At 41.2% G+C, this 144,179-nt stretch overlaps 2 protein-coding genes and 1 pseudogene across 10 annotated transcripts; 2 read left to right on the top strand and 1 right to left on the bottom strand.

Annotated features, from left to right (window-relative positions):
• Positions 1–33,204: 33,204 nt before the first annotated feature.
• LOC123955605 lies at positions 33,205–34,173 on the top strand (annotated as a pseudogene).
• Positions 34,174–42,043: 7,870 nt separating this feature from the next.
• Positions 42,044–91,096, top strand: HEATR1 (HEAT repeat containing 1). Its single transcript, XM_046027273.1, has 45 exons — positions 42,044–42,114; positions 42,400–42,573; positions 43,115–43,331; positions 45,659–45,800; positions 46,833–46,934; positions 47,352–47,492; positions 48,256–48,467; positions 48,620–48,753; positions 49,930–50,032; positions 50,947–51,057; positions 51,460–51,577; positions 52,664–52,768; positions 55,129–55,224; positions 55,659–55,747; positions 56,611–56,822; positions 57,695–57,816; positions 58,295–58,486; positions 60,879–61,062; positions 61,207–61,343; positions 61,917–62,109; positions 66,710–66,879; positions 67,246–67,404; positions 68,678–68,920; positions 69,190–69,321; positions 70,111–70,214; positions 70,378–70,521; positions 71,172–71,290; positions 71,383–71,504; positions 73,090–73,218; positions 74,825–75,055; positions 76,427–76,553; positions 77,913–78,073; positions 80,945–80,991; positions 81,095–81,218; positions 81,816–81,956; positions 82,470–82,759; positions 83,443–83,593; positions 84,761–84,919; positions 85,077–85,211; positions 85,390–85,494; positions 85,584–85,752; positions 86,199–86,353; positions 86,888–87,046; positions 88,764–88,872; positions 89,811–91,096. The coding sequence occupies exons 2-45, from the start codon at positions 42,432–42,434 to the stop codon at positions 89,897–89,899; spliced, it is 6,426 nt and encodes a 2,141-aa protein (XP_045883229.1). The 5' UTR covers positions 42,044–42,114; positions 42,400–42,431; the 3' UTR covers positions 89,900–91,096.
• A 736-nt stretch (positions 91,097–91,832) lies between these two features.
• On the bottom strand, positions 91,833–142,066 carry LGALS8 (galectin 8). Of its 9 annotated transcripts, XM_046027282.1 has the most exons (11): positions 141,865–142,066; positions 108,868–109,017; positions 101,287–101,375; positions 100,154–100,364; positions 98,321–98,440; positions 97,608–97,664; positions 96,852–96,878; positions 96,599–96,721; positions 96,031–96,119; positions 95,114–95,279; positions 91,833–92,708 (listed from the first exon to the last, which is right to left on the bottom strand). In XM_046027282.1, the coding sequence occupies exons 2-11, from the start codon at positions 108,907–108,909 to the stop codon at positions 92,559–92,561; spliced, it is 1,074 nt and encodes a 357-aa protein (XP_045883238.1). In that variant the 5' UTR covers positions 108,910–109,017; positions 141,865–142,066; the 3' UTR covers positions 91,833–92,558. The 9 variants fall into 9 exon arrangements, with proteins under 9 accessions (XP_045883238.1, XP_045883230.1, XP_045883236.1 ...); XM_046027274.1 differs by lacking the exon at positions 96,599–96,721 and having other exon boundaries at positions 98,267–98,440; positions 141,865–142,064; XM_046027280.1 differs by lacking the exon at positions 96,599–96,721 and having other exon boundaries at positions 141,865–142,060.
• Between the last annotated feature and the right edge of the window lie 2,113 nt (positions 142,067–144,179).

Here is a 144,179-nt window from a genome sequence, read left to right as displayed (position 1 = left end):
TTCTTAGGTGGCAACAGCTTCTAATCTCAAAGGCAGATCTCTGTGCACAGGAGAGACGATGTCCCACATCCCTGCCAAAGGGAGAATTCTCACAAATGTGCCCATTGCCTGTTGCCACCATTGGACAGAATATTAGAGAAAACCAAGGACCAGGCTTGTGTACAGCTTCTGAGGAAATAAAAGCAAATTCTGTCTTCCAGTTCTCCCACAGGAAATGTTTAATATGTTAGGAGAGCCGGAAAATGAATTTGTGCTATCAGATGAGAGCCAGAGGAATGTAGCCGTGTTCAAGTCAAATCAAGGCTGTATCTGCTATTTTCAAAAGAATCGAAACAAGAATCTAAATGCTAAAATCACATTGATTTGGGGGAATCACATCTTCATTGGTTCGTAGGGAGTAAATAAAATTTTAATTTCTTAGTGTCTTTGATACCAGGGATAATTGATATCTGGAAACATGTCTCCCTTACGCAACTCATTAGAATGATGTTTAAAATATCAGGTAACCAAATTGCTGTCTCATTGTGTCACCTGCTGATTTTAAAATGCTCTTACATTCTGACCCAAAGGGTTAGCTGAGGTTACCGGAAGAATGTTGAATCTGTTCCGTGTCATCTCTGTGCCAACCAGATTCTGCCCTTGCCTCTGGGAGCTGAGGAGCCAAAAGGAGAAGAACGAGATTTTGCATACAGCCTTTCAGGAGAGCATTATCTCATCCTAACATACTGTTGGAGGTGAAATGAAAATTGCAGTTCTATATTTTTTATGTGAAAGAAACACTACCGTGTGGTTTTGTTGTTTTCATAAACAAACATTAAAAAAAAAAAATCTGGCAGCAACATTGCAGAAGGAAGGGAGAGTGAAAAGCGTAGCCAGATAATATGCAACATGAAGAATGCTTCTCAGGATGCCTGGATGTCTCGTCAGTTAAGCGTCTGCCTTCGGCTCAGGTCATGATCCCAGGGTCCTGGAATAGAGTCCCACATCGGCTCCTTGCTTGGCGGGGACCCGGCTTCTTCCTCTGCCTGCTGCTCCTCCTGCTTGTGATCTCTCTCTCTCTGACAAATAAATAAAATCTTTTAGGAAGAAAGAAAGAAAGAAAGAAAGAAAGAAAGCAAGCAAGCTTTTCTACCATCCTCTGCTTCTCTACCATCATCTGCATCCATGGTCATTTCTTCATGGTGCAACCAGAAAATTTGTTGTTCACACTTGGATACATTGGAAATGAAGGGGAAGGCTATAAATAGTTGTGCTAGGGACAAGTACCCTACCGATTGGTCACACCTTACTCACAGACATGGTGCTCCATGTTGGAGATCCAGAAGGGCCAAAAATGTAATTTCTTCCACAGAAGGCTGAAATTTAGTTGAGGAGATAAGATATTTACAGGAAAGAAATACACCACAAGGCAGCTAAATTGGGTGCACTGACAATAAGAAGGTCTTCTTTTTTTCTGTTCTATTTCCTTTCTCCAATACCAAATTATAGGCAAAAGACAATTCTACCTCAGGTCAAGATATATCTCAGATCTGAGTTTGGGAAGGCCTTGCCAGGTCCCAAAGCCTGGAGTGTGGAGTGGCTCTGAAATTCAGTCCTTTTTTTCCTCTGAAGGACTTGTACCCAGGGCCCATTGCTTGTATACAGGGAGAATTTTGTGTAATTTACAAAAGAGATCCTCTCCCTCAGGACGCTTTGCAGCCATAAGTCAGGAGAAGTCATCATTGGCAGGTCAGCTGGTGGTGTCCTGAATTGAATGACCCTCCTCAGAGCCATGCTGCCATGACTTAGCCTTTAGACGCAGGCTCCCACTAAGCATCCAGGGTCTCAGAGATTTTGACTGATGACCACACAAAGAAGCTGGTGGTGAGAAAGAGAGGGCAAAGCTCTGTGGGTGGGCCATCATCCTATGGTAAATTCCCATGTAAACCAGTCAGCAGGGAAAGGAACCAAGCATGAATGCTGGACGGATCAGCCACCTAGATGAAGGGAAGGTAAAAGCATGGAGGGCCGGCTCTCTTCCCTCGGTACGTCACTGGAATTGGCAAAGGTAGGGTATTTGAAACAGTCTGCATGGACGGGAGATGTCCATCTTTTGCCCTTCTCTTGAGTATGCTCATCTAGTGAACAAGAGTCATCCTTTCTGGAAAGCCATGAGAGAGAGAGAGAGAGAGATTGAGCACTTAATAATAGCATGTCCACAGTCTCATTGCCTAGACTCTAGAAGGGAGCCCCAGCCTGGCTACTCAGCATACAGCTACATCTAAGAATAAAAGTCAGAAACTAAGTTTTTCAGAAAGCGCAAGGAATATGGTGAGTTTGTATTATACAAGTTGCATCTGAAAGAGAGAACCAGGTAATTGGAAACCGAAAGTGGAGACAAAGAGGATGAGTGTGGATTCGGGAAGATCCGCCCACATTCTATCACGTGAGGAAGAAATGCTGCCTGTCTTCTACGTCCCTCATTCCTTCCCATACAGTATGTCTGTCTTGGGTCCCAAGGTGGTCTCTGTCAATTGGGAGGCTCTCCACACTTGAGGAACGGGGTCTGGGGAAAGTCACTGCGGGTATCGCATTTCCCTCTCACCTCACACACATTCCTGCCCTCCTCTTCACACACACACACATTTTATACCAGTGAAACAATGAAGAGCAAATATTAAAGCCATCTTAAGGAAAATAATGAGGCACGAGATGAAGTGAAGAACACAAGTGGGACAAGAAAGAGGATGAGGCAGGCTGATTCCTCGGCGTCCAGTTCTACCCTAAGACACCCACCAAAGACTAGAACTCAGGACAATAGTAATCCCTAATGATTGGGTGCCTGTTTTCAGACATTATTTTCACACACGAGATTCCTTCAGGATGATTGTCGCAGTTCACGGAAAGTGGCCGTATTCCCTGTTCCTCCTCTTTGCAGGGGACTGGATCCCAAAGGAGTTGTAAGTTTCCCAGGGGCCAGGACCAAAAGCGAGAGATTTTTTGTTTAAACTAAGTGAGAGACACAGCGGACAGAGGCCCAAGGTAGAAAGGACCCTGAATTCCACAGGCTGTCGTGAGCTGAAAATGGAGATGAACACCAACCCAGCAAAGTCTGAATCGGAGACAAAGTGCTAAGAGTTTGGAAACAGAGTCATGTGTCCCAGCAAAAGCAGCTGAGGCTCAGACCAGGAGAGGTGATCTGAGCTATTGCCTGAAAGTCGCTGGTCCTGGAAGGTTTGGTTCTCCAGGTAGCGTTGTGTGGGAAGGTCGCCGTTCCCAGGGTGTGGGGTTTGGCTGGGGTGTGGGGAAGGGGAGAACGGCCCTGGAGCTCAATGATGCTGTCTAAGCTGATTTTTCCCATTCCACCATCTGAAAAGGCCACATGCTTGGCGCCTCCCAGGTCTAATATGGCTGCCTCAGCTCCAGACATTCAAGGCAAGGAGGACAGGGAGGGGTGATGCTGGCATGGTTCTTTCTCTCACCAGCACCTTTCGTTAAGGAAGAAAATGCTTTCTCTGAAACAGCTCCCACCCACTTCCTTTTATGTCTCAGTGGGGAGAACGAAGACGCATGGACCCTTCTGGTTATAAAGTTGGCCAGGAAAGCAAATATCTGCGTGCGTATTTGTTTGCTTATTTTCCCCAGTTTCTGTGGTGGGAGGCAGACAAGGGGATGGGGATTGGAAACAGCTATTGGTCCCCAGAGCTCCTCTGCAGGGGTGCCAAGGCACAAGTTACTGCGCAGAAAGCGTGGCCCATCAGAGAAGCCGGCTGGTGGCTTCTGGCCCCAAGTCTGTCCTCTGTTCACTTCCACGAGCTCACATGCATGGTGAGCTCACATGCATGGGTTCTCACACTTTCTGGCCTCAAGACCCCTTTATGCTCTCGTAAAAACTGAGTAATCATAAAGAACTTCTCTTTATCAAGCTTGGATCTATTAATATTCGCCATGTTCAGGATTGAAATTGGGAAATTTTAAGAGTATTTCTTAATTCACTTTATTTGGGGTGGGGGGTTGAATCATATATTATTATAAAACGAGTTTTTGCCTCACAGACCCCCCGAAAGGATCTCAGGATCACTTTGAGAACCAGTACAGTGAAGACATGATCATTAACTACGAAGTCTCAAGTTAGTCAACAAAGAGTATCTGCCTTGGTTCCCATTTCCGATTTTGAGCTTTGCCTTTTATTTACATAACTAAATGGCCAATTCAAGTGTTAATCTCAGAACTAAGAAATAGGCTTCTCCTCACTTCCTTGTAATTCTTATAATTCTTACCAAACAGAAAACTACCAGCAGTTCTGAAAACACTGGCTCATTTTGGTTTCCCTCACATGCATTTGGATCATAGAGTGTTTTCAATCATGAAACCAATTTCAAAACAATGAAGTCTATGCTTCTCCTCTTCCCAGGAGTATCTGCAAGAAGGAAGGGTCCCTCCAGGGCATAGAGCTCAGGAAAGAGGTGGCAATGAGTGGAATGATGGGCGGTGGAAGGATGCTTCTATTTCTACCTTCAGGCTTTTGCTCCGGGCTCCTTTGATGTATGTCTAGGCAGCCAGCCCCGTTCTATGGGGATTATGGAAGGCATGGTTGATGACATCCAAATTCACACTCTAAATCTTCGGCAGCTCCAAGAATTAAACCTAAAGCTCCCAGTCAACTGTTGTCAACATTTAATTATATGCACCTCATTCTCTTTATACTGTTCATCCTCTTTGGCTCCTCTTTGTAACTGTGTGAACGTTCACGGGGCAGCCCTGGGGAGGGGAGCCAATGTTAGGGAGGGAGGCCATTGGCTATCTCCCAATGTGATCTTTCCTAAGTGCTTTGAGGTTAATTCTGAAATGTCAGGACCACTGTGGTGGTCCTTTTTCTAGAAAAAGCTAGAGAGGCCCTCTGTTGACATCCAAGGCGTGTGCTGCTGGTGTACGGAAGAGGTATCAGTGTTCACAGGAGGGATACAGAATCACCCGGGGAGCTTTTTCAAAGTGCAAATGCTGGGTCCTTCCCTGCCCCGTGGAGCCAGATCTCTTCTCGCCCCTCCCCACCCCCAGCCTGGTTGGAAATCACTGATCTGGGCCGTTAGGAAAGAGCTTTATTAAATTTAAATTTAGCAGGCGAGGTTGTGGATAACCCTATCTCTGTTTCTGAGAAACAACTGTTTACTATTCTAACACTGCAGAAACCTGGCAACCAGCTAAGGGAGGACTGGCAGACCTCAGCTCACAGAGCTGTAGGTGCAGCTGCTCTGGAAGGGACCCCTGCCCTCAGCACTCCCACCTGCCCAGCCTGGTGTTCAAGTTAGAAGGGGCACACGACCTGGGACTGCTCAGCACCAAAACGGGCAGCGGGGACCTATTTCCGATGATCCTAGGGATTATTCTGAAAGGAAATTCCACAGAGTCCATGTATCGCTCACAAAGTATTTTGTTCCAGAGCTTTCTTTCTTTGTCCCTCTGATTCTATTTCTGTATTTCCCTCTTTACGTTTATGGGTCTGTGACTGAAGGACAATCACATGAAAGCGACTGTCCTAAAGCAATGTTCCTGGGTGGAAAAACGGATTGCTTACAATCCCTGCCACCATGGATGGGATGACAGTCTGGGTGAGACTGCAGGAGGATTCGCAGGGTCACTGGGGCTCTTGCTTTTTAGAGTGGGAACTTTTAGTATGCTGCCACTTACACCAGGGAAAATGGGATGTGGGTCACAGCTGCGTGAATACTGTGGCCAAATCTGTTGCCAAATGCTGCAAACCCGCTTTGCTCATCCCTTCTTTTTGAAATATTGACTGCAGGAAAAGCCCTCCACGTCGACCACCTTCTAAATCACACGCGCGCACACACACACACACACACACACAGCACGTGACACTTGGTATTGGCGTTGGAGCCACTGGACAGGAGGGGCAAACAGTCCTGGTCTGTGCACCAGTGACACAGACATGCCATGCCCCGTGATACTCACAGCTAAAATGAGCCTCTAGAACCTGCATGGAATGGAAAGTGATGACGCAGGACGCCTGGGCAAAATGGTAACTTCAGCTGACGTTCACGGCTAGCACGACACAAGCTAAATGCACGGGGTTTAGGTGCTTATGACGGCATCACAGACAGAACGTTCTGAAGTTGGATGCTCTTCTCAACTGGAAGCGTCTAGTCTAGCGAGGCTACTGGTTATGAGACAATAAAATAAAGCTTGCAAACTTAATCAGAATTTGATGGGGGAAACATGCTCTGGAAGAGAATAGAGTGTGTGAATTTAGGGGGTGAGGATGTTTTGGCCAAGTGTGTCCAAACACATCTCTTTCATGGCTGTCTTTTACATTTTGGTTCAGCAGACCGTACACTGTGGGTCAACAAATACCTAATACCTGGGATCCACGCACTGTGCTAGAAGCAGACAAATATACAAAGAGTAACAGACATGGAACATGACCTAAAGAGGGCTGCAAGCAAGCAGGAGAGGACATGCACATTAAGATTTATTCTACTTGTACATATTTAAAAATAGATTTCCCAGCTCAGTGTCTCAGAGTGGTGGCTACCGTACCTTCTAGTAAGCAGGTTACGTATATACATGAATAAATCATATACATGTAAGGTGATTTTTTAAAATTTTTAAAAAGATTTTTATTTATGTATTCGACAGAGAGAGATTACAAGTAGGCAGAGAGGCAGAGAGAGAGAAGGGGAAGCAGGATCCCCACTGAGCAGAGAGCCCGACTCGGGGCTCAATAGTACCCAGAGATAATGACCTGAGCTGAAGGCAGAGGCTTAACTCACTGAGCCACGCAGGCATCCCGATTTTTTAAAAATTTTATTTAAATTCCATTAGTTAACATACAACATAACATTAGTTTCAGGTGTACAATATAGTGATTCAACACATAACTCAGTGCTCATCACAACAAATGTACTCCTTTATCCTCATCCCCCATCCGCCACTCCCCTCCCCTCCGGTAGCCATCAGTTTGTTTAGTTAAGACTCTGTTTCTTGGTTTGCCTCTCTCTCTCTCTCTCTCTCTCTCTTTTTTACCCCTTTGCTCATTTGTTTTCTTTCTTAAATTCCACATATGAGTGAAATCATATGGTATTTGTCTTTTTCTGTCTGACTTATTTCACTTAGTGTAATACCTTTTAGGTCCATACATTTTGCCCCAAATGGGAAGATCTCAATCTTTTTTATGCCTGAGTAATAGTCCCTTGTGTATATATACCACGTCTTCTTTATCCACTCATCTACTGATAGACACTTGGGCTGTTTCCATAATTTGGTTATTATAGATAATACTGCTCTAGAGTAGGGTGATTTTTTTTAAACCAAATCTTTTTAATTTAGTTTATTTATTTGTCAGAGAGAGAAAGAGAGAAAGAGAGCACAAGCAGGGGGAGCAGCGAGCAGAAGGAGAAGCAGGCTCCCCCCTGAGCAAGGAGCCCAATGTGGGATTCAATCCCAGGACTCTGAGACCATGACCTGAGTCAAAGGCAGTAGCTAAACCAACTGAACCACCCAGACACCCCAAACAGAAGATATCTTAATGGATCTTTCTGTAAGGTAAGTATACAATCCTCTCTTACTCTACAGCAAATTCTACAGGGAGAGCTGAAAGGAAGAAATTATAACTCACCATTTATACATTTGTGGTTTTCTGTAACTAAATGTTTGGCTTTCAACACCATGCCCACAAACTCATCCTGGATCTGGGGAGGGAGGATTTGCAAATTGGGAAATTCACTGAGTCAAAGGTACATGAGGGGATTTCCTTGGCTGTTGACTCTTCCAGAAAAGTGAAAACAAGACATGTGAATTTTGCTAAGAACATGATCAAGTATAAGATTTCTCCAAGGCAAAAAGTACTTCAATGTTTCAACTTAATGAAAAAAATACTGGTGTTTCATAACGGAATCATTTTCATATGTTAAACCTTTTAAAATATCTACAAGTGGTACTTTTACCTAATTTTATTCCTTTATAAGGTTTTAATAATTAAACTGACCCCATTAAAAATTAAATTCAAACAGCTACTTGTAATAATGTAATGAGATGGTGGTGGAGAAGGGGAGTGTGCAATCCAAAATCTTTATCATGCTGTTTTAGAAAAATAATGTATAGAAGCAGATCTTTTCTGGAAGTTTGGAGAAAAGGCTTAAAAGCAAATTCAAAATATGTTCTTTAAGCTTCTTAATATATTTTTTTAAATTTATTTTATTTTTTTAATTTGTTTATTTACAGCATAACAGTGTTCATTGTTTTGGCATCACACCCAGTGCTCCATGCAGTACGTGCCCTCCCTATTACCCACCACCTGGTTCCTCAACCTCCCACCTCCCTGCCCCTTCAAAACCCTCTGGTTGTTTTTCAGAGTCCATAGTCTCTCATGGTTCATCTCCCCTTCCAGTTTCCCTCAACTCCCTCTCCTTAATATTTTTTTTTTAAAAGAAAACGACTAGCAAGCTTTTCTCTAACTTATACTCTCTTGGTCATACCCCATGGGGGGCATTCTTTCTACTAAAGGCCAATGCCACTCTTGGGGGAGCCCGTCAGAACCTCAGAAGTCACTGTGGTAGAACAGCCTAGAATCCGCCTTCCTGTCTGTCAGGATGCTCAGGATACTGCTCATCCTGGCTTGCAGTAGAGACGGAAGTGCTTGATGTCCAAAGTTGGGACTCTCTCACAGCACAGTTTGCTCTATTTCCACAATGCCTATAAGATAAAGTATACATCCCGCTATCATCCTGTGCCTTTTATAACCTAACACCCTTCTTCCCCTGGCTGTATCTGGCCTCCCTTCTTCCTGCTCTCCCCAACCCCCGCGTCCAAGCTACCACACTACTTCTAACTTCGCTCATGTTCTTTCTCCTGTTTGGAGTGGTTGCCCTTCCCCTCTTACCCATTTGATACGTGTTCTCCTCCTCTTACCTCCTACCCATTTGCTACTCATTCTTCAAGAAACAACTACAATGTTCTCTGTTAGTCTCCATGGCCATATTCTCCCTCTCCCTCCAGGCAACAATATTGCTCCCTAAGCAGAATTTCCATTCTTCTCCTGTACCCTCTATGAGAGCATTTGTCACATATTTAGGTTTTTGTGTATGCTTTGTCTTCCTCCACACACAGTGTGCATCAGAGGAAGTTTTTGGAAGACCAAAGAACATATCTGAACCACCTGTAATGTCCAAGGAACTAGTGTGTGGTAAACTGCTGTGTTTGATGAACAGCCAAATACATGATACATCGTTTATCAGTTCTACGATGGAGGTGTATTATAGATTACTTGTTAAACAAAAGCAACTTTATACCTACCACATTCTGGAAACTACTCTAGACACCAAAGCTTAAGCCCCATACCAGTGGCAGGTAAGGTACCTATAGTCATGGACATCCCATGGTAGGAAATGGGCAAATAAGCAAGTAAAGAGATAAATGAATACAATCATTTCAGAGGGTCTTCAATTCTGTGAATGAAATACAGCAGACAGATGAGATAGAGTGGCAAGGGGCATACTTTACACTGAGGGGCCAGAGAAGGCCATTCTGAGGAAATCTTAGTAACTTTTACTCTAAGACTGAGTCATAGGAAGGCAACAGTGAACATCTGGGAATGTTCCAGACAGGAACAGCCATTACACAGCCCAAGGTAAGAATGAACGTGTCATGTTCAAGAAGCTGAAGTTAGTGTTGCTGGAGAAAAGGGAGTACTGTGGACTGAATTACATCCCCCAAATTCATCTGTGGAAGCCCTAACTCTCAATGTGCTGCTATTTAGAGATGGGGCCTTTGGGAGGTAATTAGGTTTATACGAGGTTGTGAAAATGGGGCCCTCACGATGGGATAAGTGCCCTTATAAGAAGAGACATGCGGGGCACCTGGGTGGCTCAGTGGGTTGGGCCGCTGCCTTCGGCTCGGGTCATGATCTCGGGGTCCTGGGATCGAGTCCCACATCGGGCTCTCTGCTCAGCAGGGAACCTGCTTCCCTCTCTCTCTCTCTCTGCCTGCCTCTCTGTCTGCTTGTGATCTCTCTTTGTCAAATAAATAGATGGAGTCTTAAAAAAAAAAATCTTTTAAAAAAAAGAAGAGACATGCAAGGGGCACCTGGGTGGCTCAGTGGGTTAAAGCCTCTGCCTTCAGCTTGGGTCATGATCCCAGGGTTCTGGGATCAAGCCCCACATTGGGCTCTCTGCTCAGCAGGGAGACTGCTCCCCCCCCCCCCGCCTGCCTCTCTGCCTACTTGTGATCTCTCTCTGTCAAATAAATACATAAAATATTTTTTTAAAATTTTAAAAAAAGAAAAGAAAAAGAGACATGTGAGACCTGTGTGTTTTGTCTCTGCCATGTGAGGACACAGTGAGCAGGTGGCCATCTGCAAAGCAGGAAGAGAATCCTCACCAGAAACTGAACCCTGCAAGAACCTTAATCTTGGCCTTCCAGTCTCCAGATCTGTGAGAGAGTACATTTTTGTTTGTTTAAGCTGCCCAGGCTATGCTATTCGTTATGGCAACCCAACCTGATTAACACAGGGAGTAATACCAGAAAAAGTAAGAATAGCAGGCAGAGAAACAGATCTTTTAGAGCCTCATGCACTGGGGTAAGGAATGTACAAACTTCATTACCTTCTGTGTGCTGGCTAGTGGTAGGTATTTCAGCTGTCTCTTGCTGCCTAGACACCATCCTAAAACTTAGTGTTTCACAACAACTATCACCATTTATTTGCTCATGATTTTGTAAGTTGGGCAAGGCTTGGTGGGGACAACTTGACTCTACTCTGTGAGGTGTTGGCTGAGGTCATGCATGCAGTTGCAGCTGGGGGCTTGCCTCAAGCTATAACAACAAAGACAGCTTCCCTGCTTACATGTTAGGGACCGCACACCTCAGCCATGGCAGCTGGGATGGATGGGGATTGGCTGGGTCTTTCACTCGCCATGTGATTTCTCATGATTTAGTAGTCTATCCTGATCTCTTCTTTAGCAACTTGATCCCAAGAGGGTGAAAGCAGAAGCTACAATTCCTCATAAGTTTTGTGACTGGAAGTCTGAAATGTCATTTCTACCACATCTGCCTATATCAAAGGAAGGCAATTAGATTCTACTTCTTGATGGGATAAGTGGCACACATGGATGGGTAAATTGTTGGCACAAATCTCCAGGACTCATCCATTATCATCCTCTATCTGGCCAAATGATTCACTTCCCCCCTAATACTCTTCAGAGTTTCATCCAATTATGGTACGAGGCTTGAAGTCTACTATCTTGTGGTGTGCTTCAGATCTGGATGTAGATGAGGCCCTTCAGATATGACTCCTCTTGCTTTAGATATCCATGGATTATATGTTATCTACCTCCCCTACATCTAATATCTAACAATGAAACAGAGATAGTTGCTATTTCTGATGCACAGCAGTCACTGGTCCATAGCAATTATGAAATCCATCCAAACACTTATCATGAGCTCTCTCGACTCCAGTGCAGGACTGAGAGAGCACAAGAAGGTCCTCATTTATGGCCCCATTCTCCTGTCTGCATGTGGCTTCCTGATCCTGTATTTCCCATTGCTCTTGGTTCCACCCTCTGAGCTCTTGGCTCTGTCCTCTGTGTCATCTTCCCTTTTTCATGGTGATTGAGCTGGTTCTGCTTTCAGCCTTCATCTTATCCAAAGAAAGTGGGGCTTCAAAGTCTCATTCCATTTTGAACTGTCTTAGTCACCTTTAGTTTAAACTGGTACAATTCTTTTAAACTCTTTGTGGGCTCTCATGTATCAAATTACAATCCATTTCATTAAACAAAAACCACATTCACAATTCTTTCCAAGACAACCTCCTCTCCATTTGGGGCTATAAGTCAGGGTGCTGTGGAGTAATGTTCTTAAGTTTCCCAGAAATCTCAACAAAGGGATGTGGGAGGGCATCACCTTATAGCTTTATGAGACATTAACAAAGGGTCTTAGAGAAATTCTTGTCTTTATCTTGATTCTAGGGCCATGTTTTACTAGCAATACCCTGGATTTCATCTTTGTCCTGAGACTATTCTTATTTTAAGAATCTTCTGGAGGTGCTTGGGTGGCTCAGTCATTTGAGCACCTGACTCTTGGTTTCAACTCAGATCATGATCTCAGGATCATGAGATTGGGTCCTGTGTGGGGCTCTGTGCTCAGTGGGAAGTCTGCTTGAAGATTCTCTCCCTCTCTCTCTCTATTCCCCTCTGCCTGCTTGTGCTCTCTCACTAAATAAATAAATAAATAAATAAATAAGAATCTTTTGTTCATCTGGACATGCTGAAAATAAGAAATAGTTTCACCTTCTAACTCATCAATTCCTGAATCAGAAATACATCCCCTAACTTGTGCTTGAAACTGAATCATTCCCTCTTAGCTCATCTCTCTCTTTCCTTTCTTTATCACAGACAGTTAAAATAAGTCAGTTGGCACTTTCCACATTCCACTAGAAAATCTCTTTGGCAAGCTTGACAAATACATTAGGTACATGTGTTAGCTTAGTACATTTTGCCCCTCTGTAGCACACACTGTCCTTTCTCCAGCTGCCAGGGTGGTTCCTTCATTGCTCTTTCAGCCTCCATCATGGTCTTCTTACCACCTGTCTGAAACCATAGCCAACAGCACGCATGTTGGGTTTTTTGTTACAGCAGCAGTCCATTTTCAGGTACTCATTTCTGTAGCAGTTACTATTGATGCATGACAAAACAGCCCCAAACCTAGTGATTCAAAACAACTGCTGTTTATTATTTCTCAAAATTCTGTGAGAATTGTGAAGGTTGAATGAGCAATTCTTCTGCTCTCCAAGTTGTTGGCCAAATCTCACTTATGTTCTGCATTCAGCTTGTAGACTCAGTTTCCTGGAGAGAAGACTTCTTTCATATGCCTGGGGCCTTGGGCTGACCATTCTCCTTCACATGGCCTCTCTCTCCATGTGGCATTTCATCCCCCAGGGCCTCTCTATGTGGCCCCTCTTTCCAGCAGAATAGTCAGGACTGCCTTGCTGTATGGCTGCTGGGTTCCAAGAAAGCCAAGTGCAAACTACCAGGCACGACATCACTCCTTTTTGACTCTACTGGTCAAAGAAAGTCCCAGAACCAACAGATTCTAGGAGAAGAAAAACAGATGGGAGGAGCATGCACAGATGGAAGAAATTGTTAGTAGCCATATTTATAGAAACAACTCCCCCATCGGGTCCAGCCTCCCCTCTGCATCCCTCCTATTCCCTCCCCTAAGGCCTTGCTTCGGGAGAATTCTTTCTGAGCTTCTCTGGTGAGGACTCGGGAACTCCTCTGAGTTCCTTTTGATGCAGGTTTCAGCTCTGACTTTGATCCCTGGTTTCCATTCATAGGTTTCTATATTGCTCCTAATGTGACAACTTTAGCTTGAACTCTGTCACGGGTATGGTAACTAAATCTCTTTCTTGCTCTTATTGAGGTGAAAATGGCTATTATTATGAATAATATGTAATATTATGTATATTATATGTAATAATAATAATATGTATATGTTAATAATAATGTATTATGTATATTATATGTAATAATTATGTATATTATATATGTATATTATATGTAATACATGGAATATATTATATATGTATATTATATGTAATAATAATAATAATATGTATGTGTTAATAATAACATGTAATATGATAATATGTAATAATATGTATGAAACCCATTCTCAGTACCAAGCAAACCTTGAGAGCTTTGCATTATTTCTGAATTGCAAATAAAGAAACTGAGATCCAGAAGGGTTAGTTAGGTGGCCCAAGGTGGCAAATGGCATGCCAGGGACTGGAGCCTAGGTTCTTTGGGTTAAAAGCTATCTGCATAAGGGTTTTGAAGGGGCGGGGGGGTGGGAGGTTGAGGAACCAGGTGGTGGGTAATAGGGAGGGCACCTACTGCATGGAGCACTGGGTGTGATGCCAAAACAATGAACACTGTTATGCTGTAAATAAACAACAACAACAAAAAAAAAACTATCTGCATAGGGGCACCTGGGTGACACAGTTAGTTAAGTGTCCAACTCTTGGTTTTGGCTCAGGTCATGATCTCAGGGTCTTGAGATCACGCCCCACATTGGACTCTTTGCTGAGTGCAGAGTCTGCTCAAGATTCTCTCTCTCCCTCTCCTTCTGCCCCTGACACCCCTGCACTCTCTTTCAAATAAATAAATAAATCTTGGCGGGTAAAAAAAAAAAAAAAAAACTGTCTGCATAATTCCAAAGCTCTACTTCTCTTTTTCTGAGTTGCGGCACTGTAACTCCTGTCATTTCCCCTCATCCATATTAGGTTCTAATTCCTCACCCCCTCTCCAGAGTTAGGGTCCTGCTATGTCCCAAGATGTTTCCAAATGCTGGCTCTGTGTTTTCTTTCTTTTTTAAAAAATTAAATACAGGGGCACCTGGGTGGCTCAGTGGGTTAAGCCTCTGTCTTCGGCTCAGGTCGTGATCCCAGGGTCCTGGGATCGAGACCCACATTGGGCTCTCTGCTCAGCAGGGAGCCTGCTTACCCCTCTCTCTCTGCCTGCCTCTCTACCTACTTGTGATCTCTCTCTCTGTCAAATAAATAAATAAAATCTTTTTTAAAAAATTAAATACATACTTTGTTGAGATATACTATACCTACAGAAAAGTATAGTGTATAGCTTGAAGACTTTTTTTTACAAGAAGTACTTACTACTCAAACAAAGAAATAGAACATTACCACTCTCCCAGAAACCCTCATGGCCCTTCTCAGTTACTAGCTCTGTTCCACAAAGATAACTATTATTATTGTTTCCTTTATTATAGATTAATTTTGACTATTTTTGAACTTTATGTAGTTAGGATTCTGTGTATTTTTTTAACCTGGCTCCTTTCTGCTTGACATTCATAAAAGAATCAGTCATTTTACTATGTGTAACAGTGGCTTATTTATTTTCATTTCTTTTTTTTTTAGATTTTTTTTTTTTTTGAGAGAGAGAGTATAAGCAGGAGGGGCAGAGGGAGAGGGAGAATCTCAAGCAGACTCTGTGCTGAGCAGGGAGCCTGATGTGGGGCTCAATCCCACAACCCTGAGATCACAATCTGAGCCAAAACCAAGAGTTGGGCACTTAACCAACTGTGCCGGGCACCTCTTTATTTTTGTTTCTTCGCGGTGTTCCATTGTACGACCATTCCACAATGTATGTGTCTCTTCTTCAGTTGATAAACATCTGGATTGTTCCTATGGTAAGCTATTACAGATAATGCTGCAGCAAACATTCCTGGACAAGCCTTTTGGGCATACGCAGCTGTTGAGCTTATACCTGAGAGGTCTGCAATTACAAAAGAACGACTTTACAAAGCATTGGTACCAATTTTCACTTCCTCCAGCAGCATCAGAGAATTTCAGTTGTTCCACATCGTTACCCACACCTGGCATGGCCGGTCCTTTTAGGCTTAACCCTACTGGCAGTGTCTCGCTGCAGCTGAATTTGACCACAGGCTGCAAACTGAATTTGACCACAGGCTGCAAACGTGTTTATATGTTTATTAGACATTTAGATGTTGTCTTTTTTGAAGTGAGTATTAAAGTCTTTTGCGTTGTCTTTCTTTTCCATTGGAAACAGTTCCTTAAATATTAAACACTTGTTTGATAGACCTATCACAAATATTTTCTCTATTCTTTGGCTTGCTTTTGCAGAGTCTTAAGTGTGTTTTTCGATAAACTTGTTTTTTTTAAGTATCACTACTCCTAGGTGGCCAGTTGCTAAACTACTTCCCCTCCTGGAGAATATTTCCTCTAGGCCCTCTCTAATGCTACCTGCTGCCTGTGCCCTTGCCTTCAGGACAATGTCTCTTGTTGGCTACACTGAATACCCTCAGAGTTCAGTGCACCTGTTCCTGTCCTTCCAGAAGCTTGCTCCATCCCAGTAGCAGATCTGGTTCCAAGTTCTGGCACTTTCCTGTCTTCTCAGGCTCCCTGCAGTTAACTAGCTGTGCCCAGTTGTGTTCTGAAGAAGAGTTCAGGGTGTCCAAACAATTGACTTAAACATTAACTTTAGAACCCATCACCCTGTGCATTGGGGGAGTCCTAGGTACTCTATTTCCTTCTGTCTTAGTCACCGAGGATCAAATGCCATTTCTAGCTGAAGGGAACTAGAACATTACAACGATGGTTATGGATCACCCAAGATACCTCTGCAATTTAGTGTCAGGCCCCTAATCTATGAGAGAAATTATGCTATGAGAAAATAAAACCCTTAAGCCAAATTGAGAAATTCAACAAATAATTATTGAGTGCCTGATATGCGCCATCACTGTTCCAAACACTACAGAAATAGCAAATGAAAAAAGAAGACACCAACCCATGCACACATGGCACTTATGTTTTAGATGGAGAAATGAGTAGCACACAAGCTAAGTAAGACCTCTAGCATGTTAGTGGTGCTAAGGAAAGGGAGGAAGGAGTGTCATGACAGTGGGAGTGGGTTGATAGTTTTAGACAAGATTTCTAGGTAAGGGATCACTGAAAAGGTGACGTTATAGCAAAACCAGAAAAAGAAAGAGAGTCAAGATGATACTTGGGGAGAGGAACATTTATGACAGAGGAAACAGCAAGTGCAAAGATCCTGAGGTCAAAGTATATCTCTTGTGTAAGAAAAACAGTGAGTATCAAAAGGCAAGAGTAACTGGAGGTGAGAGAGAAAAGCAGAGAGAAATAGGAGAAGAGGTCAAATAGGTATAAGATGGGTAAGCTTTATAGGTCAATGACCGACAGTATGACGTAGGCCTATACTAATTTGGGATAGTGATGCTCAGATGCCAAGTTCACTGTGTGTTTAGATAGTGAGGTGGTTGTAATTTAAGAGTTGTTAAGAACAGCTTAATGCATCCCTGAGGGAAAAGAAGGAGGAGCCATGGGAAGGGAAGGGCTGAGACCCATACTTAAAGACGAGGGGCATGACCCTGCACTTGCACTACTGGGTATTTATCCCAAAGATACAGATGTAGTGAAAAGAAGGGCCAGCTGTACTCCAATGTTTATAGCAGCAATGACCACAGTCGCCAAACTGTGGAAAGAACCAAGATGCCCTTCAACGGATGAATGGATCAGGAAGATGTGGTCCATATATACAATGGAGTATTATGCCTCCATCAGAAAATATGAATACCCAACTTTTGTAGCAACATGGACGGGACTGGAAGAGATTATGCTGAGTGAAATAAATCAAGCAGAGAGAGTCAAGTATCATATGGTTTCACTTATTTGTGGAGCATAACAAATAACATGGAGGACATGGGAGATGGAGAGGAGAGGGAGTTGGGGGAAATTGGAAGGGGAGATGAACCATGAGAGACTATGGACTCTGAAAAACAACCTGAGGGTTTTGAAGCAGCGGGGGGTGGGAGGTTGGGGAATCAGGTGGTGGGTAATAGGGAGGGCACGTATTGCATGGAGCACTGGGTGTGGTGCAAAAACAATGAATACTGTTATGCTGAAAAGGAATTTAAAAAAAAGTGAAAAAAAAAAAAAAAAAAAGACCAGGGGCTTCACCGGCTGGGGAGTCGGGGCACTGAGATCCTGAGTCCACAGAGACAAGAAGATTCAGGGAAAGGCAAAAATGTGGGAGGCCATTGACAAACCAAGACACAGAGGTTCAGCTGAGCCTGGCTCACTTCCAGAAGACAATTAATACATGAGAAGAAGGCTGAGATCACACTGAGAGATCGTATTGGCTCACAGCTCATTATTCAAGAGTCACCTTCTCGCCAGTGTCACCCTGCTTCAGGGTCATCCTCTACTACTTTAAGTTACTGTTTTTCATATTTTGTGAAGATTTTATAAATCTAATCTGTAAAAAAAAATTAGTCCATCTTAACTACTGAGTACTAGAAGTGAGACTTCTTTTATTATTATTTTTTTAAATTCATGATGTTGTCTGTCATCTTTAGCAACTCCAACTTGCTAGACATATGTTGTTAGTTCTGACTTATACTCTTCTTTTTGGCTAGTCTATCTTTCTTCCTCCCCTTCTTTCCTTCCTTCCTTCCTTCTTTCAGAGAGAGAGAGAGTGCAGATTCCATGCTGAGTATGGAGCCAACTTGGGGCTTGATCCCAGGACCCTGAGATCATGACCTGAGCCAAAATCAAGAGTTGACCATTTAACCAACTGAGCCATCCAGGTGCCCCTGGCTATTTTTTTTTTAAATAAAATGTATTTTTCTTTGTTGACTCGTTAGAACTCTGATTTTATGTTGAATTGCTGAAGTTGTTAGTGATCCTTCATGTAGTAAAAGTTGAGGTATCTCTACTCCTGTGGGCTGGCAATGTGAAGCAGGCAGGCGAACAGTGCTGCAGATCACACAGTCTTTCTGTTCTCGCTTTCTTCTTACTTTCAGAGGCTCAGGATAAGTGAAGACTCGGGGCATCATTGTGGTAACCTTGCTACCTTACGTAGCAAGGTTACCACAAACTTACTGGTTCAAAACAATATACATGAGCTACATCACACTTCCTGTGGGTCAGGAATCCAGAAACAGCTAGCCTGGTCATCTACTTCTGCATTTTATAAACCTGCAATCAAGGGGTCAGTTGGGGCGGTCAGTGGGCACTCATCCAAACTGAACTGGAGAAGGATCGGCATCCAAGCTCATTGGATTGTTGGCAACATTCAGTTCTTTTTTTTTTCTAAGATTTTATTTATTTATTTGTCAGAGAGAGAGAGAGTGCGCACAAGCAGGCAGAGGCAAAGAGAGAAGCAGGCTCCCTGTTGAGCAGAGAGCCCCATGTGGGACTCAGTCCCACGACCCTGGGATCATGACCTGAGCTGAAGGCAGACACTTAACCGACTGAGCCACCCAGGCATCCCTCAACATTCAGTTCTTGGTGGGCTGTTGGACTGAGGGCCCCAGTTTCTTCCTAGCTGTCTGCAGGAGGCTGCTTTCAGTTCCTTGTCATGTGGGTCTTCCCCTGAATCATTTGCTTCCTCAGAGTCAGCAAGAAACAGAGTCTTCCAATGAGACTGGTGTTACCGTTGTATGCAATGGAATCACATACAAGTTTTTCACCTTTGCCATGTTCCATGGGTTAGACTCAAGCCCCAGGCCTCACCACATCAAAAGGAGATTTGGATAAAGGCACAAATGCTACAGGGGCCATGGCGTCACTTTACAGTCTTTCTGCTGTAAGTTTCTTTGTGACATGTTGGGGCCAGGAATACTAAACACACTCAAGATTTCAAAGTCAACCTACCATCAGAGGGGGCACACAGTCTGGCAGGACCTGGTCTTCCCAGGAGCCTCTCCTTCGTGCTTCACACAGGAGTTTCCCGAGGTTATCCGCCTCCACATTCTTCCCTGGCACCCAAACCTTATAGGCTATAAACCTTACAAGCTAAACCTTATAGAGGAAAAAGGTTCTACTTCTCCTCACTGTTGCCACAACTCTCTGGACCAGGTGAGGTATAGATTGTAAGGTCACAGATGAGCTTCACTTGGGTGACACATATCCAGAACTCCTTCTTGCATATGGTTTTTTTGTTGTTGTTTTGTTTTGTTTTGTTTTAACACATGGTATGTCTTCCACAGCCTAAATGTTTGGAAAGTTACTTAAATACATTATGATACCCATAAATTAGAGTACCCTCAAATTATGTAGCTATTAAACAGAGATTTTAGCATGGAAAAATACTACAGGGGATGGAGAAAACAGCTTAAATAACAGTAGTTATTTCAAAATTGATTCCTTTTAAATACATGCATGTATGTGTGTAAATGTTAAAAGTGATTCTCTCTAGGTGGGTAATAATGGGTGATTTTTTTTTTTTTTAGGAATATTTTTTTTTTCATTTATTTGTTTATTTACAGCATAACAGTGTTCATTGTTTTGGCATCACACCCAGTGCTCCATGCAGTACCTGCCCTCCCTATTACCCACCACCTGGTTCCTCAACCTCCCACCGCGCCCCCCCCCCCCCGCCCCTTCAAAACCCTCTGGTTGTTTTTCAGAGTCCATAGTCTCTCATGGTTCATCTCCCCTTCCAGTTTCCCTCAACTCCCTCTCCTCTCCATCTCCCCATGTCCTCCATGTTATTTGTTATGCTCCACAAATAAGTGAGACCATATGATACTTGACTCTCTCTGCTTGACTTATTTCGCTCAGCATAATTTCTTCCAGTCCCGTCCATGTTGCTACAAAAGTTGGGTATTCGTCCTTTCTGATGGAGGCATAATACTCCATTGTGTATATGGACCACATCTTCCTTATCCATTCATCCGTTGAAGGGCATCTTGGTTCTTTCCACAGTTTGGCGACCGTAGCCATTGCTGCAATGGGTGATTTTATATGTCTTCCTTTAACTTAGCTGTATAACAAAATATAACAAAATGTATTGCTTTTGTAATAAAGGGCCAAGTTTTAGAGGTTTTTTGCTTTTTGTATCTTAAGTATGATCTGTCTGCAGTGAAGGACCTGGGTTCTTTATCTCTGTATTTCTATCCCCCAGCATAACTCCCTTGGACATATTAGGTTCTTAATGGATTTTTTTTTTAAAGATTTTATTTATTTATTTGATAGAGAGAGAGAGGTCACAAGTAGGCAGAGAGGCAGGCAGAGACAGAGGGGAAGCAGGCTCCCTGCTAAGCAGAGAGCCCGATGCGGGGCTCGATCCCAGGACCCTGAGATCATGACCTGGGCCGAAGGCAGAGGCTTAACCCACTGAGCCACCCAGGTGCCCCTCTTAATGGATTTTTTAAAAAAGATTTTATTTATTTATTTGAGAGAAAGAGAGAGAGAAAACGCATGAGTAGGGGAAGGGACAAAGAGAGAGGGAGCAGACTGAGACTCAGAGCTCCCCGCTGAGCAGGGAGCCCAATGACGGGCTCCATCCCAGAACCCTGAGATCCTGACCTGAGTCGCTCAGGCACCCCAGGTTCTTAATGTTTTCTAAACAAATACATGGATTTCAGAATATTTAAAACTAACATCAAGATATTCTATGGGACTATGCAAACAATGCTAATTTATATACTTTGGTACAAATAAAACACAAACAAAATCTCCCAAACCTTTGCTCTGTTTTTTCTAAGAAACCACCTCCACTCCCCTGCCCCAGTGAATCAACTCTTCTAGGAGGTAAGTGTGGCAGACCGCGTGGCTATTGGTAAAGGATGGCGTAGACAAGTGAAATTTACAGAAAATCAAGTATTTCTTGTTTTAGTCTATAGTTCAAACTGTCCTCCCTGATAGAACTTTGGAAAAGAGTACGAATACGTAGAAAAATCGATGGAGTAGCCCTTACACTTCCCGCTTCAGATCACCACTAAGAGAGGTGGCCATGAGCACTCAACCTGGTTTTGATCTTCGGGAGGGAGAATGAGGAAAAATAATGAACCAAAGTCGTAACACTTGAAATAGTGGGAATTTACCGTATATAACCCTTTGGTATTTTGTGTACTTCACCCAGAATAAACAGTTAGTAACCAGTCGTGTGTAGGTAAGGGAATTTTTCCCAAGAATATTGAATGGTAGCATATCACAATATGTTCATAAACTGGTATGTCCGCATTGCCTTTTCATGCGTATGTCATTTTTAAGGCTAAGGAGGGAAATATAATTTGAACCTAACTTTCCGGAGGAGAATATTGGAGCACTGAAAGAGCCTGAAGAAATGTTACAATGTTATTGGGAAATTCAGGCCCATTAAATCATAGAAATTGATGTTTTTGATCAATCTATCTGCATCAAGTGTGGCTGAGCTCTTTTCACCCCTCTTCATCGGTTTCCCAATCCCTAAAAAAATAAAACAACAAATAACAAGGTACTTGGTCTTTTCATTTTTCCCCTATAATTCCAATATTTCATGATGGTAAGCTCTGTTTCCTCCTTTTAGCCCACTCTGCCCAGCAAATGTTTTCAGGTACACTCAGATGAGCAACAAAGCCATCCACCATCATGACGCTACCCAGAGTTCATTGGTGTATTTCATCTTGTTGGGTTTTCCTTTATGCTTGTAGGTTCAGCCTCAATCCTGTCTAGGTTCAGACAACTGCTGCATTTTCCTCCATGTGCCATTTTAACAAAACAAACAAACATACGAAACAAACAACAACAACAAAAGCCTGGAGAGCCTGCCATGTGCTGGATACTATGCTAACCCCTTGCTGAAGAATGGGATGGAAAAAGAAAGCAAGCAGATAGCCCAGTTTCAGCAGCTCCTTTCCTGTGCCCAGATGACTGTTTTCATTTCTCTCTCATTCTGCAGCATACCTTCTTCCTCTACCCTTTCCCATGAAGTCCCTGCTTGGAAGTCCCCTGCCTTTGTACCCAGCTGTTCCAAAATATGAGATCCTCCCAGGCAAAATGGCGGCCAGTCTATTTCCCTCCTTTCTCTCTTTTCTTGTCCTTTGGTCTCCTTTCCCTCTTTATCAAAGTTCATTTTTCCTTCAAAAAGGTCAAAATCCGATTTGACTTCTCCACCAACAAGTGTTCTCACAAATCCATCTGAGGTTTCACTCTTCTTTGAGGAGTACCTAGAATTGAATATTATTCCCAGGAAAAGATGTTCAGTAAGTACTTCTTCAGGTTATATTGGCTTCCAAATTTTCTTAAAAAAGTTTTTTTTCTGTTGTCAAAGATAAACATTCTTTTGACGAAATGAGAGAACACAAGGAAATATAGAGAAGAAAACAGAGATCAGAGGCTCACCCTCCAGAGCAAATGTTAATGTTTGCATACATTTTTTTTTCAAGATCTCATTCTATGCTTCTGTGATTGCATATAAAATATATGTGCTTACTGAATGGGTATAATTTGAGATACACATTTGTTGTACTTCTTTTTCTTTTTTAAAAATATTTTATTTATTTATTTGACAGAGATCACAAGTTTGCAGAAGCAGGCAGAGAGAGAGAGGGAAGCAGGCTCCCCGCCAAGCAGAGAGCCCGATGTGGGGCTCGATCCCAGGACCCTGGGATCATGACCTGAGCCAAAGGCCAAGGCTTTCACCCACTGAGCCACCCAGGTACCCCTATACTTCTTTTTATTTAGCATAGTGATGTGACATTTTCTGACATTACTAAATATTCTTTTTTTTTTAAGATTTTATGTATTTCTTTGATAGAGAGAGACACAACGACAGAGGGAACACAAGCAGGGGGAGTGGGAGAGGGAGAAGCAGTCTTCCCCGCTGAGCAGGGAGCCTGATGTGAGGCTCCATCCCAGGACCCTTGGATCATGACCTGAGCTGAAGCCAGACACTTAACCAACTGAGCCACCCATGTGCCCCTAAATATTCTTTTAAACACAGTATTTTTTTTAAATTAAAGATTTTATTTATTTGACAGAGAGAGATCACAAGTAGGCAGAGAGGAAGGCAGAGAGAGAGGAAGAGAAGCAGGCTCCCCAGTGAGCAGAGAGCCCGATGTAGGGCTCGATCCCAAGATCCTGGAATCATGACCTGAGCTGAAGGCAGAGGCTTTAACCCACTGAGTCACCCAGGCACCCCTAAACATAGTATTTTTAAGGCCTACTCTGAATTACTTTCAGATGTTTCCCTTCATTTATTAATTGAAAAAAAGATCAGCCCAATAATTATGAGCATTCCTAAAGATTGGAATAGTTTAGAAATCATCTAAGGAAACCTAATACATATATATGGGGATATATACACCAATGTGCTAGTTGTAGGATTTTTAGATGGTTAAAAATTAGAGTCAGTCTAAATGGCCATCATAATGGGAATTGTTAAATAAATTAGGTTATCTCAGTACCAAGAAATATGAGGCTACAATTGGAAAAAATGTCCATGATATACTGTTCGGTGGAAAAGCAAGTTATAGGACAATATATAGGGTTTGATCCCAATCTTATTTAAAAAGATATATTTATGGGGGTGCCTGGGTGATGCAGTTGGTTGAGCCTCTGACTCTTGGTTTCAGCTCAGGTCATGGTCCCAGGGCTGTGGGATCGGATCCCCTTACATAATGGCCCTGAATTCAGCAGGGAGTCTGCTTGAGATTCTCTCTCCCTCTCCCGCTGCCCGTCCCCCTCATGCTCTCTCTCTAAAATAAATAAATAAGTCTTTAAAATATATATATGTATATTTACTTAAATGTTTATAGAAAAATGTGTTGATATCTATTTAAATGCTTGCTGAGAAATGTGTAGAAAAGGTACACACCATCTATAGTTTAAATTTTTGAATTTCCTAAAATTAAACTTAAGCATGTGAAAAAAATTAATACTGCTCTTAATTTTTAGGTAAAAAAAAATGTCATATATTTTATCTGATGTAATGGAGAGCAGTGGTACTATGCATCCTGAATACCAAAACGGCACTAAAAATAATGACTCTTGGTATAAAACTATCTCAGATATTGTAAGAACAGATGAGGAAACATGAGAGGAAATTCCTCTGTACTTTGGGAAGAGATTTGTGTGCTCTGTTGGAAAGTCTGGGTCTTCTGTGTAACTATGGATCCAAGTTAGTTTTAATCCTGCTTTTGTGGATTAATGGCTAGGGAAGTAGTCAGGATTGGTCATGTAAGTGAAGCATGGTAACTCTAAATGAATATTTCTATGATGATTATGATGGTAAATATGGAAAAAAGCCTTGAGGATACATTGTTTCTCAAGAGGATCAGGAATTTATTTGCTTGATAGAAGCAGGAAATCATACATTTTATTTACTTTCCTGAGAAACAGGAGATTTGACTCAATCTGCAGAAAGCCAGGCGTTCTGGTAAAGGTCTCTCAAGGCCTTCTTTAGTAGAAAAAGCACCCAACTGGGATTTTAAAAACCTGGAATCTGGTCCTATCCTTTTTCCTAGCCATTTGAGTGATTTGGAAAAAAAAAATTACTTCACTTCTCTGAGGCTCAGATTTTTCTTCCCTCACTAAAAGAATGGTAAAATTAATGCATTGTCATTGTAAAAATTTTAAGCAATATTTAGTATATAAAGTCAAAATGTACTTTGTCTCACTTTCCAGGTCTGCTTCACAGCGGAACTGCTGTTAAAAATTTGGTGTATATCACTCTCCACATTCCCCTATAAGCACTTAAATATATATATTTTAGTAAAAATGGGATCCAACTCTATATATTGTCCTATAACTTGCTTTTTCCACTAAACAGCATATCATGGACACTCTTTCCAACTGTACCCTTAAAGCTAAGATACAGAGCTATCCCAATTTATTTAACAAGTCCCATTAGGATAGGCATTTAGACTGATCTCAGTTTTTAACCACCTAAAAATCCTACAATAAACACATTGGTACATATATCTCCATGTACATGTATCCAGTTTCTTTAGGATAGCTTTCTAAAAATGGAACTGCTGAGTTTGACATATTTCGGATTTGTGTAGGTGGTACCAAACTACCCTCCAAAAACATACCACTTGATCGTTCCCCCAACGGAGTATGAGAGTGCTCCTTCCGCACCTCTTCATCAACACTGAATGCCATAACCTTTTCATATTCTGCCAGTCTGATCAGTGAACATGGAATCTTATTGAAATTTTCTTTTTTTTTTTTTTAAGGATTTTATTTATTTGACAGAGAGAGTACAAGCAGGAGGGAGCACCAGGCAGAAGGAGAGGGAGAAGCAGGCTTCCCACCAAGCAAGGCGTCTGACGTGGGCCTTGATCCCAGGACACTGGGATCATGACCTGAGCCAAAGGCAGTCGCTTAACCCACTGAGCCACCCAGGCGCCCTTGCTGAAATTTTCTTAAGCTACAGTATAGAGCTGGGTTGCATGATTTCTAAGGACACTTGGGTTCTAAAATGCTACATGTGGAAAACATAACTGCTTTGTCTAAAGACATACATGTGAGGTTTCAAAATGGATTTTTCTGGGCCATTTCTGACCCATCTGCAAAAGTAGAATGCCCAGTCCTGAGAGTTTCTGCTGAGAATTCCAGAGGTGGTAGGACATCTAGTTAGAGTTAGGGGACTCTCCATCAATCTCATCTGAAAGGAAGGAAGACAAGTGTGGCTATTTTCAACAACTTTAACTAAAAGGGAAAAACCAGAGGAACAAAAAACAAAACAAAACAAAATAAACAAAACCCAGAACAAAAGGCTAAAAATATAAACCGTCCTTCAATATTGCATGTAACAGAACAAGGACAAAAGCTCTGTATTTAAAATATAGCATTTGGGGGGCGCCTGGGTGGCTCAGTGGGTTAAACCGCTGCCTTCGGCTCAGGTCATGATCTCAGGGTCCTGGGATCGAGTCCCGCATCGGGCTCTCTGCTCGGCAGCGAGCCTGCTTCTCTCTCTCTCTCTCTCTCTCTCTGCCTGCCTGTCTACTTGTGATCTCTCGCTGTCAAATAAATAAATAAAATCTTTAAAAAAAAAAAATATAGCATTTGGGGTGGGGAGGGGGTGTCTGGGTGGCTCAGTAGGTTAAATGTCTGCCTTTGGGTCAGGTCATGATCTTGGTGTCTCGGGTTCCTGGGTTCGAGCCCCAAGTGAGACTCAACAGGGAGTTTGCTTTTCCCTCTCCCTCTGCCCCATCCCCCTCCATCCCGCTCATGATCTCTCTCTTTCTCAAAATAAATAAATAAAATCTTTAAAATGAAAGAAAATATAGCATTTAGCAGGGACTCTGTAACTATCGATAATAACTCCACTGATGAAACTTTCTCCATTCATGTCTTCTTTCTGGCTAAATCTACTTAAATATGTAGATTCTATGCTAACGTTAACACAACTTTCAGTTTTAGCCCTGGGGGGTTGGGGGGAGAAGATGACAGAGCAGTGGAAAATCTACCACGGGAAGGTTAGTTTGATTGATGTGACCTTCTGGCGGCAGCGCTCAGTTGTTCCATTAAGAGCTACAGTGTCTTTTCTGTAGCAATTCGGAAACCATCTCCTAGACTTAAGGCGCTAGTCAGTTTCCCCAAGCTCCAAATGTAAGTAAAGGCTAAGGTCTTAATTACCTACCATAGGTTTTCTTTGTTTGGTTGGTTGTTTGGTGATTTCCTTTCCGGTAGGCCTTTTTATTTCATAAAATTCTTGTGCCGTTTTAAATCTTTCAGCTTTTAAAATTCCAATCAATTATACTCCAAGAATGGAGGAAATAATTTCTCAATGACATCTGTAGGGACAATTATTAAAATGTTAACATAACCCCAGGACTGAACTATTGCAGTGATCTCCTACGGGTCTCCTCAGCCAGTGGAGACCCTTTGACCCAACCTCCACTGGAGTCCAGAGTCACCACCTACAACGTCCTTGCCCTTTAGAGGGGATTTGTCCCAGAACGTCTCCCATATCTGACCTCGATCTCTGGATCCCACCTCCTTCCTTGCCTTTTTCCCTCCAGCACAACCCATGTTCCACTTAGCCTGACAGCTATCCAAATACTTGGCTTTCATATCTGTGCTTTTTCATGGGTGGTCCCCTTGCCTGGAAGGACTTGTCCCCCAGCATGTCATCCCCTTATTTGTCTCAATTCGACCTTTCAAGACACAGCTCGATTGTCAGCTTTTCTGAGAAAAGGAACTCTCCAGGGAAAGCTGACTCCTTTGTGCCCTCAATCTCTGGTCTCCTGCCTGTGAACCAGAATGGCAGAGGCTATTTTAAATTTTTTTTAAATTATTTATTTATTTGACAGGAGAGAGAGAGATCACAAGTAGACAGAGAGGCAGGCAGAGAGAGAGAGAAGCAGGCTCCCTGCTGAGCAGAGTGCTGGATGCGGGACTCGATCCCAGGACCCTGAGATCATGACCTGAGCCAAAGGCAGTGGCTTAACCCACTGAGCCACCCAGGTGCCCCGGCAGAGGCTATTTTAAAAGGCTGTCTTCCTTATTGGACTCTGCTAGTGCTTCCTGCTGGCTAAATCCAGACCCTCTGGATTGGTCATCTTTCCAGCATTTATCAAAGTGTGGGACATACTGTAGAGAAACTCTAATGTTAATTGAAGTGACTTGAATTGCATGACATAAAGGCAAATCTGATATTACTTGGAAACTCATTTTATGGGTGATCTTGGCATAAGTTCCAACAAAGCATCATCAAAGAAAGGACACTCACCAAATGCACAAACTACTAATGATCCCTGTCTGTGACACAGTGATCCCAAGGTCCTTATTGGAAGGAGGTATGAGAAAAATTTCGTTCTGTTATTTCTATAGTGTTCTTTGTCCTTCCTGTACACTAGCCATAGCTCCCTAAAAATTCTGAGACCTTCTGAAATGTTTGAAAGCACCTTCAGTGAAGAGACAAGACTAACAACATGTGTGAAGTGTAATGTGCCTCACTTTGTTAGCGTTCATTTAATAATTTTTTAAAGGTATAACATCTTCTTTCTGACCTTCAAAATGTTCAAATAATTTTGGGGGCGCCTGGGTGGCTCAGTGGAAAATGTTCAAATAATTTTGACCTGACTGATTTTGGAAATACGTTTCCCCTTTACCTAACAATTCAAAATAACTGCCTTATATATAAATATATCATCCTTTAATTCTAAGATTCTTTAATTTCTACAGTTATAGTTTTAGCCTATAATTGTTATAATTACATTGACTTTTACAGAGAGATCCTCCGAGATACATAATGAAAAATTTCCCAATGTCTGCATAAGAATATTAAACAGAGTGAATTCATTTCATTACTCCCCCTATTGTAGAAACCTGACTCCTCGAACTGAATGTCTTCTTTAAAAAAGTATGTTCTTTGTTCTGAGGCAAGAGAAAAGCCTTTAAAGTAGCAAAACCCCAAATACTCACTGTGTTTAAATAGGTGTTAGTATATTACCTCTAATTAGCTATACAAAGTTATTTATGGAGAAAAATGCTGACTATACTTGTTAAGGTTTAAATACTAGAGGCCGATTTAAAATGGAAAATACCATGTAAAAATTATTGGTATGCATAGATAAATTGGAAAAAGATCTTGATTATTTCTGTTTAAAACTACCAAAGTATAGTTTTCAAAAGTTTATATTTAAAATACATTCTTACATGAACTGAATTTACATTTCATTATATATAACTGTACATTTAAAGATTCACCATCCCACACGATAAAGTGATAACAGTCTGTTTATGGCTGTGGAATGTTGGATTGTTAACAGGCATCCAGAAATGGAATTACTAAGTTAATGAGTATGAACATATTTTGAGTTCCTGGTGCATATTTCCAAATTACTTCAGAAAGGGTGACACGATGTTACAGTATCATTGGTAATGCATGAAAATATGAATTAAAATCTGCTTTTTCGAGGAATAAACGTTACTTTCATAAAATTTTGCTAATTTAGTAGGTATGAGGTGCATTATTCTAATCTACATTTGTTTACTTTCTAACAAAGTTGAATATGTTCCCAGATATTTGACAGATTTTGTGTGTGCGAATCATTTGGTTATGTTTTCCAGCTACCTAGCCATTGAAATCTTAGTGTTTTTCTCATTATTATTATGAGCTGTGTGTTATGTATATATATAACATTATCCTTTTATCTTCTACATTCGTTGTAACATCTTCTATATTTATGTATATTTGTTTTTTCATTCTATTGCTTGTCTTTTAAGTTTGTTTATGCATTATTTTAAAAAGCATCAGGGCAAAAAAAAAAAAGCAAGCATCAGGGCACCTGGGTGACTTAGTCAGTTAAGCTCCTGACTCTTGATTTGGCTCAGATCATGATCTCAGGGTCGTGGGATGGAACCCCGAGTCAGGCTCCATGCTCAGCAAGGAGTCTGCTTCTCTCCCTCTCCCTCCCCTCCCCATCTACACCCTCTGTGTACTCTCTCTAAAATAAAAAAATAAATCTTTAAAATAATTTTTTTAAAAAGCATCAGATATTTAAATTTATAGTATATCTGCTGATCTTTCCCTCAATAATTGTTTTCTGAAGCATCTGGGAAGTTCTCTCTCACATCATCCTTCAAGTTGTTAAATAAGGAATTCCAGGGTGCCTGGGTGGCTCAGGGGGTTAAAGCCTCTGCTTTTGGCTCAGGTCATGATCCCAGGGTCCTGGGATCGAGCCCCACATACGGCTTTCTGCTCCGTGGAGAGCCTGTTTCCTCTCCTCTCTCTCTGCCTGCCTCTCTTGCCTACTTGTAGTCTCTGTCTGTCAAATAAATAAATAAAATCTTTTAAAAAAAATAAGGAATTCCATTTTCTGTTTCTTCTACTAGTTGAGTTTTTATATAATATTTTTAGCATTTTGATTATGATAAGACTTACTGTCTTTTTCTTCCTGTTTCTTGTGTGGGTGTTCATTGAGCTCCCCGAATCTATGGATTCATCATTTGTCATCAAATTTGGGAAATGTCCAGCCATTATCTCTTCAAATATTTTTTTCTGTCTGCCCCTGCCTTTGGGGATTCCAACTGCAAATAAATCCATCCACTTAAGATTGTGTCATAATCTAGCGGCACTTTGTTCATTTCAAAGAACAATTCTCTGTGGGTGTTTTGTTTTACATAGTTTCTATTCCTATGCTTTAGAGTTTACTAACCTTTTCTTCAATGACATCTACTTTGCCGTTCCTCCCATTCAGTGGATTTTTCATCTTACACATTGCAGTTTTTTGGTCAAAACCTTTTTGAACATATAGGATATAGTTATAATAATTGATGATTGTCTTTTGTCTGGTAATTCCAATGTGTATGTGAGTTCTGGGTCTGTTTCAATTGATGTTTCTTCATTATGTGTCCTATTTTCTTCCTTTTTTTGTGGGCCTCATCATTTTTTTTTAATACCAGGTATTGTGAAAATTACCTTGTTGGGTGGTGGATATTTTTGTATTCCTTTAGACATTATTGAGTTTTACTCTGGAATGTAGCTAGGTCACTTGCCAACAGTTCTCTCTGTCATGTCTTGCTGTGTTGGGTGGCACTGGGCAGTGCTTATGGTCAGCCAATTGCTCCAATTACGCCACTTCTGAGGCAAGACTCTCCTGTGAACTCTACCCAGTCACGAGGCTTTCATCTCACTGGGAAGAACAGGCTCTATACTTGGTGAAGTGTGAATGTGGGCAGTGTTCCCTCTAATCTCTTCAGATGGTTCTTTCTTCATCTTTAGCACACTCTGACCAGTCAGTACTCAAGGGGGAATCCCTGCAGATCTCCACAGCTCTCTCACTCTCTCTCTCTTCTCTCTCTCTGAGGATCTCTCTTCGTCAGTAACCTTTAGCCACCTCGCTCTCCCAGACTCTTAGCTTCTCGTCTTCAACTCAGAGAATCCACTGTGCTCTGCCTGGGTTTCACCTCCCAGGTTTCCTGTCCTCAGGCTCTGGACAGGAAACTCTCCCAAGACGGAACACTGGGACATCGATGGGGCCACTTCTTTTTTTTCACGTCTCTCTGAGATCACTGGTAACTTAGTTGCATGACGCACAGTGTTTTTAAAACCATTGTTTTACATGGAGCACTGGCTGTGGTGCATAAACAATGAATTCTGGAACACTGAAAAGAAATTAAAAAAAAAAAATTAAAAAACAAAAACATAACATTGTTTCTTACATTTTGTCCATGCTTTGGTTGTTTCCAGTGGGAGTGTTACTATGGTCCCTGATGACTCCATTCTGTTCAGAACTATGATTTCTTTAGGTATCTGGCAATTAATTCTTGTGTATGGATTGAAGTGAATATCTATTTTGATTTTTTTTACTCCACCCAAATTACCTACCCTAACATCAACTCTAGTGAATATTTTCTTCCTTGTCTTTGATATTTACCTTGTGCTATATATTGGGGAACATTTCTGGATTAGCTCTTTGGTACTGTGGATCTATTACTCATTTTTGCCCCAGAGCTATACTCTTTTACCTGGAGTTTCTTTGTCATATATTTTTAATACCTGATAACGCTAATCTACCGTATTATATTTTTCCATTAAATTTCCCTCTGAGAATTTTTATTTTATTTTTTTAAGTTTTTTTTTAAGATCTTATTTATTTATTTGACAGACAGAGATCACAAGTAAGCAGAGAGGCAGACAGAGAGAGAGAGGAGGAGGAAGCAGGCTCCCTGTTGAGCAGAGAGCCCCATGCAGAGATCAATCCCAGGACCCCAAAATCATGACCTGAGCCAAAGGCAGAGGCTTTAACCCACTGAGCCACCCAGGCGCCCCACCCTCTGAGAATTTTTTAAAAGTATTCTGTTATACTTATTCTTTTACATCCATTTGGGAAACATTTTATCAAATCTTTAAAACCATTCTGGGATTTTTCTTAAGACTGAATTATATATGTAAATTAACTTGGAGATGACACATAGACATTTTATATAATATTTGTCTTCTTATCCTGGAGTGTAATATACCTATCAATCTTTACTACTCACTCAAATGAGTTAATTTTTCAGAAGTTTTTATTGTTTCTTCACAAAGATCGTATATATTTCTCTCTCAAGTACTTAGTGTCTGTGTGTTGTTACTGGAAATGGGTCCTTATTTTGTCAGTTTGCTTTCCTACAATTACAGATAAAAAGCTATGGACAGGGGTGCCTGGGTGGCTCAGTGGGTTGGGCTTCTGCCTTCTGCTCAGGTCATGATCTCAGGGTCCTGGGATCAAGGCCTGTGTCATCTGGCTCTCTGCTCAGCAGGGAGCCTCCTGCTTCCCCCTCTCTCTCTCTGCCTGCCTCTTGGCGTACTTGCGATTTCTCGCTCTGTCAAATATATAAAATCTTAAAAAAAAAAAAAAAAAACCTATGGACATCACATGCATGTAAGTGTGTGTCTATGTGCTTATACTCGTGCCTATTTAGTCTCCTATATTCCATACTATATCCATGTGTCTCTAGAACTGAGTCTTTGGCTTCTCTAAGTGTTTAATCATGTTACTGGTAGATAATGGTATTTTCATTTCTTTATTTGCAATACTTAAATAACCCACATTAAACTAAACTGGCTTACTGAGTCTTGAAACTAGATACAGCATAGTTATACTACAAAAAAATATTAGTCCGGCTCCCATATAGAAAATAAACTGAAATCTTCAGAGAAATCTTTTAAGAATACCAAAGGGAGGAGGGTCACCTGGGTGGCTCAGTGGGTTAAAGCCTCTGCCTTCGGCTCAGATCATGATCTTGGGGTCCTGGAATCGAGCCCCGCATGGGGGCTTCCTCCTCTCTCTCTGTCCGCCTCTCTGCCTACTTGTGATCTCTCTCTCTCTCTCTCTCTGTCAAATAAATAAATAAAGTCTTTAAAAAAAAAAGAATACCAAAGGGAGGCTCTCTGCTCCTCCCCATTGGACAAATAGGGGCATCTTCTGGCGCAGTGCCAGCCACCTCCCCGAGACACGATGGTGAGGGTTCGAGTAAACGGATTTGGCTATGTTGAACACCATCATCAGAGCTGCTTTTTATTCAGGCAAAAGTGGATAATATCACCACCAATGACCTCTTCATTGACCTCAACATATTCCCGTATGATTCCACCCATGGCAAATTCAATGGCACAGTCAAGGCTGGGAATGGGGAAACTTGTCCTCAACAGAAACTCCAACTCCAAATTCTAGGAGTGAGATCTCGCTGACATCAAATGGAGTGATGCTGGTGCTGAGTGTTTTATGGAGTCCACTGTGGTCTTCACCACCATGGAGAAGGCTGGGGCTCACTTGAAGGGTGGGGCCAACAGGGTCATCATCTCTGTCGCTTCTGCTGATGCCCCCATGTTGGTGATGGGCATGAACCATGAGAAGTACGACAGCTCCCTCAAGGTTGTTAGCAATGTCTCCTGCAGCACCAACTCCTTTGCCCCTCTGGCCAAGGTCATCCATGACAATTTTGGCATCATGGAAGGACTCATGCTACAGTCCATGCCATCACTGCCACTCAGATGACCATGGATGGCCCCTCTGGGAAGTTCAAGGCTATCCAGAGCATCATCCCTGTTTCCACGGACACCAAGGAGGTAGGTGAGGTCATCTGTAAGCTGAATGGGAAGCTCACTGGCATGGCCTCTGTGTCCCCACCCCTGACCTGTCAGTGGTGGATCCAACCTGCCGCCCGGGTAAAGCTGCCATGTACGATGATATCAAGAAGGTGGTGAAGCAGGCATCAGAGAGTCCCCTCGAGGGCATGCTGGGCTCCACTGAGGACCAGGCTTGTCTCCTGTGACTTCAAGAGGGGCCCCTACTCTTCCACCTTCAGTGCTAGGGCTGGTTGCTCTCAGCCACCACTGTGTCAAGCTCGTTTCCCGGTATGACAATTACTTTGGCTACAGCAACAGGGTGGCAGAACTTCTGTTTCATGTGGCCTCCAAGGAGTAACAGCCGCCTGGACCACCAGCCCCAGCGAGAGCAAGAGGAAGAGAGGGGCCCTCAGCTGCTGGAGAGTTCTCACCCCAGCTCATCCCAAACATGCTGAGAATCTCCTGACCTCTACTACACAGTTTTCTTCCCAGACCCCTGAAGAAGGGGGGGGGGTGCAATGTCTCAGAGAGACCTACTGTGTCATATACCATCAATAAAGTATACTTTACCCAGCCAAAAAAAGAAGAATACCAAAAGGAGAATACAAATGTAACACAAAGAAAATGTCTAAATTCTTTTTCTCTGGTTACTTCCTATCCAATACCATCTCTCACATGGAGCTGCTCTTTTCTTCAATTTATTGCCCAACCGCTTCTCTACCCCCAAATTCTCCAAAGCCAACTCACAGAGAGCTGAATCCTTCCCCTCCATACCAATCATCTAAACGTTCCTGGATTTTCCCATAACTCTTTGTCATTATGTTTCTATTAATTTCTCCTTGCTGGTTTTCCTAGGTCTCTACTTCACCGCCCAGTTCTCTACTTCTCTGGGACCCTATTCAACACAAAAATCTCCCCCTAGCAAACATTCAATGGAAATTAACTTAGAATGTGGTGGGGCGGGAGAAAGGGATTCAAGACACCCATACCTACAGTTTCGTGTGTTTATTAAACAGATGACCGAATAATTCTCATTTACTATGAAAATCTAAACGTTTTTGAATCCTGTGGGTCTCTAAATGTTTAAAGGCTTTCCTTTTATTGCCTTTAATAATATATCAGAAATTACATGAACCAATATTAATATAATTTTATATAATTTTCAAATTTAAAAAGTTCTAAAGCTGCTGGTTCACATTTCCTGGGGATACTGTTTAATGCCTTCTGGGGTCAGGAAAATGCTTCAGTGCCATCTGCTGGTTCCTAGAGCTATATCAGGTACTTATTCTAATGGCTCGCCAAATCCTTTTTTTTTTTTCCTTTTAAATTCCCGGTTCTCCTTGACTGCATTTCAAAATAACCAGAAAAATAATTGCCATTTCCAGTGACAGGACCACAAGTATTCAAATTAATAATAATGTAATAACCTTGCCTGGGACAAAATAGGAAGAACAAATATTTAACTTCTTGGTTTATTGAACTATCATGTATTCATTGCCACTAGACTAAAGTGTAAATTTCACATGCTGGACTGACATTGCTCATTACATACATCTTATTTCATTTCTCACTAATGGATATATTTTCAGGTAGAGAGTGTTCCATGTGTTGTGATACATGATGCAAATAATGTACAAACAAGAAAAAATTGGAAGCTTCTGAATAACTTACTTTTATACTTTTAGAATATTTTTAAGTCATTCCTATAACAATACTACTTTCATTTACTTACATTCTGATATACATTTCTTGAACAGGAAGCAGATACATACAGAGACAGTTTACACGTATTTGTTCAGCCAATAAATATTTACTGTCAACCACACCCCAGGCATGTTACTTCAGAGAAGGGATTTAGAAGTAAGCATGAGAAAGCCCTGATTTCAAGACCACCCTTGGACCGGGGTAAGATCTGCACCCTACGTATCATAAACACATTTTAAAAATTTGCTTTAAAATGTGGGAGGTGGGGCGTCTGGGTGGCTCAGTGGGTTAAGCCTCTGCCTTCTGCTCAGGTCATGATCTCAGGGTCCTGGGATCAAGCCCCTCATAGGGCTCTCTGCTCAGCAGGGAACCTGCTTCCCCCTCTCTCTCTGCCTGCCTCTCTGCCTACTTGTGATCTCTCTCTCTCTCTCTGTGTGTGTGTCAAATAAATAAATAAAATCTTAAAAGAAAAAAATGTGGGAGGCTGGGACACCTGGATAGCTCAGTCATTAAACGGCTGCCTCGGCTCAGGTCATGATCCTGGGGTCCTGGAATTGAGTCCTGCATCAGGCTCCCTGCTCAGCGGGAAGACTGTTTGTCCCTCTCCCACTCCCCCTGCTTGTATTCCCTCTCTCATTGTGTCTTTCTCTCTCTCTCTCTATCAAGTAAGTAAATAAAATCTTTTTTTTTTTTTTTAATGTGGGAGGCTGTCTCTCAAAATCTGCCTTTTAGCCCTGCTGTGGCATAACCTGTGAGCCTAAAAATCCAATCTCTGATTTGTGTGTAATAGTGTCAGGGAAGCAGGTCTTTTGTCTTGTGTCCCCAACTAAAAGAAAACCCTGTTTGAATGCAGGGAAGACGTATGAGTTGTACTGCTTCTGGACCCTGTGTCAGAGTGTAAGGAAGATTTGTATGTAAAAGGGCTTACGCAAGAAAGAAAAGATAAAGTAATTAACTTGTCACGTTCTTCCTTTCAGACTGCACGAACATAATAGACTTCTGCATAATGAAGTGTTATTTCTAAGTAGTTCCAAACGTACCTTGTTGTTTCCTTTTGTTTTCCACTTCATGGGTCTGGATGTACTCATGAACCAGCAAAGTATTCTCAACAATTGGATATGGTAGCTCAAGACTGTTTACAATATTAAATAACTCATATGACACATAAATTTGAAAAAAGGTAGAAATAAATGTAACATGAATGAAGGGTAATACAGATTCTATACATTGGCAACTAGAGGGACACTGAATGACAAGCTTCTGAATAATCAACTCACAATTTTTTGTGCAAAAAATTTATCTGTCTATTTAATTATTTATTTATTTGACAGAGAGAGAGAGAGAGAGAGAGAGAGAGAGAACATGAGCAGGGGAAGGGGAAGAGGGAGATAGAGAGGCACAAGTAGACTGCCCACTGAGCAGGGAGCACAAGAGGGGGCTCCATCCTAGGACCCTGAGATCAGGACCTGAGCTGAAGTCAGGCACTTACTTAACTGACTGAGCCACCCAGGTGCCCCTTGGGAAAATATTTAATAAGGTAATAATATTTACAAAAAAAATAAAACTTCAGCTTTAATCTTTAAATATTTAAATATTTAAAAATTTGTCATTAATTATAATATATTTTGCCTTCTTAAAAGAAAGATAACTGTTGGGTGCCTGGGTGGCTCAGTTGGTTAAGCGTCTGCCTTTGGCTTGGGTCATGATCCCAGGGTCCTGGGTCTGAGCCCCACATGGGGCTCTCTGTTTAGCCAGGAGCCTGCTTCTCCCTCTCCCTCTGCTACTCCCTCTGCTTGTGCTCTCTCTCACGTGTGCTCTCTTGCTCTCTCAAATAAATAAATAAAATCATAAAAAAAAGAAAAGAAAAAAGATAAATGTTGAAAGCAAGTGAAAAATAAAATGCATTGGCCTTTTACTTAATTTATATTTTTATGAAAATATATTCAATTTTTGTATACTTGGAATAGAATGAAATTTTATTTTTTAATCTTTTTAATCATTTTTGTCAATAGAACACAATTTATGAAAATTTGGGTGAAATAACATGATTGGTAATTTTGCTGAAATGAAGGCAAAATTTTATGGAATAAATATATATGGAATGCATTAACTCTACAAGTCTTTTTTTCTTCTTTTTTAGCTCTATATGTCTTTATTACTCATTCAAAATCATCAGCCAATCAACATTATACCCAGATAGATAACAATAATTAAGTACTGTCATCTTTTATATTTTGTCGTCTTTCATTTATATACAAACATTTTTATTTTGTCATTATAAATGTTTACTTGTCAAAAATAGTGGTTGTAACAGTTAACAGTGGAGGAGGAGTTAACAGTGTATTAGGTTGATTTAGATTTTTTTTTAAAAGATTTTGCTTATTTATTTATTTGACAGACAGAGATCACAAGTAGGCAGAGAGGCAGGCAGAGAGAGAGGAGGAAGCAGGCTCCCTGCTGAGCAGAGAGCCTGATGTGGGGCTTGATCCCAGGACCCCGAGATCATGACCTGAGCCGAAGGCAGAGACTTTAACCCACTGAGCCACCCAGGTGCCCCTAACTTTTAAGTAATTAGGGGCACCTGGATGGCTCAGTCAGCTGAGCGTTTCCCTTTGGCTCAGGTCATGATCCCAGGGTCCTGGATCAAGCCCCACATGGGGCTTCTCGCTCATCAGGGGAGTCTGCTTCTCCCTCTTTCTCTGCCTGCCACTCCCTCTGCTTGTGCGCTCGCTCTCTCTCTGTCAATAAATAAATAAAATCTTTTAAAAAATAAATATTTAGACCAATGGTAGGTGGGTTTTTATTTGCACACTTGCCCAGCTTCCACCATCTGAGGAGCAGATTTCATGTCAGCCTATATGAAGACAGTATTCAAGAGAGGGGACACAAAAAATAAATAGGCAAGCAAATCAGATTGTTCTAGGTAGTCATAAATGCCATGGAGAAAATACAAGCTTGGTCTGTTTGATGAATAGAAAGATGCTCTGTTGTGACTGGAGTGGCGTGAAGTCAAGATCAGTCCTGTCTGAGGTGATCTTCATTTTATCAAGACCTCTCATTCAGCTCTCTGCTTAAATGTCACCTCCTCAGAGGCTCCTTCTCCAACCACTCAAACTAATGATGGCTTTTCTCGGTCACCCCTAACACATGGCTTTGTAGTAGTGTCATTAGAATACTTACCACATTACTTGATGCTTTTCTGGTTTATCAATTTGCTTACTGCTTGTCTCTTCCTGGTAGAATATAGGTTCCATGTTCACCACTCTATGCCTAGCCTGGCATAAAGTATACATGGAATGAATCAAAGTATTCATACTGGGGATTAAAAGGGGTAGGGTGAAGGAGGGAGGATAGCCTTTAAAAAACGACTTACCCAGAGTGCCTGGGTGGCTCAGTGGGTTAAGCCTCTGCCTTCAGCTTGGGTCATAATCTCAAGGTCCTGGGATAGAGCCCCGAATTGGGCTCTCTGCTCAGGGGGGATCCTGCTTTCCCTTCTCTCTCTGCCTGCCTCTCTGCCTGATTGTGATCCTTAAAAAAACAAAACGAACAAAAAACCAACTTATTCATTCAGATCACTCTTAGAAACTGTGGGGTGGAATAGAGTCCTTGCCTCAAACAGTGATTGAATTGAGGAACAGAATTCATCACTCTACTGTAATGACATCCCTCATCAGATGAAAGAGCATATGGTGAAAATACCGTCTCTGAAAACCATGTTTATCCTTGCATCAAGAAATATTTATCAGCTACAGCTGAAGTTGTGGATTTAATGAATGTAAAGTAGCGAAAGCCATGAAAAGGATTCTTAGACAACTGATATTTTAAATTCGAATAACAACTGAGAAAGTAAGTTTGCTCTGGTCCTCAACTGAATAATCAAACCAGGAGATAGGCATATAATCACAAAAACCAAGGAGGAGATAATCGTAACACAATCAGGAACATATCTAAAAATTCTCCTAAAATGGAGGAAAAGATGTAATTCAAGATCATGGTATTTTTAAAAATAAACCCATATTTTATATATAGTTTATATCATATATATTTAGATAAACCCATATTTTATATATAATATATATAAAATGCCTATACATACACATAAATATATGTATATATAAAATGAGTCTCTGACTTGTTTTTTTTTCCTAGTTTACTTTCAAAATAAAATTCAACATGGCACCATATACCATTGGAGCTGACATAGAAAGGCATAAAATATTTCAAAATGGAGCAAGCAAGACTAGCTAAGCCTAGTTCTTTTAAATAGGGTGGAAAGACCATGAAGGAGGAGACATTTATGAACATCCTCAATGGAGGAACCACGAACTTTTTTTTTTTTTTTTTTGACAGAGAGAGATCACAAGCAGGCAGAGAGGCAGGCAGGGGCATGGGGGAAACAGGCTTCCCACCCAGCAGAGAGCCCGATGCGGGACTCGACCCCAGGACTCTGAGATCATGACCCGATCCAAAGGCAGAGGCTTAACCCACTGAGCCACCCAGGTGTCCAGGTGCCATAAACTTTTTGCCAGCTGCAGCCCTCAGCCTGGGCTTAATTCCCTCCTCATCGTGACACCTGAATCTTTCAAGTTCTTCACTTTGAAAGGAGGCAACTTGATTTGATAAGTTTCAACCCTTCATTTATCTATTACTCCAATCAAGCCTAATTAACATACTTTCAATTCCTATTTTGCATAGAGGGCCTAAAGGATAACAGCACTCAGGACCTTTCAACTTTACCTCTCTCTCCTCTCGTCTTCCTCAGAGTAGGAACGTTCAAGTTCCTACCTGAATCTCTCCCGAATTGCAATTCTCATTGCCCAAATAAATGCCTGTTTGCTCGAATTCTCATTGAATTATTTCTTGGTTGACAAAGAATTGAACCAAACACCTTTAGCACTTTTCTTTTTCTTTTCATTTTTTTTTTATAAAGCTTTAAAATATATATTCAGGGGGCGCCTGGGTGGCTCAGTGGGTTAAAGCCTCTGCCTTCGGCTCAGGTCCTGGGATCAAGCCCCGCATCAGGCTCTCTGAGAGCCTGCTTCCCTTCCTTTCTCTGCCTGCCTCTCTGCCTCCTTGTGATCTCTGTCAAATAAATAAATAAAATCTTTAAAGAAAAAAAATATATATTCAGGATTTTTACGTGAAAAAAGCAAATTTGTCTTGTGGATAAAATGGTACTGATTTTTCATTTCTTGTTATTCTTTAACTTCTCCCTAAGCTGATTGCTCTTATAAAGGTAAAATTTCTTTAACACATAAGGACAAAACAATCTGAGAGATGTGTTTGTGTGGGTAAAGTAGATACCACCAGAATTTTTAAAAATCCTGTTATCCTCTTAAGGCAATTAACACCACATGAAAAAGGAGATTATTAACTATCTGTAGGAATAACTTTAGAGATTTTTAGGTTGTTCTGAATGTTGCTGAAGTAAAACAAGAACAAAAGACTGTGTTAAAAGCAGAGAATATGCATTGAGTATAGAAGCAGAGAGCCCCCAAATTTGTAACTGTTTCCAACAAGCTGCAGGGAAGAAGGTTATTGAAAGACTAACACCCTGGCACCGAAAAGTTCCATGTTCTGAGAGAAATGAATGCACCCAGAACAGGTTTAGGATATCCAACACTCCTGCGCCCTGGGTAGCTTCTTGGAGAGAAGCCCCCATCTGTAGCACATACCACACTGCTTTGGAAACAGACAGTGGTATAGCCATATGGGACACTCTTCAGCAACACTAATCTTTAATGATGCCAAGACCCCGCGGCTGCCTGGGGCCTGGAGTGGGAATGGGTATCACAGCAAAGGGGCAAAGGGGGAACTTTCAGGGGCCACGGAAACTCTGTGTTCTGTGTCTTGACTGGGGAGATAGTTACATCTTCATTTGTTAAAACTCGTAGAACTGTTGAACGGAGGTGGTTAGTTCGATTGGTAAGTTGTATCTCAACAGGGTTAACTTTAAAAGAAAAAAAAATTCAGTATGCGCTCTCCAGGAACACTAAGTGGTGACAAGCAGGCGCGCACTGCGCGATCTCATCTCCTGAAATTCTCCGCCTTTCCCCAGTTTATTAAGAAGGTAACAAACTCAGAGAGATGAAGTAATTCGGTGGAGCTCACACAGCACAGGGGCGCCAGCGCCGGGATTTGAGCTCAGCCAACGTGACTTCGCAGCTCACATTCTTAACCCCGGGGCGAATCTGCCGGTGCACAGTAAAGGCTGGATAAATGCATGTTTAATAAATGCTTCCAGTTACAGATCCTTAATGCTCACAAACGGCTCGCCCTGAGACTGAACCCTTCAGGCGCAAACCGCACGGTGCGGACGGGTAACCCGCAGCTGGGGAGCCCAAGGCGACCCAGAAACTTAGCGTAAGCCTGACCCCCGTCAGGCGAAGGGGTGGGGCTTCGACGCAGGGAGGTGGAGTCATCTTCTCGCCTTTCTGGTAAGCTTGTACCTCTTCTCTTGCCGTAGTGCCTGAAACCGGAAGCTCTCCTCAAGCGTGCTCTGGCTTTCCGGGCGAGAGCCGGCCGCTTGGGTACCATGTGCGGACTGCTGTGAAGGCGGGTTACTCTGTACGCGCCTCCTGCAGTGAAGTTCCCGGTGAGCAGCAACCGTAGGGGAGTAGACGATATACTAGCAGAGGGGGAGGTGACCGCGGGTTTTCGAGCGTCGCGGAATCAAGAGCTGAAAATGCCGTAGCGCGGCCCCGAGAGCTTTAACTGTGGTGTCTGCACCTTGGAGTCCGAGAGTCACGGGGCAGGCGGTGTGTGTCCGGGACAGCGCCGAGTGCGAGGAAAGTTACTTGTATGTGAGGCATTAGGGGCCTGTAGTTAAGCCACTCTGTAGTTTTTCCTGGAGACTTCTCACAGTGGCTTGGTTTCCTAGCCTGTGTTTTTAGGAATCCGCCGGCGTGAGAGATGACGTCCCTAGCCCAGCAACTCCAGAGACTCGCCCTCCCTCAGAGTGACCGCAGTCTGTTATCGAGAGATGAAGTTGCTTCTTTGTTGTTTGACCCCAAGGAAGCGGCCACCGTCGACAGGGACACCGCCTTCGCGATCGGTGAGTTAGCCGTGAACTAAGAAGAGCTCTGAAGCATTTGTTTTGTAGATGTTGGTGTGTCGTTTTTTCTTCTGACTCTCCCTCTTTCTTAGCAGTTTCTAACTTGTTCAGGGATAGAGAATAACAAATAACAATGTGCTAGATGCTTGAAATGTATGTAGGTAGCGGCTACCTGAATTTCAGAGATTGAAGAAACAAGGAGGTTGAGTAATGGGTAAAGCGAAGAACCGCTGAAAAAAGCCTGGAGGCCGTGACTGGGTTCCAGGAGGAATCCTCCTCATCCCTAGGAGGACTGGCCTAGTTACTGAAAGGTGTTTGCTTGTTTTTAAAGGAGTGGCTTCTGCCCTGCAGAACTTTCCTGTTTTTAGTGAGGGAGATAGGATTTATTTTTTATGTTGAAAATTAGAAATCTATGTTTGGGACTGTATTACAATTATACCTGCTAAAAGAATACAGAGATTTTGGGGTTAAGTGAAATTGTAAAGGGAGGTAAGATGAGTTTGCTTGCAGATAATTGTTAAATCAGCTGGCCTTTTCCTAGGATGCACTGGCCTGGAAGAGCTGCTGGGGATCGACCCTTCCTTTGAGCAGTTTGAGGCACCGTTGTTCAGCCAGCTAGCAAAAACGTTGGAGCGCAGCGTTCAGACCAAAGCAGTGAACAAGCAGTTGGATGAAAACATTTCATTATTCCTTATTCACTTGTCTCCTTACTTCCTACTGAAGCCAGCACAGAAGTGTCTGGAGTGGTTGATTCACAGGTAACCAATAAAATTACAGAAATAATTATGAGCTAACAGCTTAGATCTTTAAAAAAAAAAGTATTGAGAGCACTTAAGCGATTTAAAGCTGAGAAATTAGATATATTAAGAGATTAACACCATGTCTGTTGGGTAAGATAAGCATGTCCCCATTAAACTCACTTCTGTTGATAGAACTAGAACTCCTAGAGATCTTGAGTTAATAGGCCAACTTCAGGGGCACCTGCGTGGCTCAGTTGGTTGATTGTCTGCCTTTAGCTGGGGTCGTGCTCCCCGGATCCTGAGACTGAACCCCAGATTAGGCTCCCTGCTCCATGGGGAGCTTGTTTCTCCCTCTCCCTTTGCTTGCTGCTTCTCCTGCTTGTGCTCTTTCTCCTTAATTAAAAAAAAAGAAAGAAAGAAAAGAAAATAGGCCAACTTCATTAGTTCTAAGGAGCTCATGTTACTTTACCGTTACAAATTATTACTGCGTATTTGGAGCAAAGGTGTTCTTAACTACTTTGTTGCTGAAAAAACAAAACCAGTGCTTGGAGAAGAGGCACCTAGTTTCCTCTAAAATACTGTAACTTAAGAAAAATAATAATAGATAATGTGAATTGAACTTTTTGTCCCAGGTGCTGCGGTAAGCACTTTGCATGAACCCAGTGCTTAGAGCATTCCTATGGAAAGATAGTTGTACTGTCCCCATTTTACAATATAAAGAGTTGAGGTATAGTTAAGTTACCTATGTCATGCAGCTAGTAAGCTGAGACACAAAATTGTTTCCAAAATTGTTTAATCTTTTAACCTCTGGAAATTGTCTTAGTAAGTATACTCAGTTTATATTCCCACTTAATTTCCATCACATCACAGCTTAGACAGTTTTGTTTATTCTGCCATGTGTTATATGTTTTGTGTATTTGTTTACTTAATTTTATTTATTTGACAGAGACAGCAAGAGAGGGAACATAAGTAGGGGGAAGCAGGTTTCCTGTTGAGCAGGGAGTCCGGGCTTGATCCCAGAAACCTGGGATCACAACCTGAGCAAAAGGCAGACGCTTAACAACGGAGCCAACCAGGTCCCTGTGTAATATGTTTTAAAAGTAGAAAGACCTGGGGCGCCTGGGTGGCTCAGTGGTTTAGGCTGCTGCCTTCGGCTCAGGTCATGATCTCAGGGTCCTGGGATCGAGTCCCGCATCAGGCTCTCTGCTCGGCAGGGAGCCTGCTTCCCTCTCACTCTCTCTGCCTGCCTCTCTGCCTACTTGTATCTCTCTCTGTCAAATAAATAAATACAATCTTTAAAAAAAAAAAAAAAAAAAAAAGTAGAAAGACCTGCATGTCATTAACTGGAGACATGGGGATAAAGTGATTTCCCTTCTGGAAGAAATTGAGTCATTGGGAAAACATAAGTTTAACTTGGGTCTTCTGATTATCAGAACATTAGAGTCATCAGACGAAAAACAGTAAGTCTGTAATATTTCCCTTTTTCTTCTAGCATTTAATCTCCCCTCTCCAGTAGATCATTAGTGTAAGGAATACTCGTATTTGTGTAACTTATTTACTAAGCAGACATTAAGTTCGATACAAGATGAGTAGGCCACCCTTGGTTACTGTTTTAAAATCAAGGTGTATGCAAAGTTTGGGGCGTGTTGTGCTACCTGAGGTAGAGAGAAGCTTCATGAGAAAGTAGCATCTGTTTAGACAGACATGAGGGATCACTTCACTCGGAGAATTAGGAAAAGCATTCTGAAAAAGGAGATATTTGAGCTAGGTCTTCAAGGCTAGAAAGGATTTAATGTATCTGATGTAATTAATGAACCACTTATTATGGTAGAGGAGCCAGTACAAAGTTCTGTAAAGTTCAGGGACAAATTATGTATGGTTGTAATGTAACAGATTTTTTTTTTTTTTAAAATTCAAAGAAAGTAACGTGATTTTCATCAATCTTCTGGTTTTAGAATTCTGATAATCAGGGAAGCTGAGGAAGCTGAACTTTAGAGCATGGAAGGAGCCAAGCTTTGCTGCCTAGTTGACCAGTTGCTTTTCTGTTGGTTTGACCACAGTGATCACACAGTTTTATTAATTTAATAATAGGTTTAAAAAAAAAAGCTGAAAGTGAATGGCATGTAAATTTTGGTATTGAATATTAAAAATACTATTGCATAAGAGTTGACCGAATCCTGCAAAATAGTTATCATTTAATGCCCTTTATCTTATAATTATGAGCTTGTTTTCACTGATATTTATTCTTAGTAGTTTTAATTCATTGATAAACAATTTGGACATGTAAGGAAATATGTGCTTGTAGGTTTTGTGTCAGTTTGAATTGTTTGCTTTTCTCCCCCCAGGTTCCATATCCATCTTTATAATCAGGATAGCCTCATTGCTTGTGTTCTACCATACCATGAGACAAGAATATTTGTACGGGTTATACAGCTCCTAAAAATTAATAATCCAAAACACAAATGGTTTTGGTTGTCACCAGTTAAGGTATGATTATTGAATGACACATGTTTTACTGAATATTGAGCGTGGCAATTCAGGCTAGGAGGAGGACGAATGGGGACAAAAGTAGACTAACAAACTGTAGGACCATTGAAAAGTTAACCTTGCATGCTGTGAGGTCAGTGATCAGAAATACAGTTTAAGAGTTTGAATGTAAAGCACTTGAACTAAAGGGTGTTCAGGAAGAGAAAGCCAAGCATGATAAAGCTTATCACATTATTTCCTCTGCTAATAACATGAAGACCATTTTTGCCCCTACTCTACACACAGTGATGCTCTCTAAACACAGTTGTTTCAGGTATGCAAACCCCACTCACCTATTAAAGTTCATTTTAGAGTCTCCTTTCTTTGATTTATTCAATATTTATTAAGCACTCAGTACATGCCATGCATGATGTTAATAAGCAGTGAGAATAGCAGTGTAAGTTTTGTGTTTGTATTCTATTTCTGTTACTAGTGTTATTGTAAAACGGAGAGAGCCTGTCACATTGGCTGAAGAAAACGAATCTAACTAGGAGAGGTATTAAGAATCTGGAGAATACAGGGGCGCCTGGGTGGCTCAGTGGGTTAAAGCCCCTGCCTTTGGCTCAGGTCATGATCCCAGAGTCCTGGGATCAAGCCCTGCATCGGGCTCTCTGCTCAGCAGGGAGCCTGCTTCTACCTCTCTCTCTGCCTGCCTCTCTGTCTACTTGAGATCCCTGTCTGTCAAATAAATAAAAATCTTAAAAAAAAAAGCATTTGGAGAATACAGACTTAGGTAAATACACAATCAAAATGCAAAACACAAGTAGACAGTATTCGCTGAGTGTGTGCACCCTTGCTGCTCACCTCCTGGATTTCTAAACTTGGCTTAGTTTTATGTTACTCTCCTATCTACCACAAGTTGTATGGAAAGACTATATATTTTGTATTTATGAGCTGAACCAGTAGGAAGTTGTTACTATGGTAGGTACTTTAAAAAATAATAATCGTTGATGGATGTCCTTAACGATGGTTGGTTCTTTCTGTCTGTAACAGCAACACGGAGTGCCCTTAGCTAGGGGAACTTTGATTACCCACTGCTACAAAGATCTTGGATTCATGGATTTCATTTGTAGTCTGGTGACAAAATCTGTGAAGGTGAGTAGTATCTTGTTGCATGACTATATAGTTCCATTAAAAGATGCTTGCTTGGAATGGGGAAAGCCTGCTAAGACATTTCCTAGTTACTGTACTTTGAAGAAGTTCCTATTAAGTGAAAGAGCATGAGCAGTTTGATCAGTTTTGTATCACTAAAGGTGTTTTCCTACAAAAATTATTCTGTTTCCTGCCAAATTCTCTTTATAGTGACTGTTTAAATAAAGAGATGGTCTAAAAATGTCAGGATTGTTCATTCTTGTCATATTTAATTGAACTGTTGCATTTGTGTATTTAATGTTGTATGTGGTAAAACTAAACATGTCAGCCTGAAGTAGTTGAGGAGAGCTGTAAATATTCTTAAACTTTTATCTAATTGGGCTTCCACTTTTATATGTACTTTGTGTTTTTTTGTTCTAGGTGTTTGCTGAGTGTCCTGGGAGTTCAGCTCAGTTGAGGGTGCTCTTAACTTTTTATGCTTCTACCATAGTGTCTGCTCTAGTGACTGCTGAGGACAAATTGGATAATATAGTTGCCAAGCTGTTTCCATACATCCAAAAGGTTGGTCTTGCTCATATGTAAAGTAGATTATTTTGTACTTGAAGCAACTTCCTGGCTTTTAAAAATTTCACTTGACCATAAATATTTTAAATTTGGTTGTTGGTAAGATTTAATTTTTTGGTAAAAAAAAAAAAAAAAAAAAACAACTTAAAAATGTAACCAAAGTGGGGTCTTAATAAGGGTTCCTTAAGAATTACTGTTGGCTATTTGGCCCTGCCGCTGTCTTCCAGATCTGGTTTTTTAGCATTCATGTTAATTCACTGGAAAAGGAATGAATTTAAAAATCTCATCAAGGCATAGGCTCTTTTATTCTTTTTGCAATGACTGACTTATACTTCTCAGTGTTTCTTCTTCTCAAGTGCCTTGTTGCCTATCACCCTTCCAGATCCCTCATGGATTACTGCTTTCACTTCCTACTGGTGTCCCAAAATTACTATCTTTAATCAGGCACTGTTTTGTTTCTGAAGTCTCCTTTACAGTCGTCGGTGTTTGCCTTTAGAAGAGCCTATTGGCCCTTGTTATCATAAATAGTGGATGTTTGAGTTGGGAGACCTTCTGAGATCCCTCCCTTCATCCAGGAGACTTATTTCTATGTGCTCAGGAAAGGAGGTTGACTTCTGAGGAGTGGTTGACTCTCAGTTTGTGTTAGGTAGTTTTCATCTTTAATTTATGGCATTTTCAATTTGTCAAGGTAAAGTGACATTCTAAGTAGAATTCAGTGCTATAGTTTATAATTTTTCCTTATATCTTAAAAAATATTTAGGGATTGAAATCATCTTTACCAGATTACAGAGCTGCCACGTATATGATAATCTGTCAGATTTCTGTGAAAGTGACAATGGAAGATACCTTCGTTAATTCGTTGGCCTCACAGATCATCAAAACACTGACCAAAATTCCCTCTTTGATCAAGGATGGATTAGGTTGCTTGATAGTGCTCATGCAGAGACAGAAGCCAGAGAGCCTTGGAAAGAAGTATGTACAATTGAATTGAAAAATGATAGTAATTAAAAGAGAAAGAAGTTATTTTGAATAATTCTTTCAAAGATAAATTTTATACGGGGTTGTTTTTCTTTAAATTGCCGTATATTTGACTTCTGAAGTTAACATGTACTTATTTCTCAAAGGCCATTTCCTCACTTGTGCAATGTTCCTGATCTCATTACAATACTTCATGGGATTTCTGAAATACATGATATCAGTCCTCTTCTGCGTTACATGCTTCCCCATCTGGTTGTCTCCATTGTTAATCATGTTACAGGTATGTGGTTTTACATTTTGTATTGAGAAACTTCGTGTCTAAGATCTGCTTCTCTTAAAATAGGAATCACATTCTTGTTATTATCTTTAAGATATTTAAAGGTTCTAATTTATTGTTCTGTGTAATTTATTCTTATGTGAAAAACATTTGAGGTGGGGAGTAGGTTGATTGAAGGGAGATTCTTTCTTGTTCATTGAAGGATATACTCAGAATTCTGTTTTGCTTTTTAATGTGTGTTTTGTTTTTTACCAATCTATACGTGAAGACGACTATGGAATTATTTTAAAATGATTAATGTATGTTGCCAAGTAAAACTTTCCTTTCTCATTTAGATATTTAGTGAACTTTAGTGACTCATTTATAATAAATACTTAGTTGCCAAAAAAGTTTTTCTCCTTTGAGTCTTTGACCATAGACCAAGAAAATCTCATACATAAAAATCCAAATTTAAAAAAAGTCTTTAAAATAATTAAAAGTGATTATTTCCATTGTTTCCCTTTTATCCTTCAGTAAATAGAGAAGGACAAGAAGAAATGCTTGGTCCTGTTACCACTTAGGCTAAGAAAGACATACTAAGGAAGACATCTCTAAATTATGTCAGTCTGTTGAAAATTAAGTTTGCTTACCCAGATCTTGGTTTACATATGTTTTTCAGAAACATGACTAACATGTATAAAAGTATGTTTTTCCTATTTTGGTGGTGATGAGTAATGTCCCAATCTTTGAAGGCAGGGCCAGCATCTGACTCATAATACATCTGTGGTCTGTCTGGAATATTAGATGACAGCTCTTGGTTCAGTAAGGTGTATTGAGATGATGATTGAGCTTGTTTTCAGAGCTAGTTTATTAAGACCTAGGCTTGGGTCCCAACTTCAGCCTCTTCTAATATGACCTGGAATGACTGTTTTTTGGACTTCTGTTTTAGTAAGATAGGCATGGAAAACTTGTTAAAAATAAAGAGAATTTCAGGTAAAGCATAGGGTAATGTATACAAAAATGTAAAAATATATAAATGGCTAAATAGGTAAAATATACCTTTATAAACAGGTAAGCTGGTTTCAGATGAATATGGTTTAAAGTTATTCCTATAGGAGGGTTTTCTGCTATAAATAAATTTAATAATGTAAGTGCAAAAAACTTTATCCAATCAATTTTAATTTATCTTGTATACTAAAGGAGAAGAAACTGAAGGGATGGATGGTCAAATCTACAGGAGACATTTAGAAGCTATACTTACAAATATATCACTGAAGAACAACTTAGACCATTTGTTGGCTAGGTAAGAAGGTATTATTTCCGACATGCTTTTGATTTGTATTTTTGCGGTTTTGTATACTTTTTAGAGTTGGCTAGCCATTTTCCAGTATGTCTTTATGATGTGCTTCTTGATTTGTCAGTATCATTTCACTAATTAGAAGTACTTAGTGCAATAATTGTGGCACTAGAAGGAAAAAATAATTTCTCTCTAGTGCTTATGTGTGATCATGGAAAGTTAATAGTTAAGCTAAATTTGGGTTATAGCTACATGTAACTAGTGGCTGTTTAGAGTTTCCTATTAATAAGTGATCAAAATGCCTGAAGCAATATCTCACAGTTGGCATTTAATAAATATCAATTAGAAACGTAATACTGAGGGTTGGTGTGGAGTGAGGGTTATTTCTTATTTTTCTGTAAAGATAGTTGTCCCCCCCCCCCCCTTTTTTTTTTTTAACCTAAAGGACAACTTGATATAAATGCAAAGAATGTAGGCACTGCATTCAGACATGGGCTTGAATCCTGCTTCTCTTCATTTCCAGGAGAGTAGAGTAGTAAGTTCTGAAGGTCAGACTGCCTGGATCTGGTTTTGCTATTGTGTAACATTGGCCTGTCTGCTGGTGTGTGTCATTTGTGCCCCTTGCTCACAGAGTTGTCTTGTGAATTACATGATAGTATATATGGGAAGTACTGTGGAGAACGTGGGCCCCCGGATCAATCTGGGGTTAAAAACACACAATAGGGCTCACTAAGTGTTGGCTGTGGTGGTTCTCCTCCTTTGATCTCAGGCAAATTATAAGAATTCTTAGCCCTGGTTTTTGTCTAAAGTAAGAATGACTTCTACCTTGTGGAAGTGTGGCAGATAATATTTCTAAAGCATCTAGAACATAATGAGTACTCGGTAAATAGCTCTCATGTCTGCTGGTACTTGTTTTGCAGCCTTCTTTTTGAAGAGTATATTTCATATAGTTCACAGGAAGAAATCGACCCCGATAAAGTATCTTTGCTTAACGAACAGTTTCTTCCACTTATCAGACTTCTAGAAAGCAAGTAAGTTGTGTGTGTGTGCTGTTCTCTAATGTGTGCCTCTTGATTTATAAAAAGATTCACAGGTCATATTGAAATAAAGTAAATGAATTCTACAGAGGCTGTCCTTTTTTCCCCCTTGAGGAAGACAGGTGAGGGATTTAGGTATATTTGAAATTTGACTTTCATATAGGGAAAAGGAGCTATGTGGAGACTATTGAGAGTATAATTTTTTTTTACAGAGAGACTTTGTTGCAATAGTCATAGTTACAGACTTGATTAACATCACCAGATTTTGCGTATACCATTTGTTAAAATTATAAGTCTCAGTAATTTTTGAAGTTTTATTTATTTATTTTTATATGTGTAAGGTGCATGTGGTCAGTGACTTTACCAAGAATAATTAACTCATTAATTTCTTCCCAGATATCCCAGAACATTAGATGTTGTACTAGAGGAACGCCTAAAAGAAATTACAGATCTAAAAAAACAAGAACTTTTTCATCAGTTTATCTCTCTTTCCACAAGTGGAGGAAAGTATCAGGTGAGTTTTTCTTCAGAGAAATTACTACAATTATAGGTATATTTGTGTGGTTCTTCCAAGAGCTCTGGAAGGAAGTTTGCTACTTCATGCCTTTCTTTGGAAAATTTTATGGACAGGTGAGATTTAATACAATTTAGCTAGTTCCCTGAAGTAAGGCCGTGAGGCAGAGGTTTAATCATTGGAAAAGGCATAGTAATTTAAATAACTGAAGGGATATGTCTTTCAGGAAGAGTATTATTTGGAAATGTTACAGATGATCATCAGCAATCACTAAAGGTGGCTTTACGTAGTTCCAGCGTGTTCATATTTTTGTCCCATATCTGTACTTTCCAGTGCAGTACCCACTAGCTGTATATGGCTATTTAAGTCATTGATTCAGAAAAAGGGAGGTAGATTTTAATTTCATGAGCATGTTAGAACTTAGAAATTTCCTAGTGAGTCACCGTAAATCTTTCTACTAGAAGTTAGGCAGTTCTTAAAATTGCCTTGAAAATATATATGAAGAAAAACTTGATATTTTTGGTTTTTCTTTTCTAATAATTAGACTTTCATCTTTAATGGCATTTCATTTCCAAATCTTAGAATGATAGATTTCCTTCTTAGTCTGATTACGTAAGTGAAGTAAGTTGTCATAAATCTGTCACTGTTATATCATTTAGTATATGTGCTGCCAAAGCGAGCACTGTTGTATCATTTAGATAAATTGCTTTCTGTCTTCAGTGACCAATTTTTTAAATTTCTATTTTTATTTAGGTGCTACTACAATGATTTATTTTAGGTACTTCTCAGTCTGGAGTCAGATCTACATAAAGAATGCAAAGTTACTTCATAGAATTGCTTCACTAAATAAACTTACCATGAGGGTACTCAGAGTCACAACATTAACAATATACATTTTGTTCATCTATTGTAACTCACCGTGTTCTAGAGACAACGATTTTACTTTATTTCGTGGTGTCTGAAGTTAGATGGTGGTTATCAAATATGTTGGGCATTTTGGGATGGTTTTCTCTAGTTTTTACTCTTGATCAGATGCTGTTCAGATTTAATGGTGAAATAATTTGGTGACTGTGATGAATCCTATAGTTTCTAGCAGATTCTGATACCTCCTTGATGCTCAGTCTGAATCATCCACTTGCTCCTGTGAGACTTCTGGCCATTAATCATCTGAAAAATATGAAAACACCAGAGGTTTGTATCAGATAGCTTCATTTGTGGTATTTTTATCCTCATGGTGAACAGTGTCATTCTAAAATAAGAAATTGAAGTTGCCAACTATAATTAATATTGTGTAGTTACAGGTATAAGATGAATAAAGCAGAGGAGAGTGTACAGGACAAAGATTTAGGACCATACATGCCAGCAGGCAGCACTTTTAACTTGTGTATGCTCTAATACATAACCGTCTTCTAACTCTAACCGTCTTCACATGTTTCCACATTGCAGATTATTATTTAGCTTAGTGTTTTTCAGACTCGAATTTCTAGATTATTTACAGAGGCTCACAAATTATCTGAGAATGTTTTAGTTTTGAAATTTGACTTTGATAGTCTCAAGTTCAACATGAGTGTATTTGGGGGCATGGGAATGAGAGCTTTTGGGGCACAGTTCATGATTTCAGTACCTGCAGTTGTATTTGTGTTTCACATTTTGGTGGCTACAAGAAGTAAGTACAAAGGTTGACTTAATTTGTAAATAATGTCTTTATACCAAAGTCGTATTTTAGAAGACTTTGTAATGATTCAAATTAAGCAGTATTTTTCAGACTTCAGCCATTCAAACAATACCTTCACGATTTTTGCTTTGTTTGCTTACAGTTGATACTATGTTCTTAAAATTTTTCTCCCACTTTTAAATGGACTCATTTTTACATAGCCATCAAATCATGGGTTTGAAGAGCTAATTGGTATAGATATCTTACTGTAGTTACTATAATTGAAATGGGAGTGTTTCATCGCTGTGATATCTGAAATCCTCTTGTATATATACTACTATTAGCATATTTGGAAAATTTCTGGAATAAAAAAAGTGGTCCTAGAGTTGTTTCCCCATGGCATGTGGTACTACAAACATGCTGAACTCAAACTTGTGTCATGGTTGGTAGATCCAGATTCATGTCACAAGTAGAATTTAATTTCAGCTAATCATTATTACCCTAATAAATACATTTCAGTTTGAGTTTTATTGGTTTTATAGGGTTTTTAAATATTGGACTTCAAATTTTTTGTTTTATATTTTTGATATTTTTATTTTATATTTTTGAGTAATTTTAAAATGATCTGTAAATAATAAAAGTATTAGGATCTGTGAGAATGTTTCTTTAAAAATGGTTGATATAGTATTCAGATTTATAATCTATTGATTTTGATTCATTTCTGATCTGGCATAAGGTTATGTTTCACAAACTGCTGATAAGTATGTGCTATTGATTTTTTTTTTTTTTTTTTAATTAAACTACTGAATTCTGGTCTTTGTTTTGATGGGAAGATTCCAGTGTCTAGAATGAAAAAGGGATTCCTGGAAGCTCCTAATACTCCTAAAGCTGTTCTCAGCCTTCTTTTAATCCCTACCTCCCCTGTCCTTTTCTGGATCTGGTTAGTTTTTCAGTAAAAGGCACTATATACATCTGCCTTTTAGGTTCAATATTGTCATTACAGTTACTGTCTTTCTGTGCATACTTTGATTTCACTTTCCCTTCCATCAGTGACAGAACTAGATCCTATTATAGAATTTCAGATTGGGATATTTGGCTACTTGTTAGCTCTAGAGAAAATTTTGGTGACATTTGGTACATGAGATTTGAGCTTCAGTTTTGTGAGTTCTAGGGATTTGGGTTTTATCTCCCAACAGAGAGCCCTGCTTAGGTTGGCTTATAGTCTTACTTTTCCATTACTTTGAAAGATTATATGCTTTATTTTCTTTTGTTAAGAAAAATAGGATCTCTTTTGACAGACTGGCTACTCTTCTGGCTTCTCAGCAGATGTCCTTATCCTTGTAAAAATCTTGATAATGATAGCTAACTTTTGACAGTACTTACATTGCGTAAGGCCTTGTACTACCCACTGACAGGTATTATTTCATTTTGTGGCAGTCCTTTGAGATAGGTGCTATTATTAGGTGTCTTTGATAGACGAGAACAGTGAGACCTGGAAAGGTTAAGTAACTTGCTACAGGTCACACAGGTCGTAAGTGTGGTAAAGCTTGGATTTAAACCAGAGACGTTCTGGTTCTTCAGTCAATGCACTCTCAATATCCGGGCTCTTGTTTAACAAGATGAACTTCTTAATGCAAAAATTATGTTTGGATTATACATATTCTATGGTATTTTCAGTAGAAACTGGAAAAAGTTTGTACCAAATACTCACTCATCTAAAAAGACCCTTTAGAGATTATCAAGTTCGGTGCAGCTATGTTTGAGTTTGTGTCTAGGGTAGAGCCTGTATTTCTTGACTGATAATGAATGCTTTTCATAAAACTAAGCTTTCTTTTTAGTGTAAACTCTTAGGAGGTTTTAGCAACAACCAAATTTATTTATTTTTTCTCTTGCTTAGGAGAGTGTTGATGAGTCTTTCATAAAAGAAGCTGTTTTAACCCGATTAGGTGATGATAGCATAGATGTTGTTTTGTCAGCTATAAATGCATTTAAGGTGAGTGAATTTCTTTGGTGAAATATACAATTTGTAAATATTTTTTTGTTCCCAGGTGATTCTCTACTCTAGGCAGGAACACATTTGGAAATTATTCCTTCATTGGGAATTTGTTCTCCTGAGAGCATAGACTTAAGCCTGATTAAGGAAAGCTCATGGGAAAACTAGACTGCAGAGTTTTATGTATATGGAAGTTCTTCAAGAGGGAAACGTGCTTTGTGAATTTTTATCAGTAGTAAATACCTTGGGATCATGGAAGATTGTCTCATAAATGCCACTTTTGAGAAACTGTTCTCATAAAGCTTTGAAATTATGTGAGGACTGTTGGGAGATAAATTCTTTATAATTCATTATTTTTTTAAAGTTCATTTAATAAGCACCGTGTGTATCTGAAGCAAGTGAAAATTTACTTATGTATGTTTCTTCCCCTTTAGATTTTCAAACAATATTTTAGTTCAGAAGTGACGGTTTCAAATCTTCTCAGCCTCTTTCGAAGAGCAGAACTTTCAAAAAATAGGGAATGGTATGTATTCATTTCTCCTCATAGTGTTTTGAATTGACAGAATTCTACGTCCGTTTCAGTTCTATTTTCTTTCTTTATATTTTTGCATCTTATAATTTAGTTACATGGCTCTTTGGTCATGGTAGTGGAATGGATCATAACGTAACTTGTGCATCATAAAAAGAATGAGGGTTTGTGGGGGTTCTCTGTGCTTGAAATTTTTCTTAATAAATTTTCTTAATAAAATTTTTCCTAATAAAATGGAAAGATTACTTAATGGGTGACATAAATGGTGAAATCTAAGAAGTAGAGTAGGAAGTAGTTTAATTTTCTGCTTTATGTAATTCTATTTGATTGTTTTTATAAGGATAGTATATTATTTCATAATTAAAAGTAAACATATTAAAATAAGCTCAGAGGCACATGGTCACCTTCTATAGCGTTTGATGTGCTCTAGTTACTTCATTTTTTGCATCTAAGCTTTTTGCACCCAAAAAAATGACCTAAGCTCCTGGGGGGAGGAGAGCATGTCTTACAGATTTTGTATGTGTCATATTTAGTTCTTAGCACATAGTATGTGTTTAGATTTTTTTTTAACTTATGAGTGAATCCTTCATTTCTAGTGGAGTTGAGATACGTTGTGAGATACATATTTTATGTTATAGTCAACCTAGTGATTTCTCCCAAAACAAAAAGCAGTTTACAATTACTGTCCCAAATAGCTCCCTGTTAGCATGGATTTTGAGTGATTGTCTAGCTCTCTCTGAATAACTTGTTTGGTGAAGAGATCAGGATAGTGTCAGTTGAGCAGGAACAATGTAATAATTTTTTTTGCTGAATTTAAGTTCTAAAGGGTCCTTCAACCAAATGTATTTGTGTTTCAGGTACAAGGTACTTGAGATAGCAGCAGACATATTAATTAAGGAAGAGATACTGAGTGAAAATGATCAGTTGTCAAATCAGGTGATGGTGCATCTGCTGCCATTTATGATTATTGTCAATGATGATATGGAATCTGCTGATACGAAGATTGCTATATATTTATCGAAATCCGGAATTTGCTCTCTGCACCCTGTATTAAGAGGCTGGAAAGAAGGTAAGAAATTTGGTTGCCTTTGAGAGGGGGAAAAAAAAAACCAATAACACTTTAAATACTTTAAAAAGAGGGGCGTCTGAGTGGTGCAGTGGGTTAAGCCTCTGCCTTCAGCTCAGGTCATGATCCCAGGGTCCTGGGATCGAGCCCCGCATCGGGCTCTCTGCTCAGCAGGGAGCCTGGTTTCCCCTCTCTCTCTGCCTCCTTGTGATCTTTGTCAAATAAATAAAATCTTTAAAAAATAAACAAATAAATGCTTTAAAAAGAAAAGTACAATTAAAAGTTGGCTCTAATTATTATTTGAAATCATGTTTGCTATGATCTGTGTCAGTAAGATTTTTAAAAATTTTTGCCAAGGTCAGAAACCTACGGTTGACTCTTGAACAGCATAGGGTTGAATGGCATGTGGATTCACTTAAATGCAGGTATTTTTTGATAAATACAATACTCTAAATACATTTTCTTTTCTTTATGATTATTTAAATAGTACTTTTTTTTTCTTTAGATTACAGTATTGTAAGAATACAGTATAGCACACTTATAACATTAAAGGTGTGTTAGCTGTTTGTCATTTGAAGGCTTCTGGTCCATAGTATGCTATTAGTAGTTAAGTTTTTGAGGATATATGCAGATTTTCTGCTGTGTTAGGGAGGGGCGTTGGCAACCCCATTCCCCACGTTTTTCGATAGTCATCGACAATGAAAATGAAGCTGACCCAGAGATAGATTCAGAATTGGAGAAAAGGAAAAATACAGAGCAAACCTTCATAGGAAAACTGAAACTTTTGCCTAAATTTCTTACTCTACAGAATTCATGAGATGAGTATTGGTGATACAAGGGTCCTTTGTGTTCTTCTTTTTTTTTTTTTTTAATAGCTCTTGAAAATGTGATTAAAAGCACAGAGTCAGGAAAACTAATTGGTGTAGCAAATCAGAAGATGATTGCATTATTGGCTGACAATATAAGTTCAGGGGATCCTTCTTCAATGTTAAAAATGGTACGTATGCTGTCAAAGACCACCCCTGCACTTCCTAAAATTTTATTAGATTCTCAGTGTTTGGTTTACTAGATTTTTTAAAATAACTTTTGCATTTTTGACTACTTTGTTATGCTTTAAACATGTATAGTTTTACGTAGTATGTTCTGCAGAGTGCTTGAAATTTTCTACATTTTATATAATTTTTTTGTAGTTTTACATTGGACTATAAGAATAGTGTGTACTTTTCTGTTTTCTTGTTTCCTGTCATTTAAAATATAAAGTCATATTTTTTTTTAATAACAATCTCTAAAAGGATTTTTTTCTCTTTTGCTTCAGTAAATAAACCTTTGTCAAGGTTTTAGGAGTATAATTTTAAAGCATTTATCCAGTTGCTAGATGCAATTACGTTCATTATAATTCTGAGATTATTTAATTTTATTATTACTTTAGAAATCAGTGAAGAGCTACCAGTAATGGAGTATGTTTATTTTTCAAGGTGGAGGATTTAATAAGCATCGGGGAAAAAGAGTGCTTTAGCCTGAAGCAAAAAGTGACTTTTCACGTGATCATGGCTGTGCTTGTTTCTTGCTGTTCATCTTTAAAAGAAACTCACTTCCCCTTTGCGATCAGAGTCTTCGGTTTGTTGCAGAAAAGAATAAAGAAGCTTGAGAGTGTGATTACTGCGGTGGTAAGGAGTGCAAAGTTTTTGGAACATTGAGTAAAGTGGCAGCCCAGCTTACTAATCATAGCAGCACTGAAAATTGGGGGCTGAAATGCTAAATCTTTGGATACGAGGGGTGAATGTGAAGCAGCCTTGGGTAGCAATAGGTAGAGAGTTAGAAAATTTAATTGAATTATAGAATTTCAGGGTTGTGATGTTCTGTACCTGATAGTTGACTCTTCCCTGTATTTTTTTTTTTTTTTTTTTTTTGCAATCACACAAGGGTTTATTCGACAAGCTTAAGCTTGGGCCCAAGTATACCCGACACAGCAGAGTAGGGACTTGGACCCTGAGTCCAGTCAAGGCACGGGTATCTATGTGTCATTACAAGAGGCTTGGAGTGGGGTAAAGGAGAAATTTCAGACTTTCCTGCAGTAAGCTGATTAGCTGTTGCCGGGGTGCTACAGGGTGGGGTATAGCGGTTTTTCCTATAACTAAAGTAGGGTCAAGTTCAGCCCCTGGTGGCAGGGGTCTCAGATGGCTGCCGAAGCTAAGATGGCTGTACTTGTGCCAACACTAAACTTGAGGTGTGGACTCTTCCCTGTATTATCTTTATTAATTACCAGAGTTATACTTAACTATACTTTGTGATGAATTCACTAGGCATGTTATTGCTTGAACAAAATATTTACTTCATTCTGTTGTTTACTAAGAATTGATATTTTTTAAAAGATTTTATTTATTTATTTGACAGATCACAAGTAGGCAGAGAGGCAGGCAGAGAGAAAGGACGAAGCAGGCTCCCTGCTGAGCAGAGAGCCCGATGTGGGGCTCCATCCCAGGACCCTGAGATCATGACCTGAGCCGAAGGCTGAGGCTTAACCCACTGAGCCACCCAGGCGCCCCATGAATTGATTCTTTTAAAAATAATTTGAGAGATAGAATACACTTGAGAGGGGCGTGAAGGGAGAGGGAAAGAATCTCAAGCAGACTCCCCGAAGAGCACAGAGCCCTACGTGCCATGGTCGTACAATCCTGAAGTCATGACCTGAGCCGAAACCAAGAGTCGGATGTTTAACTGAGCCACCGAGGTGCCCCAGGAATTGATCTTTTGTATTATTTTAATATTACATCAGATTTGGATCTCACCAGCTTACTATTATCTTTGACAGTATTGGCTAAAGAGCATGTTTCAGTTGTTTGTATTTTTAACTAGTATCACATCTTGAGGTAATAAGATGATTTCTTTTAATATTCTTAATAGTATTTTGTTTTTATTTGTCTTCCAACAATCAGAGGGCTCCTCATTTTAGGGTTCGCTGAAACGAATCACATCTTTTTTACATTTACATATACCCTGAGGATTTTACACGTTCTAGCCATAGTCATTGTTACCTAAAATTATGTAAACTTGAAAAGCATGAATTTTTCAGAGCTCCTGGGTGGCTCATTCAGTCAAGCATCTGGCTCTTGGTTTTGTCCCGGGTTACGATCTCAGGTCATGGGATCGAGCCCCACCTTAGCTTCTATTCTCTTTGCGGAGTCTGCTTAGATTCTGTCAGCCTCCCTCTTGTTCACGTGTGCTCTCTTTCTCTCTCACTCTCAGATACATAAATAAAAATCTTAGAAAAAAATACAGAAGAGTGGTGGATCTTTATATTTTAAAAAGTAGCCCAGATAAGCCCTTCTTAGTTTCTTTCTTTTGTAGAATATAATAACCTGAATGGTGTTTGCCCTTGGTACTAAAAGTATGGACAAGTGGGTTGTTTTTTTATATGTGCAGATAACATGCTGTTTTATATTCAGTACCCTTTATAGGAGTCCTGAGTCTCTTTCTGGTTGCAGCAGCACACTGAGCCAATGAAATCCCTTACTAGAGACATTTTCTCAAAAGTCTGGCTTTGGGTTATTTTCCTTCTAGGTTACTACTTTGTACTCTACTGTACAGGGTCTTGTTTATCATTTTTCTTGTTTTCTCATGCTGCTTTTTAGTATCTGCTGTATAATTTTTAAACACCCTCACATTTTGCTACTTGTATAGACCTATTTGCACCCCATTAGAAGCCTGTGACATGAGAAAGTTCCCTTTAAGGGTTTCCTGGAAATCCAACTCCTTTCTCTATAGAAATGTGCCATTTAATAAACACAATTTATATGGATAATATTTATTTTTAGATATTTTTTCAAGAAAATATAGATAAAATGAAGCTGTGGATAACTTAATCTTTCTGTTGTAAATAGTGGTAGTTAAACCTCCTTACAAATTTGGTTAAAACTATTAATCCTGTCCTCACTTAAATGTTCAAAGAGAAGAAATTTTGCATATTACCCAATCATATATCCATTGCAGTTCCCCTGTGTATAACTTATGTTCAGAACTCCTTCATATTTATGCTCTTTGTTTCCTTTACTATTTCAGGAAATCCCCTCCGAATGGCATTTTGAGCTGATGATAGACAGAGAGATACCAGTGGAACTGTGGGCCCATTACATAAAGCAGTTCAATATGGCCCAGCGTGTTGCTGTGGAGGACTCTGTTTTACTCATATTTGCACTGAAAAATTTTATTTATGCACTGAAAATTCCTAAATCTTTTCCTAAAGGTAGGACAAAGTGTGACTTTTGAATGTGATACTCAAGGAAACAATTATTTTCTCCACAATTATTCTTTGTTTTGAGTGAAAAGTTCCCAGCATGTATTCACATAAGTTTATTCATCGTTTCTCTCTCTCTTCGTTTCCATGTAGATGATACATGGTGGAATCCCGAGCAGCTGAAAGAAGACAGCAGAGCCTATCTGCGCTTGCTGATTGGGCTCTTTGAGATGATACTCAGTGGTACTGATGCCACTCATTTTAGGGTTCTGATGAAACTTTTCATAAAGGTACTAGGCTCATCTTTTTCAGGCATACTCTTCCCTTTCAGAAGATATAGCAGAGCATTTATGACAGTTTTTAAATGAAAATAAAAGTAGATTTTTGAACAGTGCAGAGAATGGGGTAGCATACACAGGGCCCTGTGAGGTAGTCGTATCATCGTGACACCAGTCAGTAGGCCAGAGACTAACATTGCTGCATGCCTAGTAGTGTGTTAGGCCTGTCATGTATTTACTAATCACAATTCATTACCAGTGAGAAACTGCTGTTCAGTGGGGTAAGTTAGCTTGTGCAACTCAGTTAAGAAATTTCATGGACCTCCATGTTACTAGGTCCAGCAGTTGAGTCTCTGTTCTTGTCTTACCCCTTTCAGTGTGTTCAGAGGCAAAGTTATAGCAAGTCCTTTGGACTCATTTACATACTTCTCATTGGTTAAAATAAGTACGGAAAATTTTAAGTCATGGGACAGGGCAAATCATTGCAACAAAGTGGTTTCTGTAATTGTACACTAGTGAAAAGAGGATTTGGAACCAACTAAATGTGAGTAAAAATTAAACTTCACTGTCGTTCATTTAATTTAGGTGCATCTGGAAGATATTTTTCAGTTATTCAAGTTCTTCTCTGTTTTATGGACATACGGGTCTAGCCTTTCAGATCCACTTAACTGCAGCGTGAAAGCAGCACTGCAGACTCAAGCTCTTTACATAGGTTGTGAGATGCTCTCTGCTCAGAAGGCACAGGATAAACATCAGCTGGCATCTGTATCTTCTCCAGGTATCGTGAGTAGCGTGTTATGTTCTGTCATGACCAACTTGAATGCTTTCTCTGTATGTAGTTTATGTGGGTTATAGTTGGGAGAATTTCTTTTTAACTTTTTTTTCTAAAGAGTATTCACAGTGTGTGCACTCTCTCTGCTCTATACGTGTATGTGTAAGTTAGATGTGTACATATAAATTCTTATGTATAAACTGTATATACGTATATGTAAATTACTATTTTTTTTTTAGATTTTACTTATTTGAGAAAGATGGCGTGCACACCAGCAGGTGGGGAGGAGCAGAGGGAAGGGAGCCCGACATGGGGATCGATCCCAGGACCCTGATGAGATCATGACCTGAGCTGAAGGCAGACACTTAACTGAGGCATCCAGGAGCCCCGATATAAACTACTTTTAATCACCAAAATGGGTTTTTAATATCCAGCTATTCATGTTCTGCGTTTCATCAGTAAAGGGTTACATGGAGAAGCCACGCCATTTAATACAGTTCTGTGTTCATCTGACTACTTAGAAAATGGGTCTCCAATCAGACAACTTTTCTGAATTTGTCTCTTTTATCATGTGTAACTCATTTTCAGGTTGGGTACTCACTAATAAAACACCCCCAAGTTTAAGTTTATTTATTAAGTTTATTTTTTGATAAAATGAAATTTGCAAATTTCATGAAGTTGATGAACGTGATACTAGAAAATAGGTACTTAAAAGCTACTGACCAAAAAAAATTAAAAGAAAAAAAGCTACTGACAAATGAGAGGATCTGGCAGAATTAGACCCTGTAGCGATTAAAGATGAGAGAACTGATAAGGATGATGGATATGATTGATACTTCAAACTGGAATGATTTTAATGGCAAAGGAATAAGAGTGGCCCTTAGGAAATTTGAGGGTATTCTAGATTTTTTTTTTTAATTTTAGAATTGCCTTTTTTTTTTTTTTTTAAGATCTATTTATTTATTTGACAGAGAGGGAACACAGCTGTGGGAGTGGGAGAGGGAGAAGCAGGCTTCCCACAGAGCAGGGAACCTGATGTGGGGCTTGATCCCAGAACCCCAGGATCATGACCTGAGCCGAATGAAGGCAGACGCTTAACGACTGAGCCACCCAGGCACTCCCTAAAATTGCTTTTTATAAATGTTCTGTGAAAGTAAAGTGAATGATCATTTGTTTTCCCCAAAATAATTTGTGTTGATCTTTCATTAGCTCTGTGAAAGAGCACATAATTACAATTGTAACCAAAATTTTGTTAAATACAAGGTAGTGTAGATACATAGATTTTAAGTTTTACTTACAAAATAAAATCCCATGAATATAATTTCTTTACCACTCACTGTAAAATTGCCTTCCCTTTTTTTAGGTAGACTTACTTTAAGAAGGGTTTTTGTTTTGTTTTGTTTTGTTTTCAGTTTTTTTTCTGCTTTGGATGAGAAGACCCTCCTGTACATTTTTTAAACTCGAATTCTTTAATAAAGTATTAAGTATTATATTACAAGGATTCTATAGTAGTACCTTATAAAAGAATTTATTTTTAAATGTCTGCAAATCATTCCATTGTATGGAAGTAGCATGATTTATTAAAATGGGTATTTTTGTTAAATTGGGGAGTTTTCATAAAGTATGTGTATTTTATTTAGAGGTCATAACTATTTGGATTTCCTAATTAAGTATGAAATGTCTGTTATCTTTTGGTATGAAAGGCAGTAGTTTCTGAGGAATGGATATCTCCAGGACCCAAAGACTTAACTTTTCCCCAGTTTTGCTGCAAGATAGGCTCCCTGTCTACCCCTGACTTGTTATCTGTCACTTTCCTTCTTCCTAAAGTACTTTTGCATTTATGCTGCTAGAAATGTCACATTACTCCACTGAAAACAGGAGAGATGCACCTTGTTCTACTGGGAAGCTCAAGGACTACACACTAGAGTTCCAGGGGGCCTAAAATGGAAGGTCATTTAGCCATTGCACCTGTCCTCCGTGCTCTCCTCTTTGAGTACACAGTGAGCTTCTATGCATTCCTTTTCTGTGAGGAGTCCAGGAAGTGTTGGCTGATACTTCTTTTAATCTGTTTACAAAAAATGTTATCCCTTTCAAAAGAAAAAGGTATTGGCATATTAATATAGTATGCTGTTATATGAATTAAGTCTTTGTCAGTGGCTTGGGAATCTAACCACCATTTATTGCTTTCTGTCCAGATACTTACTCAGTTCAAAATTTGCTTACATACAACAAATTTTGTTAGATGAATAAATATTTAACTTCATTTGTAAAAAGATGTAGACTGCCTTTGGTTTTTTTAATACCTGATCAATATAGTAAATTCATTTATATATTTAAAACCAAAACTCGGTATTTTTTTTCAACTTTTGTGTAAAATAACTATTTTAAATCTAAGTAAAATGATTTGGGAGAATGAAGTCACAGAGATTTTAAATGGAAGAACATTCCTAAAAGCTGATTGTTTAAGGTAGTTTTTGCTTACCTTGAGTTCCAGTATGTTACTGGAACATGGTAACTATAGTACTTTGTTCTTTGAATTCGTTTTTGAATGATACAGGGAATTTTAGCAAATAGTATCTTGGCCTGATGCTGCCCCTTGCATGAATTCAGCTTTTGAGCTGTTTGTTTCTGACTTTGAGTTCACATTACAGAGACCAGGAAAGATTTCCAGCTTTCAGTTTACCTTCTCAGATTCAAAAGTTTGTTGAGCTATTTCTTAGCATTCCAGAAATGGAATATATGGAATGGATCATTACTACCAAAATAAAAGTTGGCACAACTCGCCTCAGTAGATAACACAGAATAAAGCTTAAATAACTAATTACCATAAAAGGATTTTAGATATCGTTTTATCCTTCAGACATTTTTTCAAAAAACCTCAATCCACTTGCGCTTACAGATATTCTACCAGATTTTTGAAGCAGATTTTCGAGTGCTGTTGAACTGAGCAGGGCATAGAATGAGGAAAAGCTTCCAGATGCTTTGTCTAAAACAAGTGTAACATTGAAAATTGACAGTTCTTCCAAACAAAAAGAAAACAATAGGCCATGTTTCTTTGAATAATGCAGATTTCTAAAGTATTTGCAAATTGAGTCCAGTATATTTTTAAAAAGTACATATTTACCCAAATGGAGTTCATTCCAATAATACAAAATTGGTTCAAAATAATGAACTCTTAATATAATTAGCCATATCAATTTGAAAGGAGAAAACCCATATCATTTTCCAAAAAAACTGAAAAGGCATTAGATTAAAAATCAGTAATTCTAATTAAGTGGCAGCAAAATAAGAGTGATAAAATAAAAATACTGCTCAAATCAAAAGCTGGGATCGAGTCCCGCATCGGGCTTTCTGCTCGGCGGGGAGCCTGCTTCCCTCTCACTCTCTCTGTCTGCCTCTCTGCCTACTTGTGATCTCTCTCTGTCAAATAAATAGATAAAATCTTTAAAAAAAAAAAAAAAGCTAGCATTCTTAACTACAGAGTTGGGGAAACAAAAGCATTCCTTCTAAATTCTATACATTACTGGGCTTGATTCTAGAAGTAGTAGTTGGCAGCAGTAGCTGTTTCAGATACTGATGTAATGTATGAATAAGAAAGCTCTAGAAAGCTTAAGTGGATTATTAAATGGGACATCTGGGTAGCCATTTGGAGACATTAAAAGTTTGACTCCAGTCTTACTCCTTAGACAGAAATTTCATGTGAACTAAAGATTTCACATTAAAAAAACAACACACGACTTAGCTCTAGCAGTAGAAGAGAACATGTGGTACATGTGGCCTCTCTCAGAATATGAAGATAGACACTTGAACAACTGACTCAGTGTGGGGTGGGCCTCTCTAAGCAATGTATAAAACTAGAAGAAAAATTAGACTAATTTCTGCTTTAGAAACTCAAATGTCCACTAAGGACAAAATATTTGCAAAGCCTGATACACAATGGGTAGTTTACTCTGCGTACTTGCAAGGAGGTATGTAAAGAGATATTTGTGTTAGCAGTTGTAGTGCTGAGAGATAAGGAACAACTGAGTCACCAGCAAGGTACTGGTTTAAAAAATACAGAAAATACAATGGAGAACCATACAGTTTTAAAGAATGATTTAATTTAGGGGCGCCTGGGTGGCTCAGGGGTTGAGCCTCTGCCTTCGGCTCGGGTCATGGTCTCGGGGACCTGGGATCGAGCCCCGCATCGGACTCTCTGCTCGGCGGGGAGCCTGCTTCCCCCTCTTTCTCTCTGCCTGCCTCTCTGCCTAGTTGTGATTTCTCTCTGTCAAATAAATAAATAAAAATCTTAAAAAAAAAAAAAAGAATGATTTAATTTAGATACACACACTTAATGTAGAAAACACTTCAAAAAAATTGAGATGTAATCATTCTGTGTGTGTGTGTGTGTGTGTGTGTGTGTACACATTGTGTGCTTTGCTCTCATTTGTGTGTTTTCAAAAGGATATAGTAGCATATAGCTAACATTTTGCTAGAATAGTAAACAGTGAATGGTCTTCAGAGAATTTCAGTGAGGAGGAAAACTTCAACATACCCTCTGGTACTATTTAAGTTTTGTACTATTTCAGTTTTTTAAGTTGCTAAATATTTTCCCCTTTGGTTTTAGTGGTGATATCTCTACTCATTAATCTGGGAAGCCCCATAAAAGAAGTACGAAGGGCCTCCATTCTTTGTCTCCAGGCCCTCAGTGGAGTGGTGTCTCAGTTCCACCTGGTAATACATCATTTGGTTCCTAAAATAGAGGAGATCACCTCAGATGCCACCTATGTTGCTCAGGTAAACTCATCATCAAAGAAGATTGATCGTGTGCGCATGCCTGTGTATACCTGTGAACAGTTTTGTCCTCTTGACATTTTGCTTTGTAGGGATTTTGATCGAGTCAAGTCACTAAATTTGGAAATCGATATCAATCTCTGCACAACTTTCTCTTTCCATTTTTAAAAATGATAGCATAGTGTTTCAGTATGTGGCTTTTGATAGTACTAACTTAGAGGTATTGTACCATTTCCTGTTAAGGTTTCAATGGGAAATGAAAAATGATTCACTGTCACGTGATTTGGAAAAGACTCTTCTATGATTAGTACATTTAGCCTTTATAGTTTCTTAACCCTTTTTTATCTGATTTTCTTTTTGGTGTGCTAGGATCTAGCTACTTTATTTGAGGAACTACAGAGAGAAAAGAAACTGAAATCTCATCAGAAGTTATCTGAAACTTTGAAAAACTTACTCAATGGTGTATATAGTTGCCCATCTTACATTGCAAAAGATTTGGTGAAAGTACTTCAGGAAGTCAACAATGAGGTATGTGCAGTTCAGGTGGCTTACACATTCCATGTAATGTTACCAAACACTATTGTATCCACTCACGAGAGAGGAAAACATTTGCAGGAGTTACAGATACGCACTCAGAAGTGAAAATTTTCTTTCTAATTTGGGAGAGGGAAATGAGATGTAGAAACAGATAGAGGACACACAAAGCAAGTATTGGTGCTTTTTTTTCTATTTTAAAATTGTGTGTTATCCCTACTTAATCATTTCCTTGAAGTGAATTTAAAAAAGAAAAAACATGGGGAAAAAGACTGAAGATGCACTGCTGAGAAAACTGTTGGTTTGTGACTTTTGGTGGAAATCCTGCACAAGATAATGTATTTGGACATAAGCATGAACATTCCAGAATCCTTTGTTCATTCATAAAATGTATGTGTTTGAACATTAATTCTGGGGGAAAATCCATAGCTTTCATTATGTTGTCAGGGAGGCCTTGGCACAAAGGAGGTTGTGAATCACTGTTTTTGTGATGGCACGTGTGATCAAACTGTTTCAAAGTGAATGGATACTTCACCAGTCTCAGACTGATTGCAATGTGGAGACCTAAAGCAGGGGTCAGTGGAGTGAAAACCACATGATCAGATTTTCCTGGTGGCAGCCAACAGATGGCATTGAGTGGCTTTGTGTCATCCCTTGTAGTTTAAACTAGGAATTGACTGTCCTGTTCTGTGAAAGACCAAATAGTAAATATTTGTTCTGTGGGCTCCACAGTCTTTCTTCTTGCAGGTGCTTGGCTCTACCATTGCATTGCGAAAGCTGGAGCCAGTTATGTAAACATGAGCTTGGCTGTATTTCAGTAAATAAAATTTACCAAAACAGGTGGACCTCTGGATTTGGCCCACGAGCCATAATGTGCTGGCATTTGGTTTAGTTGTTAAAGACCTCACATACATAATTTGGAGGTTCTGTTTGAGGAAATATGCAGTGTTTGCTAGAATTTATTTTTGTAGTCGAAACTTTAGTTTGTGTTTCTTGTTGTCAGAAAGTCTTGGGATATCCACAAATTACTCCTCATTTCTGAAGAGTTTCAAGCTTTTGACCATTATAAACTGAACTATCAGATGGAACCTGAGTGCTTAATTGCACTAAAGCCTTGCTCCTGTCCAAGGGATCATCTTTAATTGTTTTTTTTCTCCAGGCTAAGCTCCGAGGCTTGCAACAGTGTATCTTTGGATGTCTTTGTAAAGCAAGCAAAAATAGGTGTCAGTATAGATAACTGTTTGCTAATAAATTTCTCCAACTTTAGATGGTGCTTTCTCAGCTGTTGCCTATGGCTGAACAACTGTTAGAAAAAATCCAGAAGGAGCCGACAGCTGTCCTGAAAGATGAGGCCTTTATTTTACATCTCACTCTGGGAAAATACAATGAATATTCAGCTTCCCTTTTACATAAGGACCCAAAGAGTCTAGATATATTCATAAAAGCTGTACATACAACAAAGGAACTTTGCACAGGAATGTCAACCATTCAGATAACAGCTCTTGAAAAGGTCAGTGACTTTTTTCAAAGACTAAAGTATGTTCAAGCTCTTAAAATTTTGTAATGTTTTACTTGGAGAAGCTAAAGTGGACTGGACATGTTTTAAAATGGATGTAATCTGTTTGCCTGCTTTTGCAAAATTGAGTGATACATATGTGTGATAAAGCTGCATTTTAGCTGACAAAATGGGAATAATATTACATCATAAAGAACTATTTGAAGGTCATTTTTGGGATTCACGTTTGTTGAGCTCAATTGCCTTTTTTCTACCTCCTCTAGATTACAAAGCCATTTTTTGCAGCTATATCAGATGAAAAAGTTCAGCAGAAGCTTTTGCGCATGTTGTTTGATTTATTGGTGAACTGTAAAAATTCACATTGTGCTCAGACTGTTAGCAGTGTTTTTAAAGGGGTAAGTTATGCAGTTTCTATAATTTATTTATTATTGTTATCTTCCAAGTAACACCATGTTTAAACAACCTCTGATATCCAGTGCTTTTAGAATGTCAGATGTTAGCATTAATAAGAATCATGGACAAGTAGCTCATAGAGAAGTGTAGAATCAAAATTATAAGTCTTCACCACGATTTTTATTTTGTGAAATATTTATATTTTAATCAGGTTGGATATAGTGTTAGTTTGACTCTACATTAGATGGGATCTATCTGTTTTATGCAAGGATTTTCAACGGAGTATGGGTCCTACTTAATTTAAATAGTTCTTTGATGACATGTATATAATGGAATTGAGCATGTGCTCATTGATTTATATACATATTAAAACATAGCTGTACATCAGAATAAACCACTTAGTTTGTTTTGTTGTTTAAAAAAATACACAGAAAACAAGTTCACAAAAATAGGTACCAGTATGGGAAAGTCCTAGTATCCAGATTCACCAGCTCTCAGTATTTAATGTATTTTCTTAGATTTCTAAGATGCAGATTTCTAAGTGAAACAAATTAAGGTGTAGAGCAGTGTGTATACTACACTCCTGTTGGTGTGTTGTTGTTTTCCTCTTTATACAGCTGTTAGGACATGGAAAAGAATATGGTGGCATTTGCCTTTGGGGTTTGGGATTGGTTTGGGCTCTAAAGTCCTAGGAAAATGTGAAAGTGGACATGGACATTTAAGTCAACATCTGTTTCTCTAATTTTGTCCCATGGAAATGTATCATCAGTCATTCTTCCTGCATATTTCAGATTTCTGTTAATGCTGAACAAATCCGAATAGAACTGGAGCCACCAGACAAAACAAAGTCCTTGGGCACAATTCAGCAAACGAGAAGGCAAAAAATGCAGCAGAAGTAAGAGCTAGGAGTACAGTGAAAACATGCTGTTTATTCCCCGGGCCTTGAATGTTACGAAACCGTTATAATTTTTTGATGCCCATTAATTTGGCATACACAGTATGATAATTTTTACTTTGCATTGATAGTGTTTGCTTTTCAAATATTTTCTGTTTCCCAGAAAATCACAAGATCTAGAGTCTGTTCAGGAAGTCGGAGGCTCTTACTGGCAAAGAGTAACCCTCATCCTAGAATTACTGCAGCACAAAAAGAAACTCAAAAATCCTCAGATACTGATACCAACTCTTTTTAACCTGCTGTCAAGGTACTGACACTTGCCTTTGCATTTGATCTGTGAGAGAATAGGATTCTAATTCATGCGCATCTTACTTAACATTCTTTTTTTAAATATAGTCTTTTCTTAACTAGTCTATAAAATAAAGCAAGTTAAGTACTGTAGTTGAAAGGTTAAAAGAAAGGTGTATGTCTCATTGTCAATGCCCAAATTGATCATCCTCTTGTGTTGTATAGTGAATGACCGTTCCCCTTACAGCCTGCTTCTTAACTTTCAGCATCGAGTTCTTGGGGCATCCTTGCTTTAAAGATAAAGGGAGAAACCCGCTATGTTTTTTAGGTATAAATTACCAGATAGCTGTGGTGTTCGCCACTGTATTGTAGATAAAACTTGTTTTTGTCTGAAAAGAATGTAGTTCTCAAGGTGGTTCTCTAAGATTTCAAATGGGTTGATGGAGAGTGCAACAGAGAAGAGAGATAAATTTTGACATTAAGCACCTGCCCATATGAGAAAAAGAAATCAGTTAAAATCTTATTTGTTTTTTATAGGCTGTGTGTAATGTAAATATTTTAGTTACTAAAATATGTAATTAAATATGTATTCTGGAGAGTGGTCATTAATGCATAACTGAAATTGTGTAACTTCATTTCCCATTATGTCTTTTCCGGGGGGTCCTGAAGGAGCTTAGAACCTCTGCCACCGGAGCAGGGAAATATGGAATACACCAAACAATTAATTCTTAGTTGTTTGCTCAACATCTGCCAAAAACTCTCTCCAGATGGTAGCAAAATACCAAAGGGTATGTACTTTGTTGGAAGGAAACGATGGAAGGATTACTTGCTTTGCGTACATATGTACCTACCACTTAGAGATTTTTTTTTTCTCCTCTAGATGTTCTGGATGAAGAAAAGTTCAATGTGGAATTGATCGTTCAGTGCATCCGTGTTTCAGAGATGCCGCAGACCCATCACCATGCCCTTTTACTTTTGGGTACTGTTGCTGGAATATTTCCTGTAAGTACTAATTGATTTGAGACTTCAGATATTTTGATATTTTCTTTTTTCAGTGGAAATGCTTAAGCGCTCACTGGTCTGAATTCAATAAACTTTGGGTCTTATTGGTGGGACTCTTAGCCCTGTCTCTTTAACAGTTGTGGTACTGTAGCTTGTTGATCTTGCTACGCTTCAGGTCTTCTTCTTATAAAATGGCAATAATAGTAACCTTCGTAGGATTATTGTGAGGATGTGACTGGATAGTTTATGGTTTGCGCTTAGCACAGAGCCTGGCACCATGTCACTTATAAGCGGTAGTGTTGGTGTTCCTTGACAAAAATTACCATCCCATTGTCCTCAGACAGCTTTCGTCCAGTGAGTTGAGAAAAAGTACTTTGATTATAAACTACCTCGGTTAGAGAAATCATGTTCCTTATAGAAGTACATCTTTTGAAGGTAATTGAGATTTTTTTCCCTCTTGGGGATTTAGGTCATAGGTTCTTAACCTGGGGTTCTCTGAGAGCTTTAGCGGTCTTTCAGTATACTAAATATCATGTAGATTTTATGCATATTGGACTTTTTTCCTTGGAAGAGAATCAGTAGCCCTCAGAGGAGTTAATAACTAGAAACAATTAAGAATCATTGATATTTTTTCTTTGCTTTAATTGAAATATAGTTCACGTACAATAGAATTCATCCATTTAAATAGGTTCTACTATTCACTGGTTTCAGTATGTTGACAAAGTTGTATAAATATCACCATTCTCTACTTCCAAAACATTTTCATCACCCCCAGAAGAAACCCCATACTCATTAGCCGTCACTCTTTTTTTTTTTTTTTAAAGCCGTCACTCTTTATTCCTTCTATCACTATAATTTCTGCCCCTGGCAAACACTGATCTACTTTCTTTCTGGGTTTACCTGTTCTGGACATTTCGTGTAAATGGAATCCTATTATACGTGTGCTTTTTAATGCTTGACTTCTTTCACTTAGCACAGTGTTGTCAAGGTTCATGAATGTTGAAGCTTGAATCAGTATTTCTTTTTTATGGCCAAATAATATTGCAGTGCATGTATGTGCCAGATTTTGCTTATTTGTTGGTCAGTTGACAGACATTTGTTTCTACGTTTGGGGTATTGTGAATTATGCACTGTAAACATTTATATATGAGGTTTTGTATAAATATGTTTTGTGTTCTCTGGTATATACCGAGGAGTGGAATCTGTGAGTCAGAAGTTAACTTTAATTTTCTTAGAAACAGCCAAACTGTTTTCCAAAGCATCTATATAATTTTGTACCCACCAGCAGTTATGAGAATTCTAATTTGTCTAAACCCTCACTGCTAGCTGATCTTTTTTCTTTTTTTTAAGTCATCCTAGGGTGTTTGAAGCTTCTTAGGATTTGGATTTTGCATTTCCCTAAATGCCTAATGTTGAGCATCTTTTCATGTGCTCATTGACCATTTCTTTATCTTTGGAAAAATGTCTTTGGGAATCCTTTGCCCATTTTTAAATGGGGTTGTGTCTTTTATTGCTAGACTATAATGAATCATTGATATTTGGTGTGCTTAAAATGGAAGATGTTGAAAGCTGTTTTTTCTTTCAGGATAAAGTTCTACACAACATTATGTCTATTTTTACATTTATGGGAGCCAATGTCATGCGTCTAGATGATACTTACAGTTTTCAGGTTATTAACAAGACTGTGAAGATGGTTATTCCAGCACTTATTCAGGTAAGCTGTCTTTATACCATCAGTAGTTTTTTATTGTTTAAGTGTGCTCCATACCCAACATGGAGCCCACCACAAGGCTTGAACTCATGATCCTGAGATCAAGACCCAAGCTAGTAAAATCAAGAGTGGACGCTTAACTGACTGAGCCACCCAGGTGCCCCAGGTTTTTTTGTTTGTTTGTTTTGGTCTTTAAGTTTTTTACATAGTATGAAAATAGAAGTAAATAAGTGACATTAAAAGCCTTTCTGAAATGCTCAGGTATTTGTGCTTCTTACATTTCAGAATGCTAAAGCTAATAATCAGTTTTAGTAACAATGTCCATTCCAAAAATACAAGTAAACATACATAACTGGTTTGCTGTGCTAAAAGGGTAGAACTATACCTGGGGCTTAATTTTACTCTGATAAAGTGAATTTAAATTCGCCATATCTTTCAGGACATTGCACTTGGATAATACCATTATGTAGGTTAGTGGAAGTAGGACATTTTAGAGCTACAGTGGCAAATTTGTTAATTCAACAAACATTTTCCAAGTGTTCTCTAAGAGCCATGTACTCAGAGATGATTGAGTCTCTGCCAGGAAGGATGAACCATTTGAAACTAAAAATCAGCCTTAAAAATGAAAGAGCTTGATCATCTGCACGAATTTTCTGTTCACCCCCACCTGTTGTTGTTGTCTTCTTCACTTTATTGGCCATTCCAGGGATGACCGTATTCAGCACCCATCTTCTTTTAATCTTGGTATTAGGTTGATACCCTCTGTGTCCAATAAGTTGGCAAGTACAGGACACAGAAAGAAAGAAAAAGTAACTGTATGCATAAAAGAAAAGTAACTGTATGCATCAGAATCATACATACCAGTTGAATAGGTCAGTGCCAAAAGAGTTCAGAATAAAAGAGCACCCATGAGCCAGGAAGACCACAGAGTTTCATAAGAAATACAATTTGAACTGAGAGGAATGAAGGACAGGATTTGCTTGTTGAAATGACAAGGTCCGGGAATGTGTACAGTGTGTGTGTGAAGAATGTAAGTTAGAGTGATGTGTGCAGTGCAGAGTGTTGAGACAGGGAGAAGTTGAGGGCATTGGTTCATTCATTCTTGCATTCCACAACGGTATTTGGAGTATCAGTTCCAGAGTTCAATGGTTTGAACATTATTCTGTAAGCAACAGGGAGTTGTTGGCCTTTTCTGTGTTCTGCTTATGTAGATTATACCCATTCTTCTCCGGGCAGAACACAAATCCTTCTTGTTGCGTGCAGGCTCCCAGTTGGCCTGAGAGCAGACTCGTTCTGAGTGCCACATACTTGGGATCTGTCATTCAGTACCTCCAGCTGGTATCTTTCCCCACGTGAATCTTGTTCATACAGACGATAAATCTTCTTCAAGGCGGGGCTCACATCCTACACGTTGTATTCCCTTCAGGGCCATGCAGTCCCTGGTATGTAATCTGTACTCACTGAATGGTTACTAATAGGTCCTTGATTATTCAGGTTCTTTTGATCATTTTTGGGGGGGCACATCTGAAGGCCTTCCCAGGTCTACCTGAAAGCTTCCTTGTGAAGGGTTATTTGCTCCTACTCATTGTCTCTGCTTGCTGTTTTGCAGTCCGATGGTGGAGACTCTGTAGAAGTCACGAGAAATGTGGAAGGAATCGTGGTGAAAATCATTAACGTGTTTGTGGACGCACTACCGCATGTTCCAGAGCACAGGCGCCTGCCCATCCTTGTTCAGCTTGTTGATACATTAGGTGCAGAAAGATTCCTCTGGGTTCTCCTCCTCCTGCTCTTTGAACAGTATGTCACTAAAACAGTGCTGGTGGCTGCCTATGGAGAAAAGGTCAGAGTGCAGGGCGGGGTGACTAGAAGGAAATGTTGATGTTTCACACACACTTTGTGATGCTTTCCAGTGTATATGTAGGACCAATGATGCTTTATGTCTGCTATTTACTTGTTTGTTTGTTTATTTTTTCAAGGTTTTATTTATTTATTTGATAGAGACAGAGAGAGATCACAAGTAGGCAGAGAGGCAGGCAGAGAGAGAGGGAGAAGCAGGCTCCTTGCTGAGCAGAGAGCCCAATGTGGGGCTCGATCCCAGGACTCTGAGATCATGACCCGAGCTGAAGGCAGAGGCTTAACCCACTGAGCCACCCAGGTGCCCCTGCTTATTTATTTATTAAAGATTTTTATTTATCCATTTGACAGCACAAGCAGGCAGAGTGGCAGGCAGAGGGAGAGAGAGAAGCAGGCTCCCCGCTGAGCAAGAAGCCTGATGTGGGACTCGATCCCAGGACTCTGGGGTCATGACCTGAGCCAAAGGCAGATGCTTAACCGACTGAGCCACCCAGGCGTCCCACTTACTTCCATTATTTAACAGTACTTGCTCAGAACTGTTTTAAAGGATGTTTTTGACTTTTTTAAAAAGATTTTATTTATTTATTTGACAGAGATCACAAGTAGGCTGAGAGGCAGGCAGAGGGCGGGGGTGGGGGAGAAGCAGGCTCCCTGGTGAGCAGAGAGCCCAATTCGGGGCTCCATCCCAGGACCATGACATGAGCTGAAGGCAGAGGCTTTAAACCACTGAGCCACCTGGTGCCATTTTTGACATTCTTTACAATTGCTTTCAGAGCCTCTGGCACTCCAAATACCATCAGTAGCAATGGATTATTTGCTGTGGGTGATTGGACTTTCCCGAGAACTGGTCTGTAGTGCCATGCTAGGTCGTTCTGTTTTAAGCCTAACAGAGTATAGCTATAAAGTAATTAAACTGTGTCTCTTGAAAATGGTTTTGAAGGCATTTCATGGGGAAGGGGAGGAGTGTCAGGGTCGTCGAAATTGTCACAACACTGGTGATTGTTTTTAAGAGCCCTGTTTGCATAGATGAGGGTAGAACTTTGAGGTCAAGGCTAGGCTTTTAAATGAATTTTTAGACAGAGGATCTGGGATAGGTCTAGACCTACCCTAAGTAAAGGAACATACTCTGTTCTGCTAGAAATCATAATGCAGATTTTCCTGGAATTAGGCCCACACAGTTCTCATAAATTGGCTTTTTTATGTAGGACACTTATTCATCTGGGATACACATGACTGTAAGGAACAATACGTAATGCCTTTGCGTGCTAAAAAATATTTTTAAAACATTTCCCTAACATGTACTTATTAACAAATTGGATACGTATAGTTTTATTACCTATTTCTCTTCTTTGTACAGGATGCTATTTTAGAGGCAGACACTGAGTTTTGGATTGCAGTCTGCTGTGAATTTAATGTCCAACACCAAATACAAAGTTTGATGAATATTCTTCAGTACTTAATAAAGTTGCCAGAAGAAAAAGAAGGTAAGCGTAATCAGGTGTTAATTACTGTGTCATCTGAAAAATCAAGAGAAACAGAAGACCCTGCATGTTATCCTTAGAGCACATAATATGTCTTTAGAAGGGTTTTTTGCAAGTAACTTAATAATTTTTAACTTAAGTATATGATTGTGTGTCTTCTCAAGTCCTTGTGGAAAATAGAAAGTAGGACTTCAGCTCACCTCTCCTCACACACTGGCTTTTTTACTGCTGTGCTTCTGTGAATGTGTTGGCTGTGGAGTGTTACCAGGGGCACAGGATGCGTTACGGTAAAAAGACAGCAGGTTAGCAGGGACTTATTAGCTGTCTCTTATCTTCCCATTAAAATATTTGTGAAGAGATGGGAAGAAGAAAACAACACAGCCTTAGTAACTAGGGGCGCCTCAGTGGCCGTTGGTTAAGCATCTGGCTTTGGCTCAGGTCATGATCCCAGGGTCCTGGGATCAAGCCCCATGTTGGGCTCTTGGCTCACCAGGGAGCCTGCTTTTCCCTGTTCCTCTGCCTGCCGTGCCTCCTGCTTGTGCTCGCTCTCACTCTCTGTCAAGTAAATAAATAAGGTCTTTAAAAATAAATAAATATTAAAATTTTACAGTATATGTGAGTCTAGAAAAAAATTCCACAGATTGCAGCACCAGCGAGACTGGTTTGAGAGAGGGTTTGATGTGTTCTTCATTCTCTGCCCTTTGAAGCAGAGCAGCAAGGCGTCCACAGGGACTGTTTTCTGTACAGCTAGCTGATTGGCCCTGCAGTGGTTTGTCTGATCCTTCAGTCTGCTTAGGTCTGGCAGGGACAGACCAGCCTGGAGAGCTGTATATAGTGACCTCTTTATGGAAGAAGTCTTCAATTTGAGTCACTCTCTAGGACAGTGTTTCCTATGTGGCCCACTGTGGACTCCCAATTACTGTATCTTCAAACCCTTCTATATTAGATAAATTTGGATATGGGATTCTACAAAGTTTTAGGAGACACATGTGTGAACTTTTAGAATTAAACGTTGAAGCTAGAGAGGACCCTTCCTTTATTCTATCCCAGGCCACTAAGTAAATGCCTCTGCAGGATTGGGAATAGATGCAATATTAAGACACGTTTTGTAGTGCTTTTGTCTTTCATTTGCTTGTCTCAGTTGCCCTGGGTTTTTTGTTGTGTGTTGTGTTCCCAGGGCTCCTGGATATGTTAATAAATATACATCTTTCACTAATTCAGAAGACGAAAAACTGGGTGTGACAGATTCACAAATTCCAATCAGAAAATTATATCCCATGTACCGTGCTCTTTATGTCCATATCTTTCTGAAGATTTCACATGAAGATGAGTGAGGTCACTTGTCGTCTCGTTCTTTTTCAGAAGCTGTTCCCAAAGCTGTATCAACTAAAAGTGAATCACAAGAAGAAATGCTACAGATTTTTAATGTGGACACTCACACTAGCAAGCAACTGCGGCATTTTAAGTTCTTGTCAGTGTCCTTCATGTCTCAGCTCCTGGCTTCCAGTCATTTTATCAGAAAGGTGATGTGTTTTTTAAATGTATTTATGAAAAAATTATTTTTTTGAAGGAACTATTTTGAAGAAAATTATTTTTTTGAAGGAACTATCGTTTAAACTAGTATAAAGAGATTGGCAAATATAAAAACATGAGGCAGCCCTTAAAGATAATAGAAAAACACGATAGACTTTACCATAAACTGGCGTGATCTCTTACGGCTGTACACATGTAAACCCTGCCACTCCGTAGTTCCACTCTCAAGCAGTACACAGGCACACCTCGTTTTGGTGTGCTTCACAGGTGCTATGTGTATTTTTTTTTTCTTACAAATTGTAGGCTTGTGGCCTCACACAAGTCTTCCAGGACCAGTTTTCCGACAGCAACTGATGACCTCAGACTTTTTCATTTTATTTGGTACGGTGACCTGTGATAAATGATGATGACTTGCTGAGGGCTCAGGGGATGGTTAGCATTTTTTTTTTTTCCATTTTATTTATGGTTAGCGTTTTTTAGCAATAGGGCATTTCTAAGGTATATAGATTGTTTTTTTTAGATATAACACTATTGCACATATGATAGACTACAGTTAGCATGAATATAACTTATATGCCCAGAAAGTTCATTCGACTCACTTTACTGTGATGACTTTATTGTGCTGGTCAGGACCTGAACCTACGGAATCTCCGAGGTACGCCTGTGCAGCCAGCAGAAACATACATATGAGCCAACATTTAGCATGCGTGCTACATCACATGGAGGAGAACTCTCGTGAGAGCAGTAGTTGTGGTAGCCCAGAGCTGGCAGCAGGCCAGGTGTGTGTCAACCATAGATGAAGTGTCCGTCGTCATAAATGGACACGAGTGACTCTCAAAAAGGTAATAGTAAAAGCAAGCAGGCAGACGCACAAGAATACGCCCCAATTCCAGTTGTGTAAAGTGGAGAAACAAGCACAACAAATCTTGGTGTTAGCAGTAAGGACAGTGTTTACCTTTGGGAAGGAGGGAAAGGGCAGTAATGAGATCAGGTAGAGGAAGGATTCTGCAGTGCTTCTAATTGTAGGCTCTTTCTTTATCTGCATACAGCAAGCTCTGTAGATTTATATGTCTTCCTGTTTGTGTGTTAACCTTTACACACAGGAAGAAGGAAATACAGAAACAAAATGAAGAGAGAAGGAAGGATTGGGAACATCAGAGTGGTTGAACATTAGAAAGTCTGTTCTGTGTCTACTGAGTGAGCAGGTCAACAGGGGAAACCATGTGACAACTGAAGCATTTATACAGAAATCATTTGATAAATTCAGTACTTATCATGGTTTAAGAAAAATCCTACTAGCCTCCAACAAGGATGGGAACTTCCTTGGCCTAATGACGATACCAGAAACTGGTTTATATCGCACTTCTTAATGAAACAGACATTGTACAGTCTGGAACAAGGATGTCCTGTCCTGTCCTGTCCCATTGCCGTTTCTGTTCCGCAAAAGAATGGAGCCTAAGAATCAGAAAACAGGGTCACCAGACTCCTAGAACGAATAATTCGTTTTGCAGGCTTGCTTGATAGGGGTTAGCGTGGTCACTCCTGCAGATCCACTTGCCGAGGACAGTGGTGGTGCACGAGCAGTCGGAGGGGTCACCCGTGCAAAAGCAAGGGAGGTGATGATGTGGCGGGAGCTTTGCAAAGTAGGTAGGGAAAGAGAACTGCCCTATAACGAGAGCCACCAAGGTTTGTTTTCCATTTGGGGAAGGAAGACTGATCTCACACTGTATACAAAAGATACTTTTAAGTAGATTGTGAAAAGGAACACTTAGAAGAAAATTGAGAACAGTGTGACCAGAGGATGGAGAATTAATTTAAAAGTTCAGTTCAACAAAAGGCCACCATAAACAAAATGAAAAGAAAGCCGCAGATACAAAGTTCATAAATTCAGTTCCCCTAAGAACATCTGACAGAGAATATGAATTCACTAAAAAGGGAACAGAAGTGGCCAATTAATATGCAACAGAATAACGTTCCTAGTAGGAAGGAAATTGCAGATTAAATGGTAATGCCACTCTGATGTCCATCAGATTGGCAAAAATTTAAAAGCTCTTACTACCAAGAAGTGGCAAGTCTGTGGGGACACGGTTATTTGAGTCCACAGTGATGGGTAAGGTCTCTGAACAGAGACTTCAGAAAGCACGAGGCGGTCTCCAGGTTGGAGATGCACATCTCCTCTGATCTAGCCATTCCTTTTCTTGGGTATGTGCCCTACAGAAAGGGGCCTGCTTGTTCAGGGAGATAAACAAGAATGTTCTTTTCTAACATTCTTACCAGCAGAAAACATGGACATAAGCCAAAATGTCCATGGTAAACAGAGGTGGACGAGCAGATACGGCATGGTGTGTCCTGTGGTGTATGCAGGGAGCACTGTGTGCCGTTAAATGAGCACTAGGATGACATGAGTTCCCGTAGACAGATCCCAGAACTCCCATATTCCCAGAAAAGCACATTGCCAACTGCCGTGTACTCTGACTGCATTTAACGGCAGGTTCAAGTTGGTGGGGCTGGGAGTATTGGGAGAAGGGAAGAGGGAGTAGTACACAGGACTACACCTGTATCTGTAGTGTTCAGTGTCTTAAAATCAGCTAAGAGCTAAGGAAAGCATTTCATAAAATTTCATAAAATTAGTATAAAATATAATAAAATATGCACAGAATAGCTAAAGTAAGGGGAACCAGAGTTATTACAGTATGATGGGGATAATCTGAACCTGATTAAATTGTAATGTCAGAAAACAGCCCCTGGGAAGTTTGAACTGAATAGTCTTAGACAGCTGAGTATTACTGCACCTACCTCAAGTGATGTTCTTACTAACATCCGTACTGTTCTGATGATATGATGTTTTCTTTAAAAATTAGGTAGTTGAAAGTGGTGGTCCTCAGGTTTTAAAAGGCCTTGAACAGAGGTATGTTCCTTTTTTTTTTTTTAACTTGGAAATAATTTCCAACTTTCTATCAAAAAGCCGGGAGCCGTGCACAACATTCTCATATGAGTCTCCTTTGTTTTAGGTTGCTGGAAACAGTTCTTGGCTATATTAATGCTGTAGCACAATCCATGGAGAAAAATGCAGACAAACTAACTGTGAAATTTTGGCGGGCACTGCTGAGCAAAGCTTACGACATGTTAGATAAGGTAGGTTTTCACTTCTCCCCATCTGTTGTGTTTTGGTGACTGTGTTTATGTCATCGTGAAATGATCTGACATACAAAGTTTTACTTAAAAAATAAACTTAGCGATAGACTTTTCTTAATATACTGCAGCTCATATTTTTCTTAGAAAAGAATCCCTTGATGGCTAGAAAAATTCATCTGTAAAAGGATTGTTTCCCTACCAATTATGAGAACATGTGTCTCAGTAAATATGCTTTGAATATTCAGTCATCTAATACTATATTATGTTCCACTTTATTCAAGTGAAATAGAAAAATACCTCTTTAGGTAGTGTGTTGGGAGGGTACTAGAAATATCACTGGCCTTGATATTAGGATCACTCTTCAAAATCTAACTGCAAGGCTTTGAGCAGTTCACTTACTCTTAGCATCAGCTTTTTTTCCTTTTTTAAATAAACATGGTTCGTAATGCCTCCCTGAAAGGTTAGTCTAAGAAATAAGAAAAAGGATCTCTAAGTGCCTGGAACCTAGAAGCTCAGCAGTGAATAGAAGTCTTTCTTAATCTGAGTGGATCTTCCTTTTTAAAAAAATTTTTTGTTCATTGTGAAACTGCCGTCTAGGTCAATGCCTTGCTGCCCACAGAGACATTCATTGCTGTGATCAGGGGGCTGCTGGATAACCCACTGCCATCTGTCCGCCGGAAAGCACTGGATCTTTTGAACAATAAGCTACAGCAGAATACATCCTGGAGAAAGAAAATTGTAAGTGGAGACCATACGCCGGACCCATTTCCCATTCTTGGCTTTATCAGAGCGCTGCATTTAACTCCCTAAGTTCAGCCAGTGGTACAGTTTAAATAAGTGTATCATTATCTGAACATAATGCCGTGAGGTGTGTTTCTACCATGTGATGTTAATTCCAATAGGAATTGTGGTAAGGGTTCTTAGAATGGAATCTCAGCCTAGTGCAATTCTTGGTAATACCGCCCAGATGTTGTGGTTTAGCATACTGCTTTAACATAATTCTAATCCTTTTTTTGCTCCAGACGGGTAGGGTGCTTTAGATAAATACTTCCGAAATTGGTCACAAGCACATTCACTGGCTCAGTGGTAAATAAAGCAGGTGGACAAACAGTTGCTTGTGTAGAATTATTTGGCATAGGACCTCCTGGTCTGATTTCCATTTAGACAGTCTCAAACAGTAAAAGTAGAAAAATGGACTAGGGTTTTATTTTGCAGCTTTAATTATATGAAAATCTTGACTGACCTCTTCAGGTTTATTGTTTCCTCAAACTGGTTCCAGTCCTTTTGGCCATTGTGCAGCATAAAAAAAGGACAGTAGAAGAACAAGCAATAAACAGACAGACAGCATTGTATACCCTGAAGCTTCTGTGCAAGAATTTTGGTGCAGAAAATCCAGAACATTTTGTCCCAGTGCTGAACACTGCAGTGAAACTGATTGCACCGGAAATGAAAGAAGAGAAGAATGTCTTGGGGAGTGCTCTGCTGTGTGTGGCCGAGGTGGCCTGCACCCTGGAAGCACTGGCCATCCCCCAGCTTCCCAGGTGGGCTGACTGGGACCTGGGATGGGAACCGTTACTTTGGGTTTCTGGTACATGTTGAAAAATAGTACGTTAGTGGCTTTTTTGCCTCTAAGTAAAAGATACGCAACATTAGTTACAGACGTAATCTTTGCTTCAAGCTAAAACCTACATTATCATATCCCTTTATGATGGTTATTGTCCCCTGATTTTCATTCCCCTTTGGCCTACTGTAACTAGGAAGTGTAGGGGGTAAAGTCCCTCTAGAGGGCCCCATGTCTTTGGGCAAAAGCTGCATCCTGCTGCTCACATTCTGAAGTTGGATGCTCCTGACTTTGTCCTTGGCTTTGGTGTTTACTAGTTGCACAGCCCTGGGCAGGTTACTTAGTCTATTAGAGCTTTGCCATCTCTAAAACCAAGATTGTACCTACCACATGGGATTCCGGTGGGGCCATGAGTGAAAGGGTTTTCACACAGTGCCTGACACATAGCAAATGTTAAATTGAGAGACCCCGTTATTTTTAAAAATGACTGCATAACCATGGGTACTGGGAGATCTCTTGCTCTTGGGCTCATAATGTGCAGGCGCCATTTTGTGGACTGTGCAGTGAGGTGATGTAGCAGGCACAGTTTGGATTTTTTCATGACTTCGACTCCATTCTGTTTCTTCTTAAAGTTACTCTACAACTCTGGTTTTCTCATTTTAGCCTGATGCCGTCATTGTTGGCAACAGTGAAAAACACCAGCGAGCTGGTTGCTGGCGAGGTCTATCTGCTCAGTGCTTTGGCGGCCCTACAGAAGGTTGTGGAGACCCTCCCACACTTCATCAGCCCTTACCTAGAAGGGGTCCTGTCACAGGTGAGCCCCAGTGACCTCAACATGTTGTCTGAGATGGCAGGGGCGGGAGAAGGGGGCAAATTACAAATCTAACGATTTTGTTTATTCTTTAAGTGTTTAGTTTGTTTTGCGGAAGGCTCTTATTTCTGAAAGCTGTCTTGCTTTTTTAGTAAAAGTTCCCTTTTTCTCTCCCATTGTCCCACCTGCTTGATTGTGACAGTGATATGGTTATTGCTGTCTTGCAAGACTCATCTCTCTTGATTTTGCAGAAGGTGTTTTATTGCCTTTTTTTTCTGTCTCGCTGCCATGAGATTTTGGGCATTGGGCTGGTAGAGCTGCATTTTATTACTTCTCGAAGGAACGAGTGTGCCCTGTTTCTAACATGAAGGATTTTTTTTTTTTTTTTTAAAGATTTTATTTATTTATTTGACACAGAGAGAGAGATCACAAGTAGACAGAGAGGCAGGCAGAGAGAGAGGAAGGGAAGCAGGCTTCCTGCTGATCAGAGAGCCTGATGTGGGTCTCAATCCCAGGACCCTGAGATCATGACCGGAGCCGAAGGCAGAGGCTTTAACCCACTGAACCACCCAGGCGCCCCTAACATGAAGGATTTTTTAATCGTAAGGTATCTTTCAGAGCAGAATTCCTCTGTCGTAGTTCACTGCATACTTGGAAGACAGGCAGTGGGCAAGTGACATTTCTAACTGAAAATGCCCCCAAATGATCCTTGTTCTGTTCTGTCATTTGCCATCTATGAGGTTAGGAGCCTTAACTGCCATGGTGAAAATTATTTAGCTGATTCACACACTCTGTAGCCAAGATTTAAATTACAGAAAGGGACCACTGCATCTGAGGAGCTTTCTAGATCTCTTTAGTAAGGAAGAACTGGACTTTCTCATGGTCTCTGCATTCTTGTCCTCTAAAAAAAGAAAAACAGAAAGAAAAACAGTGGGAGTGCTCTGTGTCCTTCTGCCTTCCACCATGTACCTACATCCCTGACTCCCACCTGGGAAAGAGGCATCTATTCATTTTTCTCTACAGATGTTCAGGGCTGGCTTTAAAAGGAATTCTGTGTGGAGTGCACTGAGCTTTCGGCAACCACTAGCGGTCTGAACTGAGTTCTGGAAGTGTGCAGACATTGTCAGTGATCTAATATTGGCTTTGATCACTCTTTTTATATCCCTATAGGTGGTTCATTTGGAGAAAATCACTAGTGAAATGGGTTCTGCCTCACAAGCTAATGTCCGTGTCACATCCCTTAAGAAGACACTGGCTACCACACTCTCACCCCGAGTCTTGCTGCCAGCAGTCAACAGAACGTACAAGCAAATTGAGAAGAACTGGAAGGTTAGATCATACTGAGTATTAGACTTTGGAGAAGGGAGATATAGTACTAAAATTCTTAAGTTTTCCCTTAAAGAAGAGGATTAATTCCTTGATGAATGCATTAATGAACTCTGAGAGTATTAAAAATTGGCCCATCTCTTTACTCTGTTACTGGTAGAACCACATGGGTCCATTTATGAGCGTCCTGCAAGAGCACATTGGGGTCATGAAGAAGGAAGAGCTCACCTCCCATCAGTCTCAGCTGACCACGTTTTTCTTGGAAGCCCTGGACTTCCGAGCACAACACCCTGAAGTAAGCTTATTTCCACTTCCCCAAATCCTAAAGTTACCTGCCTGTAGATAACTACAGAGAGAAAATGAGAGAATGTAGAGCCAGAGAAAGTCTAGCTGTGTGACCTGTTTTATTTGTGAAAGTTATTGAGAGCCAGATGTTAGTAATCTGGCTAATAGATCAGCTCTTTTGTTTTCAGAACGATCTGGAGGAAGTTGGAAAAACAGAAAATTGTATCATTGACTGTCTAGTAGCCATGGTTGTAAAACTTTCTGAAGTCACGTTCAGGCCGCTATTCTTCAAGGTAAGCTTTCTTCTCCCATGTCTCCTTTGTATTCAGATAGAAACGGTACAAGATAAATAGAAGAAAGTAATCCTACTTTATCTTTTTAGCTGTTTGATTGGGCTAAAACGGAGGATGCCCCAAAGGACAGACTGTTGACATTTTACAACTTGGCAGATTGCATTGCTGAAAAGCTGAAAGGGCTTTTTACTCTGTTTGCTGGCCACTTGGTAAAGCCTTTCGCTGACACCTTGAACCAGGTGAACATCTCCAAAACAGGTTGGTAGCGGACTTTAGTTCAGTGGACATCTTGCTACCTTACACACGTACAGTAAGAGTAAGGAAGGTGAAGTTTTTACTTCATGGTCAGTTGACAGGCATTGAAGTGTTTGTTTCAGGGTAATGAAAGCGTGTTTTGGTCAACTGACGCACATGGGCACTAACTGTGAGTTCCTGAAAGGAAATGTAAGATGTTCAGACTGGCGCACTGCGCACTGCCCAGTGACCCACTTGACAGCTGCTAATGGAACTTGCCAAACTAAGTGATCTCAGCTGAGAATCTTCTAAAGAAGCTTTGTATCCAGAGCCATTCATATTGTGCCCTCATCCTGATTGATTTATCATGTTAGAAGTACCATTCTGTTTGTGGTGTTAATAGTGATTTGAATTTAAACATTGGAGATTAAATTGTGAAAATTTTTTTCACTTTTATTCTCTATTTACAGATGAAGCGTTTTTTGACTCTGAAAAGGACCCTGAAAAGTGTTGCTTGCTCTTACAGTTTATTTTGAACTGTTTATATAAAATCTTCCTTTTTGATACTCAGCATTTTATCAGTAAAGAAAGAGCAGAGGCCTTGATGATGCCCCTGGTGGACCAGGTAACCAAATAGAACCATCTCTTTTTGACAAACGATGAGGAAGCCACCATCCCTGTTAAAGTGTTACTAGATTTTAACATCTACTAAAAATTACAGCTGCTGGGTTTTAATCTCGACTTTTTAATGAAATTTTTATTTCAAAAATGATCTTCATTTTGAATGGAAGGAACTTCTCTTCACAGTGGTGTGTACTGAGTTTTACTTTTGAATTTTTCAAAAGAAAGTCATGATATAAGGCATTATGGTTAGATTTTTAATTTTCTAAACTTGAATTTATTGAGAATATTTTAGGACTTGCTGCTCTCTGGAAGAACTCCTGTCAGCTATTCTGCCGGAGGGAAGAGAGTGATGCTAAGGGCTAGGAGAGTCTGAACTCCAAAAGGTGGTAAATTTGTTCTAGAGAGAGTATTAGAATTACACCTGGTTTTTGAGCCTGCTGCCATCATGAGAGTGAAAAATTACTTATACATTGGGTATTTTTTCAAACAGAAAGGAGACTCGCTGCTCAAAGTCCTTGTCTCTCCCTCTTCATAGCTAGAAAACAAGCTGGGAGGGGACGCGCGCTTCCAGGAGCGGGTGACGAAGCACCTGATCCCCTGCATCGCGCAGTTCTCCGTGGCCATGGCCGATGACTCCCTTTGGAAACCGCTGAACTACCAGATTCTGCTCAAGACCAGAGACTCCTCACCCAAGGTAGGAACCGTGGTTGACAAGCATTGAAGCCGTGTGTGTTCACCATACAGTCCGAGCAACCTTAAAGCAGTCAAGGATATTAGGACCCTGGTAAATCTGCAGGGACACAGCTTATCTTGTAGAACTAGAGGATGCTTGTGAGGCAGAAGTTTGAGCCTGACAAATTTTTGGTTTTTACTTAAACGCTATTTATAAATAACAGAAGTCCTCTCCCCACTGCAGTGTGTTAGACCCAAGTACTAACATTTTGTAAATACTTCTAAATTTTGAGAAAACCTGAACTCCTTTGTGTTTCTTAAGCACTGTTTAAGTGTCATTGTGTTCCCAGAGACAGTCTATCAGTTTGCCACGGAACATTCCTTTGAGTTAGAGCAGTGTATTATCTCCACTGTAATTTATCAGGCTTAGGATTTTCTGGAATCATGAAAGGTAAGCAGCTCACTGACCTGCGCAAGAATGAGTGGAAATTAAAATCTCATGTCTGAGTGTCAGTGTTTTCAAACTGGGTAGCAGAGAATCACTATTTCTCTAATTATCATATAGGAGCCTCAGTGAATAAAACAGTCCAAAGCAAATTTTATTGAAAGGTTTTGTACTGGAAATTCATAATATTTATTAGAACAAAGAGAACAAACAATGAAGCTATTTTCATGAGCCCCCAGATTTTAAATTCCAGCTTCTTACAAAGTTGCAGCATGAAATTTATTTTAATGTTTTGACTGTATAATACCAAGAAAGTCTGGTTTGAACATAGGTGGTTACTGATGCTCAAGTCATTTTGCTGTATCCAAATATTTTTTTAAATGATCCAAAACTAGAAAGACAACTAGTACAGCTTTGATTTTAAGCTGAATCACTGGAGCACCTGGTTGGTTCAGTCCATTAAACATGCTTTTGGCCCCTGCATTAGGCTCCCAGCTCAGCAGGGAACCTGCTTTTCCCTCTCCCTCCTCCTAGGCAACCCCCCCACCCCCCCCCCGGGGTTGGCACTGGTGCTCTTCTCTTGCAATAATTAATTAGATTTGTTTGTTAATCTTTTGTTTTTTAAAGGTAAATCACTAAGAGTGCCTGACAACCACTTGCATTACTTCTCATAGACCAGTCATGTGAAACACCCAAACTTTAAGTTCCCAGACTAGAACATCGTCATACATTGTTTTTTAATTCTGTGCTGAGCATGAGACCAGAGCCAGTGCCCAGCCCCTCCCACAACTATAGAGGTGACACAAGGTTCTGAGGGAGGGGCCCTGCCTGAGGTGACCAGGGATGCTCTTCAGCCAGGCCAGCAGCATCTGCAACAGCCAGGAGAGCCATTTAGTTCCAGCATACATAAATTTGGGATGACACTCTTGAGTTTGTGTGTAGCATTTTATTTTTTAAAGAAAAATGTGGGGGTGCCTGGGTGGTGTAGTCAGTTAAGTGTCTGACTTGGTTTCAGGTCAGGTCCTGATCTGAAGGTCATGAGACGAGCCCCACATCGGACACCATGCTCAGCATGGAGTCTGCTTAAGATTTTCTTTCTCTGTCTCTACCCCAGCCTCCCACCACCTGCGCTCACATGTGTGTTCTCTCTCTCTCCAGAGGGAGGGGGCAGGGAGAAAATGTTATAAAAACAAATTCGCATTGGGCCCTGCAGCACTGTAAGACACTTATAAAATACTGGTTTGTAGAAGGTTGCTCATATTAAATCATCATTCTTTACCTCTATCCCTTTCAGGTTCGATTTGCTGCTCTGATTACCGTGTTAGCGCTGGCTGAAAAACTAAAGGAGAATTATATTGTCTTGCTACCAGAGTCCATTCCTTTCTTAGCTGAATTGATGGAAGGTAATTCCTAAACTACTAAGAAATAGAGTAAAATTCTGTGAAAATGTGCTGAGTGATAATGGGAATGTGGATAGAATGGGGTGAGCCCTTGGCTTCCGTCTTCCACACTGCATCTCCCGCTGCAGACGCGGGAGGCGGAGTTCCTGTTTTGAGTAGGGTGAGGGAGTGCGTTAGGGGACCACCAGGTGTTCATAAGAAACTTCATTTACACTGTAATCACTACCTGTACTTTGGTGTTAGGATGGTAAAAACGTCCTGTATGGATTTTCATCAACCTTGGATATTTGTATGGTGGTCCCCAGACATAGGGCTATTGCAGCAGTGTCTGGTGCCAGTAAGATGCAGTAGATGAGCTGCCTGTTAGTAATGACCAGCTACTCCATGCTCTGCAGGCACGATCTCATTTAATCCTCCCCATGGGCTGGATGCCATTCTCCCTGTTCTCATAAAGGAAGAAACTAGAGGCTTTTTAAGAATCTGATAAAGTGGGACAGGGAGAAGTAGGGCTGGAATCCAGCTGTGTGCCCTTGTGGACGTGACACTCGTGCCACCACGCAGCCCGAGAGAGAAGCGTTCAGGTCTCACCCAGCAGGGCCGACGGAGCCAAGTAGACATACTTTTTCACGTTAGTGGTTCACTACTTTTCTAAAAGTACATTCACCTCTGTTTCTTATGTCCTGGATGAGGGCATCACTAGGAATTTGGGATTTTCATTAGTGTACCACTACCTTGAGGGCTCCACGTTACTCAGCTTCCAGGTCCCAAACCAAGAAGGGAACAAAGGCAAGAAGGGGGCACGCGGAGGAGGGGTTCCCCGATGCTCTCTGCTGCATTTCCTCCTGTTGACTAAACAGTGGCCACAGAATGCAACACCTGAAGTATTAGACGAGTGGTTACTGAAGCAGAAGATTGGTTCAGTTTTTATTTTTGTGTTTTAGATGAATGTGAAGAAGTAGAACATCAGTGCCAAAAGACTATTCAGCAACTGGAAGCAATACTGGGAGAGCCGCTCCAGAGCTACTTCTAAACTTTGGGCTTTTGGTGTTTCTTCTTTCTTCCTCTGTTCAGAGGTCAGATTTATTTTTCATATTTTTATTTTTGGGTGTTTGGTACCATATTACTTTTGGTACCCTGACCCCTATGCAGACTCTGTATAAAATTCCTGCCTGGTTTGTGCTCCCATCGAGCCTCTCCCACCCCCTGTACAGAATGGCCGTGAGAGTAAATGGTACCAGTGTTTGTATGCAGTCTGTGTGTTTAAACATTTGTTGGAGTCTCTTCTGACTGAAGTTATTGATACTATGGCTGTGTTTCATTTGGGCACTCAAAGGTGAAAGTACCTCATTTAGACAGTAAAACCTTAACTCTTTCCAGAAAGGAAAGTCCCATGTACATGTTTGCATGTCGTGATCTCATTTACGGTAGCTCTTCCAGAAAAAGACACGCACGCAGCAGCGCTTCGGACTGGAAGCTGTTTGCGATACTTTTCACTTTGGGTAGATGACACTTCAGCCCTCGTTTTTGTGTGTGTGGCCACAGAAGGAATTAGTTCTGGAATGCATTTCCCACTTAGGAGTAGGATTGTCTTCTTTACCCTTCAGTCTTTGGGGTGCCACAGCAGTGGGCTGTGGAGGCAGGGCCCAGAAACACTAGGTGGCATGGCTCCTCCGGGATTAGAAGTGACTGCATTTCCACTGGTGGTGATCCGAGAATTACTTGTATGAGAAAGTAGCATTTGTTTCAAAGTTTTCTAATCTCTGATGTCAGGTGAAGCAAAGGCTTAAAACTAAACCTGCCTTTATTTAAGGCATTTTACTTACTTATACCTTTTTTTAAAAATTTAAAGCATCTAAAAACTTCCCACAGAATGCTTAGTTTGAAAGCCTTTGTTATAGAAATTTAGTGAGGAACTAAGACAGAGAAACAAAAGGCTAAACTGCAGCTTTAGACATACGGCTTGGGAGGATTGGGCACTCCCAGCTAAGAAATTGGTAAGATTAATTCGTAAGTGCTAACAGCTTCTTAAAATACTGATTTTTTTTTTTTCCTGTCACAGAACTTGTCTTATGGCTTAATAATATCTTCATGTGTAACAAAAGAGCAAACATAAGTATGCTTAGGTATTAGAGAAAACAATATATGTGGGCTTTTATTTTTCTCTGAATGGCCTGTAGTCTGCATGTCTTTAAGTCATGCCCTCTGATATTCCTTTTAAAGGGGAGGGGGGGAACCCAACCAAAACCCTGGGGGATTCCTTCTACAACTTTACCAGTGAAAGTTTGGCAAGAGGCAACATAATCAACATGAATAGAAAAGAATTAAGTGTCAGAAACTTCCACCCTGAGTACTTCTAAAAAAAGATCAGATTGCTAGTTTTAGTCTTTTTGGTATATGGGTACAAATAATATCTAACCAAAACCTATAACGAAAATATTTCTAAATGCTGGCAGCATATTCAGCCCAGCAACTTAACGTGATGAAATGATCAAACTGATTCAGCTTTTTTACCTCCTTACTCCCAAGCCTTTGAAATTTCCTGTAACAAGATCTGACCTGTAAAAATTGTACAAAGAACTTCTGCCAACTCACTTCAAAGAATAACAAAAAATTACAGAAATGCAATAATTTAACCTGCTGATACAAGTCTGATTTTAATCACTTACAATGGAACAGCGTTTTGATCTGTCGCTAATGATGAGGGACTAACCTTTAGAGGAGCAGAAAGGCAGGGTTCGTTTGCATGGGGACAAGCAACAGTTTGTTACACCCCCTCTCTGCCCCAGTGGTCTCGTGTATTTACCCTCTGATAGTGCCTATTTTATCAACAGTCATGATATCTAATCTTGACTTTGTTTTGTTAAAGTCCTGTCCCTTAAATTTTCTGTTGGGGTATGTGCAGACCTCGGACTCATCCTGAATTTAGGTACACTACGCATTCACTGATAGAGACATCATTAGCCTTGAGACTGACGTCGAGTTAATTTTAATACAATTGGTTTTGTTTTAATCTTTGTGCTGTGTTCGATTTTGTAGTATTAAATTATTTGGCAATGCTTACAGCTAGTAAAGCTAGGTATTTATCATGCTAAAGGAAACTGCGAGATGGAAGACAACATCAGTCCTTTCCATTATAGGATGTGATTGAACTTTAGGTATGAAAGCGATCGCTGGAGAAGGAGTGTTTCATAAGTGAGTTTATGTAGGTGACTTCACAGCTGAATAATTCTCTGGTTACTTTATGTGACTAATGCCTGTGCGAAAAGCAGTGGCATGAGGTCAGAGCACAGAAGATTCTGAGCTCGAGAACAGGGAATATTGTGCTCCACTGTATACTTCTGGCCCCACACGGTCAGCACAGTACTGACAGAAAATAAGTACTCCCTGTATGTTAGCTTCTGTACCAGCAGATACTTGTGGAATGTGAAGATTTTAAAAAAGAAGAGGCCAGGGTGGGAGAGAGAATAGAAAGACCTGAATAATGACTGTGTGTTCCTGTTGCCTCAAATTTCCTTATTCTGTGCTAGACAAAGCCACACGGTGTGGCAAGGACTGAGAACGCCTAGTAGGACTTCACGTTATACAATATCATCTTAATATATATATATACAAATATAACAGATGCATTTTAACAAGGCCAGTGTTACATAAGCCATTTTGTATTTCAGTTTTTGTAGCAAGCATATCAGCTACCAGCTCCGTACTTCCAGTAAGTGAATATCTCCATCAATTTCCACTGTGTCGATATCGCTAAGCTCTTTAAATCTGTGTTTGTACTCCAGGCTGTGTACACCATTTACCGCAACCTTGAATTCTCTAGCGTCACAATAAATTATCATCTGGAAGGAAAGTACACACATTAGTGGCTCCCCTTGGGTTTGCTTTATACAGATGTGCTCCCAGGCAGCGTCTTAGACGCTATCTGGTAGTAGCACCTTCTGCCTTGGAGCTTCACACTGTCCCCAGGGCCTGAGGCCTTCCTTCCCTCAGCTGTCCCCTTTCCCCTGCCAGTGTTTGGGTACCGTAATGATGTAGGAAACTGCCGCCATATTGGCACTCAGAGAAGCGGATTCCAGCTTACAGCTGGAAACAAGGGACCTGGATTAGGACTTTTCTGCCTTAAACTAGGGTCTTAGACAAATTATATAATCAAAAACCAAGTTTCTGCACTCTGTAGGATTACACAGCTGCCTCGTGACCCTGACTTTCCCTCCCAGTTCAGCACTCTTGGTCTCCATCCGTTTCCCAAAAGCTCAGGCTTCTGTGAATCCATGGAGGATTTCGCAGTTCCGATTCATGACTAGTGTGTCTTTCAGAGATGTCTCTGCCTAAAACTCAAAATAGTGAAAACCAAAAGAAACTCCAATCCCTTTAATTCACTTTTACACCTAAAATTCCTACTTCTGATAAGACATTCCCCGCTGCCAGTCAGCCACAATTCTGCCATGTGTTCTCCACTCCCACTAAAAGGACCCGTGTGAACCTGCACTATGTTCTCCCGACTGCATCTTCCCTCTGTCAAGAGCGGAAAGGAGCAGCCCTGCTGCTAACCCAGCTCCATCCCCAGGGGCCAGGCTGAGGCAAAACCTAAATGTGCAAAGAAGCAAAGACTGTATTTATTCTTCTGCTCAAATCTCACCACAAAATACAGCCTCGTGCCCGGAAGGGGCAGTAGAGGGCGTAGTGGGAGAGTCCGTCAGAGCAGGTGGCGCACCGCTGCCTTACCAATTAGCCGGACAAGTCTGCTGCCTGGGGAACACACTGCCGCTACACAAGTACACAACATGCAAAAGACAGACCCACAACCTCCAAGAAAACATGGAACAACAAAATCCCTCACAACCATTGGATGTTCTAGAACAGCTCATACCAATGTGATTCGATGATTTTTAAAAAAAATTTACAGAACTGAAAGTTTTTTAAAGACTAGTAGTTAGAGTGAATAAATGAATTTAAACAATGGGGAACAGAAGACACTGGTTAAAATCAAACTAATGGCATAATGGAATAATCTGAGAATCTTAAAAAAGGCAGGCATTTGAAGCAGAGAAAAACCGATCACTATAGAAAATTAACAGTGGTCTAAGAGGAGGGTAATTACTGTTCCTGAGATACAGAACAAAAGGAAAAAATGATTATTTAAAAGAATTCTTGTCCTTTTCCATTTTATTACAGAATCAAACTTGGGGTCAGTTCAAAGAACAAGTTATGTCACTGGTTTCCTGTCACCAACCCCAGGGGTCCACTTCCTTCTGGAGCAGTCACCTCTGTGTCCTTCCAGTGAGCCCCCTGTTACCTTTTATACCTGGACTCCTGCCAAGCCAAGAAAACCCCTGTGCTACACTCTCCCCTCCCCATCTTGTTCAAATCATCCCCTCAATCTGGAAAAGCCACCTTTCACTTCAACCTCCTATATCCTTCTGAATTCCAAACCAATATCTACACCTTCCAGGGAACCTCCTACGACTACTTCACATTTGTCACGGCCCCTACCGGGAACTTACGAATACATACGAATGTCTGATTGCCGTCTTCTATTCAGCCTTGACGTTCCTGCTGTTAACTACTTTTGATGAGACCTTAAGAACTCCGTGTAATGGTCCAGAGCACGTGACAGTTTGTAGGATGTGGAAGCATGACCTACGTCAGTGATCCTGAATGACCATGTAAGGCAGTGCTTCCCCTAAGCTGGTGAGCAGACCTGGCCAGCCACCCAGCATCCCCGTCTCATCTGCTCAGCATCCAGAAGCGTTTTGGGAAAGGCTGTTTGACCATAATATTCACACACTTGAGGGACTCAGGACTGTATGTCTTTAAGTTCTAAGGAACTAAACCTCTTTTTCCCGGAATATATACGAAGAGGACTAACCCGGAAGAAAGGACTGCCACCTAAAGCTACATCGAACCAAGATGGCAGGTGACAGAGCAGACAATTTCATGGTTCCGGTGTCCTCACGTTCATTCAGCATTAGCCTAAATCTGTCTGGAGGCACAGGGTTCCTGTGAAAATTCCTACAAACTAGTACGGCACCACATAGTAGTAATTCCAATGCAAATGATGTGCTATTCTACTGGCTATGCCATTTGTGCCAATCAGAATACTGACTGTATTTTGAATGCCTTTTATATGCACGGTCTCCAAGTAAAAGCCAGATGCAATCTCCACCTGGACTTGATTTTAAAAGACCATTTATCCTATCCCTTCTGCCACGATTCTTTGCCCTGTCCCATAACGTAATCTTACCTCAAAGTACATCCCAGGACTAAATGGGAAACAGGTAATATTTCTCTCTTCTTCTCCCCAGGCTTCATGAAGAAAAGAATTTCTTACAAATGCTTTAATATTCAGGCGTGGGTTCAAGTGAAGAGCAATATCCTTTGATTTTCCCGATACGAGGTTAACATTAAAGCTTTTGAGAGAATAAAGAAAATTAACCGGTAGAAGTCAACAGTGCTCTTCCTACAATTTTAACCATCAGAACTGAGCTCTCTTCACAACTACACAAAACATGTGCACACACAGACCCAGGAATGCGGATGAAGGTAGAGTTTTAAATTCGGAGTTAGCATTCCACTGATGTAAATATGCTCTCTGCAAAATAAAAACCTAAAAAACTTGATCAGAGTTGAGGCCACAGATCTGGGTGGGGAGCCACTGAAGGGTTAGAGCAAGTAACCGAAATGCTTGCTTCAGGCTGCGGCCTTCTCAAGTAATGTTCTCGGTCAACGTTTACAGCTGTTCTGTTCTCCAGTCTACTGCTTTCTAGGAAATAGGTGATTTCAAGCTTTTGAATGTCTCTAGAAAAGGTTCTTCAGAAATTCCACCAAGTCACATGACGTAAGGGGCCCTAACAAGTCAGCGGACCTCCCTGCTGCCCTCGCGTCTTCAAGCCACGGGTGGGCTTCCCGGACAAAAGCGCCACCCTCCTGTGTGGCCACAAAAAGCCTAGCTCCAAACACTGGCCTTCAGTCCCTGATTCTACCGCCAGTGCGTCAGCAGTCTTGCTGGCAGCCTGACCTCCCGCTGCTTGGACAGCCTCACCCTTCCGGTGAGGATCAGGACACTACTCCCGCGCCCGTCTCCCAAGACTGTTAGGGGAAGAAGGCAGGAAGAGACGTGCGTGGAAAGTGTTAGCACTCGTCCTGGTAACTGGTACTGACCCTTTGGCAGTTTTATTCACTTCTCCTTTAATGAAGACGGTTCGTCCAGGGCCCATCGAGGAGTTCAGCCTCGCAGTGAATGGCAGAGTCTGAAGAGAAACCACAGTGAGCACTAGGAAGCCTGCAGAAAGCCACCTCCTGGGGGAAAACTGTCCGAAGACACGGGGCCATGGTTAAAGGCCTTGCCCCTGTAAGCCCCAGCGGCCAGCACCGCCTGGCTCACAGCCAGCACTCAAGGAAAGTGTCTCAGAGGAGGAAATGAATAAACGTGAAGTGGGGCCTGAAATCCCTCATGTGAGTCAAACACACTCTGAGAAAGTCGTCTACACTGGGGGCCTGCAGCTGTGCTCCACGTTCTGCCGGAGGGAAGCGGCCCAGGTGGGAGCATTACAGAAACACACACTCAGCCCAGAGACTCGATGCCCAGCTGACTCTCCTCTGGCCGGGGTCTGTGCAGAAAGGCAGAGTGGCTGCTCTGGGCTTCTACTGAGGGCAGAAGTTACACATTACCAGCTAATTCAAACTTAATTGGTTATACAAAATTAAGAAAATTTTTGGTTCTGCAAACCTTTGACAAACAGCTGGTAGGTAGTATTTTGGCGCAAGTCAAAGTGTGATGGGCAGTCGAACCTTTGCTCTTGGTGTAGACAGTTCTGGGTACGATTTTAGAAATGTCTCCTCTATTACTAGGCTGTTGGGGAAAGAGTTCTGCAGTAAGCTGGGGAAGGAATGAAGCTGTCTTCTAAGGTTTAAACTAGTCATGTCCTGGGCGATTTTAGAAAATGTTCCCTGTTATATATAACCTGGGCAGAAATACTTACAAAATGTGGCGTGTCGGACTTCAGTACCTATTGGAAGAGAAAGTCAAAGTGAAGACATTTGAAAGGGAAAAATGCATTTTCTCACATGAGCAGTCAGAGCCAATCGCTTTTAACGGCCAGAGCCGGTGCTTCCTGACGGTGTGGTGCAGAGCTGCGAGCGACAGGCTGCTCAGCCTGGGGGCACAGCCTCACGGCCCTGGTCATCTGAAGCCGGTGTCCTCCGGCATAAATTACTTTTTTGTAGGACTACACGTGAACTTCAGACACATTTTACTTGTTCTTTCCAAGGTGCTCCCAAGATGCTGAGCTACTGTATTCCATCTATTAGGGTCACAGGTTCCGAGACCATTAAGGCATCACTTTGTCCATTAATAACAAAGACTGTACTTGTTCCTACCAGGGAGAAGATACATGTGGGAGTTCATGTGCCAATGCACTGTGCTCAGTATTTATAAATACCGTGTGACAGTTCTCTTTAACAGTTAAGAGTGAGAGGGTTTTTTTTTGTTTTGTTTTTCATGTAAGAATGGCGGCTAGTGGGCAGATGCACTGAGAGCTCAAGCATCTGCACAACTAACAGGGCCTGGGACAGAAGGAAATGCCTTAATTTTCAAATGCTTACTTCAAGCCTCTTAATATTAAAAATGATTTTTCACATTAAAAACAATTTTTAAAAACTCAGCCTACCACCTGATTTACATGGCAACTAAAAGAACATTTTCAAACTGGTAGTTCATTAAAAGATGTAATATTTACATTTTCTTTACTTATCTCTGTCAGTTCCAGAGTGGATGCTTGGGTACTTCTGAAATCCTGAAGATAAGATTAATTTTTAACATCCATCAGAATTCTAAATACAACCCTCCCTGACATATCAAAAACAATTATAAATAGTACTAAACATGAAAATACACTTGAAAATTACAATCCAAAAATGTACTTAACGTAAGGGTCACTCCCCCCTACCCCCCTGAATCAGACTGGCAAGCCTTACAGAGACTAAGAATGAGCATCGAGAAGAATGTGAGCGAGCAGGCACGGCCGCCGAGACTTTCACTTTCCTGGAAAGTTTTCTGGAGGGTGAGCTCGCCAGCCCTCCAGCTGCTATCAGTTTAACTTAAAATGCAAATACCTTTGACTCAGACTTTCTATTTCTAGGAACTGCTCCTTGACAAATCCTCCACTGTATTCCTGTGTCATGGAATTTGCCCCTGTTAAAAAGGGTTTTTGTTTTGTTTTGTAGTCACTGTTTTGGGTTTTTGGTGTTGTTGTTGTCAGAGCCATCTAAGATTTGAGATCCTACAGACACTGACGCCCTGGCCGGGACATGAATTCACTTCCAAAAAATTAATACACTATGACGGAAACATTTACACAATTTTTACCTTATCAAAGACATTAAAGATATTTCCTACCGTTTCATCAGAAGACATCAGCGAAGAAGAGCCCGGCGGTGGAAGGGTACTCACCGAGCTGAAGCTATAACCAACTGAATGGATATTCACTTTGCCATAAATGCCCAGAGTGTCTACTTTCCCTGGGCTAATCCTGTGGGCATAGAGCAGTATGTGTTTCCCATTTACAGCCACCTACATGGACAGAGAAGACAGCCCAGCATCCCCGGAAAAAAACAGAAAAAACAATTAATACATTTACTAATACATCTACATTTAAATCATGTTTACTTGGGTTTAGTGTCTTCTCTCACAGGTCTGCACATTCCATGTCTGACCAAACTGACTGGAAGCATCCATAATATTAGCAGTGTTTCTTTTTTCTTTTCAGCATAACAGTGTTCATTGTTTTTGCACAACACCCAGTGCTCCATGCAGTACGTGCCCTCCCTATTACCCACCACCTGCTTCCCCCAACCTCCCACCCCTGACCCTTCAAAACCCTCAGGTGGTTTTTCAGAGTCCATAGTCTCTCATGGTACATCTCCCCTTCCAGTTTCCCTCAACTCCCTTCTCCTCTCCATCTCCCCATGTCCTCCATGTTATGTTATTAGCAGTGTTTCTTAACTTCCTCTGAGGAACCACCATGGACCCTCTCCGCCCACCGACAAATTAAGCATTCGTGAATACATATGTGCATACGCAGGTGTGTCCCGTGCACGTACACGAGACACGGGGCTTCGAAGTTGCCCAATCCCCTCCCCCTGCAAGCCTGCCACCCTGCCCGCTGTCCTAGAGGACCACAGTCTAAGGAAGACCACCCTGCACACCACAGGCGCTCAGTAAATCTTGTATCTGCTGAATGAACACACATGCTCCAGCTACTCAGTTCAGCTTCAATTTCTACTGTAAGCGGGAAAAGGCTCATCCTCAAGGCAAGGGCTGCTACTGGGAGACCAGAAAGTCACTCCTGAGTGTCCGGCAGCACCGGGCCCGCCAGCAGGGACCCACTCCACTCGGCTCCCCGGCCCTCCCTCCCAGACAGGGGATGTTAGAAGAACACAGGCCACATGCAAACCATTCCCCGACCTCCAGGGGCTTAAAATCCCACTGGTGGGTAAAATAAACCCAAAAGGCGGCACCGCAGTACAGGAAGGAGTGTTTTAAAGAATGCTGTAGACACAAGTGCTCAGAAAGCCAGGCAAGGGAGGGATAAATGGCCACTTGGCGATTCAGGGGCGGTGTCTTGGTGGGAGCATATCCCAAAGGACAGAAAGGACCTGTACCAGAGATGGGGAATCTTTCCTCTAAGGCGAGCGGATCTCGGTTCTGGGCGGTTCGAGGCTCCACGGGGCTTGCGGGCCAGTGCGCCCTGTCCAAAGCCTCCAGGGGCACCTTCTGCCTCACCCTTACATGCTAGTACGGGCAGGGTCTTTACCGCTTGAAGCCAGCGCTGGTATTTACTATGCGTAGGACTTCTACGAACTCCTCTGCATCTAAAATCTCATGATCCTAAAGAACTTGTGGTGGGACTTAACTCTGATTCCCTATCCATCTGTGAGTTCCGGATGCCCCCACATTTGGGTCACGGTGATCATGGTTTACTATCCCAGTTAGAGGATGCTGTGCTGATTCGGATCTAAGCTCAGCCATGCTAGCAGAAATAGGATCGAATATAAAGGGTCTGGCTGCCCTGGACCCATATTCCGGATGAAACACCAGAGGCAGACACAGGTGTGCCCCACCTCACATTCAGGTACTCCCCTGGCCCCTGCTTTCGAGCCAAAGGATGGAGCCGCTCTTTTTCTCCGAGTTAAAATAACAAAGGATGAGTTCATGGACATGCAGAGCTGCCCTGGGCGCTTATGGTCATTAATGAGGATTCCACCTTCTTTCCCCAAAACCTACCTGGAATTTATCTTTCAACACCATAATCACAATTTCAAAAGATTTTTCTTTTTTGAAAGGCACGTCGTAGGTGATCTCTTCCCATCCCCATTTTTCATTTTTCAGAGTATTGCACACGATGCAGTCAGACCACTTGAAGCGCGGATTGAAATGAAAGGCCACGTCGGCGCGCGGCTTCACGCTGCTCCCGCACTGCAGATCGACCTGGAACCTGCAAGAGCAAGGAGCGAGGGGTGGCGTGGGAGCCCAGGAGGAGGCTGCAGGGGAAAGCCCAGCAAGCACAGAACTCCAGCCTCAGAGACCTAGGACTGATCCTCTGTTCACTCACCCAGGTGGCCTAAATACTTTCTTACAGAATCTTCCTTTCTTCCTCAGTGCAGCGCCCTGAGCTGGGGCTGGGGCCCTGTCTGTGCAGAGCAAGAGCCCACATTTTCCAGCCTCCCTGGAAGGCAGGTGGCCTCCGGTGCTGGAGGTTCTGCTGAGGTGCAGGTGCTCAGGGAAGACCCCTGAGAATGGCCCCAGTAGGCTGGCATCTGTCTTTTGTCCACTCCCCTCCCCTGCCCACTCCCCCCAAACCCCACAGGCACCCACCCAGCCACCCAAAACATGGTGTGAGGGCTAGGTTTCTAGGTGCCACGAGCCATGAGAAAAAGGACCCAACCCAAGGGACAGCAGAACCATGAGCTGGGAGAGGCCTGCTCCTCTAGATTCTACGGAACTCCCTAGAAACATGTGGGCTATCTTCTTCACACTTGACTTTCACTTCTTACTTAAACCACTGTCATCCGGGCCTCAGAGCTGGCCCAGCTCGAACTCAAGACAGCCTCATCCAGTTTGTACCAGAGCAAGCATCAGACCACTCGCCCGGAACGGATCATAAAAATGCTGTGGGAATGTTACACCGCAACTCGACCTTGTCCCTGGGGTCTGAGCACGATTCCCATCGTTAACTAGATCTCTAATCCTTCACAGCAGTAAAATATAACATCCAAGTGAACTTTATCTCAGCCGCTCATTCCCCTCTCCTCAGCACCTGGGCTCTCAATGAAAGCAAAACCAGGCCTCAAAGTACCAAAACAGTCTCCCCACAAAAAGTTCAGTCTTGTTCTTTTCATCTAACATGATGGCTTTACCTGTCCGAATCACAGGGAACATGCCCACGTATTACAATCAAAGTTCCAGGCTCCAACTGCCCAGGAATGGTCCCAACATAGGGGATTACCTAGGAAAAAATAATTTTAACAAGTGGATGTTTACAGAAAACAAAGATTACATTTTGAAAGGATGCATGTGAATCTGCTCAGAATCTAGCATTTTCCAAGTCACTATTCAAACAGGATAGTGACAGGATCTGAAACATCTTGGAGTTCTTTAGAGAAAGACACAGCTGGAAGTTCATAGAACTTTTTATTTGGCTGGGGGTTTTTGAAATAAAATGTCTACTTAATAGGATAATTCTGCGAACAGAAGAAACCACTTGCTGGAAGTCCTCTCCCCCTCCCCTTCCCTTTCCCCTCAAGTTCCACTAATGATCCGAACGTGGGACTGAGACCACGCAAGGCCCCAAGCCCGTGTTGATGGAGGCAGCAACGTTCACTTACTGCCTGGGGAGGGGCCTCCAAACATAGCCCCTTCTCCACACCTGGGATCCGAGTGTCTCATCTTCCCTGCCAGGCTTCCAGACCCTTGCTGGGAATCAAAACCACGTGATCTTAGGGTGCCTATGGTCTCTCAAGGCCCAGCACCCGCCTGGCCTGGCCTGGTCCAGTCTGCAGACATAGGTTGTAACACAGTATCCAGGTCTCAGCCTGCCCCCTTATCACCTGGAGCTCAGCCTCTCTGTCTGGGTTGGGACACACTATCAGATCTTGTCACTCCCTTTCCCCAGAGCCAACTCCACCATCCTCCGCACCCACTGGCTGCGTCTCCTGCATCACGACCATCGTCCCTTCTACTCAGGGGCTTCTGAGCAAGACAAGCAGGCCAGATGCCATCATGCCCTACACCAAGCTCACTCCAGTTATGATAAAAATGCTAAAGTCTATTCAAGGTAGGTCTGATCATCAAGAAATAAGCCCTAAAATGAGAGGGCACATAAAAGTAGTTGTAGAGGGACGCCTGGGTGGCTCAGTGGGTTAGGCCTCTGCCTTCGGCTCAGGTCATGGTCCCAGAGTCTTGGGATCGAGCCCCCGCATCGGGCTCTCTGCTCAGCGGGGAGCCTGCTTCCCCCTCTCTCTCTTCCTGCTTCTCTGCCTACTTGTGATCTCTGTCTGTGTCAAATAAATAAATAAATAAAATCTTAAAAAAAAAAAAAAAATAGTTGTAGATTGGTTGCTCCTAAACGGAAAATCTCAGCTCAAGGGCCATCTCCTCCATGAAGCCTTTTTCAGACTCCATGGGCCAACAGACTTAACCCCTCTCCAAGGACCCCTCACAGCACGTCAGACACTGCCTCAATTTTAAGCTACGCAGGGCAGGCCTCAGTCGGCACCTTTAGGCGCCCACAACTAGGGTCAGGAGATGATCAGCGGTTACATGGTGAGGAGTGAGCGCTCATCAGCCCGGAGACTGGGTTCCTGCAAGCCACACACATGCAGCGGAGTGGCAGCTGAGCGGCGGCAGCTCAGCGAGCATGCTGCTGCCTTGACCAGGGAGCCGAGCGATGGCCGAGCACAGCAGGAAATGACTGAAGCCAGCTGTCACCTAGTGTCATGACAAATGCTCAGAGTAAGATGGGTGGGAGGAACAGAACCCATCACACCAGCAAACACAACACACGCACAGAAGGAGGCTACTGCCGCACACCAGAGTCGCTGGGTTTTGCGTGGAGAGGATACGGAAGGAATTACACTTCCACACTGGTCTGGGCCACAGCCAATTCCAGGAACAGCCAGCAGCACCCTTCGCAGGGTGAATCTCTTCATCACCTGAACAGTCTTCATGACTTCGAATTTTATATACATTTCAATTGTATTTATACAGAATGATGCAAAAAAGGTTAGGGATATAAATATCAGTGAGAAAAGAGCCTGCAGAACTAGACACAGTATGATCTTAAGTTAATGCTAAACATCAAAAAAAAAAAAAACCACCACCACTGTAATGAAAGAAACCAAGAATGTTGACAATAGTTTTCTTAAGGAATGGGATCTTAATTTTCTTCGTGTATTTTTATATTTTGCAGATCTCTATGATAAGCATTTATATTTTTATAACAAGTGTTTATTATATATTTAACTTTAGGTTTGGAAACTTTCTGAGACCAGTAATCTATTCCTCACCGCTAATAAATTCTCCCCAACTGTTTCAGCTGTCTGCATGAAGGCTTTCTACACAGGAAAGCGCCCTCCATGGTGTCAGTCATACTCAGGTGACTGGGACCGTGTGAGTGACACAAAAGGCTCTGCGGCCCACTCCTTGAGCTCCGCACTCTGCCGAAAGGGAGAAGGGTATTGTTTTGCAGGCAAATGTCAGGCTTCGGATGTTTCATAAATAACTTATGTAAAAAAATTAAAACCCAGTTCTGATCACACTGGAGACAATTCCATAAGCCGAAGCCATACTTGGGTTTAGTGTTACCTGCCGGAACGTCGTAGCTGTCTCATCCTGCTCTGCCTGTTGTAGGATTACTTCCGTGATGTCTGCTACCCACAAAGGCCTCTCCTAGGCAGCCACTGCAGCTAAAAGAAGTATGCGAGTCCTGTCCAGGAGGCGCTCATAACGCAGCTGGGGAGAAGTCAGAACCCCGTGGAAATGGGATGCTCTGGCTGTTCAGAATCACAGTCTTCTCCCATATCTGGAAGATCCTCCCTTAACCTCATCCAGACTGCAGGGAAGGGCAAGGGCATGGGACAAAGCCCCATCACTCGGGACTGCCAGACCTCCCAGACGGGCAGTTAGAACCAGGGCAAGAAGCCAGAATCCGAGTGCTGGCTCGGCCGGTGGGCAGCAGCGCTCTCCCGGGTCGGAGGCACAGCTGGTCCAGGTGGGGCTGCCAATGCAAGGGGACCATCTTGGGAGAGGAGGGGTAACAGTCGTACAGCCCGACTTTGGGTGTCATCTGTGATTCTGTAGTTGCCAAGTGTGGTTCTTCAGTCCTGCTAGAGATTCTCAGAACTACTGGGTGTCAGTGCATAATGCCTTTTCTGCTCAGACTGGCTCCTGCGCTTAGAGCTGCAGGCTCGAAGCTCAACACCTTCAAATACAGGGCAGCAGAGGCCAAACTGGTGCTCCAGAAACCATTCCAGGTTGCCCAAATACAGTTTCTGAGGAGGTGTGATGTGAGCTGGGCAGTTAGGAGGGGAAAGCCAGTTCAGGAAGACATGTCCGTCTACAAAGCAAAGAGGCAGGAAAAGACGAAACATCTGGCAGACATCAGCAGTTAGGGGGCAGTACAGAATGCCTGGGTGGCTCGGCTGAATGTCTGCCTTTGGCTCAGGTCATGATCCCAGGGTTCTGGGATGGGAGTCCTGCATCAGGTTCCTTGCTCAGCAAAGAGCCTGCTGTTCTCTCTGCCCACTGCTTCCCCTGCTTGCGCTCGCGCTCTACTCTGACAAATAAAATCTTTGAAAAAATTAAATGGAGGGGGGCGGGAGTTCAAGACAGAGGGTCAGACTGTAGAATGAGATCATGAAAGCAGAGCTTGGGGACAGCAGTCCAGTCGGGTACAGCACAGTGGAGCGCGGGGCATTCGCGGGGAGCGTGGCTACTTTAGGGAGCTGGAGACAAGGACACAAGCCAGGCTGATGGCAGCAGACACGGGGAGGCGTGGGGAGGAAGAGATACACACAAGAACTACTTCCAAGGGAACGATCTACAGACGGCCACCACCTAACATGGTAAAACTGAGGAGAAAACCAATTTCAGAAGGAAGAGGAGTATCGTTTTGAACATGTCTCGTGTGGCGGGTTGGGAGAACAGCTAAGAGCACATACACCGAAAGGAATAGCGGATACAGGGCCACACGGCATGTGAGAGGCCAGGACTCATGCTCTGAGTCCAAGAAGAGAGGGTTACTGAAGGTATCAAGGCATGGAACCTAAGAGAATGGAAAAGCTGGGGCAAAGGTTTATAAAATGGTTTGTAAACTGAGGGACTATGCAGAAGGGAGTTCACAGACAGACCGCCAGCGCTGCAAGGCCTCCTGACAAGGTTGGCCCTTGGCTGGGGTCTAGGAACTCGGATCTGGGGAGCGCACCCACCACCAGACGGCTAAGGGTGGTCTCCTGTACCTAAACTGCAAGCCATGTGCAAGCTTCCCCGGTGGGCAGCATTTCACATGCACTGTCACAGCTTGTTGCTGGGCGTTTCAGTGGGTCCAGGGGAGCCCACCGGGGAAGGGCCTGCGGAACCTGGCACCTGGTTACCCCTGGACTTTGCCCCAGGTGCCTTTCCCTTAGTGATGTTGCTCTGTATCGTTTCACTGTAATAAATCACAGCCGTGAGTAGGACTCTGTGCCGGTGAGTCATCACGCCTGGGTGTGTGTGTTGGGGACCTCGATGCGGGGGACGGGAAGAGAAAGGAGAGAAGGCCAGCCAGCTAGACATATCAAGGAGGTCAATTTCCACATGGGAAGGCTGTCAAAATCCTTAACATGGATAAATAAGGAAGATTTTTTTTAAAAGGTAACGAAGTGGGTATCATGCCCTTTGATCCAGTGATTCCACTTTTACAGACTGACCCTACAAAATTCAGGCATACACCAGGCTGTGCCCCACAGCACTGAATCCCATCACAAAAGCCAACAGTCCTTTAAAGGAAACTGGCCGTATAAGCGACAGTACACCATACCACGGGCCAGTCGTGCAGCCAGGAAGATACGCGAGGCCATGCCATGTGTCCTGAAATCTCTGAAACGCACTCACTGGGGAAAGCAGCGCACAGATCAGTGTCCATGCGGGCACACTCGGACAGACTGTGGGCTCGACTTCCGGGCCACTTCGGTAAAGTGCAGAGGGCAGTAAAGCTCTTCAGATATGCTGTTTGGTTTCCCAGTGCAGGAAGAAGTTATGTTTACATGGTACCACAGTCTACTAAGTGTGCAATGGCACTACACCTAAAACAAAAAGTACTTTTTTTAATTTAAAAATACTGCCACGGGGGCGCCTGTGTGGCTCAGTGGGTTAAGCCGCTGCCTTCGGCTCAGGTCATGATCTCAGGGTCCTGGGATCCAGTCCCGCATCGGGCTCTCTGCTCTCGGCGGGGAGCCTGCTTCCTCCTCTCTCTCTGCCTGCCTCTCTGCCTACTTGTGATCTCGGTCTGTCAAATAAATAAATAAAATCTTAAAAAAAAACCTTTAAAAAATAAAAATACTGCTACAAAATGCAAACCATCATCTGAGCTTTCAGCAGGTTGTAATCACTGATCACTGGAATTGAAATGATAATAATGAAAATTCTGAAGTGTTCCAAGAATTTCCAAACTGTGACACAGACACGAAGAGAGCAAACGCTGTTGGGAAAATGGCGCTGACAGGCCTGTCGTGGGCCTGCCACAGACCCTCACTTTGAGAGAAGCACCACAAAACGAGGTCTGTAGTAAAGAAACAGGATCAACAAAAGTGATACAACACACACACTGGGATATTCACGTGTACTCTCAGCAAAGACAAACAAAAAACTGGTAAATATGGTTGCCTTCAGGGAGGGCAGAAGGAAAATTTATGGCTTAATGTAACCGTTAAATACAGTCTGAATTTTTAAAAATGATTTACACATACTGTCATTCGATTTTAAAAATAATAATAAAAAAAAGGAAAAGCCACTGGGTTTGACATAAATGAAATTAAATTTGGAACACGGATTATCCTCAACCTACTCAGGGCTTGGCGGCATGGGAGGAGGCATAGTTAAACAGCAGAAAGGCATGGAAAGAAATGGAAACCCACAAAAGGGAAGCTGATTCGGGGAGTTATTAGTTATAAACTCCTCAGTCCTGAAAGGCCGGCAGAGCATCTAAGAGCATTAGGTAAAAGGCCAGAACTGCTCACATACTGTGTACATACTCAGAAGGTCTAACAGTGATCAGTAAAGACACAAAATGGAAAAGACATGACTAGTACAGACAAAGAGGAAATTAAGAAGGAGTTAAAAAAAAATCAGAGGGCAGAACTCTGGTGAGGGAATGAAGACTGCAGAACGGATGCTGTCTCAGGACACTAGTCTGCAAGGGGAGAACAAGAAGGACGAGACCATGGGGCAGGACGAGACCATGGAGATTAAGATTTTACTCTTTTGGGGCGCCTGGGTCGCTCAGTGGGTTAAGCCTCTGCCTTCAGTTCAGGTCATGATCTCAGGGTCCTGGTATTGAGCCCCGCATCAGGCTCTCTGCTCGGCAGGAAGCCTGCTTCCCCTACCCCCGACCCCCCGCCTGCCTCTCTGCCTACCTGTGATCTCTGTCAAATAAATAAATAAAATCTTTAAAAAAAAAAAAAAAACTAGTAAAAAAATGATTTTACTCTTTTGTGTTTTAAGATTCAGTGGTAAGGCAGAAAGGGGGCTACTCAGAATACAAAGGAGAGAAGGATAAATGTGGAAGTGTCCAGTGGACCACAACTGGAAGGGTGTTTTGGCACCAGGTGGAATGAATGTTAACCACCAGTGTGAGTCACTGATAAACAGCGTCTTAACCAGCTCACACTCGGTCACAGATTAAGAAGTGCATAAACCGCAATCAGTGAAATGAATTAGGTATGAGAAAGCACACGGAACAGTTACACAGTGCACTTTGCTTTTTCCAAGAAGACAATGTGGATAGAAACATTAAGAAAAATTAAAAGGCAGCAGTTTCTGTGTCTTCCTGATAAGTCAACGAATACGTTGAGTGTCCAAACTGCTTAAGTTCTTCACCCATCCGCAGCTGGCTGCCCTTCCAATGTTCAACACACAATGGGTAAAAGAAATAGAGGCTGCCAAGTAATTTAGAGACTTTAAGTCAATCGATTAGGATATTGTAAAAACTAGACTTAAAAAGAACTATTTTGGGCACCTGGGTGGCTCAGGGGGTTAAAGCCTCTGCCTTCGGCTCAGGTCATGATCTCAGGGTCCTGGGATCGAGTCCTGCATCGGGCTCTCTGCTCAGCAGGGAGCCTCCTTCCCTCTCTCTGCCTGCCTCTCTGCCTACTTGTGATCTCTGTCTGTCAGATAAATAAATAAAATCTTTAAAAAAAAAAACAAACAACACTAAAACAAGTTCATTACTTCCCAGGATATTCCTGAAACTTCCAGCAATTGCAGTCACTAGGGCTCTTGGACCACAAGACCCTAATTCTTCTCTTTCGCCATCTTCTCCCTAGCTTTTGAACTTTTCCCCATACAAGTACGAAAAATATTTGAAAGGCAGAGGGAAACACTGAGACATGTACTTCTCACAAACTGGGTCTAATGAAAAAAGAAAATTAAAAATTTGTAGAGCAATGAATCTATTTTCCTTTGAAAATTATGTCTTGTGATTATCTTCCCAGCACCACCAAAGCTGGCTTCCCCACACTGTACCCCCACGCTCTCCATTCAGAACACGTCCTCACCACCCTGTACTGTCAGCGTGACTTCGTCCTCCACTAGACTAAGCTCCACCACAGTCCCTTTCACAGTCCCTTTCCATATGTTTACTGAATTTGATGGTCTCTTCTCCCCAGCAATGGATCATTACTATCCAGTTGGATTTGCTCTAAATCCCACCACAGATAAAAAGTGATTGTATAGCAATCACTTACCGGGTTATAGACGATATTCTGCAGGTTTGTCAAGGACAACATCACTCTTTTCCACCTTACTGTTGGTTGAGGTCTCTCCTCTGTGTAGGATCTAAGATTTTAAGCAAGTTTCATTTAAAGGCTTCCCAGATTGAAACTGATGCTCTTGCCCTGTGTGAAATTAAAAGAAAGAAAAATTAGCATGCATTGTTTTTCTTTTTAACTGTTTTAAATTACAAATTATTTTACTCATAACTACTAAACAATAGGATATTACGATCAAAGCTGTGACCCCAATTCTTTTATTGTGTACATGCACACTAAATAATTTTGTTCTCAAGTGCACATGGAACCTTCTCCAAAACAGACCACATACTGGGTCACAAATCAGGGCTCAACTGATTCCAAAAGATTGAGATTATCCCTGCATATTCTCAGATCACAATGCTTTGAAACTGGAACTTAACCACAAGGAAAAGTTTGGAAGGAACTCAAACACCTGGAAGCTAAAGACCACCCTGCTTAAGAACACTTGGATCAACCAGGAAATCAAAGAAGAACTTAAACAATTCGTGGAAACCAATGAGAATGAAGACGATTCGGTCCAAAACCTATGGAATACAGCAAAGGCGGTTCTAAGGGGGAAATACACAGCCATCCAAGCTTCCCTCAAAAACATTGAAAAATCCAGAATACACCAGCTGTCTCTACACCTTAAAGAACTGGAGAAATCAACAAAAAATTAAGCCAACTCCACACACAAGAAGGGCAATAATCAAGATTAGAGCAGAGATCAATGAGATAGAAACTAGAGATACAGTAGAACGTATCAATGAAACTAGAAGCTGGTTTTTTGAAAGAATCAGTAAGATCGATAAACCATTGGCCACACTAATCCAAAAGAAAAGAGAGAAGACCCAAATTAATAAAATTATGAATGAAAAGGGACAGATCACAACTAACACCAAGGAAATAGAAACATCATCAGAAATAATTATCAACAGTTATATCCCAATAAGTTAAGCAACCTAAATGAAATGGATGCATTCTGGGAAAACTATAAACTCCCAAAATTGAACCAGGAAGAAACTGACAACCTGAATAGACCGACATCTAGTAACAAGATTGAAGCAGTGATCAAAAACCTCCCAAAAAACAAGAGCCCAGGACCTCATGGTTCCCTGGAGAATTCTACCAAACATTCAAAGAAGAAACAACACATTCAAAAAAGAAATAACACCTATTCTCCTGAAGCGGTTTCAAAAAATTGAAGCAGAAGGAAAACTTCCAGACTCATTTTATGAAGCCAGCATTACCCTGATCCCCAAACCAGGCAAAGACCCCACCAAAAAGGAGAATTTCAGACCAATATCACTGATGAATATGGACGCTAAGATTCTCAACAAGATCCTACCAAAAAGGGCCCAACAGCACATTAAAAAGATTATCTACAATGACCAGGCAGGATTCATCCCTGGGTTGCAAGGACGGTTCAACATTCACAAATCAATCAATGTGATAGAACAAATCAATAAGAGAAGAGAGAAAAACCACATGGTCCTCTCAATTGATGCAGAAAAAGCATTTGACAAAATCCAGCATCCGTTCCTGATGAAAACGCTTCAAAGTATAGGGATAGAGGGAACATTCCTGAACTTCATAAAATCTATCTATGAAAGACCCACAGCAAATATCATCCTCAATGGGAAAAAGCTTGCAGCCTTCCCGTTGAGATCAGGAACATGACAAGGATGCCCACTCTCACCACTCTTGTTCAACATAGTATTAGAAGTCCTAGCAACAGCAATCAGACAACAAAGAGAAATAAAAGGTATCTAAATTGGCAATTGGAAGAAGTCAAACTCTCTCTCTTCGCAGATGACATGATTCTTTATATGGAAAACCCAAAACACTCCACCCCCAAACTACTAGAACTCATTCAGCAATTCAGTAACGTGGCAGGATACAAAGTCAATGTACGGAACTCAGTTGCTTTCTTATACACTAACAATGAAAACACAGAAAGGGAAATTAGAGAATTGATTCTATTTACTATAGCACCAAGAACCATAAGATACCTGGGAATAAACCTAACCAAATACGTAAAGGATCTGTACTTGAGGAACTACAGAACATTCATGAAAGAAATCGAAGAAGACACGAAAAGATCGAAGACCATTCCATGCTCTTGGATTGGAAGAATAAATATTGTTAAAATGTCTATACTGCCTAGAGCAATCTATACTTATAATGCCATACCCATCAAAATTCCACCGGTATTTTTCAAAAAACTGGAGCAAATAATCCTAAAAGTTGTATGGAATCAGAAGAGACCCCAAATTGCTAAGGAAATGTTGAAAAACAAAAACAAAACTGGCGGCATCACGTTACCCAATTTCAAGCTTTATAACAAAGCTGTGATCACCAAGACAGCGAGGTACTGGCATAAAGACAGACACACAGACCAGTGGAACAGAGTCGAGAGCCCAGATACGGACCCTCAACTCTATGGTCAAATAATCTTCGACAAAGCCAGAAAAAATATACAGTGGAAAAAAGACGGTCTCTTCAATAAATGGTGCTGGGAAAACTGGACAGCGATATGTAGAAGAATGAAACTCGACCATTCTGTTACACTGTACACAAAGATAAACTCGAAATGGATAAAAGACCTCAACGTGAGACAGGAATCCATCAGAATCCTAGAGAACATAGGCAGTAACCTCTTCGATACCAGCCACAGCAACTTCTTTCAAGATATGTCTCCAAAGGCCAAGGAAACAAAAGTGAAAATGAACTTTGCGACTTCATCAAGATCAAAAGCTTCTGCACAGCAAAGGAAACAGTCAACAAAACAAAGAGGCACCCACAGAATGGGAGAAGATATTTGCAAATGACAGTACAGACAAAAGGCTGATACCTAGGATCTATAAAGATCTTCTCAAACACAACACACACAAAACAGATAATCATGTCAAAAAAATGGGCAGAAGACATGGAGAGACATTTCTTCAATGAAGACATACAAATGGCTATCAGACACATGAAAAAATGTTCATCATCGCTAGTCATTAGGGAGATTCAAATTAAAACCACATTGAGATACCACCTTATACCAGTTAGAATGGCCAAAATTAGCAAGACAGGAAACAACGTGTGTTGGAGAGGATGTGGAGAAAGGGGAATCCTCTTACACTGTTGGTGGGAATGCAAGTTGGGCAGCCACTTTGGAGAACAGTGTGGAGATTCCTGAAGAAATTAAAAATAGAGCTTCCCTATGACCCCGCAATTGCACTACTGGGTATTTACCCCAAAGATACAGATGTAGTGAAAAGAAGGGCCATCCCAATATCCATAGCAGCAATGGCCACGGTCACCAAACTGTGGAAAGAACCAAGATGCCCTTCAACGGACGAATGGATAAGGAAGATACGGTCCATATACACGATGGAGTATTATGCCTCCATCAGAAAGGATGAATACCCAACTTTTGTAGCAACATGGACGGGACTGGAAGAGATTATGCTGAGCGAAATAAGTCAAGCAGAGAGAGTCAAGTATCATATGGTTTCACTTATTTGTGGAGCATAACAAACAATATGGAGGACATGGGGAGATGGAGAGGAGAAGGGAGTTGAGGGAAATTGGAAGGGGAAATGAACCCTGAGAGACTATGGACTCTGAAATCAAACAACCAGAGGGTTTTGAAGGGGCGGGGGTGGGAGGTTGGGGGAACCAGGTGGGGGTATTAGGGAGGGCACGTGTTGCATGGAGCTCTGGGTGTGATGCAAAAACAATGAACACTGTTATGCTGAAAAGAAATTTAAAAAATAAAATTTTAAAAATTTTAAAAATTAAAAAAAAAAGAAATAACAAGGAGGACAGGGGAAGATGGAGAGGAGAAAGGAGTTGTGGGAAATTGGAGGGGGAGATGAACCATGAGAGATTACGGACTAGGAAAAACAATCTGAGGGTTTTGAAGGGGCGCAGGGTGCGAAGTTGGGCTGGCCTGGTGGTGGGTATTGTGGAGGGTACGTATTGCATGGAGCACTGGGTGTGGTGCATGAACAATGAATTCTAGCACATCGAAGTCATTTAAAAAATTAAAAATTTAAATAAATAAATAAATAAATGAATAAATAATTTTGGAACATCAGTGCAGGAAATAGTGATTTAAAATATACATTAGTAGCGGTACCCGGGTGGCTCAGTGGGTTACAGCCTCTGCCTTCGGCTCAGGTCATGATCCCAGGGTCCTGGGATCGAGCCCCGCATCGAGCTCTCTGCTCGGCGGGGAGCCTGCTTCCTCCTCTCTCTCTCCCTCTCTGCCTGCCTTTCTGCCTACTTGAGATCTCTGTCTATCAAATGAATAAAAAAAAAAAATACATTAGTAGAGAAGACAGTTCACGGTTCAAAATGGTCACATAGGTAGATCCGGAGTTCAACTCCTCCCAAGGACACAACAAACGTACAACTACATATGGCAAACCTCATTCTAAAGGGGGACTTGGAAACTGGATGAACAGCACTTCCACAACAAGACACAGCCGAAGACAGGCAGACCGGGCAGAAATCTTGTCTCACTAATGGAAAAACCACACCCAGGCATGGTATTGCACAGTCCAGACAGATCTCAAAGGTATGGAAATTTTCCCAGAGGAGTGAGAAATTCAAACTCACATCAGGCTTTATATCCTGCACAGATGAGAAGGCCCCCCAAACAACTGTCTTTCAAAACCAACAGGGAATCACTCATACAAACTATAGGAATCTACGGAGGGAAAACCCATTCTTAAAGGGCCTGTGCAGACTCATTCAACCTAGAAACCAGCACAAAATACCAGACAAAAAGCACAGAGACTACAGGTGAAAGAGACCCCTTGTTAACCTTGGGCCATCTGTTGGAGAGGCAGGGGACAGCTGGGTCTCTCCTGGGGACTGAGACAGGAGCAGCAAGCCATTTTTGCTGTCTCCTTCTGTCATGCTGATCTGCCCTCTAGACTGCTAGTGTCAGGGGGTGCACGCTGCTGAGAGCCCCACAGGACCCTGTGCTTCTGTGTGGCCTCGAAGCCAAGGGGGTGATAACCCCGCCCACCAGAGCAACCTGGCAGCCAGCTGGCTGGGAGGACAACTACAGTCCAAGCACTGCCACAACAGGAGGTCACGTGCAGCCCACACAGGGGAAAGCCCTGGAGCAACGGTCTATGGAGGCCAAGGGGATTGTGTTTCTGTGCCCCACAGGACATCTACGTATAGTCACTCCTTCAAGACAAGGAGACATAGCAAACTACCTAATACACAGAACCAGAGACAGGCAAAATGAAGAGACAGGAAAATATGTTCCAAACAAAACAACACAACAAAGAATAAACAAAAAATAAATAAATAAAAATGTAAAAAAAAAAAAAAAAGACAAAACTTCAGAAAAAGAACAATACATAAATAAGCAATCTACCCAATAAACAGTTCAAAGTAATGGTCAAAAAGACACTGACCTAGGGAGAAGAAATGAGTGAACAAATTGAGAACTTCAACAAACAGAAAATATAAGAAAGTACCAATCACAGTTGAAGAATACAATAACAGAAATGAGAAATACACTAGAGGGAATAAACAGCAGATTAGATACAGAAAAATGGATCAGAGGACTGGAAGACAGGATAGTGGAAATCATCCATAATGAATAGCAAAAAAAGAAAATAATAATAAGTTTAAGTACAAGATAGGTTAAGGGACCTCTAGGACAACATCAAGTATACTAACATTCACATTATAGGGGTCCCAGAAAAAAAAAAAGAGAGAGAAGGCAAACAACTTTTTAAAGAAATAACGGACAAAAATTTCTCAAACCTGAAGAAGGGAACAGACATCCAGGTCCAAGAAGCACAGAGCCCCCCGCAAAATGAACCCAGATAAATCCACACAAAGTCATGTTACAATTAAAAGGTTAAAAATAAAGTGAGAATCTTAAAAGCACCAAGAGGAAAAAAAGGGTGGAAACCTCCCCCCATTGGATTATCAGCAGAGTTTTTCAGCAAAAATCTCAGGCCAGGAGCGAGAAACAATATATTCAAAGTGCTAAAAGGAAAAACTAACTAACAGGAATACTCTACCCAGCAAGGTTATCATTCCAGAACTGAAGGGGAGGTATAGAGTTTCCCAGAAAAGCAAAAGCTAAGAAACTTACTGCATCACCACTAAACTGACTTTACAAGAAATATTAAAGGGACTTCTTTAAGCAGAAAACACCATAACGAGAAGTAAGAAATATACTTTTAAAATCTCTCTGGTAAAGGCAAACATATGGTACAGAGAGCAGATCAACAACAGAGAACGTTAGTACGAAGGTTAAAAGAAAAAGTAGTAAAATCAATTCTATCTACAATAATTAGTCAAGGAACACACAAAATAAAAGGATGTAAGACATGACATTAAAAAGACATGGAATGAGAGTAAAAACATAGTACTTTTACAACATGCGCCAACTTATGCAACCACCAACTGAAAACAGACTGCTATATACGAGGTTATTATACATGAACCTCATGGTAACCACAAACTAAAAGCCTATAATAGACAAACACGCATAAAAGAGAAAGGAATCCAAACATCACATGGAAGAAAGTCATAAAATCACAAGAAAAGAGAACTACAAAATCAACCAGGAAACAATCAAAATGGCAATACATACTTTTCAATAATTATGTTTAATGTAAATGGACTAAATGCTCATTAAAAGACTTAGGATGGCTGAGTACATTTCACAAAATTAAACTAAACTAAATAAAAGAAAAAAAAACAAAACCCAAAACAATAAGGTGGAGTGTAAGGGCCTATTTAGCCAGAGCCGGCTCCACCTCGGTTGAACAGCCGTTTTGTTGTTCAGGCAGTAAAACTTAAACTGACCCTGCCCCTCCCCCTCCAGGGGACTTACTTAAAAGCAAGTCAAGGGGGGCGCCTGGGTGGCTCAGTGGGTTAAAGCCTCTGCCTTCGGCTCGGGTCGTGGTCCCAGAGTCCTGGGATCGAGCCCCGCGTGGGGCTCCCTGCTCTCCAGGGAGACTGCTTCCCCCTTTCTCTCTCTGCCTGCCTCTCTGCCTACTTGTGATTTCTGTCAAATAAATAAATAAAATCTTTAAAAAAAAAAAAAAGCAAGTCAAGGAAACCAATAAAATGTGGTCGACCAGTCCCTAGTAACAGAGGCTAAATACAAGGGCGGGTCAGGTCAGGTGGCGATAACAGAGCTCGAATGCAGGGATGAGTCGAATGCAGGGATGAGTCGAATGCAGGGATGAGTCGAATGCAGGGATGAGTCGAATGCAGGGATGAGTCGGGCCAGGAGGAGACATCCAATCAGCAGAGCACACGCATACTGTCTCCTAGCTACCAAGAAGTGAGGGCCCCGCCTTTTGGGCGCTTTTTGGCGCCAATTCTGACCAAGGAGATAGGCTAGTTCAAAATAGCTACAATGGGGTGAACTGTAATTCAATTGGGCATCCCTATGTGACCCAGCATGACTGTGCAGCTTTCTCTGTGTATTGCAATCTCATTGACCACCTGTGTGTGGCCAGGCCCAAACACATGGCCTTTGCTCTATAAAAGTTAGTCTGTGAGGCAGGGAGGGGTCGCTCTCTCTGTAAAAGGCGGCCCCAAACAGTCAGGTTTGATTCTCGATGCTTGGCGCGAAATAAAGCTTTGCCTGACCTTCGCTTTGTATCAGTCTCGCTCCTTTGATCACGGACCCCTCAGGAGGAATGCTGGGAAGATGGTGCAGTAGGAGAACCCTCAGCCCACCCTGTTCCACAGACAGAATTAGACAACACCCATATCAGCATAAAAAAACAGAAAACAACCTGAAGGCAGAACAAACTCCAGAACTAAATGCAGAGAAAAGACCACAGGGAAGAGGGCAGGAAGGGTGGAAACACAGTGAGGAGCTAAACAGACTATAAGCCTCCCAAACATGGGAGGAATGCGCAGACCGGGAGAATGGGAACAGACTTTCACACTAAGATCACACGGGGAAGACCAATTCCCTTAACATTTGGCTTTGAAAGCCAGAGGGGCTGAATTTCGTGAGTCTGTTCAACCAGCGGGACTTTAAGTCTGGAATTCTAAAAATCAGTGGGCCCAGCTGTGGAAGAGCCCCAAGAATGAGCAGCTCAGTCCTTGCCCTCAAGGAAAGAGCCCAACAAACAGCCTAGAGAGATACAGAACAGAAGCAGCAATTTGAAAAATGCTTGGGGCCCATGGGAGGGACATTTATTTACTAATCTCAGAGCAGGTCCTAGAGGGGCAGGGGTCACTGGGGTACTCCTCCAGGAACAAAAACTGACAAGCACCATTTCCCTCCCCCACCCTCCCCCCCAGCATAAATACAGAGCAATCTGTGGGAAGGAGCCCTGTGCTGACTTTCACTACCTCACTTGCTTCCATCGCTCCCGCTCCCTGGGCTTCAGGAATATGCCCCTTTCAGCCAGGCATGCTTCATTCAGTTTACTTCTGGACCCCTCCTGTAAAAAACCAACAGTGTGCAAACCTTGCTAACACTGCTGCCCACCACACACACACTCCCCCGCCCCCCATGCTGCAGATCTACAGCCTCCAATACACTTCTGGATGGGGCCCATTCAAAGCCGGGCCACAAGCCGGGCAGTGTGCAAGCAGCCCTGGCAGGGGCTGGCCCGACTCCCAGTGACTACCGCCCCGGGGTGAGGGGAATATGACCGCACACGCCAGTCTGACTGCTGACCCAGCAGAAGGGTGGGGGCAGACATCTGCTCTGACTGCAGGTCCCACCCACCAACTAAAGCTTCGCAGGGAACAACACAGAGCACCACAGAGCTGGCAAATGCTTGTTCTGACTCAACTCAAGCCCTGGCAGCCCAAAATGGGTCCACTCACTCTGCAAGGACCAAACACTGCCCACAACAAAGAGAGCCACTGAGGATGAATGGACTGAAGTCACAAGGGGCTCAGCCACCACAGCAGGTGCCAGGAACACACACAGGACACACCCCTGAGGCACCAGGTTCCAGAACAGGGACACAGCACTAGAGGACATTACAGGAACTCCTCATAAAGCCACGACTTACAAGACTAGGAGACCTCAGTGACTCTCCTAACACACAGAAACAGACACAGAGAGTTAAGCAAAATGAGGAAGCAGAGAAATAGTTCCCAAATGAAAAAACAGGACCAAACCACAGCAAGAGACCTAAGCAAAATGGAGATAAGTTATATGCCTGACAGAGAATTTAAAGTAATAATCGTATTACTGGATTTGAGAAAAAAGTGGAGGATGTCAGTGAGACCCTGAACAGAGATAAAGAAGATCCAAGCAAAGATGAAGGACAAAACAAATGAGATTAAAAATACACTAATGGGGAAAAAAAAAAATACACTAATGGAATAGACAGCAGGGTACCAAAGCAGAAGATTGGATCAGTGACCTGGAAGACAGAGTAATGGAAAGTAATCAAGCTGAGCAGTTAAGAGAAAAAAAAAAATGCAAAATGAGAACAGACTCAGGGAACTCAGTGACTCCATCAAGCATAACATTTGCAGTACAGAAATCTTAGAAGGAGAAGAGAGAAATAGGGGGCAGAAAATTTATTTGAAGTAATAGCTGAAATCTTCCCAAGTTTGGGCAAGGAAACATATCCAGATCTATGGGACACAGAGATCCCCCAACAAAATCAACCCAAAGTGGCCCATAGCACAACACAAAGTGATTAAAATGGCACAAAAGTAGCGATAATGAGAGGGGCGCCTGGGTGGCTCAGTGGGTTAAAGCCTCTGCCTTTTGCTCAGGTCATGATCCCAGGGTCCTGGGATGGAGTCCCGCATCGGGCTCTCTGCTCTCGGCGGGGAGCCTGCTTCCTCCTCTCTCTCTCTCTGCCTGCCTCTCTGCCTACTTGTGATCTCTGTCAAATAAATAAATAAAATTAAAAAAAAAAAAAGTAGCAAGAGACGGGACGCCTGGGTGGCTCAGTACGTTAAGCCTCTGCCTTCGGCTCAAGTCATGATTTCAGGGTCCTGGGATCAAGCCACGAATCAGGCTCTCTGCTCAGCAGGGAGCCTGCTTCCCTCTCTCTTTCTGCCTGACTCTCTGCCTACTTGTGATCTCTCTCTCTATCAAATAAATAAATTAAAAAAAAAATCATTCAGGCCATGTATAAAATAAAACAATGTAAAGTATGATACCATCTACCTAAAATGTGGGGAAAGAGAAGTGAAGAATAGGTTTAAAATTAAGGAATCATCAACTTAATGCAGACTGCTATATATGTAAAATGTCATTTACAAACCTAATATTAAGCACAAATCAAAAACCAGTAACAGATAAGCAAAAATAAAAGAGAAAGAAATCCAAGTAAATCACTAAAGAAAGCAGACTTACCATTAGAGAAGGGAGCAAGGGAAGATTGGAATACAGAACTATAAAAACAACCACAAAATTAGTAACAAAAGAGCAATAAATACAAACCTATCAATAATTATTTGGAATGTAAATGGAATAAATGCTCTAATTAAAAGACAAAGGGTAGAGGGGTGCCTGGGTGGCTCAGTCAGTAGAGCATCTGACTCCTGGTTTCAGTTCAGGTCATGATCTCAGGGTCCTGGAACTGAGCCCAGCATCAGGCTTCACTCAGCATAGAGTGCTCATCCATCCCCCTGCCCCTCTGCTCCTCCCTGAGCTTGCGCATGCCCATGCTTTCTTTCTCTAATAAATAAAGGAATAAAATAAATATTTTTTTTAAATCTAAGATCTTTAAAGAATAATAAAATATATTTTTTAAAAAGGACATAGAGTGACAGAGTGGATTTAAAAAAAACAAAAACAAAAACCAGGGGTACCTGGGTGACTCAGTTCAGTTAAGCATCTGGATCTGGTCATGACCTTGGGGTTCCGGGATCAAGCCCCACATCAGACTCCCTCTCCCTCTGCTTGTGCTCTCTATCTGAAATAAATAAATTCTTTAAACATACACACACACACAACCCATCTATATGCTGCCTACAAAAGACTCATCGCCGAACTATAGACACATGCAGGCTTAAAGTGGGGGAATAGAGAAACAACTGTCATGCAAATGAATGTCAAAAGAAAGCCAGAGAAAAAATATTTACATTGGGCAAAATAGACTTTAGAACAAAAACTGTAACAAGAGACAAAGAAGGATACTATATAATCATAGAGGGAACACTTCAACAAGAAGACAGAACAATCATAAATATTTATGCACCCAACATGGGGGCACCCAGATCCATGAAACGGTTAGTAACAAACATAAAGGAACTGACTGATAGTAATACAATAATAGCAGGGGACGTTAACACCCCATTTATATCAATGGACAGAGGCTTTGATGACACACTGGACCAGACGGATTTAACAGATATAATCAGAACATTCCAACCTGCAACAGCAGAATACACATTCTTTTCAAAAGTACACAGAACTTTCTCCACAACAGATCATATAACAAGTATGAATTCAAAAAGATCAAAACCACACAATGCTATGAAACTAGAAATCAACCACAAGAAAAAATGTGGAAAGAGTCAAATATATGGAGGTTAAATAACATGTTACTAGGGGCACCTGGATGGCTCAGTGGGTTAAGCCTCTGCCTTTGGCTCAGGTCATAATCCCAGGGTCCTGGTATCAAGCCCCACATCGGGCTCTCTGCTCAGCAAGGAGCCTGCTTCCCCCCCTTTCACGCAGCCCTGCCCCGCCCGTCCTCTCTCTCTCTCTGCTGCTCTGCCTACTTGTGATCTCTCTCTCTGTCAAATAAATAAATAAAATCTTTTTTAAAAAAATAAGGTTACTAAACAATGAAAAGGGTCAACCAAAAAAATCAAATAGGAAATAAAAAAAATGCATGGAGACAAATGAAAATGAAAACATAACAGTCCAAAATCTTTGGGATTCAGCAAAAGCAGTTCTAAGAGGGGAAGTTCATAGCAATATTGGCCTATCTCAAGAAGAAAAATAAAAAACCAAACAATCTAACCTTACACCTCAAGGAACTAGGGGGAAAAAAAAAAGACCAAAACCAGCAGAAGGAAGGAAGCAATAAATATTGGAGCAGAAATAAACAATATAGAAACTAAAAAAATAGAACAGATCAGTGAAACCAAAAGCTGTTTCTTTGAAAAGATGAACAAAATATATAATCCCTAGGGTACCTGAGTGGCTCAGTGGGTTAAAACCTCTGCCTTCAGCTCAGGTCATGATCTTGGGGTCCTGGAATCCAGCCCCACATCAGGCTCTCTGCTCAGCAGGGAGCCTGCTTCCCTTCCTCTCTCTCTGCCTGCCTCTCTGCCTACTTGTGATCTCTGTCAGATAAATAAAAATCTTTTAAAAAAATTGATAAGCCTTTATCCAGACTCATCCAATCAATACAAATAACTAAATGAATACTAAAAAAAAAATCAGAAATGAAAGACAAGATAAAACTGACACCACAGAAATACAAGATGAGTAAGAGAATATTATGAAAAATCATATGCCAACAAACTGGACAACCTAAAAGAAATGGATTAATCCTAGAAACATATAATCCACCAAAACTGAAGCAGGAAGAAACAGAATATTTGAATAGACCAATCACTAGTGATGAAATTGAATCAGAAAACAAAAAACACCCAACAAACAAACCTCCAGGACCAGGTAGTTTTACAAGCAATTTCTACCAAACATTTAAAGAAGAGTTAATACCTATTCTCAAACTGTTCCAAAAAACAGAAAAGGAAGGGAAACACTTCTAAATTCATTCTATGATGTTTGCATTATCCTGATTCCAACACCAGATAAAGATACCACAGAAAAGAACAGACCAATATCTCAGATGAATACAGATGTAAAAATCCTCAACAGAATATTAGCTAATTAAATCCAAAAATACTTTAAAAATATCATTCACCACTATCAAGTGGGACTTATTCTTGGATTCAAGGATGGTTCAGTATTCCCAAATCAATAAATGTGATACACCACATCAATAAGAGAAAGGATAAGAGGGGTGCCTGGGTGGTTCAGTGGGTTAAGCCTCTGCCTTCGGCTCCGGTCATGATCCCAGGGTCCTAGGATCAAGCCCTACATCCGGCTCTCTGCTCAGCAGGGAGCTGCTTCCTCCTCTCTCTTTGCCTGCTTCTCTGCCTACTTGTGATCTCTGTCTGTCAAATAAATAAATAAAATCTTTAAAAATATTTTTAAAAAGAGAAAGGATAAGAACCATATAATCATCTCAATAGATGCAGAAAAAGTATCTGACAAAGAACCACCACTATTCATGATAAAAATGCTCAACAAAGTAGGGTTAGAGGGAACATATCTCAACATAATGAAGGTCATATATGAAAAACCCACAGCTAATATCATCCTAAATGGGAGAAATTGAGAACTTTTCCCCTAAGGTCAGGAATAAGATAAGAATGTCCACTCCCACCACTTTTATTGAACATGGTACTAGAAGTACTAGCCACAACAATCAGACAATAAAAAAGAATAACAGGGATCCAAATTACTTAGAAAGAAGTAAAACTGTCACTATTTGCGATAACGTGCTTCTCTATACAGAAAACCCTATGGACCCCACCAAAAAAACTACTAGAACTGATAAAGCAATTCAGTAAAATTGCAAGATACAAAATCAATGCACAGAAATCCATTGCATTTCCATATACTGATAATGAAGCAGCAAAAAGAAAAATTAAGAAAACTCCCATTTACAACGGCACCCAAAATAGTACAATACCTAAGAATAAACTTAACCAAGGAGGTGAAAGACCTGTATTCTAAAAATGATAAAACACTGATAAAAAAAAAAAAAAGAAACCGAAGTTGACAAAAACAAATGGAAAGACATTCCATGTTCATGGATTATAAGAACAAACATTGTTAAACTGCCATACCACCTGAAGCAATCTATACACTTAATGTAATCCCTATCAATATACCAACAACATTTTTCAGAGAACTGTAACAAATAATCCTAAAATTTGTAAGAAACCATAAAGTACCCCAAATAGCCAAAGCAATCTTGAAAAAGAAAAATGAAGCTGGAGGCATCACGATTCCAGATTTCAAGTTATATTACAAAGCTCAGTAATTAGAACAGTATGGAACAAAAATAGACACAAAGATCAATGGAAAAGAATAGAAAGCAAATAAATAAACCTACAATGTTATGGTCAATTAATCTTTGACAAATGAGGGAATATGCAATGGAGGAAAAGAATATGCAATAAGGGGAGTCAAGATGGCGGGGAAGTAGGAGGAGGCACCATTTCAACCTGTACCCCAAAGTGAGCTGATTACCTACCAAAGAACTCCGACCACCCATGAAATCAGCCCGAGATCAGAATTATACACGTCTGGATCTCTACTGGAGCAGAAGACGCCAGTGGCAGGTAAAGCAGACTGGGAGCAGCGGACTGATATCGGAAGATAAACAAAAGGGGGAGGGAGCCACCAGAGGTGACCGATTGGAAAGTAACACCCCAACACGAGAGTGCTCTGTGTCTGGGGACCAGCATTAACTTGGAGTCTGGTTGAAAGCACTCAAAAAACAAACAGCAAAGGATCGCGGTGGGGGGTGGGGGTAATAGTGGGAACCTGGGCGGTTAGGGTCAGGGACCTAAGTCCCCGGACCCAGGACAGCCTCCCCTGGCGGGGAGCCAGAGAGAGTGCGGCGGAGAAATCAGGTCTCGGTCCCTGAGCCGCCAGTGCACCTGAACGCCAGCGCGCCCGAGAACGAGTGGGGTCTGGCTCCGGTGAGGGGCTGGGAGCCTGGCCAGACGGCAATCCTGAAACGCGCGCGTCCCACACCCTCCCTTGGGATACGTGCTCATAGGCGCTAGCCTGGAGCTCTGGCAGCCGGAAAAAACAGACATTCCCAGCCCGGGACAGTGGGAAAATCTCAGTGCGCGATCTCTGCTCGGAACCTCTCTGGCGGTCTGGAGCTGCCTAGACAGCCACCGCTGCCCTGGTTTTGGGCACAACGAGGAGCTCCTGCATCCCCAGGGACAGTGACTCAGAACCAACTCTGCCAGCAGCTTTTGCAAAACAGTCTGAGGCATCTCTTTGAGAGGGAGGTTGGGGTGCTGTTTGCTCTCCTCTAAACCTCCAAAAACCATCAAAAGCTGTCAAGGCGAGAGAAAGCAGATGAAAGAACATAAAAACCCCCAGAAAACAACAGGCTGAAAAAAAAAAAAAAAACAGTTTCCTGAAAAAAAAAAGAGCTCACCCCCTTGAGGGGAGTGGGAGGACCTAACTCAGGGAACATCATTGTCTGAAAACCCACGTGGCAGGCCCCTCCCCCAGAAAACCAACCAGGAAGGAAGAAAAAAAAAAAAAAAAAGACTACAAGAGAACAACCACCACTACTTCATAAATACAACTTTTATTTTTAACTCTTTGCCAATATTCTGGTTCTTTTTTTTTTTTTTTTTTTTTTTTTTAAAGATTTTATTTATTTATTTGACAGACAGAGATCACAAGTAGGCAGAGAGGCAGGCAGAGAGAGAGGAGGAAGCAGGCTCCCTGCTGAGCAGAGAGCCTGACGTGGGGCTCGATCCCAGGACCCTGAGACCATGACCTGAGCCGAAGGCAGAGGCTTTAACCCACTGAGCCACCCAGGCGCCCCTGGTTCTTTTTTTTTTTTTTTTTTTTTTTTTTTTTTTATACATACACATAATTTTTTAACCTATTTACCATCACACTGAGATGTCCAGTACATCAAATTCTTTAATAACCTTCTAACCTGAACTTTTTGATACATACACCCGTGTTTTTCTTTTGTTTTTCTATTTTTTTAATTCTTTTTTAATTTTAACTTAGTTTAGTCTAGTTTATTCTTTTTTTAATTTTTATTTTCTACTATACATATAGAGTTAAACTTCAAGGTAATCCCCTTTCCCCAATCAATGCTACCCCTATAGGCAAACCAGTTTCTAATCCCCCTGTAACTTAGGAAAGTTGAGTCCCTTAACAAAAACATCAAGATACCTTCAGGAAGAATCAAAATAACCTTCCTCACCCACACTGAGAATCTATAACCATTCTCCCAATTTTTCCTTCTGTCAGTGTTTCTGTGAATTTGTGTCTGTCCTGAAAATATATAAATCTTATACTTGGGGTTCTTTCTGAGGAGGTTTTTCCCTTTTTTTTGCTTATATATACATATTTTTTTCTCTTGTCATATACTTTTATCACTCTTTTTGTCTGTCTGTTTTTGTTTGTATACTCCACAAATCTTACCTTGTGGCCCATTTGGGCTGAGCCTTCTCTTTTATCTTCCCTTTTTTTCCTATCTCTCTCTCTCTTTTCTTTTTTCCTTTTTTCTTTTCCCCTTTTTTTTTCTTTCTTCTTCTCTATTTCTTTTTCTTTTCTTTTTTCTCTCATTTGGGTGGGGAATCCTGATTGCACAGAAGCGTTCCACGGTGCACATTGACTGCACCACAATCGATAAGTCCAGCTGCATCTGTTTAGTCATCTCTTACCAAAATGACTAGGAGGAGGAATACCCAACAGAAGAAAAATACAGAGGATGGACCTTCTGCAACAAAACTAATGGCTATCGACATAGACAATATGTCAGAAAAGGAATTCAGACTAACAATTATCCAGGCAATAGCTAGGTTGGAGAAAGCCATGGATGACCAAACAGAATTGATTAGGGCAGAACTGAAAGCCACCAGGGATGATGTTCACAATGTTAGGGCAGAACTGAAAGCCACCAGGGATGATGTTCAAAATGCTCTCAATGAGTTCCAATCCAATCTAAACTCTCTAAAAGCTAGGGTAACTGAGACAGAAGATAGAATTAGTGATCTGGAGGACAAACAGATAGAGAGAAAGGATCAGGAGGAAGCCTGGAACAAACAGCTCAGAAGCCACGAAAACAGAATCAGGGAAATAAATGATGCCATGAAACGTTCCAACGTCAGAATTATTGGAATCCCTGAAGGGGAAGAAAAAGAAAGAAGTCTAGAAGATATAGTGGAAGAAGTTGTCTATGAAAATTTTCCCAATCTCACGAATGGAAACAATGTTCATGTACTAGAGGCAGAAAGATTTCCTCCCAAGATTTTAGATTCTCAAAAGTCCTCACGGCACCTTATAGTTAAAATGGGGCATTATGTTTCAAGAGAGACCCTCTTAAAAGCAGCTAGGACAAAGAAGCTTCTTACATACAGAGGAAAGCCCATTAGAATAACGTCAGACCTTTCCACAGAGACCTGGAAAGCCAGGAAGGGCTGGCAAAATATATTCAGAGTACTAAATGAGAAGAACATGCAACCAAGAATACTCTATCCAGCAAGACTGACATTTAAAATGGATGGAGAGATAAAGAGTTTCCAAGACCAGCAAGGCTTAAAAGACTATGCAACCACCAAGCCGACACTGCAGGAAATATTAAGGGGGGTCCTATAAAAGAGAAAAAATCCTAAGAATATCATTGAACAGAAATATAGAAACAATCCATAGACAGAAAGACTTCAAAGGCAACACGATGTCAATAAAAACCTATCTCTCAATAATCACTCTCAATGTGAATGGCCTAAATGCGCCCATAAAACGACACAGGGTTGCAGATTGGATAAAACGACAGGACCCATCCATATGTTGTCTACAAGAGACCCATTTTGAACCTAAGGATACACCCAGACTGAAAGTGAAGGGATGGAGAAGCATCTTTCATGCCAATGGGCCTCAAAAGAAGGCCGGAGTAGCAATTCTCATATCAGATAAATTAGATTTTAAACTAAAGACTAGTCAGAGATACAGAAGGACACTACATAATTCTTAAAGGTACTATCCACCAAGACGATCTAACAATTGTGAATATCTATGCCCCCAATATGGGAGCACCCAATTACGTAAGAAAACTATTAATCAAGATAAAGAGCCATATTGATATGAATACAATAATAGTAGGAGATCTTAATACGCCTCTCTCAGAAATAGACAGATCATCGAAGCAGAAAATTAATAAAGAAATAAGAGCATTGAATGAAACATTGGACCAGATGGACCTCATAGACATATACAGAACATTCCACCCTAAAACAACAGAATACTCATTCTTCTCAAGTGCACATGGAACCTTCTCCAGAATAGACCACATACTGGGTCACAAAGCAGGACTCAACCGATACCAAAAGACTGACATTATTCCCTGCATATTCTCCGATCACAATGCTTTGAAACTGGAGCTCAATCACAAGGAAAAGTTCAGAAGGAACTCAAACACCTGGAAGCTAAAGACCACCTTGCTTAAGAATGCTTGGATCAACCAGGAGATCAAAGATGAACTTAAACAATTCATGGAAACCAATGAGAATGAAGACACCTCGGTCCAAAATCTATGGGATACAGCAAAGGCGGTTCTAAGGGGGAAATACATAGCCATCCAAGCCTCCCTCAAAAACATTGAAAAATCCAGAATACACCAGCTGTCTCTACACCTTAAAGAACTGGAGAATCAACAACAAATCAAACCAACTCCACATGCAAGAAGGGAAATAATCAAGATTAGAGCAGAGATCAATGAGGTAGAAACGAGAGATACAGTAGAACGTATCAATGAAACTAGAAGCTGGTTTTTTGAGAGAATCAATAAGATCGATAAACCATTGGCCACACTAATCCAAAAGAAAAGAGAGAAAGCCCAAATTAATAAAATTATGAATGAAAAGGGAGAGATCACAACTAACACCAAGGAAATAGAAACAATCATCAGAAATTATTACCAACAGTTATATGCCAATAAGCTAAGCAACCTAGATGAAATGGATGCATTCCTGGAAAGCTACAAACTCCCAAAATTGAACCAGGAAGAAATTGACAACCTGAATAGACCACTATCTAGTAATGAGATTGAAGCAGTGATCAAAAACCTCCCAAAAAACAAGAGCCCAGGACCTGACGGATTCCCTGGGGAATTCTACCAAACTTTCAAAGAAGAAATAACACCAATTCTCCTGAAGCTGTTCCAAAAAATTGAAGCAGAAGGAAAACTTCCAGACTCTTTTTATGAAGCCAGCATTACCCTGATCCCCAAACCAGGCAAAGACCCTACCAAAAAGGAGAATTTCAGACCAATATCACTGATGAATATGGATGCAAAGATTCTCAACAAGATCCTAGCAAACAGGATCCAGCAGCACATTAAAAAGATTATCCACCATGACCAGGTGGGATTCATCCCTGGGTTGCAAGGTTGGTTCAACATTCGCAAATCAATCAGTGTGATAGAACACATCAATAAGAGAAGAGAGAAGAACCACATGGTCCTCTCAATTGATGCAGAAAAAGCATGACAAAATCCAGCATCCGTTCCTGATGAAAACGCTTCAAAGTATAGGGATAGAGGGAACATTCCTGAACTTCATAAAATCTATCTATGAAAGACCCACAGCAAATATCATCCTCAATGGGAAAAAGCTTGTAGCCTTCCCGTTGAGATCAGGAACACAAGGATGCCCACTCTCACCACTCTTGTTCAACATAGTATTAGAAGTTCTAGCAACGGCAATCAGACAACAAAGAGAAATAAAAGGTATCCCAATTGGCAAGGAAGAAGTCAAACTCTCTCTCTTCGCAGATGACATGATTCTTTATATGGAAAACCCCAAAGACTCCACCCCCAAACTACTAGAACTCATACAGCAATTCAGTAACGTGGCAGGATACAAAGTCAATGTACAGAAATCAGTGGCTTTCTTATACACTAACAATGAAAATACAGAAAGGGAAATTAGAGAATCCATTCCATTTACTATAGCACCAAGAACCATAAGATACCTGGGCATAAACCTAACCAAAGAAGTAAAGGACCTGTACTCGAGGAACTACAGAACACTCATGAAAGAAATTGAAGAAGACACAAAAAGATGGAAGACTGTTCCATGCTCTTGGATTGGAAGAATAAACATTGTTAAAATGTCTATACTGCCTAGAGCAATCTATACTTTTAATGCCATTCCGATCAAAATTCCACTGGTATTTTTCAAAGAGCTGGAGCAAGTAATCCTAAAATTTGTATGGAGCCAGAAGAGACCCCGAATTGCTAAGGAAATGTTGAAAAACAAAAACAAAACTGGCGGCATCACGTTACCCGATTTCAAGCTTTACTACAAAGCTGTGATCACCAAGACAGCGTGGTACTGGCATAAAAACAGACACATAGACCAGTGGAATAGAGTGGAGAGCCCAGATATGGACCCTCAACTCTATGGTGAAATAATCTTCGACAAAACAGGAAAACATATTCAATGGAAAAAAGACAGTCTCTTCAATAAATGGTGCTGGGAAAACTGGACAGCGATATGTAGAAGAATGAAACTCGACCATTCTCTTACACCGTTCACAAAGATAAACTCGAAATGGATAAAAGACCTCAATGTGAGACAGGAATCTATCAGAATCCTAGAGGAGAACATAGGCAGTAACCTCTTCGATATCAGCCACAGCAACTTCTTTCAAGATATGTCTCCAAAGGCCAAGGAAACAAAAGCAAAAATGAACTTTTGGGACTTCATCAAGATCAAAAGCTTCTGCACAGCAAAGGAAACAGTCAACAAAACAAAGAGGCAACCCACGGAATGGGAGAAGATATTTGTAAATGACAGTACAGACAAAAGGTTGATATCCAGGATCTACAAAGAACTTCTCAAACTCAACACACACAAAACAGATAATCATATCAAAAAATGGGCAGAAGATATGAACAGACACTTCTCCAATGAAGACATACAAATGGCTATCAGACACATGAAAAAATGTTCATCATCACTAGCCATCAGGGAGATTCAAATTAAAACAACATTGAGATACCACCTAACACCAGTTAGAATGGCCAAAATTAGCAAGACAGGAAACAACGTGTGCTGGAGAGGATGTGGAGAAAGGGGAACCCTCTTACACTGTTGGTGGGAATCCAAGTTAGTGCAGCCACTTTGGAGAACAGTGTGGAGATTCCTCAAGAAATTAAAAATAGAGCTTCCCTATGACCCTGCAATTGCACTGCTGGGTATTTACCCCAAAGATACAGATGTAGTGAAAAGAAGGGCCATTTGTACCCCAATGTTTATTGCAGCAATGGCTACGGTCGCCAAACTGTGGAAAGAACCAAGATGCCCTTCAACGGATGAATGGATAAGGAAGATGTGGTCCATATACACAATGGAGTATTATGCCTCCATCAGAAAGGACGAATACCCAACTTTTGTAGCAACATGGACGGGACTGGAAGAAATTATGCTGAGCGAAATAAGTCAAGCAGAGAGAGTCAATTATCATATGGTCTCACTTATTTGTGGAGCATAACAAATAACATGGAGGACATGGGGAGATGGAGAGGAGAGGGAGTTGAGGGAAACTGGAAGGGGAGATGAACCATAAGAGACTATGGACTCTGAAAAACAACCAGAGGGTTATGAAGGGGCGGCAGGAGGGGGCGGGGGTGGGAGGTTGAGGAACCAGGTGGTGGGTAATAGGGAGGGCACGTACTGCATGGAGCACTGGGTGTGATGCCAAAACAATGAACACTGTTATGCTGTAAATAAGCAAATAAAAAAAAATAAATAAAAAAAATAAAAATAAAAAATAAAAAAAATAAAAAAAAAATAAAAAAAAGAATATGCAATAAGACATCCGTTCCTGATTAAAACAATTCAAAGTATAGGGATAGAGGGAACATTCCTGAACTTCATAAAATCTATGAAACACCCACTGCGAATATCATCCTCAATGGGGAAAAGCTGACAGCCTTCCCTTTGAGATCAGGAACACAACAAGGATGCCTACTCTCACCACTCTTGTTCAACATGGTACCAGAAGTCCTAGCAACAGCAATCATACAACAAAGAGAAATAAAAGGTATTCAAATCGGCAATGAAGACATCAAACTCTCTCTCTTCACAGGTGACACGATACTTTATATGGAAAACCCAAAAGACTCTACCCCCAAACTACTAGAACTCATTCAGCAATTCAGTAATGTGGCAGGATCCAAAATCAATGTACAGAAATCAGTGTTTTCTTATACACTAACAATGAAAACACAGAAAGGGAAATTAGAGAATCGATTCCATTTACTATAGCACCAAGAACCATAAGATACCTGGGAATACACCTAACCAAAGAGGTAAAGGATCTGTACTTGAACTACAGAACACTCATGAAAGAAATCGAAGAAGACACAAAAAGATGAAAAAACATTCCATGCTCATGGATCAGAAGAATAATCATTGTTAAAATGTCTACACTGCCTAGAGCAATCTATACTTTCAATACCATTCCGATCAATATTCCACTGGCATTTTTCAAAGAGCTGGAACAAACAATCCTAAAATTTGTATGGAACCAGAAGAAACCCCAAATTGCTAAGGAAATGTTGAAACAAAACAAAACATAACATAACAAAACTGGGGGCATCACATGGCCTCATTTTAAGCTTTACGACAAAGCTGTGATCGCCAAGACAGCGTGGTACTGGCATAAAAACAGACACATAGACCAGTGGAACAGAGTAGAGAGCCCAGACACGGATCCTTGACTTTATGGTCAAATAATCTTTGACAAAGCAGGAAAAAATATACATTGGAAAAAAGACCTTCTCTTCAATAAATAGTGCTGGGGAAATTTGGACAGCTATATGTAGAAGAATGAAACTCAACCATTCTCTTACACCATACACAAAGATAAACTCGAAATGGATAAAAGACCTCAAGGTGAGGCAGGAGTCTATCAGAATCCTAGAGAACAAAGGCAGTAACCTCTTCGGCATCGGCCACAGCAACTCCTTTCAAGATATGTCTCCAAAGGCAAAGGAAACAAAGTAAAAATGAACTTTTAGGACCTCATCAAGAGCAAAAGCTTCTTTCTGCACGGCAAAGGAAAACAGTCAACAAAACAAAGGGTAACCCATGGAATGGGAGAAGATATTCTCAAATGTCAGTACAGACAAAGGGCTGATATCCAAGATCAATAAAGAACTCCTCGAACTCAACACACACAAAACAGATAATCACATAAAAAATGCGCAGAAGACATGAACAGACACTTCTCCAATGAAGACATACAAAGGGCTAACAGACACATGAAAAAAGGTTCATCACCATTAGCCATCAGGGAGAGTCCCATCAAAACCACACTGAGATACCACCTTACAGTAGTTAGAATGGCCAAAATCAACGAGACAGCAAACAGCATGTGTTGAAGACGATGTGCAGAAAGGAGAAGAGTTAATACCTATTTTAATACTGTTACACTGTTGGTAGGAATGCAAGTTGGGGCAGCCACTTTGGAAAACAGTGTAGGGATTCCTTAAGAAATTAAAAATAGGGGCACCTGGGTAACTCAGTGGGTTAAAGCCTCTGCCTTTGGCTAAGGTCATGATCCCAGGGTCCTGGGATCGAGCCCCCGCATCAGGCTCTCTGCTCAGCGGGAAGCCTGCTTCCTCCTCTCTCTCTGCCTGCTTCTCTGCCTACTTGTGATCTGTCTGTCAGATGAATAAATAAAATCTTAAAAAAAAAAAAGAAATTAAAAATACAGCTTCCCTATGACCCTGCAATTGTACTACTGGGTATTTACCCCAAAGATACAGATGTAGTGAAAAGAAGGGCCATCTGTACCCCAATATCCATAGCAGCAATGGCCACGGTCGCCAAACTGTGGAAAGAACCAAGATGCCCTTCAATGGACGAATGGATAAGGAAGATGTGGTCCATATATACTATGGAGTATTATGCCTCCATCAGAAAGGACGAATACCCAACTTTTGTATCAACATGTACGGGACTGGAGGAGATTATGCTGAATGAAATAAGTCAAGCAGAGAGAGTCAATTATCATATGGTTTTACTTACTTGTGGAGCATAAGGAATAATATGGACAACATTGGGAGATGGAGAGGAGAAGGGAGTTGGGGGAAATCGGAGGGGGAGATGAACCATGAAAGACTGTAGACTCTGAGAAACAAACTGAGGGTTTTGGAGGGGAGGGGGATGGGGGTGAGCCTGGTGGTGGGTATTAAGGAGGGCACGTATTGCATGGAGCGCTGGGTGTGGTGCATAAACAATGAATTCTGGAACACTGAAAAGAAATTTAAAAAAATATACATGCAATAAGAAAAAGACATTATCTTCAATAAATGGTGTCTGGAAAACTGGACATGCAAAAGAATGAAACTAGACAACTTTCTGACACCATACACACGAATAAACTCTAAATGGATTAAGTACCTAGATGTGAGACCTGAGACTATAAAAATCTTTGAAGAGCACACAGGCAGTAATTTCTCTGACATAGGCCATAACAATGTCTTTCTAAATATGCTTCCTGAGGCAAGGGAAACAAAAGCAAAGGGGCGCCTGGGTGGCTCAGTGGGTTGGGCCGCTGCCTTCGGCTCAGGTCATGATCTCAGGTCCTGGGATCGAGTCCCGCATCAGGCTCTCTGCTCAGCAGGGAGCCTGCTTCCCTTTCTCTCTCTCTGCCTGCCTCTCTATCTACCTGTGATCTCTCTCTGTCAAATAAATAAATAAAATCTTCAAAAAAAACAAAAAAAAACAAAAAAAAAGCAAAAATAAACTATTGAGACTACATCAAAATAAAAAGCTTCTGCACAGCAAAAGAACCAACCAACAAAACTAAAAGATAACCTAATGAATGCGAGAAGATATTTGCAAATGACATATCTGATAAAGGGTTAGCATCCAAAACATAATACAGAACTTACACAACTCAACACCAAAACCCCACAAATAATCCAATTTAAAAATAGGCAGAAGACATGAACAGACATTTTTCCAAAGACGACATCCAGATGGCCAACAGACACATGAAGAGATGCTCAACATCACTCACATCAAGGAAATGCAAATCAAAACCACAATGAGATATGGCTAAATCAAAAACACAAGAAACAACAAGTGCTGGCAAGGATGTGGAGAAAAAGGAACCCTCGTGGTGGAAATGCAAACTGGTAGAGCCACTGTGAGAGACAGTACAGAAGTTTCTCAAAAAATAAAAAATAGAACTATTCTATGATCCAGTATTCGCACTACTGGATGTTTAGCCAAAGAATACAAAAACAATTTGAAAGGATATATGCACCCCTACGTTCACTGCAGCGTTATTTACAATAGCCAAATTTTGGAAGCAACCCAAGTATCCATCAATAGATGAACAGATAAAGAAGATGTGGTGTATATATACACAATGGAATATTAGTCAGCCATAAAGAATAAAATCCTGCCATCTACAACAACACAATGGATCTAGAGAGTATAATGCTAAGTGAAATAAGTTGAAGAAAAATACCATATGATTTCACTCATATGTGGAATTTAAGAAACAAACAAAGGAAAAAATAAGAGACAAACCAAAAAAGACTTTTAACTACAGAGAACAAACAGATGGTTACCAGAGGGGAAGGGCTGGAATGTGGGTGAAAGAAGTGAAGGGAATTAAGAGTACACTTCATGAGCACTGAGTACTACAGGGAATTGTACTGTATACCTGAAATTAATATACCACTGTACATTAACTATACTGGAATTAAAATTAATTTTTTAAATAAATAAATAAACAAGCAAGACCTATCCATATACTGCCTACAGGAAACTCACTTCAGATCTAAAGACACACACCAATTCAAAGTGAAAGGATGGAAAAATATATTCCACACAAACAGGAAAGAAAAGAAACGTAGCATAGCAATACTTATTTTAGACAAAACAGATTTTAAAACAAAGACTGAAACGAGACAAGGGCATTATGTAATGATAAACCAACCCAACAAGAAGATGTAACAATTGTAAATACTTATTCACCCAACATAGGTGCTCCTAAATACATAAAGCAAATATTAACAAACACAAATGAATACATTAACAGCAATACAGTAACAGTGGGGGAACTTTAACACCCACTTATATCCCTGGAGAGACCACCCAACCAGAAAATTAATAAGAAAACACTGGCCTTAGAAGATACATTAGACCAGGTGGACTGAATAGATACGTACAAAACATCCAATCCCAACACAGCAGATACTAATTCTTTTCAAGTACACATGGAAATTCTCTAGGAAAGACCACACATTAGGCCACAAAATAAGTCTCAATGAATTTAAGAAGACTGAAATCTTATCAAGCAACTTTTCCAAACACAATGGAATGAAACCAGAAATCACTTACAGGAAGAAGGAAAAAAAAAAAAAAAACAAACCTCCACAAACATGTTAAGACAAAGAACATGACTAAATAACCAATGGACCATGAAAAAAATCAGAGAAAATTTAAAAATACCTTTAGACAAATGAAAACACAACATTCTAAAACATACGGAATGTAGCAAAAGCAGTTCTAAAAGGAAAGTCCACAGCCCACCTCAAGAAAAAGAAAATAAAAAAAAAATAAACAATCCAACCTTACACCTCAGGAGAATAGAAAAAAAAAAAGCACAAAATTAGTAAAAGGGAGGAAATAATAAATATCAGAGCAGAAATAAATGGAGATAAAAAATGGTAAAGTTCAATGAAATGAGTTCTTTGAAAGAAACAATATTAATAAACTTTTAACTAGACTCATCAAGAAAAAGACAGGGTCCAATAAGTAGAATCAGAAATGAAAGGAGAAGTTACAGCTGATACCATAGAAATACATGGGTCATAAGAGACTACTACAAATGATTATATGCCAACAAACTGGACAACCTAGAAGAAATAGATAAATTCTTAGGAACATACAATCTTTCAAGATTCAATCAGGAAGGGTGCCTGGGTGGCTCAATGGGTTAAGCCGCTGCCTTCGGCTCAGGTCATGATCTCAGGGTCCTGGGATCGAGTCCTGCATCGGGCTCCCTGCTCAGCAGGGAGCCTGCTTCCCTCTCTCTCTCTCTGCCTGACTCTCTGCCTACTTGTGACCTCTGTCTGTCAAATAAATAAATCAAAATCTTAAAAAAAAAAAAAAATTCAGGGGCGCCTGGGTGGCTCAGTGGATTAAGCCGCTGCCTTCGGCTCAGGTCATGATCTCAGGGTCCTGGGATCAAGCCCCGCATCGGGCTCTCTGCTCCGCGGGGAGCCTGCTTCCTCCTCTCTCTCTGCCTGCCTCTCTGCCTGCTTGTGATCTCTCTCTCTGTCAAATAAATAAAAAAAATAAAATCTTTAAAAAAAAAAAAATTCAATCAGCAAGAAACTAAAAATCTGAAGAAACCAATCACTTGTGATGAAATTGAATCAGTAATCAAAAAACTAATAAATTGAGAGGCAATGTGGGGGCTTTGGGAGGTAGGAAAGGAATAAATGAAACAAGAGGGATTGGGAGGGAGACAAACCATATGAGACTTTTAATCTCACAAAACAAACTGAGGGTTGGGGGGTGGGAGGTTGGGTTATGGACACTGGAGAAAGTATGAGCTATGGTGAGAACTGCGAAGCGTAAACCTGGCAATTCACAGACCTGTACCCCTGGGGCTAAAAAAAAAAAAAAAAAAAAGACTCCTAATAAACGTCCAGGACTTAGAAACTTTCACAGGTGAATTCTACAAAACATTTCAAGAACTGCTAATGCCTATTTTTCTCAAACTCCTCCAAAAAACTGTAGACGAAAGAATGCTTCTACTCCAAACTCATTCTACAAGGCCAACATTACCCTGATACCAAAACCATACAAAGACACTACCAAAAAATTACAGGCCAATATCCCTGATGACCAGAGCTGTAAAAATCCTCAACAAAATATTAATAAACTGAATTCAGCAATACATTAAAAAGATCATACATGTGCTCAGGTGGGATTTATTCTAGGGATGCAAGGTTCTTTCAATACCCGCAAATCATTTAACATGCTGTACCACATTAACAAAACAGGATGAAAATCATATGAACATCTCGACAGATGCAAAAAAAGCATTTGCTTAAATTCAATATCCACTTTTTTTAAAGATTTTATTTATTTGACAGACAGAGATCACAAGTAGGCACAGAGGCAGGCAGAGAGAGAGGGGGAAGCAGGCTCCCTGCTGAGCAGAGAGCCTGATGCCGGGCTCGATCCCAGAACCCTGAGATCATGACCTGAACCGAAGGCAGAGGCTTAACCCACTCAGCCACCCAGGCGCCCCTCAATATCCACTTTTGAGAAAAACTCTCAACAAAGTGAGTACAGAGGAAACACACCTCAACATAATAGAGGTCACGTACATGACAAACCCACAGCTAACCACCTACTCAATGGAGAAAAGCTGAAAGCTTCTCCTCTCAAATCAGGAACAAATCTGCCCACTTGCACCATTTGTATTCAACACAGTACTAGTCCTAGTCCTAGTCACAGCCATTAAGCAAGAAAAATAAAAGGCATCCAAATTGGACAGGAAGAAGTAAAACTGTTGCTATTTGCAGATGACATACTATGTATAAAAAACCCTAAAGTCTCCACCAAAAAACTATTAGAATAAATGAATTCAGTAAAGTTGTAGGATATAAAACCAATATACAGAAATGAGTGCATTTCTATATGCTAACAGTGAACTCAGATATTAACAATCCCATTTACCATTACATCAAGAAGAATAACGTACTTAGAGATACATTTAATCAAGGCGGTGAAAGACCTAGAATCTCAAAACTATAAGACACTGATGAAAGAAACTGAAGAGGACACAAATAAATAGAAAGATATACCATGTTCACCGACTGCAAGAATTAATAATGTCAAAATGTCCAAACTACTCTAAGCAATCAAAAGATCTGAGGCAGGGGACCTGGGTGGCTCGGTGGTTTAAAGCCTCTGCCTTGGGCTCAGGTCATGATCCCAGGGTCCTAGGATCGAGCCCTGCATTGGGCTCTCTGCTCAGCAGGGAGCCTGCTTCCCCCTCTCTCTGCAGGCCTCTCTGCCTATTTGTGATCTCTGTCTGTCAAATAAATACATAAAATCTTAAAAAAAAAAAAAAGATCTAATGCAATCCCCATCAAAATACCAATGGCATTTTTCACAGAACTAGAAAATATAGTCCTAAAATCTGTATGGAACGACAAACAGAAACAAAAAAATAGCCAAAGCAATCCTGACAAGAACAACAAAGCTGGAGGTATCATGCTGAGATTTCGAAGTACACTACAAGGCAGAGTAATAAAAAACAAACAGATGAACAGAACACAATACAGAGTGCAGAAATAAGCCCATGGTTACATGGTCAATTAATTTAGGACGAAGGAGGCAAAAATGGGGAAAAGACAGTCTCTTTAATAACTGATGTTGAAAACGTGGACAGCTACATGCAAAAGAGAAACTGGGCCACTTTCTTGTAACAAATACAAAGATAAACTTAAAACAAATTAAAAACTTATAAAATATAGGACCTGAAACCGTAAAACTCATACAACATCGGCAGTAAGCTCTTTGACATCAGTGTCAACAGCATGTTTTTGGCTCTGTCTCTTCAGGCAAGGACAAAACAGTAACAAATGGACCAACAACAAAATAAAAAGCTTTTGCACAGTAAAAGAAACCATCAACAAAACAAAAGGGAAACCTACTGAACGGGGGAAGACATTTGCAAATTATACCCCAATCAGGGTTAACAACCAAAATACATAAAACATCCAAAATACATAAACTAATACAACTCAGTATCAAGCAAACAGTATGATTAAAAAATGAGCAGAACCCCTTTTTCCAAAGAAGACCTACAGATAAGCACCAGGTACAAGAAAAGATGCTCAACATCACTAATCACCGGGGAAATGCAAACCAAACCCACAATGAGATATCACCTCACACCTGTCAGAATGGCTAAAATCAAAAAGACAAGAAATTACAAGTGTTGACAAGGATGTGGAGAAAAGGGAACCCTGGTGGGAATGTAAACTGATACAGCCACTGTGGGAAACAGTATGGAAATTTCTCAAAAAATTAAAACTAGAACTATCATATGGTCCAGCAATTCTACTTCTTGATATTTACCCAAGAAAATGAAAAACACTAATTAGGAAAGGCATATATAATCCTATGTTCATAGCAGCATTTACAATAGCTAAGATATGGAAGCAACCTGGTGCCCATCACAGTTGAACTGGTAAAGATGTGCTTTATATGTATAATGGAATATGACTCAGACATAAGAAATAATGAAATCTTGACATTTGTAACACACATGGATGGATCTAGACTTTTAGGCTAAGTGAAGTAAGTAACAAAACAGAAAAGAGACTCATGTTGCCAGGAGGAACAGGGGTAGGAGGGATGGAGGAAACAGGTAAAGGAAATGAAGAGACAGAATCTTTCAGTTATAAAGTAAATAATAAAAGGGATATAATGGGGAATATAGTCACTAATATTGTAACAATCTTGTAGGGTGACGTCACCAACTAGACCCCCAAGCATGACCTTTACCACCCACCTCCTTCTACCCACCAACCTTGGTATCCTGCATTTTTTCCTTAAGCTCTTCTTTACAGCTTATGTCTTAATTCAGGCATAACATCCCATGATAGAAACATCTCAATCAATAATGACCAAAGGGGCGCCTGGGTGGCTCAGCTGGTTAAGCAACGGCCTTGGACTCAAGTCATGATCCTGGCGTCCTGGGATTGAGTCCCGCATCGGGCTCCCTGCTCTGCAGGGAGTCTGCTTCTCCCACTGACCATTCTCCTCTTATTCTCGCTCTCAAATAAATAAATAAAAATTAAAAAATAATGACCAGAGGAAGAATTCTGGTGGCCCTAAACCCCTGACTCAGGCTTGTACAGATGGACCAAGGAGTGACCTCCAGAATAACCAACAATTACCTTGACCTCATTATAATACTAATGTAATACCCAGGAGAAACACAAACTTCACTTACATAACAACCCATTCGCCTCGGGAGTCCCAGCTTTGAAAGTTATTCCCCAGGATCTCCTTTTTCGCTGCAAATGAAGCTTCCTTTGTGGGACAACTCACCCTGGCATAGTTTCTATCTCTGACTCATCAAGAAACAAACTCCTGTTGGTTCCGTTATAGTAACAGACGTTTACTACATATACATATAGTCAATAATACTGTAACAACTTTGTGGTGATAGATGTTCATTAGATTTATTGTGATCATTTCATAAATAACGTATATAAACTTTATAAATACAGACTCAATGTTACACCTGAAACTAACACAATATATGTCAATTATTCTTCAATTAAAAAAAGACCAAGTTTATCGGATCGTGCAGGCAAGTTAGTAACAGCAGGAGGAAAGACGACATTAATTCTGATAAGCAAAATTGGCACTAGTTGTCCCTTATTTTTGCCACCCAAATCCTAAAGTTGCTCAAACAAAAATAGAACCAAATAATAAATTTAGAATACATGCATAGAAAATCTCTAATTTGTAATTTATTACTAAAAATAAAATAATAGCAAAGAGTCCTGTACAATTACTAAAGATACTCATTTAACTCTTCTCACCTGTAAAGTGAGGATAAGAATAGCATTCACCTTACAGGTTTGTTCCAATTAAATGAATTAATAAAACAGTGGAATTGTAAGTGCTTTATAAATGCTTGCTCTTATTTTAATAGGAGCCATTGCTCTTCCTCCTCCACATTAAACAAGTCAAAAAGAAAAAAAAAAAAAAAATCCAGGGGCGCCTGGGTGACTCAGTCAGTTAAGCTCTGACTCTGGCTGGGGTCCTGAACTGGGCTCCCGGCTCCCCGGAGAGTCTGCTTGTCCCCCTCCCTCTGTCCCTTCCCCGGGCTCATGCTCCCGCTCTCTCTCTCAAATACATGAATAAATAAAATCTGAAAAAAGAAAAAAAAAAAACCCAATGCTATCCCTTCCATAGCAATGATACAGTTTCCCTTGTGGCTTAAAACAACAACTACTACCGGCGGGGAGGGGCGGAGGCTGCTGAGCATCAGCCGCAGCTTTAAAGATAAAAGTACTCATCTGATACAAGTTCACACTAACTAGCTCCAGGAAAGCCTTGAAGTCGTCAAGCAGAACTAGAAGAGAAACGAAACTGAAGCTTTCTACATTTACTTCCGCCGATTCTGTCTCTACACCGCACCACAAATATGCAGTAACCGCATCTACGAGTTTCTATGAACAAAATACTGCCTCCCTCTTGGTTTACCACCTAAATGTAACCCCAGCCTGCCATCAATTTAGACATTAGTCAAAACCTCAAAACCTTTCCGCTCCGTCAAATTCAGGAAGGGTGAATCCGAGCAAACAGAAAGGAGAGAGATGGCACGGCCACACTGATCATTTACATCAAGACCAGAGAGGAACCCGGTTTCAACCACAGGCTTGCGTGAAACCAGTCATTCCCAAAGGGACGGGTCCCGTATTTATTCGCTTCACAAAAAGCCACCATCACGTTTCACCGACAGTCAAAGCTACTACGCTTCCCAACTTTTTTTTTTTAAGATTTTATTTATTTGGCAGAGAGAGAGATCACAAATAGGCAGAGAGACAGGCAGAAAGAGGGGGAAGCAGGCTCCCTGCTGAGCAGAGAGCCTGATGGCGGGGCTCAATCCCAGGACTCTGGGATCACGACCTGAGCTGAAGGCAGAGGCTTTAACCCACCGAGCCACCCAGGCGCCCGCTTCCCAACTTTTAAACACTGCAGTCAAATGACTCGGCATCTTGAACGAACGTGTCTGCGGAGAGTCCGGAGAGCAGAGGAGGTCAGTCCCCAGGTGTCCAGACCCCGTCCTCCCCCGGGGGCAGGCGGCGCTCGGCTGGGGCTGGGAGCCAGCAAGTGCGCAGTGGAGGGGAGGGTCGGCGGCGGGGCAGCTGGCAGCCGCCGTCGGGAGAGCCGGGCGGGAAAGGCCGCAGGTCCCGCGGCGAGTCCCTCCCTGGAGCTTCCCGGGAGCCTCCCGCCACCCCGCCCCACGCGGCCGCGGAGAGAACCTGTGGAACGGGTACCCCCCAGACGTCCCAGCCACCAAACTCCGACTCGCAGACGGCAACGGCCCCTTCTCGGCCGCCGCCCCGCCCCGCGAACCGCAGTCGGTTGACTCACCCCGGGACCGGCGCCGCAGGCATCCGGCGCGCCGCGGGCTGTTCCTCTGCCGCAGCACGTCCCGGGGACCCCGGGAGGCGTGGGCGACTACGGCAAGCCAGAGGAGTCAGTCCGCCTCCGTTTCGCGGTTCGCAGGCCCCGGGGGGCGTGTCGGGCGCGGTCAGGGCGCTGCGCGCGTGTGGCCGCTGATCGCCCCCAGGCGGACCTTCCGCCCTCGGCCTGCTAGGGGACGGACGGGGAGGGAGGACAGCAGGGTGTGTTTTAAGAATTCCTGGGCGCGCCCGCTGACTCTGCGGGGTTTGCCTGCCCGGTGGTCGGGGTGGGAGGGCGAGGAAATGGGCGGGAGAGGAGAAAACTGGAGCGCCCTGGGCCCCGCCCGCCCGCGTGTCCCGGCCTCTGCCTCAGGTCAGAGTGCAGATGGTGCCGTGAAAGATAACCCGACCTGGAGGCGCCCCTTTTTGCCCGTACACAACCTGGGTACCCGTGACAGGGGCGGGGAGCGGGTTCCGTACGGTTGCACCGCGCCCAGCCCGCGCGCCGCGTCGGGCGATTTTAACTTGGACTTGCCGCAGCTGTGGACGACTCGCCAAGTACTTGACGAGTTGGTTTTCTAAGTTACACGCCTCCCCTAGGGAACAGTGCCAGCAGGATGGGGCACAGTTACGAGCAGACTTAGATGTCCAGTAAATAACCGATTTCTCAGTCAGGGACCCACTTTGGCCGCTGGTTTGCTGTAAAAACAAATGCACATCAAGTTATGTAAGCTACCTGAACAGCGGGCTGCTTGCCATCTGTTTTCCATTAGGCACTGCAAAGACTTCATGTTCGGGCAATCGGCATGGAGTCTGCTTGTCTCTCGCTCTGCCCTTGCCCCTCCTTCCCACTCTCCCACCTCACGTCACGCACTACCCTCCCTTCCCCTCCCCTCCCACCCCCATTTCATGCACACTTGTGCGCACTCTCTCTCAAATAAATTAAATCTTTAAAAAAAGAAGATAACTACAGTAGTGCCTTGTAGACTCAATGAGTAAGCCACAATAAGAACTACATGTACATTGTGACTTGTCGCATACATACTAAAATTATGGAAAAAACTTTGCAAAACAATACTCTTGTTATGCAAAGCACTCTAATTTTTCATTTAAAAAATGCTGCCACTAAAATGTTTGCAAGACCCATTAGCGCGTTATCAACTGAGGTTTGAAAAACATTTTCAGGGATATACTGGAGCTGGATCATACTGGCTTGGGAGACCCAGTTTTGCACCTCATTTCCTTGCTGGTATCTTGAAATTGGCCACGAGTGGAAGTATTTACACCACACCACTACCACCTAAGGCTTTCCCCCACTCACCCCACCCCCCAAAGCTGGATATTAAACATTTACCACCACACTACTGACTCTACTCCTATGAATGATACAGTACAGCAGAGAACGCTAATGATGGAGGAGAAAGGGGATAATTACAAGAGTGGTTCTTGAGATGATTTTGCCCCCCAAACACAGCAATAAACATTCAGAATATCAGTTCAAAACAATAACACAGATGTAACAAATTATTTGCAGACAGTTGCCTTAGAGTTCCAAAGCTGAAGGGATCGTTTCTAGTTGCATCAATGTCTTTTCAACACTTTATTGACCTCTTTCCTCACCCAAGAAGACACATTTTATTTTAAGATTTTATTTATTTATCTGACAGACAGAGATCACAAGTAGGCAGAGAGACAGGCAGAGAGAGAGAGAGAGGAAGAAGCAGGCTCCCTGCCAAGCAGAGAGCCAGATGTGGGGCTCCATCCCAGGACCCTCAGATCATGACCTGAGCCGAAGGCAGAGGCTTAATCCACTGAGCCACCCAGGCGCCCCCAAGAAGACACATTTATGTAGTAGGAGGGGCTGCCAATTTAGAATGTGTATGATATAAAAATAGTGTCTTAGAAGCAAAATGTGAACAAATGTATAGTACCCCACTTTTTTAAAAAGCAGTAAAAAATAATTTTAGTTTTATGAGTTGAAACTATATGCCCTTCTGGCTACTTAGTAGGATTAACACCTTAGAAAGAAACACCTGCCACAGTTTGTTAATGATGTGAATCGTGTTGTTTACAGGTAGGAAGCACTTCTGGTGGTGATTTTGTTTGTTATTGTGTTGCTGTGTTTTTGTATTATAATTAAAATTTTTTTAATCTCCAAGCATTGATTGGATGGTGGTGCCAGGGCTGGGAAAATAGGCCTCAAATCAATAATTTTGGAATACAAATCAGGTGTGCTAAAACACTGTAAAGAACTTTGATAAAAACTTTGATAGGGGCGCCTGG

Source organism: Meles meles, chromosome 13 (genome assembly GCF_922984935.1).
Source record: "Meles meles chromosome 13, mMelMel3.1 paternal haplotype, whole genome shotgun sequence".
Classification (NCBI taxonomy): Eukaryota; Metazoa; Chordata; class Mammalia; order Carnivora; family Mustelidae; genus Meles; species Meles meles.
This window is presented reverse-complemented; position numbering and strand designations above follow the sequence as displayed.

Excerpts from the sequence above, each read along its gene's own strand:
- HEATR1 (XM_046027273.1), top strand. The coding sequence starts at position 42,432 with ATGACGTCCCTAGCCCAGCAACTCCAGAGACTCGCCCTCCCTCAGAGT. Across the intron at positions 61,344-61,916 it reads TGATGAAACTTTTCATAAAG|GTGCATCTGGAAGATATTTT; the intron begins GTACTAGGCTCA and ends CATTTAATTTAG. Across the intron at positions 73,219-74,824 it reads TTATTCCAGCACTTATTCAG|TCCGATGGTGGAGACTCTGT; the intron begins GTAAGCTGTCTT and ends GCTGTTTTGCAG.
- LGALS8 (XM_046027282.1), bottom strand. The coding sequence starts at position 108,909 with ATGTTGTCCTTGACAAACCTGCAGAATATCGTCTATAACCCG. Across the intron at positions 97,665-98,320 it reads TTGGTTATAGCTTCAGCTCG|GATTTCAGAAGTACCCAAGC; the intron begins GTGAGTACCCTT and ends TCTTATCTTCAG. Across the intron at positions 96,879-97,607 it reads CAGAGATAAGTAAAGAAAAT|GTACTGAAGTCCGACACGCC; the intron begins GTAAATATTACA and ends CTCTTCCAATAG.